This window comes from Lithobates pipiens, unplaced genomic scaffold (genome assembly GCF_037356315.1).
Source record: "Lithobates pipiens isolate NorthernLeopardFrog02 unplaced genomic scaffold, aLitPip1_a1.2 Scaffold_13, whole genome shotgun sequence".
Lineage (NCBI taxonomy): Eukaryota > Metazoa > Chordata > Amphibia > Anura > Ranidae > Lithobates > Lithobates pipiens.
Window position 1 is genome coordinate 540,604,649 of NW_027507718.1, and position 144,179 is coordinate 540,748,827.

Sequence of the window (144,179 nt, forward strand, 5' to 3'; positions counted from 1 at the left end):
CTGAAAACCCGAGCCCTGAGCAGGCCAAGAACTCGAGCCCTGAGCAGGCTGAGAACCCGGGCCCTGAGCAGGCCAAGAACCTGAGCAGGCCGAGAACCCAAGCCCCGAGCCAGTCGAGAACCCGAGCAGGCCGAGAACCTGAGCCCCAAGCAGGCCGAGAACTTGAGCACTGAGCAGGCTGAGGACCTGAGTCGGCTTAGAAGCCGAGTCATGAGCAGGATTAGTAATGAGCAGCCCGAGAACCTGAGCCGGCTTAGAACCCGAGCCCTGAGCAGGATGGGGATCTTGAGCCCTAAGCAGGCTGAGAACCCCTGAGTCCTGAGCAGGCCGAGAACCTGAGCAGGCTGAGAACCTGAGTCGGCTTAGAACCCGAGTCCTGAGCAGGCTTAGAACCCGAGCCCTGAGCCAGCTGATAACCTGAGCCTTGAGCAGGGCGGCGAACCTGAGCCCTGAGCAGGCTGAGAACCTGAGCCCCAAGCAGGCTGAGAACCTGAGCCCCAAGCAGGCTGGGAACCTGAGTCCTAAGCAGGCTTAGAACCGAGCCCTAAGCAGCCTGAGAATCTGAGCCTTGAGCAAGCTTAGAACCCAAGCCAGCTTATTACCCGAGCCCTGAGCAGGATGGAGAACCTGAGCCCTGAGCAGGCCAAGAACTCAAGCCCTGAGCAGGCTGAGAACCCGAGCCCTAAGCAGGACGGAGAACCTGAGCAGGATGGAGAACCCGAGCCTTGAGCAGGCCGAGGACCCGAGCCCTTAACAGGCTGAAAACCCGAGCCCTGAGCAGGCCAAGAACTCGAGCCCTGAGCAGGCTGAGAACCCGGGCCCTGAGCAGGCCAAGAACCTGAGCAGGCCGAGAACCCAAGCCCCGAGCCAGTCGAGAACCCGAGCAGGCCGAGAACCTGAGCCCCAAGCAGGCCGAGAACTTGAGCACTGAGCAGGCTGAGGACCTGAGTCGGCTTAGAAGCCGAGTCATGAGCAGGATTAGTAATGAGCAGCCCGAGAACCTGAGCAGGCTTAGAACCCGAGCCCTGAGCAGGATGGGGATCTTGAGCCCTAAGCAGGCTGAGAACCCCTGAGTCCTGAGCAGGCCGAGAACCTGAGCAGGCTGAGAACCTGAGTCGGCTTAGAACCCGAGTCCTGAGCAGGCTTAGAACCCGAGCCCTGAGCCAGCTTATAACCTGAGCCTTGAGCAGGACGGCGAACCTGAGCCCTGAGCAGGCTGAGAAACTGAGCCCTGAGCAGGCCAAGAACCCGAACCCTGAGCAGGCCAAGAACCCGAACCCTGAGCAGGCCAAGAACCCGAGCCCTGAGCAGGCCGAGACCTGAGCAGGATGGAGAACATGAGCCCTGAGCAGGACAGATGACTGAGAATCCAAGTATATTCACTCTAGGTTTAGTCTTCAGCTTTCACAGGAGTGTAAAGTTAACAGAAATGATACATAGCAGATAATAGCCCTATCGCTAGAGAAGTGAAGTCCATACATGTAATAATCCCCTTCTCTCTCTCTCTCTCTCTCTCTCTCTCTGTACACGGTGGGGTGTTGGATGTGACCCCCATTCTTCAGTAGTGAAAACTTCCAGCAGGGTGCTGAGCCTGGAGGAGAAGAGTCTGACCGCTCCGCCAGCACAATGTCAGGATGTCAGTGGGAAAGCAGTGAGATTTTGTTGTACGGGAAGTCTGAACTCCGCTATCATTATAACAAGGCAGCGGGAGGGAGGACGTCACACCGAGCGGCAGAGAATGCGAGGAAGTATCGGCTACGGTCTGATCCCGGAGTCCTTCTAGTCACCAAATTCATCCACTTATAGATAATATCCAACTGATCTCCTAAAACCAAAATGTCATACAGATTTGCAGCTCAGATGTAGTCTATAACCGACAACCAGTGCTATTATAAATCAATTCCCAATATCAATAAATAAATGAGATAATAACAAAATCTAAATCTAAAGTCCAGACACATGGCAGGGCAATGCCCGGACACCTTCTGAAGAAGTCCTACTGTTGGACAATACATAGAGGAACGGAGCCCGTCCTTTATGACATCATTAGTCGGTTTGATCAGATGCAGATGGAAGTGACGAAATCCTCATCCTTCCACTTTCTGACATCACCGAAGAGGGGAATAAACTTCCATTCTTCACAGTGTACGCGATTGGACGGCTCAGGCTTCCCGGCGGGATGGAAGAGCCCTGGAGATAGTAGTGACATCATTGACCACGTATGACCAGTGACCACTTTTGGGAAGGGATGTCACTGCTATCCCTGCCCCCCTTTGCTCACGTGGTCTGGGATTTCCGGCAATGTAAGCCAACGTGCTTGTGACGGCAGCGGTTGCTAGGGATGCAAGGTGTGATGACACCCACTGCTTCCTTAACCACCTCCGGCCCGTAGGATGTCATATGACGTCCTGGGCTTTCAGTAGTTATACCGCGGATGGACTGGGTGCAGATACAGGCATCATTCCGCTATCTTTTTTTTTTTTTCAGACAGCAATTCCCTGCAATGTAAAAGCCATCCTAGTGGCTAATTAGTTGCTTGATTGCTTTCAGAAGTGGCAGGAGGAGAATTTTCACCTCAACCCCCCCCCCCTCCCCCCCCCTGCCGCCCACCAGTACCTTTCTGGCCTCTCCTGTGCGATCTGGCGCAGCTCAGTATCCGATCTGGTGGTGCTACCCCGTTATTATCATAGAGCTAGCTGGAGACCAAGCGTTCCCCAGCTGACCTTTATGGTCTAGGAGGCTGGATGCAACGTCATGACGTCACTTCCTGTTCTAGCACATGTAAATACTGCCTTTTTGCCTTTTTTTGGAAAGCATGAGATCAATTTTTTCTTTTTTATCTGATGCTTTTCAGGGTAGAGGAGAGATCTGGGGTATTATAGACCCCAAGATGTCTCCATAAAGAGGACCTGTCATCCTTTTTTTCTATCACAAGAGTTGTTTACATTTCTTGTGATGGTAATAAAAGTGATAAAAAAAAAATTAAAGCTCCCTCCATACATTCTCTAAAGGATTAAGGTCTGGAGACTTACTAAGCCGCTCCATGACCTTAATATGCTTCTTCTTGAGCCACTCCTATGTTGCCTTGGCGGTATGTTTTGGGTTATTGTCATGCTGGAAGACCCATCCATGACCTATCTTCAGTGTTCTGGCTGAGGGAAGAAGGTTCTCATCCAAGATATTACAATACATGGCTCCCGTCCATTGGCCCCTCAATGCGGCAAAGTTGGCCTGTACCTTTAGCAGAGAAACAGCCCTAAAGCATCATGTTTCCACCTCCGCGTGATGGTGTTCTTAGGGGCATAGTCAGCATTTTTCTTCCTCCAAACACAGCGAGCCGAGTTAATGCCAAAGAGCTCATCTTTGGTCTCATCTGACTACAGCACTTTCTCCCCAATCCTTCTCTGAATCATTTAGCTGTTCATTGGCAGACTTCAGACGTTCCTGTACATGTGTCTTCCTGAGGAGGGGGACCTGTACATGTGTCTTCCTGAGGAGGGGGACCTGTACATGTGTCTTCCTGAGGAGGGGGACCTGTCCATGTATCTTCCTGAGGAGGGGGACCTGTACATGTTTCTTCCTGAGGAGGAGGACCTGTACATGTATCTTCCTGAGGAGGGGGACCTGTCCATGTGTCTTCCTGAGGAGGGGGACCTGTACATGTGTCTTCCTGAGGAGGGGGACCTGTACATGTGTCTTCCTGAGGAGGGGGACCTGTACATGTATCTTCCTGAGGAGGAGGACCTGTACATGTATCTTCCTGAGGAAGGGGACCTGTACATGTGTCTTCCTGAGGAGGGGGACCTGTACATGTGACTTCCTGAGGAGGGGGACCTGTACATGTGTCTTCCTGAGGAGGGGGACCTGTACATGTGACTTCCTGAGGAGGGGGACCTGTACATGTGTCTTCCTGAGGAGGGGGACCTGTACATGTGTCTTCCTGAGGAGGGGGACCTGTCCATGTGTCTTCCTGAGGAGGAGGACCTGTACATGTGTCTTCCTGAGGAGGAGGACCTTGCGGGCGCTGCAGGAATTCAATCCATGGTGGTGTATTGTATCACCAATGGTCTGTTTGGTGACTGTGGTCCCAACTGCCTTGAGATCCTTCACAAGCTCCTCCCATGTAGTTCTGGGCGGATCCCTCACTTTTCTCATGACCATCCTCACCCCATGAGGAGAAATCTTCCATGGAGCTCCAGACCGAGGACGATTGATGGTTGTTTTGTATCTTCTTCCATTTGCGAATAATAACTCCAACAGTTGTCTTCTCACCAAGCTTCTTGCTGATGGTCTTGTAGCCCATTCCAGCCTTGTGCAGGTCTCCAATCTTCTCCCCGACGTCCTCTGACAGATCTTTGCTCTCCCCCATGATGGTGAGGATTGGATGGAAGAGATTCTGTGGACAGGAGTCTTCTATACACATAACGAGTCTGTGGGGGGCAGAATTATTGTTGGTTGGTAGGGGGGCAAATATATATTTCGTTTGGGGCTTCTGAGTAATTTTGTAGAAAAAAAAATAAAAGATTTTTTTTTTTTTTTTTTTTTTTTTTTTTTAGAGGCTATAACTTTTGTGCAAACCAATCAAATGCTTATTGCAATTTTTATTACCAAAAATATGTAGAAGAATACATATCGGCCTAAACGGAGAAAAAATTAGCGATATTCACTATAGCAAAAAGCACAAAACATTCAAAATTGACACCCTTTTTTATAGTGCAAAAAATAAAAAGCATCAGCGATCAAATACCACCAAAAGAAAGCTCCACCTGTGGGGAAAAAAGGACGTCAACTCTGCCTGGGTGCAACGTCGCATGACCGCGCAATTGTCAGTTAAAGTAACGCAGTGCCGAATCTAAAAAATGGCCTGGTCATTGAGCAGCCAAATCTTCCGGGGATGAAGCGGTTTTTAAACATAAGCTGGTGCTAAGGTTCTCCCCCCTCCAACCAAAATATTACCTTTCACTCATGAGAACTTGTTCAGCAGCAGAACTCACTTCCTGACAATTCACGGTTTTGCTCTGTATTGTACGATCATGGAAATGATCAAGTGGAACTTAACTCTCTCAATCAACATTGATTATTAATCCTCATGCTGCTAGTATTAGTAAAAAAAAAAAAAAAAAATAATAGGAAAGTATATCTCTTTTGTTTGCTTTAAACTTTTTTTTCACATTTCTTCAACAATTTTCTGCTTTCTGTGCCTAGGCAAATTATGTCATACACCCCAGGAGTCTTCAAGAGGGGAGGAAGGGTTTTCTCAGCTAAGCACACCCTCCCGCCTGCATATTATTAAACAAAAAGGAGCTGCCCCAACCAATGACAGCACTCAAAAATTCAACAAAAGTGCAAACAGTGATGCCAAAGCGCCAAAATACATAAATGGGTGAACAAAACAAAAAATAATAATCAATAGTGATGAAATTAGTAAATGAAATATGTACATAAATTTTTTTTATAAAAATATATATGGCACTAAAGTCAACCATACCACATACAAACAGCCAATTAAAAACAATATCGAACCATGACATCTACGTCTGAAAATAAACAACACAAGTCCAACAAATCAATAATAAAGTGAACAATAACCACATATAAATAAATAACATATTGATTTATTGACTGTATTATTGATTTATTGAGCCCATGTCACTCACTCTCAGACACAAACGTCATGGTTCGATACCATTATTCTCAACTAGGTATTTATATTCAATATAATTGACTTTAGCACCACATATATTTTTTCATGCACATATTTATTTTATTCACTCATTTATACACCTCGGCACCCCAACATCACTGCCCGCACCCTACTGAACCCTTGAGTGCCGTCATTGGTCAGCGCATCTCCCCCTTGTCCAATATTTTGTAGGTGTTGTATAACATTTTGAGCCGCAGCTTGTCACTTCTAAGATAGCGCAGTATTATTCTTTAAAAATACCTCCCGCCTGCATGCCTGAGCTAAGGGCTGACGGCCAATTATTTAATCCTCTGCCCTTACGCAAGATGGCCAATTATTTACAAGCAAAATAAAGCATAGAGACATGGATGGATAGGTGGGTGAATGAATTTGCTCTGAATATTAAGAATTAATTAAATAGTGTTTGTGGTGCTCAGATGCAGTGTAGTTCTACTTTAATCAGTAAAATACATACCAAGGATAGAAAAAGTACTCCTCTGTGTTACAGTGTGTGTGTGTGTGCGTGCGTGCGTGTGTGTGCGCGTGTGTGTGCGTGCGAGTGTGCGTGCGAGTGTGCGTGCGTGCGTGCGTGCGAGTGTGTGTGCGTGCGAGTGTGTGTGTGTGCGAGTGTGTGTGTGTGCGTGCGAGTGCGTGTGTGGGGGGTCTCCTGCAAGAGGAACAAGTGAGCTCAGACTAAACTACTTAGTTCCACCCAAAAATTGAACTTCCGCAGATCAGATTCCCCCCCCCGGTGTCACATTTGGCACCTTTCAGGAGGGAGGGGGGGGGGGAGCAGATACATGTCAAATCCAGGTATCTGCTCCCAAAGATTTTCAGATGTGGGAGAGAAGTGTCCAAATTGGCCTGGGCTGGAAGTAGTTAAAGCGGAGTCCCAGGCTTTCTTTTTTTGTTTATTAAAAGTCAGCAGCTACAAAAAAGTTTAGCTGCTAAATTTTAATAAACAGCCACATCACCTGTCCCACGGTCCAGCGATGCGGCCGCACAGGGCACCCGACCGTGACAGCTTGTGGCTTCGCGGTCACACTGTAGCTCTCCGAGTGGACAGGCAATCTTCTGGGACCTGTGACGTGTCCCAGAAGACTGCCGTGAGGGAGGGGCCGCCTAGGGGGAGAGGAGGAGTCTCTTAGGTGGCCCGTACTCGGAAGCAGGAAGTGGGACAGGAAGTCCCATTCAAAGCTAAGCACCCCCCCCCCCCCCAAAAAAAAAAAAAAATGACATGCCAAATGTGGCATGTAAGGGGGTGAGGAGTGCTTAAAACAGAAGTTTTGGGTGGAACTCCACTTTAAGGATCCGCAAGTAGTATGGGATCCCCCACCCTGCCCAGCCAGGCACACCAAATCTTCACAGCCAGTCAGAGAACAGTCCAGTGCTTTGTTTTTTTTATTGAGGGATTAGAACGTGGATAGGGATGGGAGGTTATGGGATGCCCACTTGACTGCAGAACTTTAGGAACATCTTCCCCTATATACAGTCTATAGACATTCCTTCTTTCTCTTCCTCCAACCCTAGCTCGCTTGCAGGAACTCCAGCTGGCGCACTGTTTGTGGTTCTGACAAAGGCACTCAGCCAGATTTTAGAAATAGCCCTTTGCAGGCAGGAACCCCAGCAGCCCCTTCGGCTGCTGATCCCACCTTTTCAGGCACTGGCAGCCCACCTGGCTGCGGCTGCCCCTTTCACTAGCCCTCCTGGTGAACTTCTCCCCACAGTCCTCTCCAGACTGAAACACTCACCAGTCCACCCAGGTGAGTCCTCAGGAGATCTCCTAGACGTGCTGACTCCCTTCCTACTGTCCTCTCCGTTCTCCTGTGCCTCCAGGATAGGATTCCTCTGTGTGTTATAGAGCAGTGGTCATCAACCCTATCCTCAGGGCCCACTAACAGGCCAGGTTTTATGTATTACCTTTGGGGGAGATGCAGATTAAAATACTGCAATCCCTGAGAAGCAAATGATATCACCTGGCCCGTTAGTGGGCCCAGGGGGCGTAACTATAGGGGGTGCAGCAGTCACGACCGCAACTGGGCCCTGTGATGCAGGGGGCCCATGCAGCCCCCTCTACATATGGCCGGCAGCAGCATAGGCAGCTAGGGGTACCAGTGCACCATGCACACGGGTGGCTGGAGGTGGAGGGTGACTAGCAGAGCTCCATGCTCGACTATCGCACTGGCTGCTCTTTAGTTGTGCATTCCCCACATGACCTGTGTCCTCGGCCGGCTCCTCAGAGTACCCCTCTCCTGCTCCATGCATTGCCGCTCAGTCCGATGTCTGTTCTCCCCAGCCAGAGTCCCGTCCCAGCCTACAGCTTGGTCATGGTGAGTGAGAGGACCCCATCCCCCACACACCATTACATACCCCCTCCATCTCCCTCTGGGGACAGGGACCCCTTCTCACGTGGGGACAGGGACCCCCACCTCCCCTGGGGACAGGGACCCCTTCTCACCTGGGGGCAGTAACTTCATCTGCCCTGGAGAAAAGGACCTCATCTCTTCTGGGGACGGGGACCCCATCCTGCCTAGGGACAGTCCCCCAATGGGGCACCTAAAAATGTAAAAAAAAAAAAATAATTAAAAAAAACTACTGATACCAGTGGTGGAACTACAGGGCTCACAAAGGTCATACCTGTGACCACGCCCTGGCGTTCCACCGCCGGACTAGGAGGGAAGGGCCCTGGCTGGGGTTCAGGGGGGCCCTTCATGGTTTCTTGCATCGGCCAGAGGTCACCAACGCCCCCCCCCCCAGAGTAGGGGGCACCCCCAAGGGCCACTGACAACCTCCTCAGCACTCCATCTCCATCTTCCACCAAACTGCCCCTGCTGGCCTGACCAATGCATATTTATGAGGAAAAAAGGCCCCCTTCCAGACCCTTTTCTCCAGGGATTGACCAGGACCTCATAAATATGGCAAGCAGCTCCTCTTAGCTTCCGCCCGCCACTCCTGGAAGCTTCTGCAAGTTTCCAGAAAGCAGGGAGAGGCACCAGAGATGCTGCCTGTTGAATCATATCCAACCCAGGCCTGGCTCTCAGCCAGGTCAAATTTCCCTACTCTAACAACTGTAGCAAAGTCCCGAGCCTCTCCAGGCCTAAAGGTGACCTCCAGAGTTAGGCACAGCTGACATCCTTGTGTGTAGAGTGGGTTACGAGGCATGGTGGGTGCGATGCAAGGTAGATTAATGGGCGCCAGACACTTCTTGAATGCAAAGAGATTTATTGTCTCTTAAACAGAACTTTGGAAGAGAGGTTTAGAGCCAGAACACCCTTTGGTAGATTCAATGTTAATTTAGCAGACTCCGAGACTTCTATAGGTAGACAGCCACACAGGGAAAGGCATCCAGCAAGACACCACATCTGCACAAGTAGGACCGCTGTCTCCTACGGCAACAATCTTGAAGCAGTTTCTAACAAAGGTTGTAATGAACTAATTCACTTCTTCTACAATCTCCTATTGTAGATCTTAACTCAACTGAGCTCCCGGTCTTTCACTAGACTTGCTGATCCACTGCCACTGGATCCCCTGAGCTCTTCCAATCTTCTTATTCAGTATCTTCCTCAAGCGTCACCCTGTGTCCCTGCTGGGTCCCTAGCTTGGTACTCACAGATACTCCTCAAGTGTCACCCCACTGGCTTGCTTGGTCCCTGGCTTGGCGCACAATATTGCTCTGGAAGCGTCGCCTCTGCTGGTTGGGTCCCTAGCTTGGCGCACAATATTGCTCTGGAAGCGTCACCTCTGCTGGTTGGGTCCCTGGCTTGGTGCACAATATTGCTCTGGAAGCGTCGCCTCTGCTGGTTGGGTCCCTGGCTTGGTGCACAATATTGCTCTGGAAGCGTCACCTCTGCTGGTTGGGTCCCTGGCTTGGTGCACAATATTGCTCTGGAAGCGTCGCCTCTGCTGGTTGGGTCCCTAGCTTGGCGCACAATATTGCTCTGGAAGCGTCACCTCTGCTGGTTGGGTCCCTAGCTTGGCGCACAATATTGCTCTGGAAGTGTCACCTCTGCTGGTTGGGTCCCTGGCTTGACATCTGCTGAAGTTTCCCAATTCTTCACCGTCCCCGGTTGGTGAGAATACTGCTCTGGTACTTGCTTCAGCTACTCACAGTTGCCCCTGGTAGTAAGGTGGTGGTCCCTTAGTGGCGACAGCTTCCCGTCCACCTCCGACCACGTCAGGTTCTCCGGCCGGCAGACCCGTCACTTCTAGTTGGACTGCAAGCTGCAATCCCAACCCTGCGCTGCTCTCTTACTTCTGGATAGGCCTTCAGACAGTCTAGCAGCCAGATGTTGCTGGGATAGGTCTCGGGCTCTGGTCTGGCAGCACGGCATAGGTCCACCCAGACAGCCAACCAGGTGCCACAGAACCCCCGATCACCTGACCTCACCCAAATAAATAGGCTCCCTTAGCAGGCCAAAGTCCCTGCCCATTGGCTGAGACATCCCATTCATTCCTATTCTGTCCTTGTTATGCCCTTGTCTTATCTAATGCCACCAGATACCCGGCCATCTAGTTACACTAGAGAGAAGTGCAGCAATTCCAGAATTAGGGGGAAATCAATTGACCTCCTATCAATTGGCCAAGGCAACTATACCTGGCAGATAAATTTACTACCATCCCTGCCTAAACATCAGGGTGCTACACAACTATATACACCTATTCTAGCACACTAGAGGGTGCTACATACGTATACATAGAAGTGGTAGAAATACTACTTTTATATATAATGCTCCGCTCCCGCCAAACCCTCTGCCCATCTCTAATGGATATCCCAGGAGTGTCAAAAGGGCCGCTGTATTCAGTAGGCTCACAAGACATTGGGGAGCAGTAGAGGTATGATGAGGCACTAGGGGGTCCGGCTGGCAGGATGTGGATGCTTTTCTCAACCTCTGAGCCACTTTAGGAGAGCACCCCCTCCAATATCACCGGAACCCAACAATGAAGCCTAGAACAGGTGAGTGTGGCATTGGGTAAGGTTATATTAGGAATGTGAACCCAACATATGAACCCAACATGTGGACCCAACATGTGGACCCTACATGTGGACCCAACAGGTGGACCCAACAGGTGGACCCAACATGTGGACCCAACAGGTGAACCCAACAGGTGAACCCAACATGTAGACCCAACATGTAAACCCAACAGGTGGACCCAACAGGTGGACCCAACATGTGGACCCAACAGGTGGACCCAACAGGTGGACCCAACAGGTGGACCCAACATGTGGACCCAACAGGTGAACCCAACATGTGGACCCAACATGTAAACCCAACATGTAGACCGTTGGGGCTTCTTCTTAAATTAGCTTCCACTTGGGGGGATGTTTGGGCCAATGGATGGACGTTATAAATCTTTGGGTCCATGCCCCTCCCTCTTATTATGGGATGCTGGACTCTGGGGCACCCTTCCTGTGTGTGGGGGATCACTTGTCTCTCCTCTTAAGCTGCATCCCCCTGAACTATGATGGACTGTTTGTGACTTTACTGCAACCTTCAAGAGATGGCTGAGATATGGAGATATTTCTGCTTCTGTTTGTGGTGCGGCGTCTGCCTCGTCCTGACCTCTATACGGGGACGTCTCTTGGAAACCAAGCTTGTCCCCAAAGGGCAAAGCGGGATATGCTGATGTAAGGAGTGAAGCAGGTGCACAGAGGACTGTCAACAGATACCGGTTAGGCCAGAATGCATCAGCCCCGAGGGCACCCCCACATGCTGGGGGGGGGGGTTGGATTTTTCTCCTATTGGGGGGGGGCGGGCAGCCCGTGTTCATGATATGCTGTTAGTAAAAGATCACTAGGCTTGTATCTGCTTCCCCCCCCACTACACAACAGGTCATAGCAGTGTACTTGCTGAAATATTTAAAAACAAGTGCTGAGTAACGATCAGCGAATTGAGCAAAGTTGGGTTTGTTGAACTTTTGCTGAACTCAGCGGGAAATCTTCGAACCCCAAACATAGTACCCCAGACCCCACACTGAAGTCTATGGGGTTCCTGGTGGCATGGGATGATTGTCTTGACAGGGTTCATTATATCCACGGAGTGTTTCTCACTGTGATTGATGAGGGATCTACATCGCTGGACCACATGATCGACAACTAATTTTAATTGTTAATTTTTGAATAAATGACTTTATTACATGTACATGTGTTGTTTTTTTTTTAGTACCCCTTGTTAATTCATGTATGAAGAGGGCCTGATAGCTGGAGGCCACCTTATCTCTAAGCAGGCTTCTAGATCGCACCAAGTCCCTCTTCTCCCACACGTACCTCCACATCCACCAAGCCAGGGTTGTGGGGATGAGAGACCTGTCTCCATCAGGTGGTGGGGATAAGAGCCTTCTCTCCATCAGGTGGTGAGGATGAGAGCCTTGTCTCCATTAGGTGGTGGGGATGAGAGCCTTGTCTCCATTAGGTGGTGGGGATGAGAGCCTTGATCCCACCAAGTCCCCCCTCCCCAGCATGTACCTCCACATCCACCAAGCCAGGGTTGTGGGGATGAGAGACCTGTCTCCATCAGGTGGTGGGGATGAGAGCCTTGATTCCACCAAGTCCCCCCTCCCCAGCATGTACCTCCACATCCACCAAGCCAGGGTTGTGGGGATGAGAGACCTGTCTCCATCAGGTGGTGGGGATGAGAGCCTTGATTCCACCAAGTCCCCCCTCCCCAGCATGTACCTCCACATCCACCAAGCCAGGGTTGTGGGGATGAGAGACCTGTCTCCATCAGGTGGTGGGGATGAGAGCCTTGTCTCCTAATTATTAGGTGGTGGGGATGAGAACCTTGATTCCACCAAGTCCCCCCTCCCCCGCACGTACCTCCACATCCACCAAGCCAGGGTGGTGGACGTGAGAGCCTTGTCCCCCATCACTCCATCAACATAGAGAAAAGGTGTTTTGGCAGGGAGGACCCCTTGTTCTAGATTTCAATAGGTCCCCCCCACATACCTCCACATCCACCAGGGTGATGGGGATGAGATTCTTGTCCTCATTAACATAGGGACAAGGTACCTTGGCAGGGAGGACCCCTTATTCTAGATTCCAATAGCCCCCCCCCCCCCCCCCATAAAGCACCCTCCCAATGTTGAGGGCATAAATCCTAGTATAGTTTAGGGAGAGGAGCAGGCAGGCTGCATGCTCAGATAAGGCTCTGCTTTGGATTTTTGAAGGCCATGCTATATTTTTTATGTTTTGTTTTTTTCATTTCCCGGGGTTCCCCTTAAAATCCATACCAGACTTGCATTGAGGCATACAACCCGGCTGGTTAGGAAGGGGTGAGCAGCCAGACTGCAGTCCTACCTCCTGAGTAGAGATGAGCCAAACACCCCCCCCCCCCCCCCGGTTCGGTTTGCATCCAGAACATGCAAACAGGCAAAAACTTTGTTAGAACATGCGAACACCGTTAAAGTCTATGGGACACGAACATGAAAAATCAAAAGTGCTCATTTTAAAGGCTAATATGCAAGTTATACGCCCGTTTTTTCGGGAGCAGAGATTTTAATGATGCTTAAAGGGAAACAATAAAAGTGAAATATTCCTTTACATTTCGTACCTGGGGGGTGTCTATAGTATGCCCGTAAAGGGGCGCATGTTTCCTGTGTTTGGAACAGTCCGAGAGCAAAATGACATTTCTAAAGGAAAAAAGTAATTTAAAAGTACTTGCGGCTATTAATACACATAAAATTTATTGAAAAAAACGGCATGGGATTCCCCCACAGGGAAACCCCGAACCAAAACTAAAAAAAAAAAATGCGTGGGGGTTCCCCCAAATTCCATACCAGGCCCTTCAGGGGGAGTAGTTTTAAATTACTTTTTTTCCTTTAGAAATGTCATTTTGCTCTCGGACAGTTCTAAGCACAGGAAACATGCACCCCTTTACAGGCATACTATAGACACCCCCCAGGTACGACATTTAAAGGAATATTACACTTTTATTGTTTCACTTTAAGCATTATTAAAATCGCTGCTGCTGAAAAAACTGCAGTTTTTTGCATTGATTCATGTCTCCTGGGGCAGGACCCGGGTCCCCAAACACTTTTTATGACAATAACTTGCATATTAGCCTTTAAAATGAGCACTTTTGATTTCTCCCATAGACTTTTAAAGGGTGTTCCGCGGCTTTCCAATTTTCCGCGGCTACCCCAAATTGTTCGCTATTCGGCAAACAGCCAATGTTCAACCCGAACATAAAGCCCACCCCTTCTCCTGAGCTATACCAGGCCTCTTGCCCTCATTATTGGGTGGGAAATTTGCCAGGGGAAGAAGTGAAGTCCTCCCCCCGGAAGGGAATCTGGTCCCGATGTAGAGAAGATAGGGGCCTCATTCTCACATCCCTGCTGGGAGGGGTTTTAAAATCTGGAGAGCCCCCATTTGTAAAAAGGGGGCCCCCAGAAATGCGGCCCTTCCCAAGCGAAGGAGTTACTCATTCACACAAAAATGAGTAACCCAGAGGACCCAGAATGCATTTCTCTCCTCCCTTCAGGACATTTCAGATTTTTATCAGAAGTTTCACATCTGACGGAGATATGAGAAATGTGAAACATTCTACATGGTGATCCGAGCGACTCGATACTCTGAGCTCTGCACCAGAGGGAGCTCCCACCATCCCTGTGCGAGTTCCCGGGTCTGTACACCCGCTGTGCCCATTATGAGGGGTTCCCACCATCCCTGTGCGAGTTCCCGGGTCTGTACACCCGCTGTGCCCATTATGAGGGGCTCCCACCATCCCTGTGCGAGTTCCCGGGTCTGTACACCCGCTGTGCCCATTATGAGGGGTTCCCACCATCCCTGTGCTGAGTTCCTGGGTCTGTACATCCGCTGTGCCCATTATGAGGGGTCTCCACCATCCCTGTGCCGAGTTCCCGGGTCTGTACGCCCGCTGTGCCCATTATGAGGGGTTCCCACCATCCCTGTGCCGAGTTCCCGGGTCTGTACACCCGCTGTGCCCATTATGAGGGGTTCCCACCATCCCTGTGCCGAGTTCCCGGGTCTGTACACCCTCTGTGCCCATTATGAGGGGTTCCCATCATCCCTGTGCCGAGTTCCCGGGTCTGTACACCCTCTGTGCCCATTATGAGGGGTTCCCACCATCCCTGTGCTGAGTTCCCGGGTCTGTACACCCGCTGTGCCCGTTATGAGGGGTTCCCACCATCCCTGTGCTGAGTTCCCGGGTCTGTACACCCGCTGTGCCCGTTATGAGGGGTTCCCACCATCCCTGTGCTGAGTTCCTGGGTCTGTATATCCGCTGTGCCCATTATGAGAGGTTCCCACCATCCCTGTGCTGAGTTCCCGGGTCTGTACACCCTCTGTGCCCATTATGAGGGGTTCCCACCATCCCTGTGCTGAGTTCCCGGGTCTGTACACCCTCTGTGCCCATTATGAGGGGTTCCCACCATCCCTGTGCTGAGTTCTCGGGTCTGTACACCCGCTGTGCCCATTATGAGGGGTTCCCACCATCCCTGTGCTGAGTTCTCGGGTCTGTACACCCGCTGTACCCATTATGAGGGGTTCCCACCATCCCTGTGCTGAGTTCCCGGGTCTGTACACCCGCTGTGCCCATTATGAGGAGTTCCCACCATCCCTGTGCTGAGTTCCTGGGTCTGTATATCCGCTGTGCCCATTATGAGAGGTTCCCACCATCCATGTGCTGAGTTCCCGGGTCTGTACACCTGCTGTGCCCATTATGAGGAGTTCCCACCATCCCTGTGCTGAGTTCCTGGGTCTGTACACCCGCTGTGCCCATTATGAGGGGTTCTCACCATCCCTGTGCAGAGTTCCCGGGTCTGTACACCCGCTGTGCCCATTATGAGGGGTTCCCACCATCCCTGTGCCGAGTTCCCGGGTCTGTACACCCACTGTGCCCATTATGAGGGGTTCCCACCATCCCTGTGCTGAGTTTGCGGGTCTGTAACCCTCTGTGCCCATTATGAGGGGTTCCTACCATCCCTGTGCCGAGTTCCTGGGTCTGTATATCCGCTGTGCCCATTATGAGGGGTTCCCACCATCCCTGTGCTGAGTTCTCGGGTCTGTACACCCGCTGTACCCATTATGAGGGGTTCCCACCATCCCTGTGCTGAGTTCCCGGGTCTGTACACCCGCTGTGCCCATTATGAGGAGTTCCCACCATCCCTGTGCTGAGTTCCTGGGTCTGTATATCCGCTGTGCCCATTATGAGAGGTTCCCACCATCCATGTGCTGAGTTCCTGGGTCTGTACACCCGCTGTGCCCATTATGAGGAGTTCCCACCATCCCTGTGCTGAGTTCCCGGGTCTGTATATCCGCTGTGCCCATTATGAGGGGTTCCCACCATCCCTGTGCTGAGTTCCTGGGTCTGTATATCCGCTGTGCCCATTATGAGGGGTTCCCACCATCCCTGTGCTGAGTTCTCGGGTCTGTACACCCGCTGTACCCATTATGAGGGGTTCCCACCATCCCTGTGCTGAGTTCCTGGGTCTGTATATCCGCTGTGCCCATTATGAGGGGTTCCCACCATCCCTGTGCTGAGTTCTCGGGTCTGTACACCCGCTGTACCCATTATGAGGGGTTCCCACCATCCCTGTGCTGAGTTCTCGGGTCTGTACACCCGCTGTACCCATTATGAGGGGTTCCCACCATCCCTGTGCTGAGTTCCCGGGTCTGTACACCCGCTGTGCCCATTATGAGGGGTTCTCACCATCCCTGTGCTGAGTTCCCGGGTCTGTACACCCGCTGTGCCCATTATGAGGGGTTCTCACCATCCCTGTGCAGAGTTCCCGGGTCTGTACACCCGCTGTGCCCATTATGAGGGGTTCCCACCATCCCTGTGCCGAGTTCCCGGGTCTGTACACCTGCTGTGCCCATTATGAGGGGTTCCCACCATCCCTGTGCTGAGTTCCCTGGTCTGTACACCCGCTGTGCCCATTATGAGGGGCTCTCACCATCCCTGTGCTGAGTTCCCGGGTCTGTACACCCGCTGTGCCCATTATGAGGGGTTCTCACCATCCCTGTGCTGAGTTCCCGGGTCTGTACACCCGCTGTGCCCATTATGAGGGGTTCTCTCCATCCCTGTGCAGAGTTCCCGGGTCTGTACACCCGCTGTGCCCATTATGAGGGGTTCTCACCATCCCTGTGCAGAGTTCCCGGGTCTGTACACCCGCTGTGCCCATTATGAGGGGTTCTCACCATCCCTGTGCTGAGTTCCCGGGTCTGTACACCCGCTGTGCCCATTATGAGGGGTTCTCACCATCCCTGTGCAGAGTTCCCGGGTCTGTACACCCGCTGTGCCCATTATGAGGGGTTCCCACCATCCCTGTGCCGAGTTCCCGGGTCTGTACACCCGCTGTGCCCATTATGAGGGGTTCTCCCCATCCCTGTGCCGAGTTCCCGGGTCTGTACACCCGCTGTGCCCATTATGAGGGGTTCCCACCATCCCTGTGCTGAGTTCCTGGGTCTGTACACCCGCTGTGCCCATTATGAGGGGTTCCCACCATCCCTGTGCTGAGTTCCTGGGTCTGTACACCCGCTGTGCCCATTATGAGGGGTTCCCACCATCCCTGTGCCGAGTTCCCGGGTCTGTACACCCGCTGTGCCCATTATGAGGGGTTCCCACTATCCCTGTGCTGAGTTCCCGGGTCTGTACACCCGCTGTGCCCATTATGAGGGGTTCCCCACCATCCCTGTGCCGAGTTCCCGGGTCTGTACACCCGCTGTGCCCATTATGAGGGGTTCTCACCATCCCTGTGCTGAGTTCCCCGGTCTGTACACCCGCTGTGCCCATTATGAGGGGTTCTCACCATCCCTGTGCTGAGTTCCCCGGTCTGTACACCCGCTGTGCCCATTATGAGGGGTTCTCACCATCCCTGTGCTGAGTTCCCCGGTCTGTACACCCGCTGTGCCCATTATGAGGGGTTCCCACCATCACTGTGCCCTTCTGTATGACTCTAGAGGAGTAAATATGAAGACAGAACGCTGATTTCCATGGAAAGGGTTAATGGTGGAATCTCACATTGGTCAGACATGTGATGGACCCTCTGGCAGTGTGGCCCCTGAGGGATAGGTGCGCTTGCTGTGATCGGTCCGGTGACATTTCTCTCTCTGTAGAACGAATTCTCTTCATGTTCTCCATTGTTGGTGACATCAGAGAGGCAGTGCGGGGGTTAATCAATCATCAGATATGAAATGTCTCTTCTATCAGATTTCATCCCTCCCCCCTCCTATTTGTATTTAAGACAAGACTTCGCTTCTCTGCGCCAGTTCTTCCCCAATCCGGCCAATCATTCGCATGCTGTCAGCCATGGCGGCGCTGACACTGCGCATCGCCCTTCTTCTGGCGCCTCTGATCCATCATGCAGGTAAGTCGGTCAGACCAACCGATGACTATACTTTGTATAATATATTAAGGAACAGTTTCATTTTTCGTATATATCATATAATGTATAAAATAAATATTAAAATGTATATGTTATATATTATTAGGCAGATTTGATATATAGGAATACACAGAGCATTTTATATTATTATTATTATTATTATTAATAATAATTATTATAAAATTGTATTATTATTTATTTTGATCTATTATTATTTAATTAATATTAATATGCATAATTTATTATTATTTATTATCTATTATTATTATTATTATCTATTATTATTATCATAATTTTTTATTGTTACTATTATTAATATTTATCATGTATTATTATTATTAATAATTATTATAAAATGTTATTATTATTTATTTTGATCTATTATTATTTAATTAATATTAATATGCATAATTTATTATTATTTATTATCTATTATTATTATTATTATCTATTATTATTATTATCATAATTTTTTATTGTTACTATTATTAATATTTATCATGTATTATTATTATTAATAATTATTATACAATTGTATTATTATTATTTATTTTGATCTATTATTATTTTATTAATATTAATATGTATAATTTATTATTATTTATTATCTATTATTATTATTATCATTATTTTTTATTGTTAATATTATTAATATTTATCATGTATTATTATTATTTATTTTGATCTATTATTATTTTATTAATATTAATATGTATCATTTATTATTTATTATCTATTATTATTTTCATTATTTTTTATCGTTAATATTATTAATATTTATCATTTATTATTATTATTATTATTATTATTATTATCATCATTTATTGTTATTATTTATTATTATTATTTCTATTATTATTATTGTTTTTTATTATTATTATTATTATTATTATTATTATTATTATTATTATTATTGTTTTTGTTGTTATTATTTATATGATACAATGTCTGAGAATTTATCTCTATTTTATTTTCTATTTACAGGAGCCAAATGTATCTGTGAGTATCTCTACCCATCCCCCTCATTAGATAGATAGATAGATAGATAGATAGATAGATAGATAGATAGATAGATAGATAGATAGATAAGCTATATTAGCTATAATAGATATAATAGATATACAGATATATAGATATAATGATATAATAGGTATAATAGATAAGATATGAACACCCAGACCCCTCATCTCTCTATCTCCTGGCAGACTCCAGCTCCTCCCCAGACTTCGGCCCTATTGGTCTCTGTTCTTTGTGTTCGGGGTTCTGTTATGAGAAGAACGGTTGTCGCTGTTCTGATGGACTTACCTCTTGTCTCCCGGATGGGAACGTCCAGTGCGCTGTTGCTGATCTCACCCTCTGCTGCCCCCCGGGGTTATATTATAACCAGGCCTCCTCGTGCTGCACAGGTGAGCGTCCTCCTCCGTCATCTCCACCCCTCATACGATGACTTCTATGGGATTTATCAGGTTTATCTTTTACAGAGTCCTCCATCTGCGAGTCGGGGTGCGCTACAGACGAGGTGTGCGCCATGGGAGTGTGTGTGTGCAACTCCAGCCTCTACCAAGATAAGAGTAAGTCCCCCCCTCCCCCGCTCTCCTGTTTGTCTACACAGTGAACCTAAATCTAGGGAAAGATTGCATTCTCCTTGTCTGCATTGTGGCTCCCTCACATCATTAGGGACTGCAGAAGGTCTCTAGTTATCAGTGAGATCAGAGGAGCAGTAAAGTGCAGTCACTTTATAACTAGTCATGGTCAGTTTGTTATCAGGCCAAGCTGGTAAGTGTTCTGAGAAATGTTCTGTATTATAATACATAGCGCCCCCTTGTCTCTGCAGCCGGTACTGATTTCCACCCTGCGCTGAGCTGCGATATTAATGCAATGATGGTTACCGCCAGCCAATGCCTGCTCTCCTCCCTCGGGTATGACCCCGCCTCTATTCATCTGAGGGACTCATCACAGAGCTGTAACTTCATCTCTTCATCTTCCATCAACGGGCAGAAAGTCATCGTCCTCCCGGCTACAGCGACACCCGGCCGGTGCGGGAACACAGCGACGGTAAGGATGGATCCCATTCACTCCATAGATCTACAATACAGCCGACCTCCAGACCCCCCCAAATCCACGCCTACAAACTACGCCTACAAATCCACGCCCACAAATCCACGCCCACAAATCCACACCCACAAATCCACCCCTACAAATCCACCCCTACAAATCCACGCCCACAAATCCACGCCCACAAATCCACACCCACAAATCCACACCCACAAATCCACCCCTACAAATCCACCCCTACAAATCCACCCCTACAAATCCACGCCCACAAATCCACGCCCACAAATCCACACCCACAAATCCACCCCTACAAATCCACCCCTACAAATCCACTCCTGCAATTCCACCCCTACATTTCCAATCCTACAAATCCACGCCTACAAATCCACGCCTACAAATCCACCCCTGCAAATCCACGCCTACAAATCCACCCCAAATCCACCCCAAATCCACCCCTACAAATCCACCCCTACAAATCCACCCCTACAAATCCACTCCTGCAATTCCACCCCTACATTTCCAATCCTACAAATCCACGCCTACAAATCCACCCCTGCAAATCCACGCCTACAAACCCACCCCTACAAATCCGCACCTACAAATCCACCCCTACAAATCCACCCCTACAAATCCACCCCTACAAATCCACTCCTGCAATTCCACCCCTACATTTCCAATCCTACAAATCCACGCCTACAAATCCACCCCTGCAAATCCACGCCTACAAATCCACGCCTACAAATCCGCCCCTACAAATCCACGCCTACAAATCCACACCTACAAATCCACGCCTACAAATCCGCCCCTACAAATCCGCACCTACAAATCCGCACCTACAAATCCGCACCTACAAATCCGCACCTACAAATCCACGCCTACAAATCCGCACCTACAAATCCGCACCTACAATTCCACCCCTGCAAATCCACTCCTACAAATCCGCACCTAAAAATCCGCACCTACAATTCCACCCCTACAAATCCACCCACGCCTACAAATCCACCCCTGCAAATCCACCCCTACAAATCCACCCCTACAAATCCGCACCTACAAATCCGCACCTACAAATCCACCCCTACAAATCCACCCCTACAAATCCGCACCTACAAATCCGCACCTACAAATCCACCCCTACAAATCCACCCCTACAAATCCGCACCTACAAATCCGCACCTACAAATCCGCACCTACAAATCCGCACCTACAAATCCACCCCTACAAATCCACTCCTAAAAATCAGCACCTAAAAATCCGCCCCTACAATTGCACCCCTGCAAATCCACTCCTAAAAATCAGCACCTACAAATCCGCCCCTACAAATCCACCCCTACAAATCCGCACCTAAAAATCCGCACCTACAAATCCGCACCTACAAATCCGCACCTACAATTCCACCCCTGCAAATCCACTCCTAAAAATCCACCCCTATAAATCCACACCTACAATTCCATGCCTACAAATCCATCCACGCCTGCAAATCCACCCCTGCAAATCCACCCCTGCAAATCCACCCCTGCAAATCCACCCCTGCAAATCCACCCCTGCAAATCCACCCCTACAAATCCACCCCTACAATTCCACCCCTGCAAATCCACTCCTAAAAATCCGCACCTAAAAATCCGCACCTACAAATCCGCCCCTACAAATCCACCCCTACAAATCCGCACCTACAATTCCACCCCTGCAAATCCGCACCTAAAAATCCACCCCTATAAATCCACACCTACAATTCCATGCCTACAAATCCATCCACGCCTGCAAATCCACCCCTGCAAATCCACCCCTGCAAATCCACCCCTGCAAATCCACCCCTGCAAATCCACCCCTGCAAATCCACCCCTACAAATCCACCCCTACAATTCCACCCCTGCAAATCCACTCCTAAAAATCCGCACCTAAAAATCCGCACCTACAAATCCGCCCCTACAAATCCACCCCTACAAATCCGCACCTACAATTCCACCCCTGCAAATCCGCACCTAAAAATCCACCCCTATAAATCCACACCTACAATTCCATGCCTACAAATCCATCCACGCCTGCAAATCCACCCCTGCAAATCCACCCCTGCAAATCCACCCCTGCAAATCCACCCCTGCAAATCCACCCCTGCAAATCCACCCCTACAAATCCACCCCTACAATTCCACCCCTGCAAATCCACTCCTAAAAATCCGCACCTAAAAATCCGCACCTAAAAATCCGCACCTACAAATCCGCCCCTACAATTCCACCCCTGCAAATCCGCACCTAAAAATCCACCCCTATAAATCCACACCTACAATTCCATGCCTACAAATCCATCCACGCCTGCAAATCCACCCCTACAAATCCACCACTACAAATCCACACCAACAAATCCACCCCTACAAATCCACAACACATGTGTGATTTATTATTTACACTTGCTGTGGATAGTGGAACACATAGGTGATAGCAGCAGCTACACTATGTTTATACCACTAGGTGGCAGCGCACAACCATTTTGACTATTTGTTACTGAGATACACAAATGTCACCTGTCTGTATGTCAGAGGAGATGTCATTCCGTCCGGCCAGCTTTTGATTACAGATCATCTGCTAGGGATGTGCCCAACTGAATATCTGCACACAACTGTCACATCTCTTTATATCTCTCTATCTCCTGTCTGATCAATGTTTATAAACAATGTTACTTTGTATCTCTCAATCTTCTGTCTGATCAATGTTTATAAACAATGTTACTTTGTATCTCTCTATCTTCTGTCTGATCAATGTTTATAAAAAATGTTACTTTGTATCTCTCTCTCTCCCATCTTTTCAATGTTTATAAACAATGTTACTTTATATCTCAATGTCTCCTGTCTGATCAACGTTTATAAACAATGTTACTTTGAATCTCTCCATCTCTCATCTGATCAATGTTTATAAACAATGTTACTTTGTATCTCTCTATCTCCCGTCTGATCAATGTTTATAAACAATGTTACTTTGTATCTCTCTCTCTCTTCCGTCTGATCAATGTTTATAAACAATGTTACTTTGTATCTGTCTCCTGTCTGATCAATGTTTATAAGCAATGTTACTCAGGGTGCCTTCTGGGTTCTTAAGAGGTGCCTTGACAAAATGCCTAAAATTTGCCCCAAATTGTCCACAAACTGTGAAGAAGTGGGTGGATCAGGTCCGCCTTTTTGTATATATAAAATAGGTTCTTATTGTGCAGCACTAGAACCTCTGGCACTCTGTGGGCCACATGCCAGCGTCTAAAAACCAATGACATCATAAGTGGACAAGGTGGACGTCAGGTGCCCGAGGACACCCTAGTTTGCCCCTCCTTTGCTCCTCTCCTTCAGCACCGGGGTCAAGCTGGCTAAGTGAGAGAGCGAAACTGAGAGAGGAGAGAAACACCAGAATACTAGTCGGGACCAGCGTGCAAAGGTGTATTTCCTTTGTGAGAATAAATCCCCTCTAGTGTCCTACGTGTGTCCCGTGAATGTAAGAATATTCATTGGGGTTTCTTTACATTTTTATCATTTTAAAGGGTTCCTCGGCTGAAAACAAAGGTTGAGAAGCTCTGGTCTAGTGGACCCGATGTCCACAATTGGTTAGGAACATATTTGAAGCACCGTAGAGATTTGATCCTATTGGACTTTCATGTCTTTGCGCTATTTTATTCATTGATTTGTATGCATGGATGACATATTTTATATTTGGTGGGACCATGGTGGGTGTCGTGAGATGATGGTCTACTTAGAGAGGAGATGTCGTCTGTCATGAAGTGAAGCTTGGAGTATTTTGGGGGGAATAATACTGTGAACATCGGACACTTAGCACTCTTGGATTGGACACTTCATTGGTGGAATATTGGGAAAGGGCGTGGCTTCATACATGGAATATCAGTTTGGAGAAGAAGCCTCAATTTTTTTTCTGCAGAATCCCCGGGAGACATATCGGCACTGGGCTGGTCAGAAGACAATGGTGAAAGAAATGATACAATGTAACATGGCTGTTCCCTCACATCTCTGTCCTCTGATTTCAGGAAGACGGACCCAGACTCTTCATCACCAACACCATAGACATCGGTGCGCCAGTAAACTCCAACGTCACCGCCAATCCAATCAGCTTCAACATCACCTGCCCGCTCTTCACCGGGACATACCCCCTCGCTCAGTAAGGAACCCGATACATTGTTTAGAGGAATTAATTACATCAAGCAAAGCGCTAGAATATTTATTAGAAATGGCTGTGAGAAGAGCGGTAGGAGAAGTCTTGGATGTGAGGAGTAGGAATGAGCCATAAACCCTCCGGTTCCTCCTCCTCGGCTCCTCCTCCCCAGCTTCCACCTCCTCGGCTCCTCGGCTCCCTCCTCCTCAGCTTCCTCCTTCTCGGCTCCTCAGCTCCTTCCTCCCTGGCTTCCTCCTCCTCAGCTCCTCCTAGGCTTCCTCCACCTCGGCTCCTCAGTTCCTCCTCCTCGGCTTCCTCCTCCTCGGCTCCCTCCTCCTCAGCTCCTCAGCTCCTCCTGCTCAGCTTCCTCCTCCTCGGCTCCCTCCTCCTCAGCTCCTCCTGCTCAGCTTCCTCCTCCTCAGCTCCTCCTCCTCAGCTCCTCCTCCTAGGCTTTCTCCGCCTTGGCTCCTCAGCTTCCTCCTCCTCGGCTCCCTCCTCCTCGGCTCGTCAGTTCCCTCCTCCCTGGCTTCCTCCACCTCGGCTCCCTCCTCCTCGGCTCCCTCCTCCTCAGCTCCTCCTGCTCAGCTTCCTCCTCCTCAGCTCCTCCTCCTAGGCTTTCTCCGCCTTGGCTCCTCAGCTTCCTCCACCTCGGCTCCCTCCTCCTCGGCTTCCTCCTCGGCTCCTCCTCCTCAGCTCTCTCCTCATCGTCTCCCTCCTCCTCCTCCTCGGCTTCTCCTCCTTGGCCGAACATGTGAACAGACAAAAAAATTTGTGGGAACACAGTTAAAGTCTATGGGACTCGAAAGTGAAAAACCAAAAGTGCTCATTTTAAAGGCTTATATGCAAGTTATTGTCCTAAAAAGCATTTGAGGGGCCGGCTCCTGCCCCAGGGGACATGTATCAATGCAAAAAAATTTTTTTTAAAAACTGCCGTTTTTTGGGAGCAGTGATTTTAATGACGCTTAAAGTGAAACACTAAAAGTGTAATATTCCTTTACATATCGTACCTGGGGGGTCCCCTTAGTCTGCCTGTAAATTGGCGCATCTTTCCCATGTTCATAACAGTCCCGCAGCAAAATGACATTCTAGATAAGTCACCCCGCCCACAGACCCCCACAACCTTGTTGTGGGGATGAGGCCCTTGTCCCCCTCAACATGGGGACAAGGAGCTTCAGGGGGGAACCACAAAGCACCCTCCCCATGTTGAGGGCAAGTGGCCTGGTACAGTTCAGGAGGGGGGGGCGCTCTCTCGTGCCCCCCTCTTTTCCTGTGGCCTGCCAGGTTTGCGTGCTCAGAAAGGGTCTGGTATGGATTTTGGGGGAGGGGGGGACCCATAGCATTTTTTTTTCTTTTACATTTTGGCGTGGGGTTCCCCTTAACCACTTCAATACACAATTATGTCTCTCAGCAGAGCGCGCTGTGATTGGCAAAAACATGCAGGTCAGGTGCATGCTTTGGTTAATCATAAGATCTCGCAGTGCATTATGGGGAATTCCACGACGGTTCGATTGGAACATTGGGCTCATCCCTAGTGAGGAGTAGACATGTGCATGGGTCATTCGTTATGATCGGAATTCATAAAAAAAAATGTGAAAATCCATAAATTCGAAATTCGGAAATTTTGATATTCGAAAATAAGAAAGAAAATTCGAAAGAAGGAAAATCTGTAAATTCTAAATAATAAAAAGATTAGACGTGAGCATTGCCGAAAAATGTGTTTGTTTTCGTTTCATTTATTTTTTTTTGTTGGTTTTTTTTTGGGTCATTTGTTATGATCGAAATTCTTAAGTTTGAAAATCCATAAATTCATAAAATTCAAATATTCAGAAATTGGAAAATCCAAAAATAAGAAAGAAAATTTGAAAGAACAAGAATACAAAAATTAGAAATAATAACTAACTAACTAACAATAACTAAATATTAAATTCTAGGTTTCTAGGTATTGGAATTGGAAAATCCGAAAATAAGAAAGAAAATTCGAAAGAACATGAATCCGAAAATTTGAAATAACTAACTAACTAACCATAACTAACTATTAAATTCTAGGTTTCTAGGTATTGGAATTTCCTTTAAAATGTGTCTGTTAGTGAACGTAATGAATACAAATTTATCCGAAGTTGCAAATTATCCAAAATAATGAATGCCACATCGAAACAAATGGAACAAAATTAATTTCTAATAATAATAATAATAATGATAATAAAAAAGTTTATCTTTATTATTATTGTTATTTATTATTATTAATCCATTACATTACATTCGTTTAGATACGGCATTCAATATTTCGGATAAATTCATATTCATTACATTCACTAGCAGCCAAATTTGAAAAGAAATTCCAATACCTATAATTTAATAATTAGTTTGCCATTTCAGATTTTCGTTCTTATTTTCGGATTTTTGACTTTTTGGATTTCCGAAATTTGGGATTTTTGAATTTAGATTTTCGAATTTAACAAATTTTTGAATATTCTAATTTATGAATTTTCGAATTTATGAATATTCAGAAAAGGTTATTTAAAGGGGTTTGCGTTAATTCGGATATTTCCAAATGAACGAATTTGTTGAAATTCGTTGAAATAAATAATTTGTAAATAAACAAATTGCACATGTCTAGTGAGGAGTCCCCACCAGAGAACCTGAGAAAGGTTTTTGGTCTACAGAACATTTATTGGGTTGTGTCCCTCTGGTGAGAACTGGATGACAGACTGGGAAATGGGAATATAATCCACAGACAAAGGTTGGGACAGGAGGGATGATGGTGGAGTATTAGTAGGTGGTGGGCAGGAGGTATGATGGGGGAGTCGTATTGGTAGGTGGTGGGCAGGAGGTATGATGGTGGAGTATTGGTGGGTGGTGGGCAGGAGGTATGATGGGGGAATCGTATTGGTAGGTGGTGGGCAGGAGCCAGGAGGTATGATGGGGGAGTCGTATTGGTAGGTGGTGGGCAGGAGGTATGATGGTGGAGTATTGGTGGGTGGTGGGCAGGAGGTATGATGGGGGAGTCGTATTGGTAGGTGGTGGGCAGGAGGTATGATGGGGGAGTATTGGTGGGTGGTGGGCAGGAGGTATGATGGTGGAGTATTGGTAGGTGGTGGGCAGGAGGTATGATGGGGGAGTTGTATTGGTAGGTGGTGGGCAGGAGATATGATGGGGGAGTCGTATTGGTAGGTGGTGGGCAGGAGGTATGATGGTGGAGTCGTATTGGTAGGTGGTGGGCAGGAGGTATTATGGGGGAGTCGTATTGGTAGGTGGTGGGCAGGAGGTATGATGGGGGAGTATTGGTGGGTGGTGGGCAGGAGGTATGATGGTGGAGTATTGGTAGGTGGTGGGCAGGAGGTATGATGGGGGAGTCGTATTGGTAGGTGGTGGGCAGGAGGTATGATGGTGGAGTATTGGTGGGTGGTGGGCAGGAGGTATGGTGGTGGAGTATTGGTAGGTGGTGGGCAGGAGGTATGATGGGGGAGTTGTATTGGTAGGTGGTGGGCAGGAGGTATGATGGGGGAGTCGTATTGGTAGGTGGTGGGCAGGAGGTATGATGGTGGAGTTGTATTGGTAGGTGGTGGGCAGGAGGTATGATGGGGGAGTCGTATTGGTAGGTGGTGGGCAGGAGGTATGATGGGGGAGTATTGGTAGGTGGTGGGCAGGAGGTATGATGGTGGACTATTGGTAGGTGGTGGGCAGGAGGTATGATGGGGGAGTATTGGTAGGTGGTGGGCAGGAGGTATGATGGTGGAGTATTGGTAGGTGGTGGGCAGGAGGTATGATGGGGGAGTCGTATTGGTAGGTGGTGGGCAGGAGGTATGATGGGGGTGTCGTATTGGTAGGTGGTGGGCAGGAGGTATGATAGTGGAGTATTGGTAGGTGGTGGGCAGGAGGTATGATGGGGGAGTCGTATTGGTAGGTGGTGGGCAGGAGGTATGATAGTGGAGTATTGGTAGGTGGTGGGCAGGAGGTATGATGGGGGAGTCGTATTGGTAGGTGGTGGGCAGGAGGTATGATGGGGGAGTCGTATTGGTAGGTGGTGGGCAGGAGGTATGATAGTGGAGTATTGGTAGGTGGTGGGCAGGAGGTATGATGGTGGAGTATTGGTAGGTGGTGGGCAGGAGGTATGATGGGGGAGTCGTATTGGTAGGTGGTGGGCAGGAGCTATGATGGTGAAGTATTGGTGGGTGGTGGGCAGGAGGTATGATGGGGGAGTCGTATTGGTAGGTGGTGGGCAGGAGGTATGATGGGGGAGTTGTATTGGTAGGTGGTGGGCAGGAGGTATGATGGGGGAGTATTGGTGGGTGGTGGGCAGGAGGTATGATGGTGGAGTATTGGTAGGTGGTGGGCAGGAGGTATGATGGGGGAGTTGTATTGGTAGGTGGTGGGCAGGAGGTATGATGGGGGAGTCGTATTGGTAGGTGGTGGGCAGGAGGTATGATAGTGGAGTATTGGTAGGTGGTGGGCAGGAGGTATGATGGGGGAGTCGTATTGGTAGGTGGTGGGCAGGAGGTATGATGGGGGAGTCGTATTGGTAGGTGGTGGGCAGGAGGTATGATGGTGGAGTATTGGTAGGTGGTGGGCAGGAGGTATGATGGGGGAGTCGTATTGGTAGGTGGTGGGCAGGAGGTATGATGGGGGAGTATTGGTGGGTGGTGGGCAGGAGGTATGATGGTGGAGTATTGGTGGGTGGTGGGCAGGAGGTATGATGGTGGAGTATTGGTAGGTGATGATAATAAAAAAGTTTATCTTTATTATTATTGTTATGTATTATTATTAATCCATTACATTACATTCGTTTAGATACGGCATTCAATATTTCGGATAAATTCATATTCATTACATTCACTAGCAGCCAAATTTGAAAAGAAATTCCAATACCTATAATTTAATAATTAGTTTGCCATTTCAGATTTTCGTTCTTATTTTCGGATTTTTGACTTTTTGGATTTCCGAAATTTGGGATTTTTGAATTTAGATTTTCGAATTTAACAAATTTTTGAATATTCTAATTTATGAATTTTCGAATTTATGAATATTCAGAAAAGGTTATTTAAAGGGGTTTGCGTTAATTCGGATATTTCCAAATGAACGAATTTGTTGAAATTCGTTGAAATAAATAATTTGTAAATAAACAAATTGCACATGTCTAGTGAGGAGTCCCCACCAGAGAACCTGAGAAAGGTTTTTGGTCTACAGAACATTTATTGGGTTGTGTCCCTCTGGTGAGAACTGGATGACAGACTGGGAAATGGGAATATAATCCACAGACAAAGGTTGGAACAGGAGGGATGATGGTGGAGTATTAGTAGGTGGTGGGCAGGAGGTATGATGGGGGAGTCGTATTGGTAGGTGGTGGGCAGGAGGTATGATGGGGGAGTCGTATTGGTAGGTGGTGGACAGGAGGTATGATGGTGGAGTATTGGTAGGTGGTGGGCAGGAGGTATGATGGTGGAGTATTGGTGGGTGGTGGGCAGGAGGTATGATGGGGGAATCGTATTGGTAGGTGGTGGGCAGGAGCCAGGAGGTATGATGGGGGAGTCGTATTGGTAGGTGGTGGGCAGGAGGTATGATGGGGGAGTATTGGTGGGTGGTGGGCAGGAGGTATGATGGTGGAGTATTGGTAGGTGGTGGGCAGGAGGTATGATGGGGGAGTATTGGTAGGTGGTGGGCAGGAGGTATGATAGTGGAGTATTGGTAGGTGGTGGGCAGGAGGTATGATGGGGGAGTATTGGTGGGTGGTGGGCAGGAGGTATGATGGGGGAGTCGTATTGGTAGGTGGTGGGCAGGAGGTATGATGGGGGAGTCGTATTGGTAGGTGGTGGGCAGGAGGTATGATGGGGGAGTCGTATTGGTAGGTGGTGGGCAGGAGGTATGATAGTGGAGTATTGGTAGGTGGTGGGCAGGAGGTATGATGGGGGAGTCGTATTGGTAGGTGGTGGGCAGGAGGTATGATAGTGGAGTATTGGTAGGTGGTGGGCAGGAGGTATGATGGGGGAGTCGTATTGGTAGGTGGTGGGCAGGAGGTATGATGGGGGAGTTGTATTGGTAGGTGGTGGGCAGGAGGTATGATGGGGGAGTATTGGTGGGTGGTGGGCAGGAGGTATGATGGTGGAGTATTGGTAGGTGGGGGGCAGGAGGTATGATGGGGGAGTTGTATTGGTAGGTGGTGGGCAGGAGGTATGATGGTGGAGTATTGGTGGGTGGTGGGCAGGAGGTATGATGGTGGAGTATTGGTAGGTGGTGGGCAGGAGGTATGATGGGGGAGTATTGGTAGGTGGTGGGCAGGAGGTATGATAGTGGAGTATTGGTAGGTGGTGGGCAGGAGGTATGATGGGGGAGTATTGGTGGGTGGTGGGCAGGAGGTATGATGGGGGAGTCGTATTGGTAGGTGGTGGGCAGGAGGTATGATGGGGGAGTCGTATTGGTAGGTGGTGGGCAGGAGGTATGATGGGGGAGTCGTATTGGTAGGTGGTGGGCAGGAGGTATGATAGTGGAGTATTGGTAGGTGGTGGGCAGGAGGTATGATGGGGGAGTCGTATTGGTAGGTGGTGGGCAGGAGGTATGATAGTGGAGTATTGGTAGGTGGTGGGCAGGAGGTATGATGGGGGAGTCGTATTGGTAGGTGGTGGGCAGGAGGTATGATGGGGGAGTTGTATTGGTAGGTGGTGGGCAGGAGGTATGATGGGGGAGTATTGGTGGGTGGTGGGCAGGAGGTATGATGGTGGAGTATTGGTAGGTGGGGGGCAGGAGGTATGATGGGGGAGTTGTATTGGTAGGTGGTGGGCAGGAGGTATGATGGTGGAGTATTGGTGGGTGGTGGGCAGGAGGTATGATGGTGGAGTATTGGTAGGTGGTGGGCAGGAGGTATGATGGGGGAGTTGTATTGGTAGGTGGTGGGCAGGAGGTATGATGGGGGAGTCGTATTGGTAGGTGGTGGGCAGGAGGTATGATGGGGGAGTCGTATTGGTAGGTGGTGGGCAGGAGGTATGATGGTGGACTATTGGTAGGTGGTGGGCAGGAGGTATGATGGGGGAGTATTGGTAGGTGGTGGGCAGGAGGTATGATGGTGGAGTATTGGTAGGTGGTGGGCAGGAGGTATGATGGGGGAGTCGTATTGGTAGGTGGTGGGCAGGAGGTATGATGGGGGTGTCGTATTGGTAGGTGGTGGGCAGGAGGTATGATAGTGGAGTATTGGTAGGTGGTGGGCAGGAGGTATGATGGGGGAGTCGTATTGGTAGGTGGTGGGCAGGAGGTATGATAGTGGAGTATTGGTAGGTGGTGGGCAGGAGGTATGATGGGGGAGTCGTATTGGTAGGTGGTGGGCAGGAGGTATGATGGGGGAGTCGTATTGGTAGGTGGTGGGCAGGAGGTATGATAGTGGAGTATTGGTAGGTGGTGGGCAGGAGGTATGATGGTGGAGTATTGGTAGGTGGTGGGCAGGAGGTATGATGGGGGAGTCGTATTGGTAGGTGGTGGGCAGGAGCTATGATGGTGGAGTATTGGTGGGTGGTGGGCAGGAGGTATGATGGTGGAGTATTGGTAGGTGGTGGGCAGGAGGTATGATGGGGGAGTTGTATTGGTAGGTGGTGGGCAGGAGGTATGATGGGGGAGTCGTATTGGTAGGTGGTGGGCAGGAGGTACGATGGTGGAGTCGTATTGGTAGGTGGTGGGCAGGAGGTATGATGGTGGACTATTGGTAGGTGGTGGGCAGGAGGTATGATGGGGGAGTATTGGTGGGTGGTGGGCAGGAGGTATGATGGGGGAGTCGTATTGGTAGGTGGTGGGCAGGAGCCAGGAGGTATGATGGGGGAGTCGTTTTGGTAGGTGGTGGGCAGGAGGTGTGATGGTGAAATATTGGTAGGTGGTGAGCAGGAGGTATGATGGTGGAGTATTGGTAGGTGGTGGGCAGAAGGTATGATGGGGGAGTCATATTGGTAGGTGGTGGGCAGGAGGTATGATGGGGGAGTCGTATTGGTAGGTGGTGGGCAGGAAGTATGATGGTGGAGTATTGATAGGTGGTGGGCAGGAGGTATGATGGTGGAGTATTATTGGTAGGTGGTGGGCAGGAGGTATGATGGTGGACTATTGGTAGGTGGTGGGCAGGAGGTATGATGGTGGAGTATTGGTAGGTGGTGGGCAGAAGGTATGATGGGGGAGTCATATTGGTAGGTGGTGGGCAGGAGGTATGATGGGGGAGTCGTATTGGTAGGTGGTGGGCAGGAAGTATGATGGTGGAGTATTGATAGGTGGTGGGCAGGAGGTATGATGGTGGAGTATTATTGGTAGGTGGTGGGCAGGAGGTATGATGGTGGACTATTGGTAGGTGGTGGGCAGGAGGTATGATGGTGGAGTCGTATTGGTAGGTGGTGGGCAGGAGGTATGATGGTGGACTATTGGTAGGTGGTGGGCAGGAGGTATGATGGGGGAGTATTGGTAGGTGGTGGGCAGGAGGTATGATGGTGGAGTATTGGTAGGTGGTGGGCAGGAGGTATGATGGGGGAGTCGTATTGGTAGGTGGTGGGCAGGAGGTATGATGGGGGTGTCGTATTGGTAGGTGGTGGGCAGGAGGTATGATAGTGGAGTATTGGTAGGTGGTGGGCAGGAGGTATGATGGGGGAGTCGTATTGGTAGGTGGTGGGCAGGAGGTATGATAGTGGAGTATTGGTAGGTGGTGGGCAGGAGGTATGATGGGGGAGTCGTATTGGTAGGTGGTGGGCAGGAGGTATGATGGGGGAGTCGTATTGGTAGGTGGTGGGCAGGAGGTATGATAGTGGAGTATTGGTAGGTGGTGGGCAGGAGGTATGATGGTGGAGTATTGGTAGGTGGTGGGCAGGAGGTATGATGGGGGAGTCGTATTGGTAGGTGGTGGGCAGGAGCTATGATGGTGGAGTATTGGTGGGTGGTGGGCAGAAGGTATGATGGTGGAGTATTGGTAGGTGGTGGGCAGGAGGTATGATGGGGGAGTTGTATTGGTAGGTGGTGGGCAGGAGGTATGATGGGGGAGTCGTATTGGTAGGTGGTGGGCAGGAGGTACGATGGTGGAGTCGTATTGGTAGGTGGTGGGCAGGAGGTATGATGGGGGAGTCGTATTGGTAGGTGGTGGGCAGGAGGTATGATGGTGGACTATTGGTAGGTGGTGGGCAGGAGGTATGATGGGGGAGTATTGGTGGGTGGTGGGCAGGAGGTATGATGGGGGAGTCGTATTGGTAGGTGGTGGGCAGGAGCCAGGAGGTATGATGGGGGAGTCGTTTTGGTAGGTGGTGGGCAGGAGGTGTGATGGTGAAATATTGGTAGGTGGTGAGCAGGAGGTATGATGGTGGAGTATTGGTAGGTGGTGGGCAGAAGGTATGATGGGGGAGTCATATTGGTAGGTGGTGGGCAGGAGGTATGATGGGGGAGTCGTATTGGTAGGTGGTGGGCAGGAAGTATGATGGTGGAGTATTGATAGGTGGTGGGCAGGAGGTATGATGGTGGAGTATTATTGGTAGGTGGTGGGCAGGAGGTATGATGGTGGACTATTGGTAGGTGGTGGGCAGGAGGTATGATGGGGGAGTATTGGTAGGTGGTGGGCAGGAGGTATGATGGTGGAGTATTGGTAGGTGGTGGGCAGGAGGTATGATGGGGGAGTCGTATTGGTAGGTGGTGGGCAGGAGGTATGATGGGGGTGTCGTATTGGTAGGTGGTGGGCAGGAGGTATGATAGTGGAGTATTGGTAGGTGGTGGGCAGGAGGTATGATGGGGGAGTCGTATTGGTAGGTGGTGGGCAGGAGGTATGATAGTGGAGTATTGGTAGGTGGTGGGCAGGAGGTATGATGGGGGAGTCGTATTGGTAGGTGGTGGGCAGGAGGTATGATGGGGGAGTCGTATTGGTAGGTGGTGGGCAGGAGGTATGATAGTGGAGTATTGGTAGGTGGTGGGCAGGAGGTATGATGGTGGAGTATTGGTAGGTGGTGGGCAGGAGGTATGATAGGGGAGTCGTATTGGTAGGTGGTGGGCAGGAGCTATGATGGTGGAGTATTGGTGGGTGGTGGGCAGGAGGTATGATGGTGGAGTATTGGTAGGTGGTGGGCAGGAGGTATGATGGGGGAGTTGTATTGGTAGGTGGTGGGCAGGAGGTATGATGGGGGAGTCGTATTGGTAGGTGGTGGGCAGGAGGTACGATGGTGGAGTCGTATTGGTAGGTGGTGGGCAGGAGGTATGATGGGGGAGTCGTATTGGTAGGTGGTGGGCAGGAGGTATGATGGTGGACTATTGGTAGGTGGTGGGCAGGAGGTATGATGGGGGAGTATTGGTGGGTGGTGGGCAGGAGGTATGATGGGGGAGTCGTATTGGTAGGTGGTGGGCAGGAGCCAGGAGGTATGATGGGGGAGTCGTTTTGGTAGGTGGTGGGCAGGAGGTGTGATGGTGAAATATTGGTAGGTGGTGAGCAGGAGGTATGATGGTGGAGTATTGGTAGGTGGTGGGCAGAAGGTATGATGGGGGAGTCATATTGGTAGGTGGTGGGCAGGAGGTATGATGGGGGAGTCGTATTGGTAGGTGGTGGGCAGGAAGTATGATGGTGGAGTATTGATAGGTGGTGGGCAGGAGGTATGATGGTGGAGTATTATTGGTAGGTGGTGGGCAGGAGGTATGATGGTGGACTATTGGTAGGTGGTGGGCAGGAGGTATGATGGGGGAGTAGTATCGGTAGGTGGTGGGCAAGAGATATGATGGTGGAGCATTGGTGGGTGGTGGGCAGGAGCCAGGAGGTATGATGGGGGAGTCGTATTGGTAGGTGGTGGGCAGGAGGTATGATGGTGGAGTATTGGTGGGTGGTGGGCAGGAGGTATGATGGGGGAGTCGTATTGGTAGGTGGTGGGCAGGAGGTATGATGGGGGAGTATTGGTGGGTGGTGGGCAGGAGGTATGATGGTGGAGTATTGGTAGGTGGTGGGCAGGAGGTATGATGGGGGAGTATTGGTAGGTGGTGGGCAGGAGGTATGATAGTGGAGTATTGGTAGGTGGTGGGCAGGAGGTATGATGGGGGAGTATTGGTGGGTGGTGGGCAGGAGGTATGATGGGGGAGTCGTATTGGTAGGTGGTGGGCAGGAGGTATGATGGGGGAGTCGTATTGGTAGGTGGTGGGCAGGAGGTATTATGGGGGAGTCGTATTGGTAGGTGGTGGGCAGGAGGTATGATAGTGGAGTATTGGTAGGTGGTGGGCAGGAGGTATGATGGGGGAGTCGTATTGGTAGGTGGTGGGCAGGAGGTATGATAGTGGAGTATTGGTAGGTGGTGGGCAGGAGGTATGATGGGGGAGTCGTATTGGTAGGTGGTGGGCAGGAGGTATGATGGGGGAGTTGTATTGGTAGGTGGTGGGCAGGAGGTATGATGGGGGAGTATTGGTGGGTGGTGGGCAGGAGGTATGATGGTGGAGTATTGGTAGGTGGGGGGCAGGAGGTATGATGGGGGAGTCGTATTGGTAGGTGGTGGGCAGGAGGTATGATGGTGGAGTATTGGTGGGTGGTGGGCAGGAGGTATGATGGTGGAGTATTGGTAGGTGGTGGGCAGGAGGTATGATGGGGGAGTTGTATTGGTAGGTGGTGGGCAGGAGGTATGATGGGGGAGTCGTATTGGTAGGTGGTGGGCAGGAGGTATGATGGTGGAGTCGTATTGGTAGGTGGTGGGCAGGAGGTATGATGGGGGAGTCGTATTGGTAGGTGGTGGGCAGGAGGTATGATGGTGGACTATTGGTAGGTGGTGGGCAGGAGGTATGATGGGGGAGTCGTATTGGTAGGTGGTGGGCAGGAGCCAGGAGGTATGATGGGGGAGTCGTTTTGGTAGGTGGTGGGCAGGAGGTGTGATGTTGAAATATTGGTAGGTGGTGGGCAGGAGGTATGATGGTGGAGTATTGGTAGGTGGTGGGCAGAAGGTATGATGGGGGAGTCATATTGGTAGGTGGTGGGCAGGAGGTATGATGGGGAAGTCGTATTGGTAGGTGGTGGGCAGGAAGTATGATGGTGGAGTATTGATAGGTGGTGGGCAGGAGGTATGATGGTGGAGTATTATTGGTAGGTGGTGGGCAGGAGGTATGATGGTGGAGTATTGGTAGGTGGTGGGCAGGAGGTATGATGTTGGAGTATTGGTAGGTGGTGGGCAGGAGGTATGATGGGGGAGTAGTATCGGTAGGTGGTGGGCAAGAGATATGATGGTGGAGTATTGGTGGGTGGTGGGCAGGAGCCAGGAGGTATGATGGGGGAGTCGTATTGGTAGGTGGTGGGCAGGAGGTATGATGGTGGAGTATTGGTGGGTGGTGGGCAGGAGGTATGATGGGGGAGTTGTGTTGGTAGGTGGTGGGCAGGAGGTATGATGGGGGAGTATTGGTGGGTGGTGGGCAGGAAGTATGATGGTGGAGTATTGGTAGGTGGGGGGCAGGAGGTATGATGGGGGAGTCGTATTGGTAGGTGGTGGGCAGGAGGTATGATGGTGGAGTATTGGTGGGTGGTGGGCAGGAGGTATGATGGTGGAGTATTGGTAGGTGGTGGGCAGGAGGTATGATGGGGGAGTTGTATTGGTAGGTGGTGGGCAGGAGGTATGATGGGGGAGTCGTATTGGTAGGTGGTGGGCAGGAGGTATGATGGTGGAGTCGTATTGGTAGGTGGTGGGCAGGAGGTATGATGGGGGAGTCGTATTGGTAGGTGGTGGGCAGGAGGTATGATGGTGGACTATTGGTAGGTGGTGGGCAGGAGGTATGATGGGGGAGTCGTATTGGTAGGTGGTGGGCAGGAGCCAGGAGGTATGATGCGGGAGTCGTTTTGGTAGGTGGTGGGCAGGAGGTGTGATGGTGAAATATTGGTAGGTGGTGGGCAGGAGGTATGATGGTGGAGTATTGGTAGGTGGTGGGCAGAAGGTATGATGGGGGAGTCATATTGGTAGGTGGTGGGCAGGAGGTATGATGGGGGAGTCGTATTGGTAGGTGGTGGGCAGGAAGTATGATGGTGGAGTATTGATAGGTGGTGGGCAGGAGGTATGATGGGGGAGTATTGGTAGGTGGTGGGCAGGAGATATGATGGGGGAGTCGTATTGGTAGGTGGTGGGCAGGAGGTATGATGGTGGACTATTGGTAGGTGGTGGGCAGGAGGTATGATGGGGGAGTATTGGTGGGTGGCGGGCAGGAGGTATGATGGGGGGAGTCATATTGGTAGGTGGTGGGCAGGAGGTATGATGGGGGAAGTCATATTGGTAGGTGGTGGGCAGGAGGTATGATGGTGGACTATTGGTAGGTGGTGGGCAGGAGGTATGATGGGGGAGTCATATTGGTAGGTGGTGGGCAGGAGGTATGATGGGGGAGTCGTATTTGTAGGTGGTGGGCAGGAGGTATGATAGTGGAGTATTGGTAGGTGGTGGGCTGGAGGTATGATGGGGGAGTCGTATTGGTAGGTGGTTGGCAGGAGGTATGATAGTGGAGTATTGGTAGGTGGTGGGCAGGAGGTATGATGGGGGAGTCGTATTGGTAGGTGGTGGGCAGGAGGTATGATGGGGGAGTCGTATTGGTAGGTGGTGGGCAGGAGGTATGATGGGGGAGTCGTATTGGTAGGTGGTGGGCAGGAGGTATGATGGGGGAGTCGTATTGGTAGGTGGTGGGCAGGAGGTATGATGGGGGAGTCGTATTGGTAGGTGGTGGGCAGGAAGTATGATAGTGGAGTATTGGTAGGCAGGAGGTATGATGGGGGAGTCGTATTGGTAGGTGGTGGGCAGGAAGTATGATAGTGGAGTATTGGTAGGCAGGAGGTATGATGGGGGAGTCGTATTGGTAGGTGGTGGGCAGGAAGTATGATAGTGGAGTATTGGTAGGCAGGAGGTATGATGGGGGAGTCGTATTGGTAGGTGGTGGGCAGGAAGTATGATGGGGGAGTCGTATGGGTAGGTGGTGGGCAGGAGGTATGATGGGGGAGTCGTATTGGTAGGTGGTGGGCAGGAGGTATGATGGGGGAGTCGTATTGGTAGGTGGTGGGCAGGAAGTATGATAGTGGAGTATTGGTAGGCAGGAGATATGATGGGGGAGTCGTATTGGTAGGTGGTGGGCAGGAGGTATGATGAGGGAGTCGTATTGGTAGGTGGTGGGCAGGAAGTATGATGGTGGACTATTGGTAGGTGGTGGGCAGGAGGTATGATGGTGGACTATTGGTAGGTGGTGGGCAGGAGGTATGATGGGGGAGTCGTATTGGTAGGTGGTGGGCAGGATGTATGATGGGGGAGTCGTATTGGTAGGTGGGTGGCAGGATGTATGATGGGGGAGTCGTATTGGTAGATGGTGGGCAGGAGGTATGATGGGGGAGTTGTATTGGTAGGTGGTGGGCAGGAGGTATGATGGGGGAGTCGTATTGGTAGGCAGGAGGTATGATGGTGGAGTATTAGTAGGTGGCGGGCAGGAGGTATGATGGGGGGAGTCATATTGGTAGGTGGTGGGCAGGAGGTATGATGGGGGAGTCATATTGGTAGGTGGCGGGCAGGAGGTATGATGGGGGAGTCGTATTGGTAGGTGGTGGGCAGGAGGTATGATGGTGGAGTCGTATTGGTAGGTGGTGGGCAGGAGGTATTATGGGGGAGTCGTATTGGTAGGTGGTGGGCAGGAGGTATGATGGGGGGAGTCGTATTGGTAGGTGGTGGGCAGGAGGTATGATAGTGGAGTATTGGTAGGTGGTGGGCAGGAGGTATGATGGGGGAGTCGTATTGGTAGGTGGTGGGCAGGAGGTATGATAGTGGAGTATTGGTAGGTGGTGGGCAGGAGGTATGATGGGGGAGTCGTATTGGTAGGTGGTGGGCAGGAGGTATGATGGGGGAGTCGTATTGGTAGGTGGTGGGCAGGAGGTATGATGGGGGAGTATTGGTGGGTGGTGGGCAGGAGGTATGATGGTGGAGTATTGGTAGGTGGTGGGCAGGAGGTATAATGGGGGAGTCGTATTGGTAGGTGGTGGGCAGGAGGTATGATGGTGGAGTATTGGTGGGTGGTGGGCAGGAGGTATGATGGTGGAGTATTGGTAGGTGGTGGGCAGGAGGTATGATGGTGGAGTCGTATTGGTAGGTGGTGGGCAGGAGGTATGATGGGGGAGTCGTATTGGTAGGTGGTGGGCAGGAGGTATGATGGTGGACTATTGGTAGGTGGTGGGCAGGAGGTATGATGGGGGAGTATTGGTGGGTGGTGGGCAGGAGGTATGATGGGGGAGTCGTATTGGTAGGTGATGGGCAGGAGCCAGGAGGCATGATGGGGGAGTCGTTTTGGTAGGTGGTGGGCAGGAGGTGTGATGGTGAAATATTGGTAGGTGGTGGTCAGGAGGTATGATGGGGGAGTCGTATTGGTAGGTGGTGGGCAGGAGGTATGATGGTGGAGTATTGGTGGGTGGTGGGCAGGAGGTATGATGGTAGAGTATTGGTGAGTGGTGGGCAGGAGGTATGATGGGGGAGTCGTATTGGTAGGTGGTGGGCAGGAGGTATGATGGTGGCGTCGTATTGGTAGGTGGTGGGCAGGAGGTATGATGGGGGAGTATTGGTGGGTGGTGGGCAGGAGGGATGATGGGGGAGTCGTATTGGTAGGTGGTGGGCAGGAGGTATGATGGTGGAGTATTGGTGGGTGGTGGGCAGGAGGTATGATGGTAGAGTATTGGTAGGTGGTGGGCAGGAGGTATGATGGTGGAGTATTGGTAGGTGGTGGGCAGGAGGTATGATGGTGGAGTATTGGTGGGTGGTGGGCAGGAGGTATGATGGTAGAGTATTGGTAGGTGGTGGGCAGGAGGTATGATGGTGGAGTATTGGTGGGTGGTGGGCAGGAGGTATGATGGTGGAGTATTGGTGGGTGGTAGGCAGGAGGTATGATGGTAGAGTATTGGTGAGTGGTGGGCAGGAGGTATGATGGGGGAGTCGTATTGGTAGGTGGTGGGCAGGAGGTATGATGGTGGCGTCGTATTGGTAGGTGGTGGGCAGGAGGTATGATGGGGGAGTATTGGTGGGTGGTGGGCAGGAGGGATGATGGGGGAGTCGTATTGGTAGGTGGTGGGCAGGAGGTATGATAGTGGAGTATTGGTGGGTGGTGGGCAGGAGGTATGATGGTGGAGTATTGGTAGGTGGTGGGCAGGAGGTATGATGGTGGAGTCGTATTGGTAGGTGGTGGGCAGGAGGTATGATGGGGGAGTCGTATTGGTAGGTGGTGGGCAGGAGGTATGATGGTGGAGTATTGGTGGGTGGTGGGCAGGAGGTATGATGGTAGAGTATTGGTAGGTGGTGGGCAGGAGGTATGATGGTGGAGTATTGGTAGGTGGTGGGCAGGAGGTATGATGGTGGAGTATTGGTGGGTGGTGGGCAGGAGGTATGATGGTAGAGTATTGGTAGGTGGTGGGCAGGAGGTATGATGGTGGAGTATTGGTGGGTGGTGGGCAGGAGGTATGATGGTGGAGTATTGGTGGGTGGTAGGCAGGAGGTATGATGGTAGAGTATTGGTGAGTGGTGGGCAGGAGGTATGATGGGGGAGTCGTATTGGTAGGTGGTGGGCAGGAGGTATGATGGTGGCGTCGTATTGGTAGGTGGTGGGCAGGAGGTATGATGGGGGAGTATTGGTGGGTGGTGGGCAGGAGGGATGATGGGGGAGTCGTATTGGTAGGTGGTGGGCAGGAGGTATGATGGTGGAGTATTGGTAGGTGGTGGGCAGGAGGTATGATGGGGGAGTCATATTGGTAGTTGGTGAGCAGGAGGTATGATGGTGGAGTATTGGTAGGTGGTGGGCAGGAGGTATGATGGGGGAGTCGTATTGGTAGGTGGTGGGCAGGAGGTATGATGGGGGAGTTGTATTGGTAGGTGGTGAGCAGGAGGTATGATGGTGGACTATTGGTAGGTGGTGGGCAGGATGTAATAAGGGGGAGTCGTATTGGTAGGTAGGAGGTATGATGGTGGACTATTGGTAGGTGGTGGGCAGGAGGTATGATGGGGGAGTATTGATAGGTGGTGGGCAGGAGGTATGATGGTGGAGTTGTATTGGTAGGTGGTGGGCAGGAGGTATGATGGGGGAGTCGTATTGGTAGGTGGTGGGCAGGAGGTATGATGGGGGAGTCGTATTGGTAGGTGGTGGGCAGGATGTATGATGGGGGAGTCGTATTGGTAGGTGGGTGGCAGGATGTATGATGGGGGAGTCGTATTGGTAGATGGTGGGCAGGAGGTATGATGGGGGAGTTGTATTGGTAGGTGGTGGGCAGGAGGTATGATGGGGGAGTCGTATTGGTAGGCAGGAGGTATGATGGTGGAGTATTAGTAGGTGGCGGGCAGGAGGTATGATGGGGGGAGTCATATTGGTAGGTGGTGGGCAGGAGGTATGATGGGGGAGTCATATTGGTAGGTGGCGGGCAGGAGGTATGATGGGGGAGTCGTATTGGTAGGTGGTGGGCAGGAGGTATGATGGGGGAGTCGTATTGGTAGGTGGTGGGCAGGAGGTATGATAGTGGAGTATTGGTAGGTGGTGGGCAGGAGGTATGATGGGGGAGTCGTATTGGTAGGTGGTGGGCAGGAGGTATGATAGTGGAGTATTGGTAGGTGGTGGGCAGGAGGTATGATGGGGGAGTCGTATTGGTAGGTGGTGGGCAGGAGGTATGATGGGGGAGTCGTATTGGTAGGTGGTGGGCAGGAGGTATGATGGGGGAGTATTGGTGGGTGGTGGGCAGGAGGTATGATGGTGGAGTATTGGTAGGTGGTGGGCAGGAGGTATAATGGGGGAGTCGTATTGGTAGGTGGTGGGCAGGAGGTATGATGGTGGAGTATTGGTGGGTGGTGGGCAGGAGGTATGATGGTGGAGTATTGGTAGGTGGTGGGCAGGAGGTATGATGGTGGAGTCGTATTGGTAGGTGGTGGGCAGGAGGTATGATGGGGGAGTCGTATTGGTAGGTGGTGGGCAGGAGGTATGATGGTGGACTATTGGTAGGTGGTGGGCAGGAGGTATGATGGGGGAGTATTGGTGGGTGGTGGGCAGGAGGTATGATGGGGGAGTCGTATTGGTAGGTGATGGGCAGGAGCCAGGAGGCATGATGGGGGAGTCGTTTTGGTAGGTGGTGGGCAGGAGGTGTGATGGTGAAATATTGGTAGGTGGTGGTCAGGAGGTATGATGGGGGAGTCGTATTGGTAGGTGGTGGGCAGGAGGTATGATGGTGGAGTATTGGTGGGTGGTGGGCAGGAGGTATGATGGTAGAGTATTGGTGAGTGGTGGGCAGGAGGTATGATGGGGGAGTCGTATTGGTAGGTGGTGGGCAGGAGGTATGATGGTGGCGTCGTATTGGTAGGTGGTGGGCAGGAGGTATGATGGGGGAGTATTGGTGGGTGGTGGGCAGGAGGGATGATGGGGGAGTCGTATTGGTAGGTGGTGGGCAGGAGGTATGATGGTGGAGTATTGGTGGGTGGTGGGCAGGAGGTATGATGGTAGAGTATTGGTAGGTGGTGGGCAGGAGGTATGATGGTGGAGTATTGGTAGGTGGTGGGCAGGAGGTATGATGGTGGAGTATTGGTGGGTGGTGGGCAGGAGGTATGATGGTAGAGTATTGGTAGGTGGTGGGCAGGAGGTATGATGGTGGAGTATTGGTGGGTGGTGGGCAGGAGGTATGATGGTGGAGTATTGGTGGGTGGTAGGCAGGAGGTATGATGGTAGAGTATTGGTGAGTGGTGGGCAGGAGGTATGATGGGGGAGTCGTATTGGTAGGTGGTGGGCAGGAGGTATGATGGTGGCGTCGTATTGGTAGGTGGTGGGCAGGAGGTATGATGGGGGAGTATTGGTGGGTGGTGGGCAGGAGGGATGATGGGGGAGTCGTATTGGTAGGTGGTGGGCAGGAGGTATGATGGTGGAGTATTGGTAGGTGGTGGGCAGGAGGTATGATGGGGGAGTCATATTGGTAGTTGGTGAGCAGGAGGTATGATGGTGGAGTATTGGTAGGTGGTGGGCAGGAGGTATGATGGGGGAGTCGTATTGGTAGGTGGTGGGCAGGAGGTATGATGGGGGAGTTGTATTGGTAGGTGGTGAGCAGGAGGTATGATGGTGGACTATTGGTAGGTGGTGGGCAGGATGTAATAAGGGGGAGTCGTATTGGTAGGTAGGAGGTATGATGGTGGACTATTGGTAGGTGGTGGGCAGGAGGTATGATGGGGGAGTATTGATAGGTGGTGGGCAGGAGGTATGATGGGGGAGTCGTATTGGTAGGTGGTGGGCAGATGAGATATCTGTGAGATGTCACCAGTTTGGTGGTTTTTGTCTCTCCAGGACGGTGGTGATATCTGGAGTGAATGGGATGGCACTGAACCCCCTCACCATGGTTGCCTACAAAGATCCACAATTTGTGACTCCCTACGTATCGAATGAAATAGTCCTGGGGTCGGAGATCTACGTGGCGCTCTACATCTACCCCACCGATGGGGATACCTACGTTCTCCGACTACAGGACTGCACCGCCAGCCCCACCGGTGACCCCAACAACACGAAGGCTCTCCATCTTATATCACAGGGGTGAGTCCGATCTCCTTTGGTGTTCATAAGAGCGAAACGAAAATACCTAAAGAAACACTTTGAACCAGTTTAGTGCCAAAGCATTTTAATTCATTTCAGCGATGTCTCAGTGTCTCAGTGTCTCGATGTCTCGATGTCTCGATGTCTCGATGTCTCGGTGTCTTGGTGTCTCGATGTCTCGGTGTCTCGGTGTCTCGATGTCTCGGTGTCTCGATGTCTCGGTGTCTCGGTGTCTCGATGTCTCGGTGTCTCGGTGTCTCGGTGTCTCGGTGTCTCGGTGTCTCGGTGTCTCGGTGTCTCGGTGTCTCGGTGTCTCGATGTCTCGGTGTCTCGATGTCTCGATGTCTCGGTGTCTCGGTGTCTCGGTGTCTCGATGTCTCGGTGTCTCGGTGTCTCGGTGTCTCGGTGTCTCGGTGTCTCGATGTCTCGGTGTCTCGGTGTCTCGGTGTCTCGGTGTCTCGGTGTCTCGGTTGTACAGATGATATCTTTTAGGTTTTGTAGTCCACCCTTCTCACCATGACCTGTATTGGATTATGTCTCATTATTTTCATTTAAAGGGTTTTTTATATAAACAAAAAATAATAATACAATAATAAAATTCTAAATAATAAAGAAAAAAAAGAGTTTTTGTATAAATTTCTATATAAACAAAAAAAAATAAAAAAAAAATAATACATTAATAAAAAATAAATAAAGGGATTTTATATAAACAAAATGTAGCGGCCATAACCCTTGGCAGGACGGCCTTAACTTTTGGGCTTACCGGTTACCTCCGCTTGGCTGGTTCTTCCATGTCTAGGGGTTCCCAGGGTTTGTACCCAACAATTTGGATGATGACACCATTAAAGTCCTTTAGAAAAGGTTTTTATTTGCAGGGGTGACATCCAACAACACAGTCTCATATGGGAACAGAGGGCAAGGGTGAAGAAGCTCAGGCACCTTGAACTACTAATATCAGAAAGTCTCTAATACCACCCAGAGAGTAGCCACTCGCAGCTGGGAGCTTCAAGGCTGAACAAATCTCTAGCCAGAGATTATGGCAGTCAGCGCTTTGATCTGGGAACTTGTGAAATCTCTGACCTTGAGTAACTTGTAACAGAAGTGATCAGGAACCTTTTTCCTCAGTACCCGGAACGTTCTCTGTCTCCTTGACAGTACTGGAAAAAGCGTGGATTCGTCAATGTCCTTCACAACTCAGCAACCAGGGACTTCTTGGGATGCCAGCTTGTTGGCCCTCCTCCGAAGAGACCTCCCCCGCTTGCTTACACGAGCTGTGGTGCCCCTCCAAGCTGAGAGCACACCCGGACGCCTTGAATCCTCCCTCAGTTACTGTGCCTCGGAACAGGCCGGTTCCGAGACTCGGGAACAGACGGATCCCCACCCCAGACCAGGCGGGTCTATTGGGGTTAGCCAACCGAAACATGTTGTGGGGCCACCAACGATCCCGTGACTGGGCCCCTCGCGGGGCTACCCCCGGTCCAGAATCAGGAACAGACCGCTAAGGCCTCACCAACAACCCTGAAACACGTGACTTCCACATCTTAAGTACCCTTCCCCAGACTCCTCAGCGGGGCCCGGCACACCCACTGATTGGCTCCGGGGAACGCTGATACCCAAAATGTCCAACCAGACCTGGTTCTGAGCCTGTCATGTGCACCTCACTGTACACAAGACCAGGCAGAACTTCTAACACAGCCCAGCCAAACTGATATCAAGGTTAAACCTACACAATTAACCCTCAGAACCCCATTACTCTTCTGAGGCAAAAACTACATTTGTACATGATGACAGACACTTTGTCCAAAGTGTCATCGCTACAAAAAAATAAATTATTTATTATTTTTTTTATTTATAGGAAAACCCTTTATTAATGTATTTTTATTATTTTTTTGTTTATATAAAAACACTTTCTTTTTAAATTATTTATTATATTTGTATTTTTTTGTTTATAGAAAAACACTTAACTAATGTTTTTTTTGTTTATATAATAATAATAATAAATTATATATATATATATATATATATATATATATATATATATATATATATATATATATATATATCACTTTATTTTTAAATTATTTATTATTGTAATTTTTTTTTGTTGATATAAAATCTCTTTATTTATTATTTTATTTTTACTTTATTTTTTGTTTACTTAAAAAAAACTTTTAATAATAAAAAGTAAATAAGGTTTTTTTTATAAATCTTTTTTTTATAAATCTTTTCATTCAAAGTGTTTTTATATAAACAAAAAAAAATAATACAATAATAAAATAATTTAAAAAGAAAGTGTTTTTATATATATATTATTATATAAACAAAAAAAAAATACATAATATATATAAAAACACTTTATTTTTAAATGATTTATTATTTTATTATTTTATTATTATTTTTTGGATCATGTAGCAGCCATCAATTGCCCATAATGCTGCACTGAGCGGTCCTTGTGAGAGTATTTACAACTACAGGATAAACCCGTACCGTGTACGTGGCAGGGAGCTGCGTGTTCCGTGTATTCCACCCGTTCCATGGGGTTAGAGATCCATCACTGCATGCCCAGCACTTTATCACTAGTGCTGCTCGGTTTCAATTCCTGCTTTATGCACTGACCTCCTCAGATCCTGTTTGTCCAGACAGTATGGTCTCCTGCTGACTTGGCACTATCCACAGGTAGCTTCACAAAGAACTGAGAGAACATCAAAGAACGGGAGGAGTTTGGGTTCTAGTTAGGACTAAACTAGCTAACTCTAAACAGGAGTCTGGACCGCGGCCACCGCTTACCCCCCCCCCCTCTATACAGCCCAGTCATAAATGTGCCACTCTTGTTAGGACATGCAGCCCCAGGCTCACGGGGCTAATTTCAGGTGTGCCCTATGGCCAGTATGGGCCTGGTCTCCACTGTTGTTCTGCTATTTGTAGAGACCAAACTTTACACCTAGAAGAACCAGTGCCACCATAAAAACCCAACTTATTATTGACTCTTTATATTTTACCATAAAACTGCTTTCAAACAGGACTGGTCATTGATGGATCGAAAATCCAGCCGCTGCTGAATCAGAAGAATTTCAATCCACCTACCTAATGGTTACGATTGTTGTTCCGGAGAACAATCTTTACACCAAGATGACCAGTACCATCATAAAAACCCAAGTTATGAATAACTCCTTCATATTTTATCATAATGTTGCTTTTGAACAGGACCGGCCATCAGGGCTGCTCTTAGAAGACATGGGGCCCCTGTGCAGCTTAGTGAGCCAAGCCTAACAGCTGCTTTCAAACAAGACTAGCCATAGATGGATCATAGTTTACCTGGTCCCTGCTGAACCGGGCTAAATTTCAATCCGTCTATGGCCAACGTAACGCATAGGACTGTTGTTCTGGAGATCAAACATTACACCTAGAAGAAGAACCAATACCACCATAAAAACCCAAAATTTGAATTACTCTTTTTAAATTTTACCATAAAACTGCTTCCAAACAGGACCAGCCATAGATGGATCAAAATTCAGCCAGTCTCTGCTTAAAGGTCTCGGCTGTTGTCCTGCTATTTGTGGAGACCAAACTTTACACCTAGAAGAACCAGTACCACCATGAAAAAACCCTTTGAAACAGGACCAGCCATTGATGGATTGAAAATTGGCCAGTTGCTGCTGAATCGGGCGGATTTCAATCCATCAATGGCTAACATAATGTTTACGACTGTTCTGGAAACTAAACTTTACACCTAGAAGAACCAGTGCCGTCAAAAAACTAAATTATTTATAACGCCTTCAAATTTTACTATAAAGCTGCTGTCAAACAGGACCGGCCATAGATGGTTCAAAATGAATTCGGTCCCTGCTGAACTGGCCGAATTTTTATTCATCTATGGCCAACTTAATGGTCTTGGCTGTTGTTCTGCTATTTGTGGAGACCAAACTCTACACCTAGAAGAACCAGTGCCACCATAAAAAAAACGAAATTATTAATGACTCTTCATATTTTACCATAAAACTGCTTTCAAACAGGACCGGTCATTGATGGATCGAAAATCGCCCACCTGCTGCTAAATCAGAAGAATTTCAATCCATCTTTGGCCAGCCTAATGGTTACAATTGTTGTTTTGGAGAACAAACTTTACACCTAGAAGAACCAGTGCCACCATAAACAAAATTATTCATTACTCCTTCATATCCATAAAGCTGCTTTCAAACAGGACTGGCCATAGATGAAACAAAATTCAGCAGGTCCCTGCTGAACCACTCGAATTTTAATCCAACTATGGCCAACTTAATGGTCTCAACTGCTGTTCTGCTATTTGTGGAGAATAAACTTGACACCTAGAAGAACCAATACCACCAATAAACGCTCAAATTATTAATAACTCCTTCCTGATTTACCATAAAGTTGCTTTTGAACAGGACCGGTTGTAGATGGAATGAAATTCAACCAGTCCCTGCTGAACCAGTCGAATTTTGATCCATCTATATATAGCTTAATGCTCTCAGCTGTTTGTTCTGCTATTTGTGGAGACCAAAATCTACACCGAGGAAAACCGATACCACCATAAAAACCCCAAATTATTAACTCCTTCATATTTTACCATAAAGCCGGTTTGGTTTCTAACATCTCAACTCTGGGCAACCAGGCTTTGGCCTTCCTTGCACACTGTATTATTAGAATGCTATACACGTTCTGAATTAATTCTGCCTTGACTAGATCACGAGAGAACGGGACGGTAATTTTCAAATTAGATCCAGACCTACCCACTCTTGGCTGGAAAATCATAGCGACTTTCACCAAATATTCCCTGGTGGAGAGTCAGTCAATCTCATTTGAAGATTCTGCTTTATGCCCTCAAACCCCCCCCCCATTGAACCACCAAAAACACATTCATTTCACCTCCCCGATTGACTCCAGTGCATTTTTCCAAAATCGTTACAAATTTTGACCAACATCTTGGGGAATGGAAATTTTAACATTTGTTCACCGCTAGTGGTCAGATCTGTTACAGGCTGCACAGCACAGACCTGGCGCCATATTTCTTTTTTCTGTGTGGACGATCTTTTCATTTGTTGAGCTGTCCATCAGAACATTTGATGAGCCCGTATCCCCCTTTTTTCTGTAGTTGTGCCACTGACAGCTTGACCCAAATAATACAGAATGGGAACTCCAGAGAGGTCAGGATGAAGATCAGCTCCTCGCAGTTCCAGGATTTCACCACCGTCTATCTATTCTGTGATGCCCGGCTTTGTGTGAAGAGTGGAGAAGAATGCACTGCGGTGAGTGTGCAACAGGGAATTCCTGAGTGGTTGTACTGCTAAAGATAGAGAACCTCGTCCTTGTGCTCACTGACCTGGAAAAAGTACGTAGAGCAGGCACTCTGACCCCTGTCTATGGAATTAACTGTATCAGAGGCTCTAGAAGATCAATTGTAGGGCCAGCTGACCCCAGTCTATGGAGTTCACTGCGTCAGTGTCCCTTTAAGATCTATTGTAAGGGTCAGGTGACCCCAGTCTATGGAGTTCACTGCGTCAGTGTCCCTTTAAGATCCATTGTAAGAGTCAGGTGACCCCAGTCTATGGCTTTCACTGCATCAGTGTCCCTTTAAGATCCATTGTAAGAGTCAGCTGACACAATTCTATGGAGTTCACCATAACAGTGTCTCTATAAAATCTATTGTAGAGGCCAGCTGACCCCAGTCTATGGAGTTCACCGTGTCAGTGTCTCTTTAAGATCCATTGTTAGGGCCAGCTGACCCCATTCTGTGGAGTTTGTTACATCAGTGTCTCGATTAGATCCATTGTAGGGGCTGGCTGACCCCAATCTATGGAATTCACTGTGTCAGTGTCTCTATAACATCCATTGTAGGGACTGGCAGACCACATTTTATGGAGTTCACTGTGTCGATATTTCTATTGGATCTATTGTAGGGACCTCAGTCTATGGAGTTCACTGTGTCAATGTCTCTATTAAAACCATTGTAGGGACCCTAGTCTATGGAGTTCGCCATGTCAGTGTCTCAAAACGATTCCAATGTAGGGGACAGCCGACCCCAGTCTATGGAGTTCACCGCGTCAATGTCTCTATAAGATCCATGGTAGGGTCCAGCTGACCTCAGTCTATGGAGTTCACTGCATCAGTGTCTCATAAGATTCACTGTAGGGGGCGGCTGACCCCAGTCTATGGAGTTCACTGTGTCATTATCTCCATAAGATCCATGGTAGGGGGCCAGCTGACCCCAGTCTATGGAATTCACTGCATTACTGTTTCTATAAGATTCATTGTAAGGCCAGCTGAACCCAGTCCATAGAGTGTAGTGACCAGTGTCTCTATGAGATCCATTGGGGGGGGGGGGGGGGGGCATTTCCAGCCATTTAGATGCAATGTTGAAAATCCATACTTTGTCTGTTCCCCCCGTGATGATTTATTCCTCTCTCTTCTCTCTGCAGTGTAAGGAATCACAGTCTTTCAGCATGGGGGTCACACAACTCCAGCTAGAACTGAGGTTGAAAGGTAACTCACAACAGTTGGAGCAGCACCCATTTTTAGGTTACGGAACATTATATGGTGGGTCACCTAGACCAGCCATTGTTGGGTTATGGCACATTGCATAGCGGGTCACCCAGAGCAGCCATTGTTGTGTTATGGCACATTGCATAGTGGGTCATCCAGAGCAGCCATTGTTGGGTCATGGCACATTATATGGTGGGTCACTCAGAACAGCCATTGTTGTGTTATGGCTCATTATATGGCAGGTCATCCAGAGTAGCCATTGTTGGGTTATGGCACATTATATGGTGGGTCACTCAGAACAGCCATTGTTGGGGTATGGCACATTACATAGCGGGTCACCCAGAGCAGCCATTGTTGGGCTATGGCACATTATATGGTGGGCTATCTAGAGCAGCCATTGTTGGGCTATGGCACATTATATGGGATGGTCACACAGAGCAGCCATTGTTGGGTTATGACACATTATATGGGATGGTCATCCAAGCAGTCATTGTTGGGTTATGACACATTATATGGGGTGGTCATCCAAGCAGTCATTGTTGGGTTTGCACAATGTGTCTTGTATTGTTCTCCTGTCTGCAGTCCTGACCTCCTCTGTCCCTGTCTGTCCTTGTCTGCATGTTTTCTCCTCCTAATACTAACCACTTAAAATATGAGCGCCGATCGTGCCTGGACAATAAAAAAGAAGAATCAATATTTAAAAGTAAATAAAAATCTAAAATATGAAATGCTGACACGGTAAAGTGTACGAACACAGAATAATTGCCCCGAGAAATGTTATATAAAAGTGGACCTGTCATCCGAGAAGCCACTAAATTGATGCCTATCGATGCCTATTGATGACCTATCTTAGGTGGATAAATAATAAAAAAGCCAACTCCTAGTGATCACATGACCCCCGTCATGGCAGGAGTCACATAACTCCTGACTCCTATGAGGCATCAGTGCTACAATATCTCTGAGGAAGACCAAGGATTGGGATGGAGGTGTTATGGGGTCCGAGGACAGTATAAAGGTACTAAAGTATTTAGAAAACTTTGGCACAATGTGGAAGAATGATGGTCCTCTCAGCATCCGTTTTATTGGATGGACAATTATTCCCCATTTGACCCAGTTTTTGGCCTGGTTGGTTGACAATCTGATGTCTATGAGGCACCGGTAGACACCACTGGCCTAAGACTTGGAGGTAGCAGATGATGGGGTTGTTAGACCTCATCTGATTGCTAAGACTGCCTACGAGGTGACGGGGACACCCCTCCCCCACCCTGCTGTGCCTAAACGCAAAGGGTTATCTGAGGTCAAGGTCCATGTTTAGGGACCTACCAGCTTGCATCGATTCCTGAGATTCACCAAATGACACCTGTGAAAAATGCGATTTACAAGCTCGGAGCACTCCCATGTATAAAGGGAACACGACACCTTGTATCTGCATCAGATTGATGTCCCCAAGAGTCTCCTTCCCAGCTCATCTGTAAAATCTACCAGATATGAAGACATTGTTGGTTGACTTTTCGGTAAGTGTTCTATAAATTATCCTCTCTGTGTCTCTCAGTCCTCGTCTTCAGATGTGTGACACACGGATTTGTATTTCTAGTTTTGCGCAATATGGTTGACAGCCATTGACACCATGTGCAGCATCTGAGTGAGACTCCTATTCATATGGATCAGCCTGGAGAAGCTCTTGTGCCACCGTCCCATGTGCCATCTCCACACCCACTGCCAGTAATGGAGGTGTTATCTGAAGGTAAGTTCTGATGTAATCATTTTATTTCCTTGCTGTTTCCCAGTGCTAAACCTTTCATCCAATTTCTAAATGTGTGCATTTGTAAATTTCAACAGCCAGTATAAAGGAAAAGTAGTGCTAAAAAAAAAAAACACTTGTGGGTATAGCTAATTCTTTTTTTGTATAATTCTCTTTTAAGGGGCATGTCAGGGGGTGTGTCCTATGCCTACATACTTTTTCTAATAGATGTTAGCAAAACATCTCTTAGCAAAAAACATTTGTTCCGCTCTCAAAAAGTTGGGAGGTATGGTATTGAGTCTCCAGAGGTGGCAGTATAGGGCCTTCAAGGGTGTTGGTATTGAGTCACCGAAGGTTCCAGTATGGCATTTCAAGAAATTCTGGTAGGATTTAAGAAGTGCCTGTATGGTATCTTCAGAGGAATCAGCATAGAGCCTTTAAAGGTTCTAGTATGGGGTCTCCAGTGGTTCCAGTATTGGGATTCTAGAGGGGTCAGTATGTGGTCTCCAGTGGTGCCAGTATGAGGTATCCAGAGGTGCCAGTATGGTATCTTCTGAGGTGTCAGTATAGGGTCTTGTCTTTAGAGGTTCTGGTATGGGGTCTCCAGAGGTGCCAGTATTGGGTTTCTAGAGGGTTCAATATGGGGTCTCCAGAGGTGCCAGTATTGGGTTTCTAGAGGGGTCAATATGGGGTCTCCAGAGGTGCCAGTATTGGGTTTCTAGAGGGGACAATATGGGGTCTCCAGAGGTGCCAGTATGGGATCTCCAGAGGTGTCAGTATGGAGTCTCCAGAGGTGTCAGTATGGGGTCTCCAGAGGTGTCAGTATGGGGTCTCCAGAGGTGTCAGTATGGGGTCTCCAGAGGTGTCAGTATGGGGTCTCCAGAGGTGTCAGTATGGGGTCTCCAGAGGTGTCAGTATGGGGTCTCCAGAGGTGCCAGTATGGGGTCTCCAGAGGTGCCAGTATGAGGCATCCAGAGGTGCCAGTATGGTATCTTCAGAGGTGTCAGTATAGGGTCTTGTCTTTAGAGGTTCTGGTATGGGGTCTCCAGAGGTGCCAGTATTGGGTTTCTAGAGGGGACAATATGGGATCTCCAGAGGTGCCAGTATGAGGTTTCCAGAGGTGCCAGTATGGGGTCTCCAGAGGTGTCAGTATGGGGTCTCCAGAGGTGTCAGTATGGGGTCTCCAGAGGTGTCAGTATGAGGCATACAGAGGTGCCAGTATGGTATCTTCAGAGGTGTCAGTATAGGGTCTTGTCTTTAGAGGTTCTGGTATGGGGTCTCCAGAGGTGCCAGTATTGGGTTTCTAGAGGGGTCAATATGGGGTCTCCAGAGGTGCCAGTATTGGGTTTCTAGAGGGGTCAATATGGGGTCTCCAGAGGTGCCAGTATTGGGTTTCTAGAGGGGACAATATGGGGTCTCCAGAGGTGCCAGTATGGGATCTCCAGAGGTGCCAGTATGGGATCTCCAGAGGTGCCAGTATGGGATCTCCAGAGGTGCCAGTATGGGATCTCCAGAGGTGCCAGTATGGGATCTCCAGAGGTGCCAGTATGGGATCTCCAGAGGTGCCAGTATGGGATCTCCAGAGGTGCCAGTATGGGATCTCCAGAGGTGCCAGTATGGGATCTCCAGAGGTGCCAGTATGGGATCTCCAGACGTGTCAGTATGGGGTCTCCAGACGTGTCAGTATGGGGTCTCCAGAGGTGTCAGTATGGGGTCTCCAGAGGTGTCAGTATGAGGTTTCCAGAGGTGCCAGTATAGGTCTCCAGATGTGCCAGTATGAGGCATCCAGAGGTGCCAGTATGGTATCTTCAGAGGTGTCAGTATAGGGCAGGGGTGTCCAAACTACGGCCCTCCAGCTGTTGCAGAACTACACATCCCATGAGGCATTGTAAAACTCTAACATTCAAAGACATGACTAGGCATGATGGGGATTGTAGTTCCTGAACAACTGGAGGGCCGTAGTTTGGACACCCCTGGTATAGGGTCTTGTCTTTAGAGGTTCTGGTATGGGGTCTCCAGAGGTGCCAGTATTGGGTTTCTAGAGGGGACAATATGGGATCTCCAGAGGTGCCAGTATGAGGTTTCCAGAGGTGCCAGTATGGGGTCTCCAGAGGTGCCAGTATGGGGTCTCCAGAGGTGTCAGTATGGGGTCTCCAGAGGTGTCAGTATGGGGTCTCCAGAGGTGTCAGTATGAGGCATACAGAGGTGCCAGTATGGTATCTTCAGAGGTGTCAGTATAGGGTCTTGTCTTTAGAGGTTCTGGTATGGTGTCTCCAGAGGTGCCAGTATTGGGTTTCTAGAGGGGACAATATGGGGTCTCCAGAGGTGCCAGTATGAGGTTTCCAGAGGTGCAAGTATGGGATCTCCAGAGGTGTCAGTATGAGGTTTTCAGGGGTAGCAGTATGTTTTTTCCAGAGGTGCCAGTATGGGGTCTCCAGAGGCACCAGTATGGGGTCTCCAGAGGCGCCACTATGGGGTCTCCAGAAGCGCCACTATGGGGTCTGCAGAAGCGCCACTATGGGGTCTCCAGAAGCGCCACTATGGGGTCTCCAGAAGCGCCACTATGGGGTCTCCAGAAGCGCCACTATGGGGTCTCCAGAAGCGCCACTATGGGGTCTCCAGAAGCGCCACTATGGGGTCTCCAGAAGCGCCAGTATGGGGTCTCCAGAAGCACCAGTATGGGGTCTCCAGAAGCGCCAGTATGGGGTCTCCAGAAGCGCCAGTATGGGGTCTCCAGAGATGCCAGTATGGGGCTTCCAGAGGCGCCAGTATGGGGTTTCCTGAGATGCCAGTATGGGGTCACCCAGAGTGTCACTATGGGGTCAGCGTTCTGGTATCGAGTCTTCAGAGGTGTCAGATTGGGATGAGATGTCAGAGTGTTTGGCTAAAATAGGAATTATTGAGCTCTTTCCTAATGAGATTTCCAATCTTCTCTCTAGGACACAACAGAACATGAGTGGAAATCTCTCAACATAAATGGAAATCCTGGAGCCTCTGCTGTAGGTGAGCTGAAAACCAGAACCCCACTCACCAGCCTAGACGGGTTCTAGCCCAGATCATAACCACTTATAGTAGTGAAGACATCTGGACGGCTGCACTCCGGGGATCTTCCAAAAATCATCTTTATTTGTAAAAAATTGATTCATAAAAAGAGCCAAGAGAGAACACACCAGGAGAGAGCAGGAGGTGGCAATGCGTTTCACAATAATTCAGTGCTTCTCCCTGACCTAATTTCACCACCTCACCGATTCATTTGTAGCAAATAAAGCTGATTTTCAAAAAAAGATCCTAGGAGTGCAGCTGTCTGGATGTCTCGTATAAGGAAATCCCCTTATAGAGGATTTTTTCTGGATCAGATGTCCTCATTAGAAGCTTTCCCCTCACCGCCTGGTTCAGAGACACCTCCATATTGTTGTATTTCCTGTCTTGGTGACAACAAGACAATGTAGAGCGACTCTCCTCAGCAGGGACACCCCTAGCAATAAAATCTCTTCCCACTAAATCCAAAATGAAAACAAATTTCAGATAGAATTTATCCTGCTGATTTGTGTCACGGTGGAGGATAAAAAAATAATCTGTGATCGGACTTGTCCATACCTCCGAGGACCAGCTCAGCTCTACCATCACAGACGGTGCTGGCAGGTCGGTACTACAGACAATAACCCCACAGCTCACTGATTGGCCAGGTTCCTCGAGATGGGAGGGGCATCCTTATCGGTGTCTACAATGTGCATTCTAGCCAGATCAGGGACCCCACACTTCATCCAAGAGGACCTGTCTAATTCCTAGAGATGAGACTATCCAAGAGGAGAAACCTTCACTTCCTAAACAGCAACCCATAATCTATGCTCCACTTCACTATAATATAAATCTCATTCATTCCAGATTATTCCCATATCCCAACCCCACCATGGATTTCCAGGAAAGCCTCCAACCGTTTTATCAATCGGTCTTCTGTATTTTCACATTTCAAGCCTGCCTCTAGGTCTTGTCTGAGTTTTGGATGGAGCTGGACCTTCTGAAAGTGGGGAGATTCTTTAGCAAATGAGAGGGGATCTACCCAGCATAACATAACTGACCCCCTCCTCTATTTAAAGGACCTCCACACCCAGACTGTTCAGCAATATTCCGGTGTGCCCACCCTCCTTATGGACAGGAGGACACACAGGAGCCATCTGGACCTCTGACATGTATTTATGAGGGTGGTTGAAGATAGCTAGGCAGCTTCCAGCAGGGGTGGGCTCAATGAATTGGAGGGTCGGAATGTGACGCCCCCTGCTGGTCATTGGTGGCAGAGGGCCAGAACCTTCCCACTTTCCGTGTGAAGAAGAAACTACCCATATTTATCGGCGTATAACACGCGCCGGCGTATAACACGCACCCCAAGTTTAGGAGGTAATTTTAAGGAAAAAAACTTTTAGGAGGGAAGTTTAAGGGGAAAAAAAAAACCTTACATTTATATGCCCATCAGTGTCATCTGCAGCCTTGTCCACCATTGCAGTCTTATGCAGCCTTGTCCACCATTGCAGCCTTATGCAGTCTTGTCCCCCATTGCAGTCTTATGCAGTCTTGTCCCCCATTGCAGTCTTGTCCCCCATTGCAGCCGTGTCCCCCATTGCAGCCGTGTCTATTTTATTTTTAAAAAATGCCGCCGCCGAGATACAGAGCCGGATGTGTATCTCGGCGGCGTGCGGTAGTTCTCGGTGGGCCTCCGGCCGCCTTCGGCTCTTCTCGGCAGCTTTCGGCCGCCTTCGGCCGTTCTCGGAAGCTTTCGGCCGCCGAGAAGAGCCGAAGGCGGGCGAAAGCTTCCGAGAACGGCCGAAAGCTTCCGAGAACGGCCGAAGGCGGCCGAAAGTCGCCTTGAAGAGCCGAAGGCGGCTGAAAGCCGCCTAGAGGCTCAGAATTTCGGGGGATCGGCGTATAACACGCACCCACGATTTTCCCCTGCTTTTAAGGGGAAAAAAGTGCGTGTTATACGCCGATAAATACGGTATCTCTTCCCAGATGAGTTTTTGAAGACCACAGCTACAGAAGCTCGGTCACATGACTCGCAGGGCTCCCCATGTGGCCGCATTTGGATATTAATTTAAAAACAAAATGGTGTGGCAGAGGGGCCTGTAGGTAAACAGGAAGTGGTGATGGTGCCTGGGGACACCATTGGAGGTGAGAAGACAATCTGACTGATGTAGGTAGCCTTGGCAAGGTGACATTTATGAAATAATCAAAACGACGCGTTTCGTCGCTATGCAACACATAAGCCACATATCATAATAATGATTCTGAGCGATTAACCTGTACTGATCCAAATAGTGCGATCAGAATTCTATGATCCCCTGAGTAGCACTGACATAGCAGTAGTGCAGTGATTGTCTACTGATCCGAATCGTGTGATAGGACTATAGATTCACCGAGCAGCTCTGACATAGCAGTAGCGCAGTGTATGCTGACATTTCATATTTTAGTGACCTCCTTTTTCTCTTCCACCAGGTTCTCCGTCATTGTGAATATTTGCTGAAGAAAAGGCGACTTTTTTTTTTAAAACAACCAATAAAATATCTAATATTACGTACTGATTTCCTCCTACTTCTGCTTTATTCTCTATGGTGAGTTCTGGTCATGTGACGCCATCACAGCAGGAACGTTGTATATATCTTATTATAGGGAATCCCCTCCCGTCATTACCTAAAGTGCAGCTCAGGCTGAAATCCAAACCGGGGCCCCTGTGACTCTAGAAGCCCGAGAGGGAGGAGCCTCTGACAAAGGCCCTTCCACCCCCTCGGTACCATCTCTGACACCCTGCAGTTCCTTTTGTCCCATTGTAGTTGGGGTTATGTCCCTATATGGTAGAAGACACATAAAGGTGTTCAGCTCTTCTCGGTGTTACAATATGTCTTCAAGATTGTCCAATCAGAGCACAGGAAATACCTCAATCGTTGTGGTATACAGTAGATGCTCAGTTAGACTCCCTCATTCTGGACCTCTTTACCTGTAACCAGGGCCGTCTTTAAGGCAGGGCAAAAGGGGAAGCTGCCCTGGGCCCCATCATTGTTGTGGGGACCGAAGCCACTGCCTCATACTTGCCAACCACCCCAGTTTAAATTCCCTTGTCCCTTGATGTTTTAGTGCCGTGCTGTGTCCTGATATCTCAGTGTGAAATTCTGTTACTAATGCTGCCCGGCTCTGCCCTATTGCCGTGTACAGATGACTCACCTGCAGACCCTGCATTTACATGTAAACTACCTGCAAAGCTAAGCAAATTGGAGGTGGAACCCCTTTTCAAAACAACATGGTGCCCCAGCACCGCAAATATTGCTGCATGTGAATAGACACATCTCAGCAGATGGGGGAGGATGTCATTAACAATTAAGGGCACTGCTGTGTATCTGCTAAAGCGCAGCACGATTCCGTGATGTCAGGAAAGCGATTTTGCATGCATTCCCAACAAACACAAAATGTGAACACTGGCTAAATGTCTCAGTTACATTGGTGGTCAGTGTAAATCTTCTCATTACATTGGGGCTTGGTGTACAATCCTTTCTTTTTTGCTAACAATCCTTTCATTCACACTAATGGCCAGTGTGAAGGTCCCTCTTACATTGGTGGTCAGTGTAAAGACCTCCTTACATTGGTGGGTACTGTAAATGCTCCTATTACATTAGTGGTCAGTGTAAATCCCTATTACATTGTTGGCCAGTGTAGAAACTCCTCTTTATATCGGTAGTCGGTACAAATATCCAAACTTGCATTTCTGATCAGTTTTGAAGCCTCCATTACATTGGTGGTCCATGTAGAAGCCCCCTATAAATTGGTGGTGAGTGTATATCTCCCCCCTTACATTGGTGACCAGTTTAGAAATCCCCTTTATTGGTTGTTGATGTAAAATCCCCCATTAGATTGGTTGTCAGTGTAAATTCTTCATTACATTGGTGATCAGTGTACATTTCCCTTTACATTGATGGTAAGTGCAGAATTGTCCTTACATTGGTGGCTAGTGTAAATCCCCCTTTACATTGGTGCTCAGTGTAAACCCCCCTAACATTTGTGGTCGGTGTAGAAGTGTCACCTTACATGGAGGTCATTGTATATTCTCTCTTACACTGGTGGTTTGTGTAAATGCTCCTATTGCGTTAATGTCAGTGTAGAAATCCCTCTTTATAGTGGTGGGTGGCGTAAAGTCCCCCATTACATGATGATTAGTGAAAATTTCCCCTTATATTGCTGGTCAGTGTAAATCCCCCCTCACATTGGTGGTCGTTGTAAATTCCCCATTACATTGGTAGTCAGTGTAAATTCCCCATTACATTGGTGGTCAGTGTAAATTCCCCCACTATATACTTGCCAAAGATTTCCAGCTTTGCTCTACATGATTCAGAATTTGCCACAGTGTACTGCCTCCTAACTAATCCCATCCCCCCAGTATTGCCACTGATCCCGGGAGTCCTAGGATTTCTAGGAGTTTTCTGTCTATTGCTGGGTCCCCTAACCTCCCCAGTCCATGGTGTGCAGGCAGTGAGGAGATGACGTGCTGTAACCTTTAGCAACCAATCAGTGAGTAGTAATGATGTGTGCTAACCTCTTGCAACCAATCGTTGAGCGGTAAGGATGTCCAGTAACCTCTAGCAACCAATCAGTCAGCAGTATTGATGTACAGTAATCTCTAGCAACCAAACAACGAGCAGAAGTCATGTGCTGTAACCTCTAGCAAATAATCAGTGAGCTATAATGTGTGCTGCAACCTCTGGCAGCCAGTCAGTGAGCGGTAATGATAAACTGTAACGTCTGGTAACCAATCGCAATCGCTGCCTGATCCGATTCAGTAAACTGATTTTTTTAGTGTAGCTGCTATTTATTGTGTGATTTTAGAGCAGGTGAAGAGTGAAATTGCATGGAGGGGGGCCCTAGAATATGTCCAGGCTCCAAACAATATTAAAGACGGTCCTGCCTGTAACGCATTCCCACACCTCCTTCTGGGTATTGGGGGTGCGGGCGGGCCCTTGGCCCTGGAATGATGTAAAGGGGAGAGGCACTTTATTTGGATCCCTTTAATTCCCAGCCCAATGTTGGAGAGCTCATAGACTGGTATTAGTATAATACGGGGCACGGCCCTCAACCCCCCTTTTTTAAGTGTACATCCATACGTTGTGTCAGCTTCGTACCTCGGGGGAGGTCCAAGATCCATGTAATGCCAAGATTACATAGACTGGTATGAGTGTAACATAGGGCCTGGCCCTCAACCCTCCTTCCATAGAGATATCAGTGTACATTTATCATCAGAGTGTCAGTACCGTACCTCGGGGGAGGTCCAAGACCGAGGTATGGGGGAGGAGAGGGACTTTTACTTGGATCCTTTTGCTCTACAACCCTAATGCAAACATTTTTTTTACGATGGTAATAAAATCCAACTACAAGGGCAAAGCACTATATGGAAGGTAAGAGACAGCAGACTACCACCAGGTCAAATAACTGCAGCTCATCGTCTGATATAGAAGAGAGCGGTCACTACGTGTACAGATAAACACACAAACTCATCGGCTCTCAGCCTCCAAACTATTATAATCTGTTTCTATGATTATAATAAAAAGCAAAAGTACAAAGTGCTAATGAATATGTGAAATGGGACTGACTGCAAGCAAAAGCCAACGCCAAGCGGATTGCATCAATTTATAAGGAAGAGACCATTTACTAAATGCACTCCTCAACCCACAAATCCATCTCGGCATCTGTAGTTGGTAGAGATTTCTTCCTCATACAAGGTGAGAGACTGCCACCTACAGCCAGACCAGGCAACTGCATGCAGATCATTGATTTATAAAGCCGAGACCACTCACTACATCTACTAATAAACCAATAGACACGGGCAATTCATTTCTTTCCAAAATTAGTTTATTAACGAATTTCGACAATTTTTTTTAATTTGGAAATATCCGAATTAACGAAAACCCGTTTAAGGGATTTTTCTGAATATTTGTAAATTTGAAAATATGTAAATTTGTAAATTCGTACATTCACACATTCATAAATTCATAAATTCGTACATTCACACATTCATAAATTCGTACATTTGTAAATTTGGAAATCTGAAATAACAATTAACTAATAATAACTTAACTATTACTAACTATCAAATTATAAGTATTGTAATTTCCTTTCAAATTTCGCTGTTAGTGAACGTAACGAATACAAATGTATCCAAAGTTAGGAATTATCCGAAATAACAAATGCCGCATCTAAACAAATGTAAGGAAATGAATTATTAATAATAAACTAATAATATTATTATTAATTTGTTCCGCTCCATTTGTTTAGATGCGGCATTCGCTATTTTGGATAATTCGTTACTTCGGATAAATTTGTATTCGTTACGTTCACTAACAGACAAATTTGAAAGGAAATTCCAATATCTATAATTTAATAGTTATTTACTATTTTGAATGTTCGGGTTTTCTGATTTTCGAATTTACAAATTTTCGAATATACGAATTTTTGAATGTGCGACTGTACGACTGTATGAACTTACGAATTAACAAATTTACAAATGTACGAATTTACAAATTTACGAATGTACAAATTTAGAAATGTACAAATGTACAAATTTACGACTGTACGAATGTACAAATTTACGAATGTACATATTTAGAAATATACGAATGTACAAATTTCCGAATGTGCGAATTTACAAATTTACAACTATACGAATTTACAAATTTACGATTGTACGAATGTACAAATTTACAAATGTGCGAATTTACAAATTTCCGACTGTACGAATTTACAAATTTAGAAATGTACGAATTTAAAAATTTACGACTGTACAAATTTACGAATGTGCGAATTTACGACTTTACGAATTTGCAAATTTTGAAATGTGCGAATTTACAAATTTACGATTGTACGAATGTACAAATTTACAAATTTACGAATGTGCGAATTTACAAATTTCCGACTGTACGAATTTACAAATTTAGAAATGTACGAATTTACAAATTTACGACTGTACGAATGTACAAATTTACGAATGTGCGAATTTACAAATTTATGACTTTACGAATTTGCAAATTTAGAAATGTACGAATTTACAAATTTAGAAATGTACGAATTTACAAATTTACGTTTGTACGAATGTACAAATTTACAAATTTACGAATGTGCGAATTTACAAATTTCCGACTGTACGAATTTACAAATTTACTCATTTACGACTGTATGAATTTACGGATTTAGAAATTTACGACTGTACAAATTTACGACTGTACAAATTTACAAATTTAAGAATGTACGAATGTACGAATTTACAAATTTACGAACTTATGAATTTACAAATGTATAAATTTACGAATGTATAAATTTACGAATGTACAAATTTACAAATGTAAGAATTTACGAATTTCAATCATAACGAATGACCCGAAAAATGAAAAAAGAAAACCCAAAACAAATGAAATTAACACATTTTTTGGCAGTGCACATGTCTATAAACCAATGAATCACTCTGCTCTAAAACGATGATTAGAAAATCCCAACTAGAAGGGCTTCTTATGTATATGTGGAAAATTGACTGCCATCTACAGCTATCACAGAGAACTGCATGCAGCTCCTCAACTTATATAGGAGTGAAAAGTAACTGCAGGCAGAAATAAAGCAATGAACCCCTCGGCTCTCACCCCCTGGGTGGGACCTAATTCTATAAGGGTAATAACAGCCAACTACTAGGGCTACTGTATGAGATGACAGGGTGCCACCTACAACGAGGACAGAGGACTCACTGCAGCTCATCAATTTATATTGGAGAGAGTATGTAATGTGTGTACAGCAATACCAATGAATGCCGATCAAAGTTTTTTTTCCAGTGATAGTAATTAAATACAAAATAACGCCTGTGAGACGTAAGAATGCGCAATGCCGTTCGAAGATGGAGATGACCATGTCCTCTAAGACCAAGCCCCACAGTGGGCGCGGTGAAATGCATCGGAGGCTGTGGCCAGAGGATGGGCGTTAGCCTGAGGCCACACACAGTATAAGGGGCATTAGACCGGTTGAGTGGCGTTCCTCTGTTTCCATCTAATAAAGGATCATGTTGTTTGTGTGGAAAGTGACAGAGTGCAGGTTATAGCTAGGAGAGCGGACTGCATGCAGCTCATCAACCTATATGGAAGAGGTCATTGGGGCATAATTGAAGGACAGAGGGGGGATTGGGGTATAATAGATGGACAGGGGGAGGTTTGGGGTATGATAGAAGGACAGAGGGAGGACTGGGGTATAATAGAAGGACAGAGGGAGGACTGGGGTATAATAGATGGACAGAGGGGGATTGGGGCACAATAGATGGACAGAGGGAGGATTGGGGTATAATAGAGGGACAGAGGGGGGATTGGGGTATAATAGAAGGACAGAGGGGGGATTGGGGTATAATAGAAGGACAGAGGGGGGATTGGGGTATAATAGAAGGACACAGGAAGGATTGGGGCATACTAGAAGGACAGAGGGGGGATTGGGGTATAACAGAAGGACAGAGGGAAGATTTGGGTATAATAGAAGGACAGAGGGAAGATTGGGGTATAATAGAGAGATAGAGGGAAAATTGGGGTATAATAGAGGGACAGAGGGAGAATTGGGGTATAATAGAGGGACGGAAGGGATTGGGGTGTAATAGAAGATCAGAGGGAGGATTAGGGTATAATAGAGGGATAGAGGAGGCATTGGGATATAATAGAGGGGCAGAGGGAAGATTGGGGTATAAGAGGGACAGAGGGTGGAATGGGATATAATAGAAGGACAGAGGGGGGATTGGGGTATAATAGAGGGACAGAGGGTGGATTGGGGTATGACAGAAGGACAGAGGGAGGATTGAGGTATAATAGAGGGACAATCGGGGTATAATAGAGGGACAGAGGGAGGAATGGGGTATAATAGAAGGACAGAAAGAGGATTGGGGTATAATAGAAGGATAAAGGAAGGATTGGGGTATAATAGAAGGACAGAGGGAGGATTGGGTATAATAGAAGGATAGGGGGGGATTGGGGTATAATAGAAGGACAGAGGGGGGATTGGGGTATAATAGAAGGACAGAGGGGGGATTGGGGTATAATAGAGGAACAATTGGGTTATAATAGAGGGACAGAGGGGAGGATTGGGGTATAATAGAAGGACAGAGGGAGGATTGGGGTATAATAGAAGGACAAAGGAAGGATTGGGGTATAATAGAAGGACAGAGGCAGGATCCGGGTATAATAGAGGGACAGAGGTGGGATCGGGGTATAATAGAGGGACAGAGGGGGGATTGGGGTAAAATAGAGGGACTGAGGAGGGATTGGGGTATAACAGAGGGACTGAGGGGGGATTGGGGTATAATAGAGGAACTGAGAGGGGATTGGGGTATAATAGAAGGACAAAGGAAGGATTGGGGTATAATAGAAGTACAGAGGGAGGATTGGGGTATAATAGAGGGACAGAGGGAGAATTGGGGTATACTAGCGGGACGGGGGGGGGATTGGGGTGTAATAGAGGGACAGAGGGTGGATTGGGGTATGACAGAAGGACAGAGGGAGGATTGAGGTATAATAGAGGGACAATCGGGGTATAATAGAGGGACAGAGGGAGGAATGGGGTATAATAGAAGGACAGAAAGAGGATTGGGGTATAATAGAAGGATAAAGGAAGGATTGGGGTATAATAGAAGGACAGAGGGAGGATTGGGTATAATAGAAGGATAGGGGGGGATTGGGGTATAATAGAAGGACAGAGGGGGGATTGGGGTATAATAGAAGGACAGAGGGGGGATTGGGGTATAATAGAAGGACCGAGGGGGGATTGGGGTATAATAGAGGAATAATTGGGTTATAATAGAGGGACAGAGGGGAGGATTGGGGTATAATAGAAGGACAGAGGGAGGATTGGGGTATAATAGAAGGACAAAGGAAGGATTGGGGTATAATAGAAGGACAGAGGCAGGATCCGGGTATAATAGAGGGACAGAGGTGGGATCGGGGTATAATAGAGGGACAGAGGGGGGATTGGGGTAAAATAGAGGGACTGAGGAGGGATTGGGGTATAACAGAGGGACTGAGGGGGGATTGGGGTATAATAGAGGAACTGAGAGGGCATTGGGGTATAATAGAAGGACAAAGGAAGGATTGGGGTATAATAGAAGTACAGAGGGAGGATTGGGGTATAATAGAGGGACAGAGGGAGAATTGGGGTATACTAGCGGGACGGGGGGGGATTGGGGTGTAATAGAAAGTCAGAGGGAGGATTAGGGTATAATCAAGGGATAGAAGGGGCATTGGGATATAATAGAGGGACAGAGGGGGGATTGGGGTATAATAGAGGGACAGAGGGAAGATTGGGATATAATAGGAGGACAGAGGGAAGATTGGGGTATAATAGAAGGACAGAGGGAAGATTGGGGTATAATAGAAGGACAGAGGGAAGATTGGGGTATAATAGAGGGACAGAGGGGGGATTGGGGTATAATAGAAGGACAGAGGGAAGATTGGGGTGTTTCCTATTTGTGTGATTTATACTGAAGACAATTGACCTGTGATCGCTGTTTCCTAAATTGCCCCGTCAGGTCTGTATTGTTGGTAATCAGTAGATCCAGTAACGCTTTATTTCTAGTTGGTGCGTCTACCATCTGACCCATGAAATTGTCCTGCAAGACATTTAGGAACTGGCGAGCCGTAGATGAATGCGCGGTTCCCTCCGCCCTGTCTATGCCTGGATAATTAAAATCCCCCATTATGATAACACTTCCCATCCTTGCTGCTAAACCAAATTGTGATTGGAGATCCATCTCCTCCTCCTCCCTCAGGTTGCACAACATTTGCTATTGTCACACAACTGGGTGGATTCCGGGTGCAATGCCAAGCCCACATTTTTTTGAAGCCTATTACAGCCTTAGGCTCTAAACACTTGCTTAAAAAACAAAACACTGATTGGAATCCATGCGTCTGGCGCCCCGCATGTAGATTAGGGTCCAGAAGCATGGAGAGGGATGGTATTGCCCGTGAGCCCGTGCATTACGGGCCACCACTGATTACTGTTTACTTTTTTAAAATCATAATGGCAACAGAAACTACCCAAATGACCCTGATCAAATGTTTACATACCCCAGTTCTTAATACCGTGTATTGCCCCCTTTAACATCAATGGCAGCTTGAAGTCTTTTGTGGATGAGGCTCTGTGGTGGAGAGATTTGGCTATACTCAATACATAATCAATCTCACCTGCGCTAACACGCGTTCCTTTCAGCACAATGGCATAATGCATCTTTAAATAACCAGTGTCTCCCCTTTTCCCCAGAAAACATCCATAATCACCATCTCAGCTCCATCGTTCCTCCATCTGCCCCGCAGGGCAGAGGCTCTCGGCTTTTAATTCACACACAAACAGGATGTGACCTCACAGGGAGTGACCTTACAGGATGTGACCTCACAGGATGTGACCTCACAGGATGTAACCTCACAGGATGTGACCTCACAGGATGTGACCTCACAGGGTGTGACCTCACAGGGTGTGACCTTACAGGATGTGACCTCACAGGATGTGACCAAACAATGATATGACAACACAGAGAATCATGGCCCCAGTAGCCAATCGCTTCCTCCATACAAATGACATCACAGGAAATGACGCTAAAGGGGCGGGCATCCACAGAAGTGGGAGGGAGAAGTGCACATGTCTCATCCACTTGAGGCATGTACACTGCCCTCCGCCCAACCACATGCATGCTAATCCACCATCTTGGTCAGCATGGAGCCCACTCAATACTGCTCTGAGTAACCAGTATCTAGTAAGATCATTCTACTTGTTCTTACAGGCTTGAGAAGATCTGCGGGGACATTGCTACTGCTGTTGTCTATATACGGTACGAGTATACCAACAAGGCAGACATCAATGTCCTCTTATAAAAGCAGATATGTATCCAAAAGTCATAGCGTAGCCACAACAGAGATATAATACATGTCTCTCGTTATGTGGACTTCACTTCTCTAATGTGGATAGACATTTGAAGGGAAGAAGCCCAGCGCATTGCGCTTGATACTTACGAACCGGCAAAGACCCCCCCCCCCCACACACAGAGAACACGTCTCCAAGCCCATAAGAAGATTTTCATACTGCCGGTTTTACCGCTGGTCCCGATTCAACCCAAGTGCGTTCTCCTGGAGTGCTCCTCGGTTAAATCAGACACAGGGAGACAGTGGACAATCGATAAAACACACACCCTAGAATAAAATGTCCGCATGAGTCCATATAATAATATTTCCACAACAGGCTCTTTGTCTTCTCAGATGGTAAAGCTGCCCATTCCTCTTGGCAAAAAGCCTCCAGTTCCTGTAAATTCTCGGTCTGTCTTCCATGAACGGCGCGTTTGAGATCTCCCCAGAGGGACTCAATGATATTGGGGTCAGGAGACTGAGACGGCCACTCCAGAACCTTCACTTTATTCTGCTGTAGCCAATGACAGGTGGACTTGGCCTTGTGTTTTGGATCATTGTCTTGTTGGAAGGTCCAAGTACATAGTTGCCAACATTGTAAAAAAAAAATTCGGGACACTTTTTTGGCAGTAGGCGGAGTTGTGGTATAATTAGGGGGCGGGTATGCATTTATAGGTGTGGCATAGGAAAAGGTAGAAATGCGTCGCGCACAGCGCGCCGCAGCAAAATATGGGCGTGGTTTACGTTAAATAGTGGGCGTGGCTTACATGGGACGTGGCTCAAATGGATGCAGTTAGAGTCTGAGATGATTGCGGGATGGAGAGGGAATGGAGGGGGATGGAAAGGGAAAGGAGGGGGGGAGGGAAAGGAGGGACAGCAGCCCCCCGATCCTACTCTGCAATATGTGTTTTCCAGAGTTTGACAATCAGCAGATAAAGATACTCCAAATACCTGGTATTGGCGCTTCAATCATCCCGGCGCCATGATTGTTATGGTGTCAGAATGATTGAAGCGCATTATTTCTATTATTACATTGTAATATGAAATGAAATCATTCAACTCACCATAATGCTGAATCAGTGGGAGCCCTGAGCGCGTCACTAGCCACATTGCCTGCCACCAGATGCCATCAGGTGTCCCAAGCGGAGTCTGTCCTTACATCAGGTGCCCCATCAGAGGTACCTTCCTCACATCTATGTCCATCAGCGGAGCCACTCCTTACATCTGGTGCCCCTCTGACATCCACAGACTGGCCCCCCACATCCACAGACCGCCCCCCCACATCCTGCACAGACCTGCCCCCATATACTCCACAGACCTGCCCCCACATAGTCCACAGACCGGCCCCCACATCTCCATACTGGCCCCCGACATACCACTGGCCCCCAACATCCACAGACTGGCCCCGACATCCACAGACTGGACCCTCACATCCACAGACTGGCCCTCACATCCACAGACTGACCCCTCACATCCACAGACTGACCCCCCACATCCACAGACTGGCCCCCGACATACCATTGGCCCCGACATCCACAGACTAGCCCCCACAGACTGGCCCCGACATCCACAGACTAGACCCCGACATCCACAGACTGGCCCCCGACATCCACAGACTGGCCCCCCACATCCACAGACTGGCCCCCACATTCACAGACTGGCCCCCCACATCCACAGACTGGCCCCCCACATCCACAGACTGGCCCCTGACATCCACAGACTGGCCCCAGACATACCACTGGCCCCCACATTCACAGACTGGCCCGACATACCACTGGCCCCCACATACATTCACAGACTGGCCCCCGACATCCACATACCATGACTGGCCCCCAACATCCGACTGGCCCCCGCCCCGACATTCACAGTGACATACTGGCCCCCGACATGCCACCGTTGCCGCGCGGAGAAATTTAACTGTGGCGCCGCCCACTGCACTTTACACTGACACACACACACACTGGCAGCGGGGGTGGGTGGCGCCACAGGTGTAGACCAACTTCTGGTCTTCTTAAAAATGGCGGCCTCTAGCGGCCGGCGGCATAAAAACCGGGACATTCAATTTTCCGGGGACAAACTGAATTTCCCGGGAAATTTCTGGGGACAAAACTGTCCTAATTCTGGGAATGTCCCGGGAAATTCGGGACAGTTGGCAACTATGCAAGTACGTCCCTGGCTTCCTGGCTGATGAATGTAAATGTTCCTCCAGTATTTTTTGATAACATACTGCATTCATCTCGCCATCCCATTTTGACCAAAGTTCCTGTGCCTTTGTATCTCACACATCCCCAAAAAACATCAGTGATCCACCGCCGTGTTTCACAGTAGGGATGGTGATCGTTTCTTCATAGGCCTTGTTGACTCCACCAAATGTAGCTTTTATGGTTGTGGCCAAAAAACTAGATTTTGGTCTCATCACTCCAAATGAGTTTGTGGCAGAAGGTTTGAGGTTTGTCTCTGTGCTGTTTGGCGTATTGTAAGTGGGATACTTTGTGACATTTGTGTAGTAATGACTTTCTTCTGGCGACTCCACCATGCAGCCCATCTTTCTTCAAGTGTCTCCTTATTGTGCATCTTGAAACAGCCACACCACATGTTTGCAGAGAGTCCTGTATTTCACCTGAAGTTATTTGTGGGTTTTCTTTGCATCATGAACAATTTTCCTGGCAGTTGTGGCTGAAATTTTAGTTGGTCTACCTGACCGTGGTTTGGTTTCAATAGAACCCCTCATTTTCCACTTCTTGGTTAGAGTTTGAACACTGCTGATTGGCATTCTCAATTCCTTGGATATCTTTTTAGATCCCTTTCCTGTTTTATACAGTTCAACTACCTTTTCCAGCAGATCCTTTCATGTGAGGATGGGGACCTTTAATAGCCATTCAAACCCCTTTGTGTCAACTTGTGTGCATGTTATCAGGCCAAAATCACCAGGGGTATGTAAACTTTTGATCAGGGTCATTTGGGTAGTTTCTGTTGTCATTATGATATAAAAAGAGTAAACAAAGATGACTGATAATAAATGGCTTCAGCCAAACACCGACCATGAGTGAGAGAAAAGATTGTGTGGTATCATTCATATTCTCTGAAAAATGCTCACCCCTAACATTACTGTGGGGGGGGGGGGGGCTCTTCCTAAAAGGGGAGCTAACACCCTGTGTCAATACTTGCTGTACCAGACATTGTTCTAGTATAAAGCCACCTAGTGGTAAAGTGGCTAACTGCACCTGCCTGGAAGGAGAGGTAATCCATGTGATATGATCTAATATCCCTGAATTCTATTAAATAGATCCCTGAAGCTGAGCTCTGAGCTTTACACATGGGCAGTGCCCATTATGAGGGGTTCCCACCATCCCTGTGCCGAGTTCCTGGGTCTGTACACCCGCTGTGCCCATTATGAGGGGTTCCCACCATCCCTGTGCCGAGTTCCCGGGTCTGTACACCCGCTGTGCCCATTATGAGGAATTCCCACCATCCCTGTGCTGAGTTCCTGGGTCTGTACACCCGCTGTGCCCATTATGAGGGGTTCCCACCATCCCTGTGCTGAGTTCCCGGGTCTGTACACCCGCTGTGCCCATTATGAGGGGTTCCCACCATCCCTGTGCTGAGTTCCCGGGTCTGTACACCTGCTGTGCCCATTATGAGGGGTTCCCACCATCCCTGTGCCGAGTTCCCGGGTCTGTACACCCGCTGTGCCCATTTTGAGGGGTTCCCACCATCCCTGTGCTGAGTTCCCGGGTCTGTACACCCACTGTGCCCATTATGAGGGGTTCTGACCATCCCTGTGCTGAGTTTCCGGGTCTGTACACCCGCTGTGCCCGTTATGAGGGGTTCCCACCATCCCTGTGCTGAATTTCCAGGTCTGTACACCCGCTGTGCCCATTATGAGGGGTTCCCACCATCCCTGTGCTGAGTTCCCGGGTCTGTACACCCGCTGTGCCCATTATGAGGGGTTCTCACCATCCCTGTGCTGAGTTCCGGGGTCTGTACACCCGCTGTGCCCATTATGAGGGGTCCCCACCATTGTTGCAGACTTTGATGAAAAGGGTTAAGGGTGGGAACTCCTGGGTGGCTGTGGTTGGTCAGACATGCGACAGGCGGCCCGGTAAGGTGTCCCCCGAGGGGTAGGTGTGCTGCCTTTATTTGTTCAGTCACATTCCTCCAGAGTCACAGAGCAGAAATAGATCCGATCAATAAAAGGGGAATTTTTTTTAGATTTATTTTCCGCATTCTGCAATTTTCTGTTCAATTTACCGCTCACCTCCTCCCCTCCCCCTCCCATATATAAGATATGGACTCACCACTCAGTGCCAATCATTCCCCACTTGTCCATGGTCGGTCATGGGGGCTCTGACTCTGTGCTTCGCCCTCCTGCTGGCTGTTCTCATCCAGGACACAGGTAAGGATTATCCTCGCAGGTGATATATATATATATATATATATATATATACACAGGTGTATTATAGATAAGATATATATATATATATATATATATATATATATATATATATATATATATATATATATATCTCTATACATATATATATATATATATATATATATATATATATATATATATATATATACACAGGTGGGATTTGGGAGTTTTCCTTTTATTTTGGGACATACAGTATTATTATTTATTGTTACAATTATTATTTATTTTAATTTATTATTATTTGTCTTCATATTTTTATTATTATTATTAATATTATTTATTTGGGTATTATTATTATGTATTGCTGCTATTATTATTTATTTGTATTTATTATTATTTTGTTTTGTTTATTATTTGTTTATTATTGTTATTACTATTAATAATAATAATAATAAATTTTTATTAATATATATTAAATAATAATATATAATATATAATAATAAAATAATAATATAAAATAATATTCTTATTATTTGTATTCATATTCTTTATTTGGGACATATTATAATTTATTGCTACTATTATTATTTATTATTATTTTGTTTATTATTTTTATTATTATTATTATTATTATTATTATTATTATTATTATTATTATTATTATTATTAATAATAATAATAATAATAATATAATATTAATATATATTATATAATAATATATAATATATAATAATACAATTATAATATAATATAAAATAATATTTTTATTATTATTAATCATATTATTTATTTGGGACATATTATTATTATTATTATTATTATTATTTATTGGATGCTGATATGTCCTTATCTGATAGGAAAACTTCCTTTTTTTTTTTTGCCTTATTAATATATTGGAGATGTGTCCCGGGGGTGGGATTTGGGCGTCCACCAAATTTCCATGAGGATTTGCTAAACCCCAATTCTCTCACTACTAGTGGCAACACCAGCCAGGGTGGGCACCCCATGGGCTCCTCTGGGGCACACAGCATGACCTTTCTTACAATATCCCCGACAGACAGACGCCCTGTGATTGGCCACGTACAGTACACACCATACACATACAATTGCTCTGTCCAATCACCACCAGTTTTAGTGTATTTAGTAGTCGGATTGGGGCAGGGACAACAGAAGGTGACAACAGTAACTGAGCCGCACACCCCAAGGGCTCCTCGGGGGCTCATTTCCGCAAAGCTAGGCACTTGTGCCCATCATACACAGCCAATTGTGCCCATCATACACAGTCACTTGTGCCCATCATAGACAGTCACTTGTGCCCATCATACACAGCCACTTGTGCCCATCATACACAGCCACTTGTGCTGCCCATCATACACAGCCACTTGTGCTGCCCATCATACACAGCCACTTGTGCCCATCATACGCAGCCACTTGTGCCGCCCATCATACGCAGCCACTTGTGCTGCCCATCATACGCAGACACTTGTGCCCATCATACGCAGCCACTTGTGCCGCCCATCATACGCAGCCACTTGTGCCGCCCATCATACGCAGCCACTTGTGCCGCCCATCATACGCAGCCACTTGTGCCGCCCATCATACGCAGCCACTTGTGCCGCCCATCATACGCAATCACTTGTGCTGCCCATCATACATAGCCACTTGTGCCGCCCATCATACAAAATCACTTGGGCCGCCCATCATACGCAGCCACTTGTGCCCATCATACGCAGCCACTTGTGCCCATCATACACAGCCACTTGTGCCCATCATACACAGTCACTTGTGCCGCCCATCATACACAGCCACTTGTGCCCATCATACGCAGCCACTTGTGCCGCCCATCATACGCAGCCACTTGTGCCGCCCATCATACATAGCCACTTGTGCCGCCCATCATACAAAATCACTTGGGCCGCCCATCATACACAGCCACTTGTGCCCATCATACGCAGCCACTTGTGCTGCCCATCATACGCAGCCACTTGTGCCGCCCATCATACGCAGCCACTTGTGCCGCCCATCATACGCAGCCACTTGTGCCGCCCATCATACGCAGCCACTTGTGCCGCCCATCATACGCAGCCACTTGTGCCGCCCATCATACACAGCCACTTGTGCCGCCCATCATACGCAATCACTTGTGCCGCCCATCATACGCAGCCACTTGTGCCGCCCATCATACAAAATCACTTGGGCCGCCCATCATACGCAGCCACTTCTGCCGCCCATCATACAAAATCACTTGGGCCGCCCATCATACACAGCCACTTGTGCCCATCATACGCAGCCACTTGTGCTGCCCATCATACGCAGCCACTTGTGCCGCCCATCATACGCAGCCACTTGTGCCGCCCATCATACGCAGCCACTTGTGCCGCCCATCATACGCAGCCACTTGTGCCGCCCATCATACGCAATCACTTGTGCTGCCCATCATACATAGCCACTTGTGCAGCCCATCATACAAAATCACTTGGGCCACCCATCATACGCAGCCACTTGTGCCCATCATACGCAGCCACTTGTGCCCATCATACACAGCCACTTGTGCCGCCCATCATACGCAGCCACTTGTGCCGCCCATCATACGCAATCACTTGTGCTGCCCATCATACATAGCCACTTGTGCCGCCCATCATACAAAATCACTTGGGCCACCCATCATACGCAGCCACTTGTGCCCATCATACGCAGCCACTTGTGCCCATCATACACAGTCACTTGTGCCGCCCATCATACACAGCCACTTGTGCCCATCATATGCAGCTACTTGTGCCGCCCATCATACACAGCCACTTGTGCCGCCCATCATACACAGCCACTTGTGCCCATCATATGCAGCTACTTGTGCCGCCCATCATACACAGTCACTTGTGCCGCCCATCATACGTAGCCACTTGTGCCGCCCATCATACGCAGCCACTTGTGCCGCCCATCATACGCAGCCACTTGTGCCGCCCATCATACGCAGCCACTTGTGCCCATCATATGCAGCTACTTGTGCCGCCCATCATACGCAGCCACTTGTGCCGCCCATCATACGCAGCCACTTGTGCCACCCATCATACGCAGCCACTTGTGCCGCCCATCATACGCAGCCACTTGTGCCGCCCATCATACACAGCCACTTGTGCCCATCATACACAGCCACTTGTGCTGCCCATATTATGCAGCCACTTGTGCCGCCCATCATACGCAGCCACTTGTGCCGCCCATCATATGCAGCCACTTGTGCCGCCCATCATACACAATCACTTGTGCCGCCCATCATACATAGCCACTTGTGCCCAGCATACACAGCCACTTGTGCTGCCCATATTATGCAGCCACTTGTGCCGCCCATCATACGCAGCTACTTGTGCCGCCCATCATACGCAGCCACTTGTGCCGCCCATCATACGCAGCCACTTGTGCCGCCCATCATACGCAATCACTTGTGCTGCCCATCATACGCAGCCACTTGTGCCGCCCATCATACAAAATCACTTGGGCCGCCCATCATACGCAGCCACTTGTGCCGCCCATCATACAAAATCACTTGGGCCGCCCATCATACACAGCCACTTGTGCCCATCATACGCAGCCACTTGTGCTGCCCATCATACGCAGCCACTTGTGCCGCCCATCATACGCAGCCACTTGTGCCGCCCATCATACGCAGCCACTTGTGCCGCCCATCATACGCAGCCACTTGTGCCGCCCATCATACGCAATCACTTGTGCTGCCCATCATACAAAATCACTTGGGCCGCCCATCATACGCAGCCACTTGTGCCCATCATACGCAGCCACTTGTGCCCATCATACACAGCCACTTGTGCCCATCATACACAGTCACTTGTGCCGCCCATCATACACAGCCACTTGTGCCCATCATATGTAGCTACTTGTGCCGCCCATCATACACAGCCACTTGTGCCCATCATATGCAGCTACTTGTGCCGCCCATCATACACAGTCACTTGTGCCGCCCATCATACGCAGCCACTTGTGCCGCCCATCATACGTAGCCACTTGTGCCGCCCATCATACGCAGCCACTTGTGCCGCCCATCATACGCAGCCACTTGTGCCGCCCATCATACGCAGCCACTTGTGCTGCCCATCATACGCAGCCACTTGTGCCGCCCATCATACGCAATCACTTGTGCTGCCCATCATACGCAGCCACTTGTGCCGCCCATCATACAAAATCACTTGGGCCGCCCATCATACGCAGCCACTTGTGCCGCCCATCATACAAAATCACTTGGGCCGCCCATCATACACAGCCACTTGTGCCCATCATACGCAGCCACTTGTGCTGCCCATCATACGCAGCCACTTGTGCCGCCCATCATACGCAGCCACTTGTGCCGCCCATCATACGCAGCCACTTGTGCCGCCCATCATACGCAGCCACTTGTGCCGCCCATCATACGCAATCACTTGTGCTGCCCATCATACATAGCCACTTGTGCCGCCCATCATACAAAATCACTTGGGCCGCCCATCATACGCAGCCACTTGTGCCCATCATACGCAGCCACTTGTGCCCATCATACACAGCCACTTGTGCCCATCATACACAGTCACTTGTGCCGCCCATCATACACATCCACTTGTGCCCATCATATGCAGCTACTTGTGCCGCCCATCATACACAGCCACTTGTGCCGCCCATCATACACAGCCACTTGTGCCCATCATATGCAGCTACTTGTGCCGCCCATCATACACAGTCACTTGTGCCGCCCATCATACGCAGCCACTTGTGCCGCCCATCATACGCAGCCACTTGTGCCGCCCATCATACGCAGCCACTTGTGCCGCCCATCATACGCAGCCACTTGTGCCGCCCATCATACGCAGCCACTTGTGCCGCCCATCATACGCAGCCACTTGTGCCGCCCATCATACGCAATCACTTGTGCTGCCCATCATACATAGCCACTTGTGCCGCCCATCATACAAAATCACTTGGGCCGCCCATCATACGCAGCCACTTGTGCCCATCATACGCAGCCACTTGTGCCCATCATACACAGCCACTTGTGCCCATCATACACAGTCACTTGTGCCGCCCATCATACACATCCACTTGTGCCCATCATATGCAGCTACTTGTGCCGCCCATCATACACAGCCACTTGTGCCGCCCATCATACACAGCCACTTGTGCCCATCATATGCAGCTACTTGTGCCGCCCATCATACACAGTCACTTGTGCCGCCCATCATACGTAGCCACTTGTGCCGCCCATCATACGCAGCCACTTGTGCCGCCCATCATACGCAGCCACTTGTGCCGCCCATCATACGCAGCCACTTGTGCCCATCATATGCAGCTACTTGTGCCGCCCATCATACACAGCCACTTGTGCCGCCCATCATACGCAGCCACTTGTGCCGCCCATCATACACAGCCACTTGTGCCCATCATACACAGCCACTTGTGCTGCCCATATTATGCAGCCACTTGTGCCGCCCATCATACGCAGCCACTTGTGCCGCCCATCATATGCAGCCACTTGTGCCGCCCATCATACACAATCACTTGTGCCGCCCATCATACATAGCCACTTGTGCCCAGCATACACAGCCACTTGTGCTGCCCATATTATGCAGCCACTTGTGCCGCCCATCATACGCAGCCACTTGTGCCCATCATACACAGCCACTTGTGCCCATCATACACAGTCACTTGTGCCGCCCATCATACACAGCCACTTGTGCCCATCATATGTAGCTACTTGTGCCGCCCATCATACACAGCCACTTGTGCCCATCATATGCAGCTACTTGTGCCGCCCATCATACACAGTCACTTGTGCCGCCCATCATACGTAGCCACTTGTGCCGCCCATCATACGCAGCCACTTGTGCCGCCCATCATACGCAGCCACTTGTGCCGCCCATCATACGCAGCCACTTGTGCCCATCATATGCAGCCACTTGTGCCGCCCATCATACGCAGCCACTTGTGCCCATCATATGCAGCTACTTGTGCCGCCCATCATACGCAGCCACTTGTGCCGCCCATCATACAAAATCACTTGGGCCGCCCATCATACGCAGCCACTTGTGCCCATCATACGCAGCCACTTGTGCCCATCATACACAGCCACTTGTGCCCATCATACACAGTCACTTGTGCCGCCCATCATACACAGCCACTTGTGCCCATCATATGCAGCTACTTGTGCCGCCTATCATACACAGCCACTTGTGCCGCCCATCATACACAGCCACTTGTGCCCATCATATGCAGCTACTTGTGCCGCCCATCATACACAGTCACTTGTGCCGCCCATCATACGCAGCCACTTGTGCCGCCCATCATACGTAGCCACTTGTGCCACCCATCATACGCAGCCACTTGTGCCGCCCATCATACGCAGCCACTTGTGCCGCCCATCATACGCAGCCACTTGTGCCCATCATATGCAGCTATTTGTGCCGCCCAACATACGCAGCCACTTGTGCCGCCCATCATACGCAGCCACTTGTGCCGCCCATCATACGCAGCCACTTGTGCCGCCCATCATACGCAGCCACTTGTGCCGCCCATCATACACAATCACTTGTGCCGCCCATCATACATAGCCACTTGTGCCCATCATACACAGCCACTTGTGCTGCCCATATTATGCAGCCACTTGTGCCGCCCATCATACGCAGCCACTTGTGCCGCCCATCATACACAGCCACTTGTGCCCATCATACACAGCCACTTGTGCTGCCCATATTATGCAGCCACTTGTGCCGCCCATCATACGCAGCCACTTGTGCCGCCCATTATACGCAGCCACTTGTGCCGCCCATCATACGCAGCCACTTGTGCTGCCCATCATACGCAGCCACTTGTGCCGCCCATCATACGCAGCCACTTGTGCCGCCCATCATACGCAGCCACTTGTGCCGCCCATCATACGCAGCTACTTGTGCCGCCCATCATACGCAGCCACTTGTGCCGCCCATCATACGCAATCACTTGTGCCGCCCATCATACGCAGCCACATGTGCCACCCATCATACAAAATCACTTGGGCCGCCCATCATACGCAGCCACTTGTGCCGCCCATCATACGCAGCCACTTGTGCCGCCCATCATACAAAATCACTTGGGCCGCCCATCATACACAGCCACTTGTGCCCATCATACGCAGCCACTTGTGCTGCCCATCATACACAGCCACTTGTGCCGCCCATCATACGCAGCCACTTGTGCCGCCCATCATACGCAGCCACTTGTGCCGCCCATCATACGCAGCCACTTGTGCCGCCCATCATACGCAATCACTTGTGCTGCCCATCATACATAGCCACTTGTGCCGCCCATCATACAAAATCACTTGGGCCGCCCATCATACGCAGCCACTTGTGCCCATCATACGCAGCCACTTGTGCCCATCATACACAGCCACTTGTGCCCATCATACACAGTCACTTGTGCCGCCCATCATACACAGCCACTTGTGCCCATCATACGCAGCCACTTGTGCCGCCCATCATACGCAGCCACTTGTGCCGCACATCATACATAGCCACTTGTGCCCATCATACGCAGCCACTTGTGCCCATCATACACAGCCACTTGTGCCCATCATACACAGTCACTTGTGCCGCCCATCATACACATCCACTTGTGCCCATCATATGCAGCTACTTGTGCCGCCCATCATACACAGCCACTTGTGCCGCCCATCATACACAGCCACTTGTGCCCATCATATGCAGCTACTTGTGCCGCCCATCATACACAGTCACTTGTGCCGCCCATCATACGTAGCCACTTGTGCCGCCCATCATACGCAGCCACTTGTGCCGCCCATCATACGCAGCCACTTGTGCCGCCCATCATACGCAGCCACTTGTGCCCATCATATGCAGCTACTTGTGCCGCCCATCATACACAGCCACTTGTGCTGCCCATCATACGCAGCCACTTGTGCCGCCCATCATACACAGCCACTTGTGCCCATCATACACAGCCACTTGTGCTGCCCATATTATGCAGCCACTTGTGCCGCCCATCATACGCAGCCACTTGTGCCGCCCATCATATGCAGCCACTTGTGCCGCCCATCATACACAATCACTTGTGCCGCCCATCATACATAGCCACTTGTGCCCAGCATACACAGCCACTTGTGCTGCCCATATTATGCAGCCACTTGTGCCGCCCATCATACGCAGCCACTTGTGCCCATCATACACAGCCACTTGTGCCCATCATACACAGTCACTTGTGCCGCCCATCATACACAGCCACTTGTGCCCATCATATGTAGCTACTTGTGCCGCCCATCATACACAGCCACTTGTGCCCATCATATGCAGCTACTTGTGCCGCCCATCATACACAGCCACTTGTGCCCATCATATGCAGCTACTTGTGCCGCCCATCATACGCAGCCACTTGTGCCGCCCATCATACGTAGCCACTTGTGCCGCCCATCATACGCAGCCACTTGTGCCGCCCATCATACGCAGCCACTTGTGCCGCCCATCATACGCAGCCACTTGTGCCCATCATATGCAGCTACTTGTGCCGCCCATCATACGCAGCCACTTGTGCCGCCCATCATACAAAATCACTTGGGCCGCCCATCATACGCAGCCACTTGTGCCCATCATACGCAGCCACTTGTGCCCATCATACACAGCCACTTGTGCCCATCATACACAGTCACTTGTGCCGCCCATCATACACAGCCACTTGTGCCCATCATATGCAGCTACTTGTGCCGCCTATCATACACAGCCACTTGTGCCGCCCATCATACACAGCCACTTGTGCCCATCATATGCAGCTACTTGTGCCGCCCATCATACACAGTCACTTGTGCCGCCCATCATACGCAGCCACTTGTGCCGCCCATCATACGTAGCCACTTGTGCCACCCATCATACGCAGCCACTTGTGCCGCCCATCATACGCAGCCACTTGTGCCGCCCATCATACGCAGCCACTTGTGCCCATCATATGCAGCTATTTGTGCCGCCCATCATACGCAGCCACTTGTGCCGCCCATCCTACGCAGCCACTTGTGCCGCCCATCATACGCAGCCACTTGTGCCGCCCATCATACGCAGCCACTTGTGCCGCCCATCATACACAATCACTTGTGCCGCCCATCATACATAGCCACTTGTGCCCATCATACACAGCCACTTGTGCTGCCCATATTATGCAGCCACTTGTGCCGCCCATCATACGCAGCCACTTGTGCCGCCGATCATACACAGCCACTTGTGCCCATCATACACAGCCACTTGTGCTGCCCATATTATGCAGCCACTTGTGCCGCCCATCATACGCAGCCACTTGTGCCGCCCATTATACGCAGCCACTTGTGCCGCCCATCATACGCAGCCACTTGTGCCCATCATACGCAGCCACTTGTGCTGCCCATCATACGCAGCCACTTGTGCCGCCCATCATACGCAGCCACTTGTGCCGCCCATCATACGCAGCCACTTGTGCCGCCCATCATACGCAGCTACTTGTGCCGCCCATCATACGCAGCCACTTGTGCCGCCCATCATACGCAATCACTTGTGCCGCCCATCATACGCAGCCACATGTGCCACCCATCATACAAAATCACTTGGGCCGCCCATCATACGCAGCCACTTGTGCCGCCCATCATACGCAGCCACTTGTGCCGCCCATCATACAAAATCACTTGGGCCGCCCATCATACACAGCCACTTGTGCCCATCATACGCAGCCACTTGTGCTGCCCATCATACACAGCCACTTGTGCCGCCCATCATACGCAGCCACTTGTGCCGCCCATCATACGCAGCCACTTGTGCCGCCCATCATACGCAGCCACTTGTGCCGCCCATCATACGCAATCACTTGTGCTGCCCATCATACATAGCCACTTGTGCCGCCCATCATACAAAATCACTTGGGCCGCCCATCATACGCAGCCACTTGTGCCCATCATACGCAGCCACTTGTGCCCATCATACACAGCCACTTGTGCCCATCATACACAGTCACTTGTGCCGCCCATCATACACAGCCACTTGTGCCCATCATACGCAGCCACTTGTGCCGCCCATCATACGCAGCCACTTGTGCCGCACATCATACATAGCCACTTGTGCCGCCCATCATACAAAATCACTTGGGCCGCCCATCATACACAGCCACTTGTGCCCATCATACGCAGCCACTTGTGCTGCCCATCATACGCAGCCACTTGTGCCGCCCATCATACGCAGCCACTTGTGCCGCCCATCATACGCAGCTACTTGTGCCGCCCATCATACGCAGCCACTTGTGCCGCCCATCATACGCAGCCACTTGTGCTGCCCATCATACGCAGCCACTTTTGCCGTCCATCATACGCAGCCACTTGTGCCGCCCATCATACAAAATCACTTGGGCCGCCCATCATACGCAGCCACTTGTGCCGCCCATCATACAAAATCACTTGGGCCGCCCATCATACACAGCCACTTGTGCCCATCATACGCAGCCACTTGTGCCCATCATACACAGCCACTTGTGCCCATCATACACAGTCACTTGTGCCGCCCATCATACACAGCCACTTGTGCCCATCATATGCAGCTACTTGTGCCGCCCATCATACACAGCCACTTGTGCCGCCCATCATACACAGCCACTTGTGCCCATCATATGCAGCTACTTGTGCCGCCCATCATACACAGTCACTTGTGCCGCCCATCATACGCAGCCACTTGTGCCGCCCATCATACGCAGCCACTTGTGCCGCCCATCATACGCAGCCACTTGTGCCGCCCATCATACGCAGCTACTTGTGCCGCCCATCATACGCAGCCACTTGTGCCCATCATATGCAGCTACTTGTGCCGCCCATCATACGCAGCCACTTGTGCCGCCCATCATACGCAGCCACTTGTGCCGCCCATCATACGCAGCCACTTGTGCCGCCCATCATACGTAGCCACTTGTGCCGCCCATCATACACAGCCACTTGTGCCGCCCATCATACGCAGCCACTTGTGCCGCCCATCATACACAGCCACTTGTGCCCATCATACACAGCCACTTGTGCTGCCCATATTATGCAGCCACTTGTGCCGCCCATCATACGCAGCCACTTGTGCCGCCCATCATATGCAGCCACTTGTGCCGCCCATCATACACAATCACTTGTGCCACCCATCATACATAGCCACTTGTGCCCATCATACACAGCCACTTGTGCTGCCCATATTATGCAGCCACTTGTGCCGCCCATCATACGCAGCTACTTGTGCCGCCCATCATACGCAGCCACTTGTGCCGCCCATCATACGCAGCCACTTGTGCCGCCCATCATACGCAATCACTTGTGCCGCCCATCATACGCAGCCACTTGTGCCGCCCATCATACAAAATCACTTGGGCCGCCCATCATACGCAGCCACTTGTGCCGCCCATCATACAAAATCACTTGGGCCGCCCATCATACACAGCCACTTGTGCCCATCATACGCAGCCACTTGTGCTGCCCATCATACGCAGCCACTTGTGCCGCCCATCACACGCAGCCACTTGTGCCGCCCATCATACGCAGCCACTTGTGTCGCCCATCATACGCAGCCACTTGTGCCGCCCATCATACGCAGCCACTTGTGCCGCCCATCATACGCAGCCACTTGTGCCGCCCATCATACGCAATCACTTGTGCTGCCCATCATACATAGCCACTTGTGCCCATCATACACAGTCACTTGTGCCGCCCATCATACACAGCCACTTGTGCCCATCATATGTAGCTACTTGTGCCGCCCATCATACACAGCCACTTGTGCCCATCATATGCAGCTACTTGTGCCGCCCATCATACACAGTCACTTGTGCCGCCCATCATACGCAGCCACTTGTGCCGCCCATCATACGTAGCCACTTGTGCCGCTCATCATACGCAGCCACTTGTGCCGCCCATCATACGCAGCCACTTGTGCCGCCCATCATACGCAGCCACTTGTGCCCATCATATGCAGCTACTTGTGCCGCCCATCATACGCAGCCACTTGTGCCGCCCATCATACAAAATCACTTGGGCCGCCCATCATACGCAGCCACTTGTGCCCATCATACGCAGCCACTTGTGCCCATCATACACAGCCACTTGTGCCCATCATACACAGTCACTTGTGCCGCCCATCATACACAGCCACTTGTGCCCATCATATGCAGCTACTTGTGCCGCCTATCATACACAGCCACTTGTGCCGCCCATCATACACAGCCACTTGTGCCCATCATATGCAGCTACTTGTGCCGCCCATCATACACAGTCACTTGTGCCGCCCATCATACGCAGCCACTTGTGCCGCCCATCATACGTAGCCACTTTTGCCGCCCATCATACGCAGCCACTTGTGCCGCCCATCATACGCAGCCACTTGTGCCGTCCATCATACGCAGCCACTTGTGCCCATCATATGCAGCTATTTGTGCCGCCCATCATACGCAGCCACTTGTGCCGCCCATCATACGCAGCCACTTGTGCCGCCCATCATACGCAGCCACTTGTGCCGCCCATCATACACAATCACTTGTGCCGCCCATCATACATAGGCACTTGTGCCCATCATACACAGCCACTTGTGCTGCCCATATTATGCAGCCACTTGTGCCGCCCATCATACGCAGCCACTTGTGCCGCCCATCATATGCAGCCACTTGTGCCGCCCATCATACGCAGCCACTTGTGCCGCCCATCATACGCAGCCACTTGTGCCCATCATATGCAGCTATTTGTGCCGCCCATCATACGCAGCCACTTGTGCCGCCCATCATACGCAGCCACTTGTGCCGCCCATCATACGCAGCCACTTGTGCCACCCATCATACACAATCACTTGTTCCGCCCATCATACATAGGCACTTGTGCCCATCATACACAGCCACTTGTGCTGCCCATATTATGCAGCCACTTGTGCCGCCCATCATACGCAGCCACTTGTGCCGCCCGTCATACACAGCCACTTGAGCCCATCATACACAGCCACTTGTGCTGCCCATATTATGCAGCCACTTGTGCCGGCCATCATACGCAGCCACTTGTGCCGCCCATCATACGCAGCCACTTGTGCCGCCCATCATACACAGTCACTTGTGCCGCCCATCATACGCAGCCACTTGTGCCGCCCATCATACGTAGCCACTTGTGCCGCCCATCATACGCAGCCACTTGTGCCGCCCATCATACGCAGCCACTTGTGCCGCCCATCATACGCAGTCACTTGTGCCCATCATATGCAGCTACTTGTGCCGCCCATCATACGCAGCCAATTGTGCCGCCCATCATACAAAATCACTTGGGCCGCCCATCATATGCAGCCACTTGTGCCCATCATACGCAGCTACTTGTGCCAATCATACACAGCCACTTGTGCCCATCATACACAGTCACTTGTGCCGCCCATCATACACAGCCACTTGTGCCCATCATATGCAGCTACTTGTGCCGCCTATCATACACAGCCACTTGTGCCCATCATATGCAGCTACTTGTGCCGCCCATCATACACAGTCACTTGTGCCGCCCATCATACGCAGCCACTTGTGCCGCCCATCATACGTAGCCACTTGTGCCGCCCATCATACGCAGCCACTTGTGCCGCCCATCATACGCAGCCACTTGTGCCGCCCATCATACGCAGCCACTTGTGCCCATCATATGCAGCTATTTGTGCCGCCCATCATACGCAGCCACTTGTGCCGCCCATCATACGCAGCCACTTGTGCCGCCCATCATACGCAGCCACTTGTGCCGCCCATCATACACAATCACTTGTGCCGACCATCATACATAGGCACTTGTGCCCATCATACACAGCCACTTGTGCTGCCCATATTATGCAGCCACTTGTGCCGCCCATCATACGCAGCCACTTGTGCCGCCCGTCATACACAGCCACTTGAGCCCATCATACACAGCCACTTGTGCTGCCCATATTATGCAGCCACTTGTGCCGGCCATCATACGCAGCCACTTGTGCCGCCCATCATACGCAGCCACTTGTGCCGCCCATCATACACAGTCACTTGTGCCGCCCATCATACGCAGCCACTTGTGCCGCCCATCATACGTAGCCACTTGTGCCGCCCATCATACGCAGCCACTTGTGCCGCCCATCATACGCAGCCACTTGTGCCGCCCATCATACGCAGTCACTTGTGCCCATCATATGCAGCTACTTGTGCCGCCCATCATACGCAGCCAATTGTGCCGCCCATCATACAAAATCACTTGGGCCGCCCATCATATGCAGCCACTTGTGCCCATCATACGCAGCTACTTGTGCCCATCATACACAGCCACTTGTGCCCATCATACACAGTCACTTGTGCCGCCCATCATACACAGCCACTTGTGCCCATCATATGTAGCTACTTGTGCCGCCCATCATACACAGCCACTTGTGCCCATCATATGCAGCTACTTGTGCCGCCCATCATACACAGTCACTTGTGCCGCCCATCATACGCAGCCACTTGTGCCGCCCATCATACGTAGCCACTTGTGCCGCCCATCATACGCAGCCACTTGTGCCGCCCATCATACGCAGCCACTTGTGCCGCCCATCATACGCAGCCACTTGTGCCCATCATATGCAGCTACTTGTGCCGCCCATCATACGCAGCCACTTGTGCCGCCCATCATACAAAATCACTTGGGCCGCCCATCATACGCAGCCACTTGTGCCCATCATACGCAGCCACTTGTGCCCATCATACACAGCCACTTGTGCCCATCATACACAGTCACTTGTGCCGCCCATCATACACAGCCACTTGTGCCCATCATATGCAGCTACTTGTGCCGCCTATCATACACAGCCACTTGTGCCGCCCATCATACACAGCCACTTGTGCCCATCATATGCAGCTACTTGTGCCGCCCATCATACACAGTCACTTGTGCCGCCCATCATACGCAGCCACTTGTGCCGCCCATCATACGTAGCCACTTTTGCCGCCCATCATACGCAGCCACTTGTGCCGCCCATCATACGCAGCCACTTGTGCCGTCCATCATACGCAGCCACTTGTGCCCATCATATGCAGCTATTTGTGCCGCCCATCATACGCAGCCACTTGTGCCGCCCATCATACGCAGCCACTTGTGCCGCCCATCATACGCAGCCACTTGTGCCGCCCATCATACACAATCACTTGTGCCGCCCATCATACATAGGCACTTGTGCCCATCATACACAGCCACTTGTGCTGCCCATATTATGCAGCCACTTGTGCCGCCCATCATACGCAGCCACTTGTGCCGCCCATCATATGCAGCCACTTGTGCCGCCCATCATACGCAGCCACTTGTGCCGCCCATCATACGCAGCCACTTGTGCCCATCATATGCAGCTATTTGTGCCGCCCATCATACGCAGCCACTTGTGCCGCCCATCATACGCAGCCACTTGTGCCGCCCATCATACGCAGCCACTTGTGCCGCCCATCATACGCAGCCACTTGTGCCGCCCATCATACGCAGCCACTTGTGCCGCCCATCATACACAATCACTTGTGCCGCCCATCATACATAGGCACTTGTGCCCATCATACACAGCCACTTGTGCTGCCCATATTATGCAGCCACTTGTGCCGCCCATCATACGCAGCCACTTGTGCCGCCCGTCATACACAGCCACTTGAGCCCATCATACACAGCCACTTGTGCTGCCCATATTATGCAGCCACTTGTGCCGGCCATCATACGCAGCCACTTGTGCCGCCCATCATACGCAGCCACTTGTGCCGCCCATCATACACAGTCACTTGTGCCGCCCATCATACGCAGCCACTTGTGCCGCCCATCATACGTAGCCACTTGTGCCGCCCATCATACGCAGCCACTTGTGCCGCCCATCATACGCAGCCACTTGTGCCGCCCATCATACGCAGTCACTTGTGCCCATCATATGCAGCTACTTGTGCCGCCCATCATACGCAGCCAATTGTGCCGCCCATCATACAAAATCACTTGGGCCGCCCATCATATGCAGCCACTTGTGCCCATCATACGCAGCTACTTGTGCCCATCATACACAGCCACTTGTGCCCATCATACACAGTCACTTGTGCCGCCCATCATACACAGCCACTTGTGCCCATCATATGCAGCTACTTGTGCCGCCTATCATACACAGCCACTTGTGCCCATCATATGCAGCTACTTGTGCCGCCCATCATACACAGTCACTTGTGCCGCCCATCATACGCAGCCACTTGTGCCGCCCATCATACGTAGCCACTTGTGCCGCCCATCATACGCAGCCACTTGTGCCGCCCATCATACGCAGCCACTTGTGCCGCCCATCATACGCAGCCACTTGTGCCCATCATATGCAGCTATTTGTGCCGCCCATCATACGCAGCCACTTGTGCCGCCCATCATACGCAGCCACTTGTGCCGCCCATCATACGCAGCCACTTGTGCCGCCCATCATACACAATCACTTGTGCCGCCCATCATACATAGGCACTTGTGCCCATCATACACAGCCACTTGTGCTGCCCATATTATGCAGCCACTTGTGCCGCCCATCATACGCAGCCACTTGTGCCGCCCGTCATACACAGCCACTTGAGCCCATCATACACAGCCACTTGTGCTGCCCATATTATGCAGCCACTTGTGCCGGCCATCATACGCAGCCACTTGTGCCGCCCATCATACGCAGCCACTTGTGCCGCCCATCATACACAGTCACTTGTGCCGCCCATCATACGCAGCCACTTGTGCCGCCCATCATACGTAGCCACTTGTGCCGCCCATCATACGCAGCCACTTGTGCCGCCCATCATACGCAGCCACTTGTGCCGCCCATCATACGCAGTCACTTGTGCCCATCATATGCAGCTACTTGTGCCGCCCATCATACGCAGCCAATTGTGCCGCCCATCATACAAAATCACTTGGGCCGCCCATCATATGCAGCCACTTGTGCCCATCATACGCAGCTACTTGTGCCCATCATACACAGCCACTTGTGCCCATCATACACAGTCACTTGTGCCGCCCATCATACACAGCCACTTGTGCCCATCATATGCAGCTACTTGTGCCGCCTATCATACACAGCCACTTGTGCCCATCATATGCAGCTACTTGTGCCGCCCATCATACACAGTCACTTGTGCCGCCCATCATACGCAGCCACTTGTGCCGCCCATCATACGTAGCCACTTGTGCCGCCCATCATACGCAGCCACTTGTGCCGCCCATCATACGCAGCCACTTGTGCCGCCCATCATACGCAGCCACTTGTGCCCATCATATGCAGCTATTTGTGCCGCCCATCATACGCAGCCACTTGTGCCGCCCATCATACGCAGCCACTTGTGCCGCCCATCATACGCAGCCACTTGTGCCGCCCATCATACGCAGCCACTTGTGCCGCCCATCATACACAATCACTTGTGCCGCCCATCATACATAGCCACTTGTGCCCATCATACACAGCCACTTGTGCTGCCCATATTATGCAGCCACTTGTGCCGCCCATCATACGCAGCCACTTGTGCCGCCCATCATACACAGCCACTTGTGCCCATCATACACAGCCACTTGTGCTGCCCATATTATGCAGCCACTTGTGCCGGCCATCATACGCAGCCACTTGTGCCGCCCATCATACGCAGCCACTTGTGCCGCCCATCATACACAATCACTTGTGCCGCCCATCATACATAGCCACTTGTGCCCATCATACACAGCCACTTGTGCTGCCCATATTATGCAGCCACTTGTGCCGCCCATCATACGCAGCCACTTGTGCCGCCCATCATACACAGCCACTTGTGCCCATCATACACAGCCACTTGTGCTGCCCATATTATGCAGCCACTTGTGCCGCCCATCATACGCAGCCACTTGTGCCGCCCATTATACGCAGCCACTTGTGCCGCCCATCATACGCAGCCACTTGTGCCCATCATACGCAGCCACTCTCTCTCTCACTCCCACTCTCTCACACCCCTCCATCCCCTCTCTCAACCCCCTCTCACCCACTCTCTCATCCTGCCTCTCTCTCTCACCCTCTCTCTCATCCCTCCACCCTCTCTCCCCCACTCTCTCTCTCACCCCCTCTCTCATCCCCCTCACTCATCTCCCCTCTCTCTTTTTCTCACCCCTCTCTCATCCTACCCTCTCTTTCACTCCCTTTCTCACCCGCTTCTCTCATGCTCCCTCTCTCTCTCTCTTTCACTCCTCTCTCTTATACCTCTATTCCTCACTCCCTTTCTCTTTCACACTCCTTCTCTCCCATCTCTCTCACTCCCCCTCTCTCTCTCTCACCCTCCCCCTCTCTATCTCCCCCCTTTTTCATCCCACTCTCTCTCACCCCCTCTCTCTTATCCCTCTTTTCTTACCCCCTCTCTCTTACACCCCCTCTCTCCCATCCCTCTCTCACCCCCTCTCTCTCTCTTACCCCCCTCTTTCACTCCCTCTCTCACATCTCTTCACTCTCCCCCCTCTCATTCACCCCTCCACCCCCTCTCTCACCTCCTTTTCTCAACCTCCCTTGCATCCCTTTCTCTCTCACCCCCCTCTCTCTTATCCCTTCTTTCATTCCCCCACTTTCTCTTATACATATCTCTCACCCCCTCTCATCCCCTTCTCTCTCATCCCCCACTCTCTCTCTCTCTGTCTCTCTCACCCGCTTCTCTCATCCACTCCCTCTCTCACACCCCTCTCTCTCACCCCCCTCTTTCTATCACCCTCCTCTCTCTATAACCTTCCTCTCTCAATCCCTCTCTCTCACCCCCCTCCCTTTCACCTCCCTCACTCTCTCCCCCCTCTCTCTCATCCTCCCCCCTGTCTCGCCCCCTCTCTCACCCCCCATCTCTCACCCCCTCCCTTTCATCTCTCCTCTCTCTCACCCCCTCTTTCTCTCGCATCCCCCCTCTCTCTCTCACAACCTCTCTCATCTCCCTTTCTCTCTCACTCTCTCACCCCCTTTTCTCTTTCACCCCCCTTCTCCCCCGCTCTCTCACCTCCCCCTCTCTTTCACCCCTTTCTGCATCTCTCTCCTACTTTAATCTCTCTCTCACCCCCTTCTCTTCCTCCCTGTCTCCCCCTTCCCCTGTTCTGTCTCTACCCCTCCACCTCTCTTCCCCTCTAATATGTAGGTGGAGCTTTGTGTGGGTGTGGCTTAAGTGTGGGTGGGTACACGGGAGCCCCATGACCTCCTATTGCCCAGTGGGCCCCATGAGTTGTCAGTCGGCCCCTGAATGTATCGGTGTGTGGAAATGTTCTCCTCTGAGCTCAGGAATGGAAATAAATGGGGAGATCATTCTATGAATGGAAGCACGCTGGAATGTTCTATAAGGGTTAACAATATCTCCGTGTGCCTTCAGTTATAGAACTATCCTCCTATGGTGGAAAAAATAATTCCAAAAAACATCTCCAAAAATTACCGCAAAATTTAAGTGATAAATATCACAAGCAATAATATTTAATGCATTTGGTAAATAACGGGTCTTTTAGGGGTATTGGCCACTTCCGATATAAATTCCACATGGGTTATTATAACTCACAAATGTATGTGGAATTTATCTCCTAGTGAATTGACCCCAAAGTCAGAAGAAGACGCCCTCTGCTCTCGGAGGTTTCCTACCACACTATAGCAGAGTTTTCCCATCATTGGTCACATGGTAGAGTTTAATGGATGAGATTGGCTGAGTCCCGGAATCCAGGCCCACTGGTCACCATCAGATTGTACAGTCTATGTATAGATAGAATTGTAGAGACATCAGAAGATCTGATAGATGGGCACACACAATCCAGAGACACACAATCCACCACTTTAGAGAAGACGATGGGACAGGATGTGATCAGATCCTTCTAGATGGCCAATCAGATTGTGAGGTGTGTGTGTGTGGGGGGGGGGGTCTGAGATCTCGTAATTAATCTCTATTTTATTTTCTATTTACAGGAGCCGAATGTGTCTGTGAGTATTTTTCTTGTCCTGATCTCCTACCCATCCCCCTCATTTCATCTGTAAGGACCAGAATGTTCTAGATATACAGAGATAGATGGATGGATGGATGGATGGATAGATAGATAGATGGGTAGATGGGTAGATGGGTAGATAGATGGGTAGATGGGTAGATGGGTAGATGAATAGATGGGTAGATGGGTAGATGGGTAGATGGGTGGGTAGATGGGTGGGTAGATGGGTAGATAGATGGGTAGATAGATAGATGGGTGGATAGATAGATAGATAGATAGATAGATAGATAGATAGATAGATAGATAGATAGATAGATAGATAGATAGATAGATAGATAGATAGATAGATAGATAGATAGATAGATATGGGGTGGATAGATGGACAGATAGAGTGACAGACCCAACCAGGACAGGGGTTTTTGGAGGGGACTGACTGAATGCTAGCCTCTTGACTTCTGACTATGGGCCCCGGCATTCGAGGGAGCTACAAGATTTTAGGAAGATGTCCTGTTATGTAATGCAAGAGGACATTATTACATTTTACAGTCCAGGAAGCCATGATGGTCTCTGCCAACTTGACCCTCGGTGAGAAGATGTATGTGAAATGAAAGCTGGTTAATAAGACTTGGGCAGCCTTGGGTCCTCTTGAATACTGTGGTTGGAATGTCTGGGATTCCTGATTAATCAAAGCTTTGTCTAGGTGTGAATTCCCATTCGCCTATTGTTTCCGTCTGTCTGGTCCTCTCTTTAATATTGTGACCACTGTTCCTGTAGAGATAGCCAGCGTGGAACAAATTTCAGAGGGTAGTATAGGGGGCATTAGTAGTAGGTTGACTAAAGCACCTAAACCCTAGGTAAGTAAATTAACAACCAACAAGGCGTTAGTATGTTGTCACGGACCCCTGTACTCAAGATGAGTCCGTCTGCCGTAAAAGCTTCCTTTGTGCGGTACCAGCAAGATCCAAGACCCCTTAGCTCTCCCATTCACTTGTTGAGACATCAGTGTAGGGAAGCAAGACTATTTATTCAAACACAGGTACCAAAGGATATACACTCACATGACAACCCCCCCCCCCCCTCTTTGCATAATGACACAGGGCAGGGTAAACTACATTCAGTAACAAGAGACACATAGGTTTATTCAACTTTCCAGCAGTAGACAGTCCTATCAGCAGGGAGGGCTGTTGAAGGAATCACCACCTTGCCCCCGGTTTACATGCTAGAAACACATATACATCCCATAATAGGTTGCTCCCAAGGGAGACACAATAGAACAATGGGATACATCCACAACTCAAACGATCTAGTAAAAAGTCTACAACAGTTTATGGGACCAAGCTCAAAAAATATATCAACGGTTGAAAAGGTGAAATTATTTATCTTGATATGATTTGTGGAGGGATATTGTTCGGAAATATTGATGTCACAAGTGAAAGAGTCCCTTCATTCCTTCAGCACAGAAAACAGACATAGAAATCCAGGACAACAGGAGTCACCAGTCACTTGTTGAGACATTAGTGTTGTGTGGAAAACATCAGACTGTTTATTCAAACACAGGCACAAAGAGATCTACACTCAGAGCACAATCCCCCTTCTTTGCATAATGAGACGGGCAGGTTAAACTTTACTTCCACCAGTAGCATGACACACAGGTGTATTCAACTTTCCAATAGTAGACCATCTTTGGGAGGGGCTGCTGGAGAAATCCTCCCCCCTCTCCCCTTCACAGATAAGCCACATAGACAAATACATCCCATAATAGGTTGCTCCCAAGGCAGACACAAACAATAGAACAATGGGATACAACCACACCCCAAACAATCTAGAAAAAAGTATTTAACCGTTTATGAGACCAAGCTCATACAATATTCCAGCAGTTGGAAAGGAGGAATTTATCTTCATGTTTTCTTGAGGGATATTATTCAGACATGTTAATGCCCAAAGTAAAAAGAACCCCTTCATTCTTTCAAAACAAACCACACATATAAGATCTTGGATAATGGTTAATATGAAATGCTGAGTCCGCTGTGGTTGTACAGTGAGACTGATTTGTGCAAATCAGACCGGGGGTTCTCAGTCACCCTGTGCCCCTAATGCCGCGTACACACGTAGCCGACTATCCGGCGGACTTATTCCGGCGGACTTCCCGCCGGACTGTCCGCCGGACTTTCCGAACGGGCTACTTGCCCACACACGGCACTTTTTCAGAGGGCTAATACGGCATACTAAGTCCGCCAGACTATCCGCCGTACTTTTGAAATGAACGGACTCGCCCACACACGCGGAGGAAAGTCCGTTCATTTTGAGCGCATCTCCAGGTAGGCGGGGCCCACGAAGGAGACTTCCCTGGCCCCTCCACCTGGTATGGACTTAAAGGGGAACCCCAACGCCGAAAAAATCCCCCCAGGTCCACATCAGACCCTTGTCCGAGCACGCTACCCGGCCAGCCAGGAAAGGGGGGGGGGGGGACGAGCGAGCGCAACATCTGAAAGAAGAAGAGAAGAACAGAAGACGGCGACAGTGGCGACAGAAGACCGGGCCACCGCCTGTAAAAGAGCTAGAAGAAGGTGCGGTGGCCCGGCAATATGAACGGAAGAGGGGGACAAGACCCCCGAAGTCGGAAGAAGAGGGCGGCGGCGGGGAAGAAAGCCGGGCTCCTCCGCTACCAAAAGAGCTACAAGAAGATAGCGGAGGAGTCCGATGAGAAGACCCCCGAAGACGGAAGACCCCCAGAGCTGTGCAATAAACTATTTTAACCCTTGTATGTTGTGTTTTTTTTAACTTTTTTCCACAGGTGAATGGGTAGGGGTACATTGTACCCCATACTCATTCACATAGGGTGGGGGGCTGGAAAAAGGGGGCTCCCTGATTCCGATAAGCCCCCCCGCCCACAGACCCCGACAACCAACGGCCAGGGTTGTCGGGAAGAGGCTCTTGTCCTCATCAACATGGGGACAAGGTGCTTTGGGGTGGGGGGGCCGCGCGGCCCCCCCCTTCCCCAAGGCACCCCCCCATGTTGAGAGCACGCGGCCTGGTATGGCTCAGGAGGGGGGGGCGCTCGCTCGTCCCCCCCTTTCCTGGCTGGCCGGGTAGCGTGCTCGGACAAGGGTCTGATGTGGACCTGGGGGGGACCCCTACGCCGTTTTTTTCGGCGTTGGGGTTCCCCTTTACGTCCATACCAGGTGACGGGGCCAGCGATGCCTCCTTCACTGGCCCCGTCTACCTGGAGACGCGCACAAAATGAGCGGCCTTTTCTCCGCGCGGGAAAAGTCCGCTCATTTCAAAAGTACGGCGGACTGGCATACCAACGGCCGGATTTCCGCCGAAATGCAAGTCCAGCGGGAAGATTGGAGTGCAAAAATACTTTCTAAGTCTGCCGTAGGCTACACACTGGGGGATTGTCCGGCGGACTTGAGTTTGCCGGACTTTTCCACTCGATTTTTTGATTGTGTGTATGCGGCATAATACACACAGGGTAACTTACACATAGGAGGGGGTGGGGGGAGCTGTACAAGGAGTTTCCAGAGCTCTCTAAGGTAAGCTGGGTTCCACAAGACCCCCCCACCCAAAATGACTCCCATCACAGATAGATAAATATGGAGTGGATAGATAGATAGATAACAGACACCCCAAAAACCTTATCTCTCTATCTCTTGGCAGATTCCTGGACCTCCTCAGGCTCCTCGGCTTCCATAGGTCTCTGTTCCTCTTGTTCGGGGGTCTGTTATGAGTATGATGCTTGTTATTGTTTCACTGATTATCATGTTTGTCTCCCGGATGTGAATATCCCATGCGATCTTAATGATCTCAGCTACTGCTGCCCCTCAGGGTTATATTATAACCACTCCTCCTCATGCTGCACAGGTGAGTGTCCTCCTCCGTCATCTCCATCCTTCATACAATGACTTCTATAAGATTTATCGGATGTATGTTTTATCTTTTACAGAGACATTGATCTGCTATCAGGAGTGCGCTCCAGATGAGGTGTGCGATATGGGAGTGTGTGTTTGCAATTACAGCCTCTACCAAGAAAAGAGTAAGCCCCTCCTCCATCTTTCTTCCCTTGGTGATGAGTAGTACAGTTCTGGGTTCAGTCTGAGCGGGGTTCGGTCTGAGCGGGGTTCGGTCTGAGTGGGGTTCGGTCTGGGCAGGGTTCAGTCTGAACGGGGTTCGGTCTGAGTGGGGTTCGGTCTGAGTGGGGTTCGGTCTGGGCAGGGTTCAGTCTGAACGGGGTTCGGTCTGAGTGGGGTTCGGTCTGAGCGGGGTTCGGTCTGGGCAGGGTTCAGTCTGAACGGGGTTCGGTCTGAGCGGGGTTTGGTCTGAGCGGTTCGGTCTGAGCGGGGTTCAGTCTGAACGGGGTTCGGTCTGAGTGGGGTTCGGTCTGAGCGGGGTTCGGTCTGGGCAGGGTTCAGTCTGAACGGGGTTCGGTCTGAGCGGGGTTTGGTCTGAGCGGTTCGGTCTGAGCGGGGTTCAGTCTGAACGGGGTTCGGTCTGAGTGGGGTTCGGTCTGAGCGGGGTTCGGTCTGGGCAGGGTTCAGTCTGAACGGGGTTCGGTCTGAGCGGGGTTTGGTCTGAGCGGTTCGGTCTGAGCGGGGTTCAGTCTGCATGGGAATCACTCTGAATGGGGTTCACTCTGAATAGGATCCGTCTGAGAGGCGTTCAGTCTGAGTGGGGTTCAATCTGAATGGGGTCTGTCTGAGCGGGGTTCAGTCTAATAGACAAGGGGGTGTCAAAAAGAATAACAAGACCTCTGGATAGGGTGGGAGCACTTACCTAAACCCGGTGGTGTTGTTGGTTTTTCTTTTTTTTTTTTTTTCTCTCTCTATGAGTGTTATTGGGATGGTATTTCTGTTGGGATTGTATGTATTTCTTACTGGCCATCTGTATTATATGTGGGAAGTGTCACCTTTTCATTTTATGTACTCGTTTGTGATGTGGGCTACTCCCCTGTCTTTTGTTCTATTATTCTGTACACTTGTCTTTGTTAATAAAGCACTCCTGTTGTTTAAAAAAAAGAATAACAAAAAGTGAGTGGGAACCTGTAGTACCAATGCAAAAAATAATCTTAAAAATCCATTGAGCCAGGAGCAGCGATTAAATGTATTGACAGGATGCCCTTCATTCTGTACTCCTGTGACCGGTTTTCAGCTGAAGTCACAGATCCGGTCCAGGCTTCGGGAACGATTGCAACCATATGGTCGGGATCCACCTCAATGCCGGACCGACACCCGGCTCAGCCTATCAAGCTGCTGAGAGCCTTAGCCGGCCTCTCCCTCCCCATCCCCAGCACTCCAGTGAGCAAAGAGGGGGGGACTGTCAGCCATCCTCCCTCTGCTCAGGGAGCTCTGAGAACTGAGTGATCGGTGGTGTTAGATTGCTCGGTTCTCTGGACTCCCGGAGCAGAGAGTTGGTGATTGTCGGAGGGGAGCGGCTGGCTAAGGCTCTCAGCGCTCACTGAGAGGCTGATCCAGGTACCGGTCCATGCTTGTGGGTGGACCTCAATGTCATTACTAGGAATGGGGGGGCGAGGTCATGTCATGGTCGTGATCTTTCCCCAGCCTGGACCGGCTCTGTGACGTCGCCTGACAGCCGGCTTCAACCCGCTGTCTGCTGAGAAGGAACTACACTTCTCAGCAGTCCAGCCAAACCCGCTTTCCCCCGTACTTCTCCTTTAAGTAGTAAGTAAGTCTTGTCCATCATGGTCAGTTTTGTGCTGAGCAAAATGCAGCTTTTTGTAATTTCGAGTCATTTTGCAGGTAAAGAGTATATTGTTTTATCGGTTGCATTTCATCTGTTTGTACTTATTCTGTCTTTCTATGTATGGACATGCTTGTCTGATCTAAATAAAAAATAAATAAATAAATAAAAAACATCAATACCAGACCTTTTTTCCAGAGGAGGGTCTGGTATAGATGTTAATGGGGGACACCATAAAAAAGCAAAAAATAAAAATACACACCAAACCCATATTCTTGATGACTCCATGCAAAAAAATAAAATTAATTCTGTACTAGACCCTTATCCAAGCATACAGCTTGGTTAGCCAGGAAAGCCGTTTCTTTTTTTTTTTTTTATGTGATACTTTTTGTATACATTTATGTACAATTGTATGCTTATAGTGTTTTTTTTTTTTGTATGTTTTGATATTTGCCACCACCCCTTATCATTGGCTCTGAACACGATCCTGTGCACATTCCCACCGCTACCAATGACATGAGCCGTACTCTACCATGGCTTAGTGGGCCATCATTTTTGTATGGTTATACTATGGTTCCCATGTACGCAGATCTGCCTTGCTAGGAGCGTTAATGCGATCGCCATGAGGTGGCCAGTCCCTTTGTGAGGCATAAACGAACATCCCTAAAAGAGCGAACAGATGTGCCATGTCCACAGGAAGGTTTCCGCAGCCGATGGTCTTCCACCAACATCTGTGTGTGCGAATACCCTCACATGAGCGTATTACAGCAAAACGGACACTGACAACTGGCAACACGTTGTCCAGGGATGCAGATCCACGTCAACCATAATGAATGACCAGAAGTGTAGCTTGAAACTGGTGGGCCCCAATGCAAAAGTTGTCCTGGGGCACCCCCCCCTCCACCACTACCCACCCCTTCCACTGCACGCCAAGATACTCCAATTGGCTAAAGAGTTATTTCAGAGATTTATGTACATATTGAGAGGACAATTCCAAATATTTTGTAGAACCCATCCTAGTAATCACATGACCTTACCCCTCTCCACCCCATCCTAGTAATGACATGTCCCCACCCCCCCCCACCATCCTAGTAATGACATGTCCTCACCCCCCCACCATCCTACTAATGACATGACCTTGCCCCCCTCCACCCCATCCTAGTAATGACATGTACTCGCCCCCCCAACTAGTAATGACATGTCCTCGCCCCCCAACTAGTAATGACATGTCCTCGCCCCCACCATCCTAGTAACGACACGACCTTGCCCCCCTCCCCCCATCCTAGTAATGACATGACCTCCCCCCATCCTAGTAATGACATGACCTCGCCCCCCCATCCTAGTAATGACGTCCCCAGTCAATGAGAGCAGAGGAAGGCTGTGGACAGGGGAGAGGGCAAACAACTGGAAGCTGACTACTGGATTATAGAATTGCCTGGGGTACTGGGGGGGGGGGGGACACAAGGCGGATTGGAGCTGGACTCCAACTCTGGGATTTTGTGGGGGAAATCAAATGTAATACGACAGCAGGGAACAGAGCTCCAGGCCCCATGGAGCTAGGGGAAGGGTCACAATTGCAACCCCTGAGACCCCTGATGCTACGCCCATGTGAACGACCCCCCCCCATAAAAAATCTGCCAGCTATCAGCGCTATCCACTCCTCCTGACCACTGCTCGCTATAGCGATGTCTTCCCCTGTCAGTGATGGGATAACGTGTGACCTTTGTCTCCAGCTCAGGGTCTTCTTCGTAGCGAATGTGACGTCTCGGCGCTGACTTTGCTCTCTGTTTGTCTCTGCAGCTCTTGTAGATTTGCACCCCGCGGTGAGTTGTGGAAATGAAGTGATAACGAGTTTTGTCAGCCAATGTCTGCTCTCCTTCCTGGGTTATGGCTTCCCATCTATTCATCTGAGGAACTTGTCACTCAGCTGCAGCTACCCTTATCCTGATATCTTCAATGGGCAGAGAGCCATCGCCCTGCAGGCCTTACCAATACCCGGCTGGTGCGGGAACACAGCAACGGTAAGGATGGATCCCATTCACTCCATAAATCTAGAATACAACCCACCTCCAGACCCCCCCCCCCTACAAATCCACCCCCCCCAGAGATACACAAATGTCACCTGTCTGAGTGTCGGAGGAGATGCCAGCTTTGTGATTTATACATAGAGGGTGAATAAGGTTCAGGAGGGCAGTATGAAGGTAAGACCAGGAACGTGAGGACGTGACCTCAAACTGACAGGAGGAAAGTTCAAAAATGACCGACCTACCACAAGGATAGCGGATGCTTGGAACCAGCATAGGTAGCGAGTCAATAAACAGTACGGCCACTAGATGGAGCTGAGGAGTAGACACATTTCCTATGATATCCAGCACCCTCTAGTGGGCATAATCCAGTGAAGTTATCCATTCACACTCTTTTTTTTATAATATAGCCTGAGAACATTTGATTTTGCCCCCATTCAAAGAAAATGATGTACATGCAGTCTCACAGGATGGGGAACCCTGGGCGGGATATTTTTATTTTTTTTAATAAGAAGTGTGTACAAATATTATCAAGAAAAACCAAAAACAATTTTTTTTAATATTAAATAAAATAGAAAAAAAAAGCAGCGATTAAAATAATAGTTGAAGGGAGAAGGAGAATAAGGAGTTCAAGTACAGTATATGTGCACCCCCACCTTGTGAAACACACCATTCAGTTAAAAATAGAAATAAAGGGCAACACATTTGAGTATAGATATAAAAACCATTATAGATACCATTTCTTCCTTTTTTTTATATACAGTATATATATAAGTGATCACATAGCCCTCAGTTCTCAGCTGCATAAGAGCTGAGGGAGGAGAAACATCAGCCCACAGGTCTTCCCAGCGAGTGGCTGTGCAAGGGGTGGCGTTTCAGCACAAGCATGATCATTGGATTGGCTACCAGCACAGCCAGAAAACTGACCATGCTGTTCACTCATACCAAGTATGGTCAGTTTTTAATAGGAAAGCAGAGGGACGACTGGCAGGATCATCGGGGATTTCACACAAAGGAAGCGATACAAAGAGAACAGGAAACTTTGTCACACCAGCACATGGTACTGCAGACATGTATAAGGCATATGAAATGTTGGGGTAACATATTCTTTAACTAGGGCTAATTTAAGTAAACTAAGGGCCGGTTCACACTGCAGGCGAGGCGAGGCGACTCCGACTTGCCTCGCCGCGACCTGCCGCGGCCTCAGCGGCGACTTGCAAATGACTTCTGTATAGAAGTCAATGCAAGTCGCCCCGAGGTCGCCCAAAAGTAGTACAGGAACCTTTTTTCTGAGTCGGAGCGACTCGAGTCGCTCCTCTTAGAACGGTTCCATTGTACAGAATGGGGGCGACTTGCGAGAGCGAGGCGAGGCGAGTCGTGTCGCCTCGCATCGCCCGCTGTGTGAACCGGCTCTAAGGGTTAAACAAAGGAATATAAAAAAAACTACTTTTTTCCTTGTCAGCTTGCATTCATTGAAATAATCTGCAGATCAAAATGAATTTCTTTGATCTGCAGATGAATGAACAGAAAGATACAAAATAACAATATGTTACATTATATCTTTCTATATCTCCTCTGAGGAAAACACAGCCTTTTACAATGACTGTATTCTGGGAGGGGAGATGCTGCACATACGACACACGCATGTAGCATGCCCACAGTCTGGAACTAGTTAAGCATGCTTGGGATAAAACATTGACATATACTCAAAACTCAAGTCTGATCAATGTTTATAATCAATGTTACTTTGTATCTCTCTATCTCCCGTCTGATTAATGTTTATAAACAATGTTATTTTGTATCGCTCTATCTCCTGCCTGATGAATGTTTATAAACAATGTTACTTTGTATCTCTCCATATCCCGTCTGATCAATGTTTATAAACAATGTTACTTTGTATTTCTCTATCTCCCATCTGATCAATGTTTATAATCAATGTTACTTTGTATTTCTCTATCTCCCATCTGATCAATGTTTATAATCAATGTTACTTTGTATTTCTCTATCTCCCATCTGATCAATGTTTATAATCAATGTTACTTTGTATCTCCCATCTGATCAATGTTTAGAAACAATGTTACTTTGTATCTCTCTATCTCCCGTCTGATCAATGTTTATAAACAATGTTACTTTGTATTACTCTATCTCCCATCTGATCAATGTTTATAAACAATGTTACTTTGTATCTCTCTATCTCCCGTCTGATCAATGTTTATAAACAATGTTACTTTGTATCTCTCCATCTCCCGTCTGATCAATGTTTATAAACAATGTTACTTTGTATCTATCTATCTCCCGTCTGATCAATGTTTATAAACAATGTTACTTTGTATCTCTCTATCTCCCGTCTGATCAATGTTTAGAAACAATGTTACTTTGTATCTATCTATCTCCCGTCTGATCAATGTTTATAAACAATGTTACTTTGTATCTCTCTATCTCCCGTCTGATAAATGTTTAGAAACAATGTTACTTTGTATCTCTCTGTCTCCCATCTCATCAATCTTTATAAGCAATGTTACTTTTTGTATTTATTTTATTATGAAATTGATTTTCTTGCCAACTTAAAGCGGGAGTTCCGCCGTTTTTTGTTTTTTTTAAAAGCCAGCAGCTACAAATACTGCAGCTGCTGACTTTTAAAATAATGACACTTACCCGTCCAGCGCACCCGCGATGTCGGCACCCGAAGCCGATCTCTCGATCGTCTCTCGGGTGCTGCCGCCGCCATCTTGGCTATGGGAACCAGGAAGTGGAGCCTTGCGGCTTCATTTCCCGATTCCCTACTGCGCATGCGCGAGTCGCACTGCACAATAAGGATGGTCCCCGCTGTCTCTGGGATCCGTGTGTTTCCCAGCAGACAGCGGGGGACCTTCGGAAAGGGGTGTAGATTCTGCGGAAAGGGGTGTACCTTCTGCAGAATCTACGCCGGAAGTGGGTGCAGGTACCTGTACTGTACAGGTACCTGCACCCCCCTCCCCCCTGAAAGGTGCCAATTGTGGCGCCGGAGGGGGGGGGTTCCAATGAGCGGAAGCTCCACTTTAGGCTGGACCTCCGCTTTAATACTTCGGGGGGCTCATTTCTGGTTTGATGGGACATGGGTGTACTGCTAGTTGAGATTGATATCTGTCAGTGTATGAAGTTGAATACTGTGACAGACCTAGCCGGGACAGAGGCTGTTGGGGGGGACTGAATGCGAGCCTCTTGCCTCGTGATTATGGGCCCTGGCATTTGGGGGAACGGGGCTCTATGTGAGCTGTATGCTATCCTATCTCGCAGACAACTAGTCTGGGTCAATGATTAGATAATCAGCTCATGCTAATTAGGTTAGGTTTTAGTCTTCTACTGTATTATAAATACTTGGCATTTTGGTTCTAATAAATCAGTCCATGTTGAGCAGCTAAGCAAGTGTGGTCTTGTTTTGTGCTTGTGAGCGGTTGGAATATCTGATATCTATATTCAGACTTAGGAAGCGGCATACTGACGGAACCACTCAATCGGAGTGTGGGATTGGATCCGTCACAAATACTTTGGGAGGATAGTACTGTGAACATCGGACACTTGGTTCTCTTGGATTTGACAGTTCATTGGAGGAATATTGAGAAGGGGTGTGGCCCCGTACATCAAATATTAGTTTGGAGAGGGGATTCAGCAGGCCTGGAGACATATCAGCGTTGGGTTGGTCAGAGCAGAAGACAATGGTGATAGAAATGATACAATGTAACATGACTGTCCCCGGATCCTCACATCTCTGTCCTCTGATTTCAGGAAGAAGGATCCAGACTCTTCGTCACCAACACCGTAGACATCGGTGCGCCAGCAAACTCCAACCTCACCGCCAATCCAATCAGCTTCAACATCACCTGCCCGCTCTTCACCGAGACATACCCCCTCGCTCAGTAAGGAACCCGATACATTCTTTAGACTTATGCCGCGTACACACGGTTGGATTTTCCCAACGGGAAATGTTGGATGTGAACTCGTTGCCGGAAAGTCCAATTGTGTGTAGGCGGCATTAGAGGAATTAATTACATTGAGCAAAGTAGTAGAACGCCTTTTAGAAATGGCTGTGAGAAGAGCGGCAGGAGAAGTCCTGGAGCCAAGGAGCCCCCACCAGGGAGACTGAATGGGTATTTGGTCTGCAGAACATTTACGGGTTTGTGCCCCTCTTGTGATAACCGATGACCAGACGGGGAAACCTGAATTTAATCCAAAGGGGCAGGAGGTGTTATAGCAAAGTTTTAAAAGGAACATTTGTGTCAGGTGGGGTGGGAAGGGGGACACAGATATCTGAGGGGTCACCAGTCTGCGCTCTCAGGAGGTGTTTTTGTTTCTCCAGGACGGTGGTGATATCCGGAGTGAACGCGATGGAGCTGTATCCTCTCACCATGGCTGCTTATAACGATACAGAATTTATGGCTCCCTACACAGCTAATCAAAGGATCCTGGGGTCGGAGGTCTACGTGGCGCTGTACGCCTACATGGGTGGGAATACCTACGTTCTCCGACTACAGGACTGCACCGCCAGCCCCACCGCTGACCGCAACAACACGAAGGCTCTCCAACTTATATCACAGGGGTGAGTTTGGTCTCCTTTGGTATCTATAAGTATGAATAATACCCAAAGAATCTACCCATAGTGCACCACTCCTTAACAATTGAAATATATTGCAGCTTATCAAGCTATTATATGTGGTGGTGATGACAATAGTTTCTACCTTGTGATCCTGCCAGTAACCTGTGACGGGAGTCACTTTGGGTGGGGGGCTTGTGGAACCCAGCTTACCTTAGAGAGTTCAGGAAACTCCTCGTCCAGCTCCCCCTGCCCCTCCTATGTGTAAGTTACCCTGTGTCTATTAGGGGCACAGGGTGACCGAGAACCCCAGTCATGTCTGCTTAACCCGACTCGGCATGAGATTATTCAAACACGGGTACAAAGAGGTATACATTCAGAGGACAACCCCCCCTTCTTTGCATAATGATTAGGGATGAGCCGAACACCCTCCCCCGGTTCGGTCGCACCAGAACATGCGACCCGGCAAAAAATTTGTTCGAACCCCGTTAAAGTCTATGGGACATGAACATGAAAAATCAAAAGGCTTATGCCACATACACACGACCGGACTTTTCGACAGCAAAGGTCCGACAGAGCGAATCCGATCGTGTATGGGTTCCATCGGACCTTTGCTGTCCAAAAATCTGACGGACTTTAGAAATAGAACATGTTTCAAATTTTTTCGCCGGAACTCCGCCGGACCCAGTTCCTATAGAGAAATCCACTCGTGTGTGTGCTGGTCTGACGGATGAAAACCGACGCTAGGGTAGCTATTGGCTACTGGCTATGAAATTCCTTATTCTAGTCCGGTCGCATGTCATCGCGTTCAAATCCATCGGACTTTGGTGTGATTGTGTGTGACCAAGTCCGTTCATTCGTAAAGTCCGTCGGAACTCTGCCGAAAGACCATCGGACCTAGTCCATCCAAAAGTCCGCTCGTGTGTACGTGGCATAATATGCAAGTTATTGTCATAAAAAGTGTTTGGGGACCCGGGTCCTGCCCCAGGGGACATGGATCAATGCAAAAAAAAGTTTTTAAAACAGACGTTTTTTTTAGGGAGCAGCGATTTTAATAATGCTTAAAGGGAAACAATAAAAGTGTAATATTCCTTTAAATTTCATACCTGGGGGGTGTCTATAGTATGCCTGTAAAGGGGCGCATGTTTCCCGTGCTTAGAACAGTCCGAGAGCAAAATGACATTTCTAAAGGAATAAAAGTCATTTAAAACTACTCACGGCTACAATTAATTATCGGATCCCACAATACACATAAAAGTTCATTGATAAAAACAACATGGGATTTCCCCACAGGGGAACCCTGAAGCAAATTTTTTTTTTTTTAAATGCATGGGGGTCCCTCCAAATTCCATACCAGGCCCTTCAGGCTTGGATGGATATTAAGGGGAACCCTGTGCCAAAATGTAAAAAAAAAATGGCAGAAGACTCCTACTGAGGCGGATCGTGCAGAGGACGAAGCGGAGAAGAAAATGCCGGAGGAGAAGACTGGAGGAAGAAGTGCGGGTCGTGGCGTCACTAGGCTTGGTGTCACCTGGTGCGGAAAACATTGGTGTCACCCCCCCTCCACCAACTAGAGTCCCCTCTCAGTACAGACCCCCCCACTAAGTACAGACCCCCTTCCTCAGTACAGACCCCCTCCCACAGTATAGATCCCCCTCACTAAGAACAGACCCCCCTTCCTCAGTACAGGCCACCCTCCTTCAGTATAGACCCCCCCACTAAGTACAGACCCCCCTCCCTCAGTACAGACCACCCTCCGTCAGTATAGACCAGTATAGACCCCCCACTATGTACAAACTCCCCTCCCTCATGCACATCCAGAGGTCCCAAAAAGCCTTTGTTTGAAATCACCGTGATGACACCAAGGAAGGACACCAAGAAAAGCTCACATAGATCGGTTCACACAGACAACTTGGGCTTAATCCTTGCTTTTTGGAACCTCTGGATGTGCAGCCGTTCTTCTTTTCTATTGGAAGACACCACCACTACCGGTCCTCCAAGCACGTGCTTGAGCTCCACTCTATGCCATTGAGTCGTTTCAGCTCCGCCCCTACGCGTTACGTCTGTTGACTTTGTCGGGGGCATGGACTGGTTGGCGTACACTCTCTTTTGTTAAGCCCAAGTTGTATACTATCTCTACTAAATTTACAAGCGACATAGAGAGGGCAACATAATATCAACATCAAAAGGTCTACCTTTAACCGAAGGGTTGAGCAGAGAGTTATGTAGAACTGATTATTTTTGGACATTGATTGCTTGTGTCAGGATGAGGCAAGGCCTAGGCTCTACAGTCAGTGGCAGCCTTCAACTTATAATTTTTCAGAATTTTTGGGGTTAATGGACGCCCCTCGAGTTTTGGTCACCCCATGTCAACAGATGTGTTACATTTTAGGCTGCACATTGCATACATTTTCTTGACCCCCCCCTATCCCTTTTCTTGTCTGTAGTTGTGCCACCGACAACTTGACCCGGATATTACAGAATGGGAACTCCACAGAGGTCAGGTTGGAGATCAGCCCCTCGGACTTCCCGAATTTTGCCACCATGTATCTGTTCTGTGACGTCCGGTTTTGTGTGACGAGTGAAGAGGAATGCACTGCGGTGAGTGTGCAACAGGGAATTCCTGAGTAGGGGCACTGCTACAGACTGGGGGCCTTAATGGAGAAGGAGATAAGCTGTCTGCCATTGCTGAACCCTCCTTCTAAAAATGCCCCTTCCATGGTGCCACACTTCTCCTTTTTCTAGAGTTGCCCCCAGTCCCGCCTAATATGAGACCAGCCAGGTTCTAAAGTAAAATGGGCATCCTGTATTGATTTAATGCTGGACACGATATGTCCCCTTATTAGCAAATGGATGAAATGGTTGCTAAGAAGCTGGTGGCTTATATCTCCAACCTGCAACTGCTACAACGTGCTACAGCCTCAATGTCTCCCACTGTCTCCTCAATGGGTCCTGTTACCCTCCCCCACATGTGACTGAAAACAGGGGACAGTATGCCCCACTGACTTCTCAACTCTTTGCATTGCCTACTCCAGACCCCTGCACTCTGTACATGACTTTTACTCCAAGGCTCTGCGCTCTCTACATGACCTTTACTCCAGACCTCTGCACTCTGTACATGACTTTTACTCCAGACCTCTGCAATCTGTACATGACTTTTACTCCAAGGCTCTGCGCTCTCTACATGACCTTTACTCCAGACCTCTGCACTCTGTACATGACTTTTACTCCAGACCTCTGCACTCTGTACATTACTTTTACTCCAGACCTCTGCACTCTGTACATAACTTTTACTCCAGACTTCTGCACTCTGTACATTACTTTTAGCTCAGACTCCTGCACTCTGTATGTGACTTTTACTCCAGACCTCTGCACTCTGTATATGACTTTTACTCCAGACCTCTGCACTCTGTATATGACTTTTACTCCAGACCTCTGCACACTGTACATGACTTTGACTCCAAGGCTCTGCACTCTGTACATGACTTTTACGCCAGACCTCTGTACTCTGTGCATTACTTTTACTCTAGACCTTTGCACTCTGTACATGACTTACTTCTTACCTTTGCACTTTGATCATTACTATTACTTCTGACCCCCTATGTTGCACACCCCTGTGCATTTCTTGCTCCTGATCCCTGCACTATCTGCGTTACACACTCTTGACCCAGAGCCGAGTAGGATAAGGTTTAATCTATAACCCTTTAAGCTCCTCCCACGGTGTGGTTCACTTCAGTTAGCCCTGCCCCCTGCTTTGCCGCCTACTCCTCTGTGACCAATCCCTTATATTGTCAGAACAAATGTGACCTCCTCTACCTCTGGCTTTACTCTTCTCACATATTTGGACCTCTGAACGTCCCCTGACCTCACTGGCTCCATGTGTGCTTCATATTAGTGATGGAGAAAATATCACAGCCAGAGACAGCCCAGCGGGTAGCATTTTCACAATGACAGCCCATGCATTTCTCTCTGTACAGGTTTCATTATCTCATTTCATTATGTGCAGAACACATTTCAGAACCTTCAGTAAATCCAGAGGGATCAATGGTTGACTTTATAGGAAAGTCCTGTCTTTTTCCTGTTAAAGTCCAGCTTGACCCTCCCCTTCCTGCCTCCCAGACCTACCTCTCGGTCTTTTAAATGAATGGGCAGCTAATAGGAGAACTTGGGAAACAAGAAGGGGTGTGGCCAAGCTTAACTTTTTAGATTTTTTTCCTTCTATTGGTTGAACTAGATGGACTTGTGTTTTTTTTCAACCAGACTATGTAACTTTATCACATGCGGAAACCAGTCTATGGCGTGTTTGGTGCGCCCTACTGTCAACGCCTCCTTTCCAGCCACTTGGGTGCAATGCTGAAAATCCATACTTTGTGTCCCCCTCCCCCTGATGATTTATTCCTCTCTCTTCTCTCCGCAGTGTAAGGAATCACAGTATTTCAGCATGGGGGTCACACAACTCCAACTAGCCCTGAAGATTGGAGGTAACTCACAACTGTCAGTGTGCACACAGGCTGCTCTGTTTATAGACGGCCAACAAATGGGTGTGAAAACTTTCCCTGCCATTATAAAGTCTCTACAGTTGTCAGTATAGAGTCTCCAGAGGTTCAGATTTGGGGACTCCAGAGGTACCGCAATGGGGTCTCATTATGGCCAATATGTGGTCTCCAGAGCTCCAAATAAGGGGTCTCCAGGGGCCTCCAGGATTGCCATAATGGGATATCCAGAGGTACTGATATGAGGTCTGCAGGGGTTCCAGTTTGGGGTCTCCAGAGGTGTCAATACAAAGTCTCCAGTAGTGTAAGTACTGGGTTTCCAGAAGTGCTTGTGTGGCATCTTTAAAGGTATCAGTATTGATATGGGTTTTCCAGAGGTGCCAGTATAAGGTCTCCAAAGGGTCTCTATAGAAGTCGGCCAACAAATGGGTTTTGAAAACTTGCCCTGCCATTATAAAGTCTCTACAATTGTCAATCTAGAGTCTCCAGAGGAGCTGAATTGGGGACTCCAGAGGTACCACAATGGGGTCTCACTATGGCCATTATGTGGTCTCCAGAGCTCCAAATAAGGGGTCTCCAGGGGCCTCCAGGATTGCCATAATGGGGTATCCAGAGGTACTGATATAGAGTCTGCAGTGGTTCCAGTTTGGGGTCTCTAGAGGGGATTTTTTGTGATCTCCAGAGGTGTCAATACAAAGTCTCCAGTAGTGTAAGTACTGGGTTTCCAGAAGTGGTTGTGTGGCATCTTTAAAGGTATCAGTATTGATATGGGTCTTCCAGAGGTGTCAGTATAAGGCCTCCAAAGGGTTTCTATAGGAGTCGGTCAACAAATGGGTGCGAAAACTTGTCCTGCCCAGCCCCCAACACTAAGTTCCTTTGGTATTGCTCCATAGGATCTAAGAACCTCCTTGTATGATGCCTCGAGTTCTGCTTTAATGTTAACCCTTTAAAAACAATCTTCTAACCCCCGAACCCTACCCTGAAAATGATCACTAACCCCCGTCCTTTCACCTAACCTAACCCTGAGGCTGGCATTACACTGGTGCAATGCAGTCCAAACCTATCCCAAAATTCACTTCAATTGGGGGTTATTCATTGGCTACCTGGTAGGTTTGGGTGATATTTGGCTGCCCACAAATTGGCTGGATCCAGGGTAGATCTAGATTTTGGTCGACTCACCCCAGCAGGAAGATGAGGGTGCTTTATTAAAGGTTGTAGTTTAAATAAAAGACGTAAGGGTGCCAACATAATGTATGCTGGGGTGGGGGTCAGAGATGTCAACACTGATTGGTTGCATGTAATGGGAAAAATGACAGGTACTCTTCTTTGGCTGGTGTTTTATATGAGTCATGATACATTATGTGGTGTTTTATATGAGTCATGATACATTATGTGGTGTTTTATATGAGTCGTGATACATTATGTGGTGTTTTATATGAGTCGTGATACATTATGTGGTGTTTTATATGAGTCATGATACATTATGTGGTGTTTTATATGAGTCGTGATACATTATGTGGTGTTTTATATGAGTCGTGATACATTATGTGGTGTTTTATATGAGTCGTGATACATTATGTGGTGTTTTATATGAGTCGTGATACATTATGTGGTGTTTTATATGAGTCGTGATACATTATGTGGTGTTTTATATGAGTCGTGATACATTATGTGGTGTTTTATATGAGTCGTGATACATTATATGGTGTTTTATATGAGTTATGATACATTATGTGGTGTTTTATATGAGTCATGATACATTATGTGGTGTTTTATATGAGTCGTGATACATTATATGGTGTTTTATATGAGTTATGATACATTATGTGGTGTTTTATATGAGTCATGATACATTATGTGGTGTTTTATATGAGTCATGATACATTATGTGGTGTTTTATATGAGTCGTGATACATTATATGGTGTTTTATATGAGTCATGATACATTATGTGGTGTTTTATATGAGTCATGATACATTATGTGGTGTTTTATATGAGTCATGATACATTATGTGGTGTTTTATATGAGTATATATGATACATTATGCGGTGGCTCGCCAAGAGTTTGTACAATTTGTCTTATATTGTTCTCCTGTCGGCAGTCCTGACCTCATTACTATCCTTGTCTGCATGTAATGAATAGGACGCAATAGACAGGTACTCTCCTTTGGCTGGTGTTTTATATGGGTCGTGGTTCACTATATGGCTGGTCACCAAGAGTTTGTACAATGTGACTTCTATTGTTCTCCTTTCCTAGTCTGTCCTTGTCTGTCTTTGTGCGTCGTTGCCTTCAACCTCAATATCAACCAACGGAAACCATTTATATTATGTGCTGCGATCGAGCCGGGACAATAAAGAAGAAAAATCCATATAAAAAAAAGAAAGTTAACATTTACATTTTTAAACACCAGTATAGCTGAGTTTACTAAGCCGAATAATTGACCAGGGTGTTTGAGATAATACATAAAAGTGGACCTGTCACCTGAAAAGCTGATACATTGATGTTTCTCGGTATAGAGAATTGAAAAATATTATAAAATTAGGTGAATATTGAACAAATAGCTGAGAAGATCACATGACCTGCATGGTGGCAGAAGTCACATGACTCTTGACTAACGGGAGGCCTCAGTGCTATTATACAGAAGGGCGTTCTGCACCAAGACCACACTGATGTCAGCCACTAATGGAGGCCAAGGATCGGAATGGAGGTGTGTGGGGTCACAGGTCAGTAAAAAGGGTAATTTGTTTTTATTTGTTATTAGAATTCTTTAAAAAGATCACCTATCTAATTGTGATTGTACCGTGCCACTGCCCGGCTCTGCAGAACCTCCAATATAATTCGTGGAAATTGCGCTCAAGTTATCATTGCGTTTGTGGTTAATCTGGTATGTGATAATTTATATTGTACATTTCTTTCGGTGCCAGAAAACTTTGGCAGGATGATGGTCATAGTACGGTCAGCATTAGGTTTCAATAGACGCACATTAGATTGGCATGTCCTAGTTCAACCAGATATGGCTGGATTAGATGACAATCTGATGCCCATGGGGCACCAGAAGAAACCGCCGGCCAAGGCTTGGAGGTAACAAATTAAAGGGTTGTAAAGCCTCATCTGATTGCTAAGCTGGTTCTTGAGGTTCCTTCTACACCAATGAGTTTCCTTCTGTCCATGTGGCACCAAGAGAAACCCCTGGCCAAGGCTTGGAGGTGACAGATGAAAGGGTTGTAAAATCTCATCTGACTGCTAAGCTGGTCCTTGAGGTTCCTTCTACACCCATGACGTTCTTTCTGTCCATTAGGCACCAGCAGAAACCACTGGCCAAAGCTTGGAGGTGCCAGATGAAAGGTTAGTAAAATCTCATCTGACTGCTAAGCTGGTCCTTGAGGTTCCTACTACACCCATGACGTTCTTTCTGTCCATTAGGCACCAGCAGAAACCACTGGCCAAGGCTTTGAGCTAACAAATAAAAGGGTTGTAAAACCTCATCTGATTGCTAAGCTGGTCCTTGAGGTTCCTACTACACCCATGAGGTTCCTTTTGGATATGAGGCACCAGCAGAAACCACTGGCCAAGGCTTGGCGGTAGCAAATAAAAGGGTTGTAAAACCTCATCTGATTGCTAAGCTGGTCCTACACCAAGAGTGGCTCTTTCATTTTAGGAGCAGCAGGATGCTCCTCCACCCTGCTGCTCCTAAAATTAAAGAGTCACTCTTGTTCACAGTCCATATTTAGGGACCTTCCAGCTTGCAGCTATTCCTGAGATCTGCCAAAAAAGGTCTATGATACAAGGAACTTTCAGAGCCCTCCTATACTTTGCGGGAATGCTACACGTCTCACTGATGTCCTCAAGAGTCTCCTTCGCATAGCTTCAGAATGACCGTTGAGCTCCTCTGTAATATGCACTTCATGTGAAGGACCTGTTGAGTGTTTTTTTTTGGGTAAGTGCTCTATAAATTGTCCTGTGTGAGTCCCTCAGTCTTTATCTTCCCATGTAACACACTGCAATTTGTATTTCTAGTTTTACACAATATGGCTGACAGCCATGAAACCACCACCATATGCAGCATCTGAGTGAGACTCCCAGCAGGATACATTCAGAGGGATTAGTCTGGAGCAGCTCATATTCCACTCATCCCATGTGGGAGCCTTAAAATGTGAGAAGTGATGATTCCTGCCAACCCCATTCTCTGCTCTGATGGTGTTATCTGAAGGTAAGTTTTAATGTGATTATTTTGGTCTCTCTGCCGCACTACACTGTATTCACACCGGTGGAAATACAATTAAAGGTCCAGATCACTTTTGTCTATTCACTTTGTTTTCAATCAAGCCCTGATGGAGGGGGGATTTTTAGACCCCCAGAATGTTTTGGCTATTCATTGAATTATCCTCCTGACCTTATTGGAATAAAGTTGTATCTGGACCTCTTAGATGTGGTGTGCCAGTTTCCAGTTTTGGTACAGTATGCTACAAGTATGGAGTCTCCAAACATGTTGGTACAGTGTCTCAAGAGTAAGGATGAGCACCCCCCCCCCCCCCCCCCACCGGTTCGGGTCGCACCAGAACCTGCGAACAGACCTAAAATATGCGTAAACTTTAGAACCCTATTAAAGTCTATGGGACTCAAACGTTCAAAATCAAAAGTGCTAATTTTAAAGGCTAATATGCAAGTTACTGTCCTAAAAAGTGTTTGGGGACCCGGCTCCTGCCCCAGGGGACATGGATCAATGCAAAAAAAACTTTTAAAAATGGTAGTTTTTTCAGGAGCAGTGATTTTAATAATGCTTAAAGGGAAACAATAAAAGTGTAATATTCCTTTAAATTCCGTACCTGGGGGGGTGTCTATAGTATGCCTGTAAATGGGCGCATGTTTCCCGTGCTTAGAACTGTCCCTGCACAAAGTGTCATTTCTAAAGGAAAAAAAGTAATTTAAAAGCACTCGCGGCTATAATGAATTGTCGGCTCCCTGTAATACAGAGAACAGTCATTGATTAAAAAAAAAGCATGGGGTTCCCCAAAATTCAATAACCAGGCCCTTCAGGTCTGATATGGATATTAAGGGGAACCCTGTGTCAAATAAAAGAAATAGCATGGAGTTCCCCCCAAAAATCCATACCAGACCCTTTATCCGAGCACGCAACCTGGCAGGCCACAGGAAAAGAGGGGGGATGAGAGAGCACCCCCCCCTCCTGAACCGTACCAGCCCACTACCCTCAACATTGGGAGGATGCTTTGGGGGTCTGTGACCCCTCAAAGCACCATGTCCCCATGTTGATGGGGACAAGGGCCTCAACCCCACAACCCTGGTCGGTGGTTGTGGGGGTCTACGGGCGGGAGGCTTATCAGAATCTGGAAGCCCCGTTTAACAAGGGGACTCCCAGATCCCGGCCCCCCGTTTGAAATGGTAATGGGTACATTGTACCCCTACCATTTCACAAAGAAAGTATAAAAAACTGTTAAAAAACACATAGACACCGTTGGGATAAGTCCTTTATTAAAAATAAAAAGAAATTTAAAAAGATTCCAGCGATGGTAATCCACTCTTGGTATCCTGCGATGGCTGATCATCTCTCCGGGGTCCAGCGATGGGTGATCTCTCCCGATGATGTCCAGTGTAGCACATCCTGTCTCCACCGGAGACACCGCAGGAATCCCGACAGCCTGACAGGTCTTAGCTGAGGAGGACAGGGCCACCTGTCACCTGACCCCACCCCCCTCTGACGCAAGGGGAAACCCGGGCTTCCCCAGTGACGTGCGGGTGACCCCGCCTCCCTCTGATGTAACGGAAACCTTTCTCCCCATCGGGAGAGATCACCCATCGCTGGACCATTGGGAGAGATCACCCATCGCTGGACCATTGGGAGAGATCACCCATTGCTGGACCCCGGAGAAGAGATCACCCATCGCTGGACTCCGGAGCAGAGATCACCCATCGTTGGACCCTGGAGAAGAGATCACCCATCGCTGGATACCAAGAGTGGATTACCACCGCTGGAATCTTTTAAAAAAAATATATATATTTTTAATAAAGGACTTATCTCAACGGTGTCTGTGTGTTTACCAATTTTTTACACTTTCTTTGTGAAATGGCAGGGGTACAATGTACCCATTACCATTTCAAACAGGGGGGGCAGGATCTGGGGTCCCCTTGTTAAAGGGGGCTTCCGGATTCTGATAAGCCCCCCGCTTGCAAACCCCCACAACCACCGGCCAGGGTTGTGGGAATGAGGCCCTTGTCCCCATCAACATGGGGACATGGTGCTTTGAGGGGTCACAGACCCCCAAGCATCCTCCCAATGTTGAGGGCATGTGGCCTGGTATGGTTCGGGGGAGCGCCCTCTCACCCCCCCTCTTTTCCTGCGACTTGCCAGGTTGCATGCTCGGATAAAGGGTCTGGTATGGATTTTTTGGGGGAACTCCACGCCATTTTTTAAAAAAAAATTTGGCGTGGAGTTCCCCTTAAAATCCATATGGATATTTGGGAGGAACCCCACGTAATTTTTTAAAAAATTTGACGTGGGGTTCCCCTTAATATCCATACCAGACCTGAAGGGCCTGGTAATTGAATTTGGGGGAACCCCACGCATTTATTTTTATTTTTATCATAGACTGTCATGGTTATGCAATAGAGTTTGTCTGCTTACCTGTTTCCATGTGTTCATCTCTAGAGACCAGCCGACCCTCACCTGACTGCTTTTGTAATCCATCCTCTGGCATGACTGCACCCTAGCTCCTATCAGAGAACTCTATATTAACCTGTGCACTGCAGGCCAACCCTGCTGATCAACCATTGTGTATTCCTTTGTGTGTTTAGCTTCCTGGTACCTGCCGTGTGCTCTTCTGTTGTTCCGTTACCGACTTTGGCGTGTCCTTGACTATTCCTGTCTGCTTGTGGCCCCGACCTTGGTTTTATCACTCACTATCCCTATCCTCCTGTTGCCTACTGTGGGTGCGAGCTGGGGAACCCTGGGGGTCGCGACCTGGAGCCAGTTGCAGCCAAGTCCATCCTCACCACTAGAGGCTCTGGTGAACGCCTGCTGGCTCTTAGGCCGCGTACACACGCGGGGACTGTCTGCCGAAACTAAGTTCGTCAAACAGTCCGCTCAAACTTTTGAATGAACGAACACGCCCACACACGGCACTTTTTGAGCGGACAAATACGGCAAACTTTGTTCGTCGTACTAAGTCCGCGCAACTTTTGAAATGAACGGACTCGCCCACACACGAGGCAACAGTCCGCTCATTTCGAGCGCGTGTGCAGGTAGGCGGGGCCCGCGAAGGAGACGTCGCGGGCCCCACCGCCTGGTATGGACTTAAAGGGGAACCCCAACGCCGAAAAAAATCGGCGTGGGGGTCCCCCCAAAGTCCACAACAGACCCTTGTCCGAGCACGCTACCCGGCCGGCCAGGAAAGGGGGGGCGAGCGAGCGCGCCCCCCCTCCCGAGCCGTACCAGGCCGTGTGCCCTCAACATGGGGGATGCCTTGGGGAAGGGGGGGCCGCGCGGCCCCCCCACCCCAAAGCACCTTGTCCCCATGTTGATGAGGACAAGGGCCTCTTCCCGACAACCCTGGCCGTTGGTTGTCGGGGTCTGCGGGGTTCCCCTTTAAGTCCATACCAGGCGGCGGGGCCCGCGACGTCTCCTTCGCGGGCCCCGCCTACCTGCACACGCGCTCAAAATGAGCGGACTGTCCTCCGAGCGGGAACAGTTTGCTCATTTAGAAAGTGGCCTACACACGGGCGGACTGTCCGCTCAAACCAAGTTTCAGCGGACAGTTTTTCGGAATTTCCGAAAAACTTTGTTCGTCAAACTGTCCGCTGAAACTGTCCGCTGAAGCCCCACACACGAGCGGACTGTCCGCTGAAACACTGTTCAGAGGACAAAGTTGAGCGAACAGTCCGCCCGTGTGTACGCGGCCTTAGACTCCGCGCCCCAGGGAATCTTACGCTCTAACCTTGGTGGGATCTGTCTCCCGTCCGCAGCAGTCAGCCTTAGGGTCCACAACTTTGCGGTGCACTCCTGATCCCAACAGGCAATGTTCGACTCGAACTCGAAGCTCATGCCTACTCAAGAGTTGTCATTATTGGGTCTCCAGCGGTGCTGTTAGGGGGTCTACAGATGTGCTATTATAGAGTCTCTACAATTGAGAGTTTCCAGAGATACTGATTTGGGATCACCAGAGGTTCCAGTTTGGAGTCTTTAGAGGTGCTTTCTTGGGGTCTCCAGAGTGCTCATATGGGGTCTTCAGAGGTGCCATTATAAAGTCTCTACAGTTGTCAGTATAGAGTCTCCAGTGTTGCTGATTTGGGGACTCCAGAGGTACCACAATGGGGTCTCTTTAGAGGTACCAATATGGCCGTTATGTGGTCTCCAGAGCTGCAAATAAGGGGTCTCTAGGGGCCTCAAGGATTGCCATAATGGGGTATCAAGAGGTACTGATATGGGGTCTGCAGCGGTTCCAGTTTGGGGTCTCTAGAGGGGATTTTTTTGTGGGCTCCAGTGGTGTCAATACAAAGTCTCCAGAAGTTTAAGTACTGAGTTTCCAGAAGTGGTTGTGTGGCATATTTAAAGGTATCAGTATTGATATGGGTTTTCCAGAAGTGTCAGTATAAGGCCTCCAAAGGGTCTCTATAGAGTTTGTTTCAGTTCTCAAGAGGGGTCATTGTGTGTTCCAGAGGAACTAGAATAGGGTTTCTAGAAATGCCAAATGGTGCCTACAAAGTTGTAAGTATGAGGTCCCCAGAAGAGTCATATAGGATCTCAAGAAATACTGTTACAGGGACTTCAGAGGTGCTATTATTAGGTGTCAGTTTTAGCAGTTATGGGGTCTTTAGAGGTGCTGGTATGGGGCCCCCAGAGGTGCCCAATTGTGGTCTCTACAGGTGTTGATATGAGGTCTCCAGATTATGACCATTATGGGTCCTCCAGATGTACTGTAATGAGGTCTCTAGAAGTACTTAAATAGGGTCCTCAAATGTGTCATTATGGAGTCTCCAGAGTTGTCAGTATAGAGTTCCTAGAGGGGCTTTTATGGGATCTCTGTGGTGCTATATGGTGTTTCTATGGATTCCATAGGTGCTGGTATGGGATCTACATAGGTGCCATTGTTTACAATATGGGGTCTCCAGAGTTGTGGATAAGGTGTCTCCAGAAGTGCTGATATAGGGTACTTAGTGGTGCCATTATGAAGACTCCAGTATAGGGTTTCCCGAGGTGCGGATATGGTGTTTCCAGCAGTTCCAGTTTGGGGTTTCCAGTGGTTCTGGTATTTGGTCTCTAGAGGTTTAGGTATCAATATGGGACTTCCTGATTATTGCATCAACTTCTGTTGAAGGCTCATGCCATAAAATGTTCTGATGAGCTTTAAAATCAGCTGTAAGCACTGATCATTGTATTCTGACAGCGGCAGGCACGTCTATCAGAATACAATGCCCCAGTGGTGGGGGATTTCTCCTATCACCCCATCTGTGTTCATGGAAGAATCTACCAGCTATCTGATTGGAAAAAACCTAACACTATGGTCAGCCTTACACCAGCTGCATTATACAATTTGCTTAAGATTATCCAATCAGTGTAATAGAAAAAAGAAACAAAGAGAGAGAAAAGCTCTTCTATCTCAGTGTAGCATTTATAAAACATGTATTGAAATTGTAATGAAGAAACAATATTGCACTCTTGTGAAAACTGTATTAAAAAGCATATTCATAAGTCTCCAGAAGGGGGCAGCCTTGCATATCCATAAGTCTCTATCTAACCCCCTTGCTGTCTCATCAGAGCACTAGTGCTCTGTTTTTGCACTTGGATTTGCACATTCATACCTGAGCTTTGGGTGTGTTTTTTGTGATAGTATCCAGTCAGGCAGACACACACAGTACATGGGTATATCTGATAGAAACTGTACAGTCAAATTATAATGTGAGTGGCGAGAATAAGAATCTCTATGATATTATGCTTGTGAAACCCCCCTTGAGGGAGCTTTGTGTTCCATTTGTAAATGTATTTTTTAGAACTCTTATCAATTAACCTCTACTGATACAAGTAGTGTGATCAGGCTTCTATACATCCCCAAAACGCTCTGAGATAGCAGTAGTGCAGGGCTTGTATGATGTTTCCAAAAGTGTCAGTATGGGTTTACCATATATGCTGTTATAGGATCTCAAGGAGTGCGGGTTGGGGTACACCAGGGGTGATATAATGCAGTCTCCAGAGGCAATGTAGGTGTTCTCTATATATATATATATGCTTTTATAGGGACTTCAGAAGTTCTGGTATTGTGAGGCCAAGAGGTGCTGATATAGGGTCTACAGAGGTGCCATAATGAGGTCCTTAGAGGTGCCATAATGGGGTCACTGGAGGGTTTGATGTAGGTTATCCAGAGGTACTAATATGAGGTCCCCAGAGCTGTCATAATGGGGTCACTAGAGGTGATGATATATGGTCTCTAGAGGTGCCATTATATAGTTTCTACAATTGTTGGTATACAGTCTCCAGAGGGGTTGATATAGGGTCTCCAGAGGTGCCATATTGGGGTCACCAAAATGACTGATAAAGAGTCTCCATAGGTGCTGTAATAGGGTCCCCTGTACGGGGGGGGGGGGTGGCAGAAGGCACCTGAGACCTAGCAGAGCCTGGGGGTGGTGGGCACTTGAGGGTAGAGCCTTGGGCACCTAAGTTTCTGAGACAATGGTCATTTTGGTGACTTTGTCTTTATCACGCATCATGGGGCATTTCATATTCATGGCTGCATTGGTTAGGTTGTCCCCTTCGAGGAAATCTCCACCCAGCCTTACCACAAGCTTGGCTAAGACTTGTTTTTAATAGCTAGTGCCCTTCACTGAATGTCTCTCTCTGAAGATCTGGTCTCTGAAGATCTGGTCTCTGAAGATCTGGTCTCCAGAGGCACCATAATAGGGTCACCAAATGTTATGATAAAGGGTGCTTTAATGGGGTCTATAGACATGCTGATATAGGGTCTCCATGGGTGTTCTAATGGGGTCACCAGAGGTGCCACAATGGGGTCACTAGAAGTCTTCATATAGGGTTTCCATAAATGTTGTAATAGGGTCTCCAAAAGTGATCTAATGGGGTCACTAGAGGTGCTAATATAGGGTCTCCAGAGGTGCAATAATGAGGTCAATAGAGGTGATAATATGGGATCTCTAGAGGTGCTGTCATGGGGTCTCTAATTGTGCTGATATAGAGTCTCCAGAGTTGCCATCATGAGGTCAAAAATGTGCTGATATAGGTTCTCAAGAGGTGCCCTAATGGATTCACCAGAAGTCCTGATATAGGGTCTCCAGAGGTGCCATAATGGGGTCACTATAAGTCCTGATTTAGGGTCTCCAGACGTGCCACAATGGTATTACCAGAAGTCCTGATATAGGGCCTGTAACGGGGTCTCCAGAGGTACCATAATGGTGTCACCAGCAGTCTTAGTATAGGGTCTGTAATAGGGGTCTCCAGAAGTGCTGATATAGGGTCTCCAGAGGTGCCATAATGAGGTAAAAGAGGTGCTGTTATAGGTCCTCTAGAGATGCCCTAATGGGGTCACCAGAAGTCCTGATATAGGGTCTCCAGAGGTGCCATAATGGGGTCAGCAGATGTCTTGATATAGGATCTCCAGGGGTGCCATATTGGGGTCAAAGAGGTGCTGAAATAGATTCTCCCGGGGTGCATAATGGGATTTCCAGAGGTGCTTTAATGGGTTCTCCAGAAGTGCTCTTATAGGGTCTCCAGAAGTCCTGATATAGGGTTTCCTGAGGAGCCATAATGGGGTCACCAGAACTTCTGATATAGTGTCTCCAGAGATGCTGGCTTGGGCCCTCTACAGGTTGCATCATGCAATGTGCCGAGGTATGATAAATGATCATATGTAGTGTGATTGGGTTTCTATAAGTCACTTGAGTAATTCTGACATAGCAGTAGTGCAGTGTTTGTCCTCTGATAATGAATGTTTAAGTGACTTCCTTCTTTTCTCCTACTGCAGGTTCTCCATCGTTGTGAACATTTACTGAACAAAAGACGACTTTTTTTTAACAACCAATAAAATGTCTAATAAAGTGTACTTATACCCTTCTACGTCTACATTATTCTGTATAATGAGTTCTGGTTATGGGACGCCATCACAGCTGGAGTGTTGTATAGAAATTCCCAGCAGTTTGGTCAGAATCCAAACCAGGTCTCTGTGCTTCAATTCCAGAAGCTGCCCACAGCCAATAGGATGGAGCCTCTCCCTTCTGCCCCCTCAGTACCATCTCTACCACCCTGTGATCCTTGTTTTCATGGGTTGTCCCATTGTGGATGGGGTTATGTCCAACAAGTAAAAGACACATAAAATATTTTCATCTCTCCTCAGTGTGTCTTCAAGGAGTGAAGAGATTGGACAATCAGAGTGCAGGAAAGACCCCAATCCCTCGCTGTGATACTTAGTGGGTGCTCAGTCAGACCCTTCATTCTGGACCCCATTTGTTTGGCCCTCACTCCTTATTAAGCATTTCCTATATATCTCTTCCTCATCAAGGGAGCAGACTGCTGTCTACGGGGCCCCTACCATGGGTCCCGCTGGGTCCATGGGAACCAGGCGGCACTTTAAGAGGGGTGGCGCCAGAGCTGTCTTTAATGTGGGACAAATCCCCAGGCCCAGTCACTGTTTTGGGGTCCAAAACAGTTGCCCCTTAAGGCAACACTGCTTGCACATTGAGGGCCACCCCGCCCCACAATGCCACTAACATTGAGGCAGCTGTAATCCACAGGGTGCAGGAGAGGTGGCAGGGCCGGGATCGCCGCTGAATTTCAGGCCCTGCACCACTGTATGGTCGGGAGAAGGTCAAGGCTGCAGGTGCAGATAAGTAAGGGGGTTTGGAGAGGGAGTGCAGATCAGATGTGAAGTGAGCCGGCTGGCAAGTAACTCCTTCGGTTTCTCCCCAACGCAATGTGCAATTAAACTGGCTGCCTGTGTGAATTGCCTGATGAGGCTGCATTGATGGGCACTGATAGACTGCACTGATAGGCACTGATGAGGTGGCACTGATGGAAGCTGGTAGGCTGCATTTATGGGCACTAATGAGGTGGAACTGATGGACACGATAGGCTGCACTTATGGCACTGATAGGCTGCACTGATGGGCATTGATGAGGTGGCACTGATGGACAAAGATAAACTGCACTGGTGGGCACTAATGAGGTGGCAGTAATAGACTGCACTTATGGGCACTGATGAGGTGGCACTGATGGACACTTATAGGCTGAACTGGAAGGCACTGATGAGGTGGCACTGGGCACTGATAGGCAAAACTGGTGGGCGCTGATGAGGTGGCACTAATGAGCACTGATAGGCTGAACTGGTGGACACTTATGAGGTGGCACTGATGGGCACGGAAAAGCTGCACTGATGGGCACTTATGATGTGGCACTGATAGGCTGCACTGATGGACACTGATGAGGTTGGCCTGATGGGCACTGATAGGCTGAACTTATGAGCATTGATGAGGTGGCACTAATGGGCACTGATAAGCTGCACTGGTGGGCACTGATGAGGTGGTACTGATGGGCAACGATAGGCTGCACTGATGGGCACTGATGAGATGGCCCTGATAGGCTGCACTGATGGGCACTGATGAGGTGGCACTGATGGACACTGATAGGCTGCACTTATGGGCACTAATGGGGTGGCACTGATGGGCACTGATTGGCTGTACTGATGGGCACTGATGAGGCGAAACTGATGGGCACTGATAGGCTGCACTGATGAGATGGCCCTGATGGGCACTGATTGGCTGCACTGATGGGCACCGATGAAGTGGAATTGATGGACACTGATAGGCTGCACTGATGAGGTGGCATTGATAGGCAGCACTGATGGGCACTGATGAGGTGGTACTGATGGACACTAGCCTGTCCATATACTACTCTACCCTGTTCATGTATAACACTAGCCTGTCCCGATTCTGCCCTATCCCAGTGGCATACCATCCACGGGTGCAATGTGTTCACTGCATATGGGCCCTGAGGGGTGGAGGGCCCACTGTGCTGACACACACTGCACCCATGGATGCCTTAGGGCAGGCATGTCCAAAGTCCGGCCCGCGGGCCAATTGCGGCCCGCGGTCCGGTTTTGAACGGCACGCTTGGTCTTTCCCAATTTATTGTGCTGCGGGATCAGGGCTGTCAGATCAGCCGATCCCCGGCACTGTGAGAAGCTCCGTGAGCTTCAAAAGTGAAAGTAAAGTGCAGAGGATTGTGCTGTGCTCTCTGCTTCCCCCTACAGTGCAGTACCCGCTGCATGAGGAAGCTGCAAAGGTACTGTACTACAAGCTAGATTAGTGTTAAAAAGGCCTTTATTCATGTGTGTGTATGTATGTGTATGCATGTGTCTGTATTTGTGTGCATGTATGTCTGTATGTGTATGTGTGTGTGCACATGTGTCTGTATGTATGTGTGTGTGCACGTGTCTGTATGTATGTGTGTGTGCACATGTGTCTGTATGTATGTGTGTGTGCACATGTGTCTGTATGTATGTGTGTGTGTGCACATGTGTGTGCACATGTGTCTGTGTGTGTGCACATGTGTCTGTATGTATGTGTGTGTGCACATGTGTGTGCACATGTGTCTGTGTGTGTGCACATGTGTCTGTATGTATGTGTGTGTGCACATGTGTCTGTATGTATGTGTGTGTGCACATGTGTCTGTATGTATGTCTGTATGTGTGTGCATTTATGTATGTATGTCTGTGTGTGTATGTGTGTGTCTGTATATATGTCTGTATGTACGTGTGTGTGCACATTTGTCTGTATGTCTGTATGTGTGTGCATGTGTGTCTGTATGTATTTCTGTATGTGTCTGTAAGTATGTGTATGTATGTCTGTATGTGTGTGTGCACATGTGTCTGTATGTATGTCTGTATGTGTGTGCATATATGTCTGTATGTGTGTGCGGCGTGCATTTGTCTGTATGTGTGCCTGCATTTGTGTGCTTGTGTCTGTGTGTATGTTACTTTTAATCCGGACCCCCCTCCCCCCATTCTTATACCATCAAAACTGCTTTTGTAGGGCTTGTGTGTGATATTAGAAAGGACTGCTGCTCCTCTGAAAAGCAACCCATGCACAGATCTCTTTTCAGAGGCATTTGAATGGTGGTAAAGAGGCATTATGTTGCCTCCTCACCACCTGTTTTAAGCCCGTAAATGCAACATCTGTGTGGCTGCGTACTGTGTGTAGGGCAACCCATTAATTTCAATGGACTTCCCTACTCACAAAAATGCTGGGAAAGAAGTTCCCAAGCTTTTTTTTTTTTTTTATTGCACTGCACCAAAAGAACCCCACTTTTTCCAATGTGTGGGGTACCATTAAGAATTAACGGTGCCCCCTAAAGTGCAGAGCATTCGTCTGTGTGTTGAGAACGAGTGCGACAAAGGCGGGAGAATTCTTGTTGGGCCGTGTATTGGCGCTCGGATGGACACACTTAGACCGAATTTTCAATGGTTCAAAGAATGTCAGGCAAAATGGTCGGCCCTCAGGCATGTTCACTTCATCAAATCCGGCCCACTTTGAAAAAAGTTTGGACACCCCTGCCTTAGGGCACCATGATGGGGGGGGGGGGCGGTAACATGGTAGTATGGTATATAATTTTGCATATAGACAAGGTGCTGTTGCATGTAAAACTCACTTCCTGAACAATTTAGTTTTAATTATCAAAATAATGGGGGGGCAGCATTTCATTCTTGGACCTTGGCAGCACAATGTCTTGGGCCAGCCCTGGCTGTCTACATCTAGCACATAGAGATGGTTCACTACATTCACACATAAACCAATAAATCCGTCAGCTCTAATGCCAAAATTGAGACCTGTTTTTTCTGATGGTAATAAAAGGAAACTACAGCTAATGTATGTCTGGAAGGTGATAGGGTGTAGGCTGCAGGTAGGACAGAGAACTACATGCAGCTCATTCATTTATGGAGGAAAATCACTTAATAAATCAGTGAACCCCTTCACTCTCAACTCCTGAAAAAGAAACTTGTGTCTTTGAGAGTAATTAAAGCCAACTGCAAGGACTAAGGTATGTGTGCAAAGTGACAGACTGGAGGCTAAAGCTAGGATAGAGAACTGCATTAGGTACTGATATAGGGTCTCCAGAGGGGCTATAGTGGTTTCACCAGAAGTCCTGATATAGGGTCTCCAGAGGGGCTATAGTGGTTTCACCAGAAGTCCTGATATAGGGTCTCCAGAAACGTTGTAACGAGGTCTCAAGAGGTGCTGATATAGGGTTTCCAGAGTTTGTTATTGGTTCTCCAGATGTGCTAATACAGGGTGTCCATAGGTGCTATAATGGGGTCACCAGAAGTTCTGATATAAAGTCTCCAGAGGTGCTTATATAGGGTCTCCAGAGGTGCTGTAATAGGGTCACCAGAAGTCCCGATAAAGGGTCTTCGGAGATGCAATAATGGGGCAAAGAGGCACTGATATAGGTTGTCCAGAGGTGCCAAAATGGAGTCACCTAAAGTGCTGATATAGAGTCACCAGTGGTGCCGTGATGGGTCATCAGAAGTCCTGAGATATAGTCACCAGAGATGCCGATATAAGCTCTGCAGAAGTGCTGTAATGGGGTTTCAGAGATGTTGATATAGGGTCTCCAGAGGTGTATAATGGGTCACCAGAAGTCCTGATTAGGGTCTCCAGAGGTGCTGTAATTGGGTCTCTATGTATACCATCCTCAGAGGTGCCATAATTGGGTCTCTAGAGGTGCTGATATAGGTTCTCCAGAGTACCTTATGAGCTAAGCAAAAATCCTCATATAAGGTCTCCAGAGCTGATGGTATAGGGTCTCCAGAGGTGCTGTAATGGGGTTTCCAGAGGTGCTGATATAGGATCTCCAAAGATGCCATAATGGTGTCTCCAGAAGTCCTTATATAAGGTATCCAGTTGTGCCATATTGGAGTCATAGAGGTGCTTGTATAAGTAGTCCAGAGGTGCCATAATGGTTCCTCAGAAGGCCCTATATAGGGTCTCCAGAGGTGCTGTAATTGTGTCTCCAGAGGTGCTGATAATGGGTCTCCAGAGGTTCCCTAATTAGGGTCATCATAAGTCTCGAAATAGGATCTCCATGGGTGCTGTATCAGGTCTCCAGAAGTGCCATAATGGGGTCCCTAGAGGTGCTAATATAGGGTCTCACTCCGGAATAGATGGCGGCGTCAGAGGAGCCGAACGAGGGCCGATGTGAGGGCTTCGATCTCAGGTAAGTAATTCATAATGAGCTAGTAGCTCATTATGCCTTTGCCTTGCACTGTGTTTTTTTTTTTAAGAGGCTTTACTTCCTATTTAAAGAAAAAAAACGGTCATATCTTTTTAGCAACCATGATATTTCTTATGATCTGTTTCCCTAATATGTCCAAGGTTATTCACCTGAATACCAGGGAAAACAAGGCGGGATCTCTCAGAACTATTGGGTTAAAAATAATTTCTAAGGCCTATGTACATCAATATATATATATTTATAATTTCATGAGCATCTAAGAAGCCATTTGTGTTCATCTGTAAAAGGGTGAATGTAAGTTTGTTTTTTGATGAATAGTATCTTTTACATGAAATGTTTAAAACCTAGTCGCCTATTCTCCCAGGTTATAAATTAGAATCTTAGACAATCAAATCAGATAAGGACAGCCACAGTGTGTATGTTATAATGAATCTGATGAGTATGAACAATGACTAGAGACATTGTTTTGTTTTCTTCTTTCTTTTTATGACTGAGAAAAGAAAAGAGACTTATTCAAAAGCTGTTTTACGAACAAAAATTATTCACTACATGTAATTATATTAACAATTATTTTGTTATATTTTTATATTATTATTACATTATATTGGAGCAGTTATATGCATGTTTAATGGCACAATTACATCTGTTTTTTTATTTCTTTTTTTAAATAATTCATTTATAAGGCCTATGTACATCAATATATATATATATATATATATATATATATATATATAAATATATATATATATTTATAATTTCATGAGCATCTTAGAAGCCATTTTTTGTTCATCTGTAAAAGGGTGAATGTAAGTTAATTTGCTGATGAATAGAATCTTTTACAAGAGTTTAAAACCTAATGAATCTGATGAGTCATGTCTCGAACTGAACAATGTATAGAGACGTTAATTTTTTTCTTCTTTCTTTTTATGACTGAGAAAACAAAAGGGGCTTATTCAAAAGCTGTTTTACGAACAAAAATTATTCACTACACGTAATTATATTAACAATAATTTTGTTATACTATTATATTATTATTACATTATATTCCAGCAGTTATATGCAAGTTTAATGGAACAATTACATCTATTATTTGTTTATATATTTATACATTATATATATATATATATATATATATATATATATATATATATATATATATATATATATATATATATATATATATATTTATTTAATTGGGGGAAGGGGAGAGAGAGAAGGCAGAGGCAGTGCTGAGACTGTGGACCGCCCTGCCCACGCCTAGTCAACAGACCTGCTGACACCAATTGAGTGAGGGTGGGGGAGGAGCTCTCGCCTCTGCTTCTGCGTGGAGTGCCTGTCCCGACTACCCAAGAGGCAAGGCATTCCTGAAGGAGGCACAGTGATGGAATTCTAAAGCCCCGTACACACGAGCGGACTTTTCAACATCCAAAGTCCGACGGACTGATTCCGTCAGACTATACGATCGTGTGTGGGCTGCAACGGACTTTTGACTCGCCAAAGTCTGAAGGACTTTAGAATATGGAACATGCTTCAAATTTTTCCGAAGGAACTCCGCCGGACCCGGTCCCTTCGAAAAATTCGCTCGTGTGTATGCTATCCCGACGGACTAAACCCGACGCTAGGGCAGCTATTGGCTACTGGCTATGAACTTCCTTATTCGAATCCAGTCGTACGTCATCACGTTCGAATCCGTCGGAGTTTAGTGTGATTGTGTGTGGCCAAGTCCGCTCAGCCGAAAAGTCCGTCAGAACTCTGTCGGAACTCCGGCAGAACTCCGACAGAACTCCTTCGGAAGTCTGTCGGACATAAGTCCTCTCGTGTGTACGGGGCTTTAGGGGTAATCGATTGATTTACGGTAAGTAAAGGGACATTTTACAGTGCAATCGATCCCAACCTCCACCACCTCTGCCTCTTACTGATCCTATCCCCCCACCACCACCTCAGATCTCATCCCTATCCCCCCATCACCTCTACAACAGAGGCGATGGGGAGATAATGATATCAGTGGTGGGGGGATGGGATCAGTAAGAGGCAGAGGTGGTGGTGGGAGAGGATGGCACCACCACTGCCACTGATGCTACCCTCTCAAGTACCACCACAGCCACCCTTCCTCAAGTACCACTGCAGCCACCTCCCTCAAGTACCACTGCAGCCACCCCTTCTCAAGTACCACCGAAGCCATCCCCCTCAAGTACCACTGCAGCCACCCCTCCTCAAATTCCACTGCAGCCACCACCCCTCCTCAAGTTCCACTGCAGCCACCACCCCCCCTCAAGTACCACTGCAGCCACCACCCCCCCTCAAGTACCACCGCTGCCACCACCCCCTCAAGTACCACTGCAGCCACATCCCCTCAAGTACCACTGCAGCCGCCCCTCCTCAAGTACCACCGCAGCCACCCCCCTCAAGTACCACCACAGCCACTCCTCTCAAGTGCCACTGCAGCCACCACCCCTCAAGTACCACCTCTGCCACCCCCTATCAAGTACCACAGCAGCCACCCCTCCTCAAGTACCATTGCTGCCACCACCCCCCTCAAGTATCACCGCTGCCACCCTCTCAAGTACCACCGCAGCCATCCCTCTCAAGTACCACCACAGCCACCCCTCCTCAAGTACCACCACAGCCACCCCTCCTCAAGTACCACCGCAGCCACCTCCCTCAAGTGTCACCGCAGCCACCCTCCTCAAGTACCACCGCAGCCATCCCCCTCAAGTACCACCACAGCCACCACCCCCCCCTCAAGCACCACCGCTGCCACCACCCCCCTCAAGTACCACTGCAGCCACATCCCCTCAAGTACCACCGCAGCCCCCCCTCCTCAAGTACCACCGCAGCCACCCCCCCTCAAGTACCACTGCAGCCACCCCCCTCAAGTACCACCACAGCCACTCCTCTCAAGTGCCACTGCAGCCACCTCCCCTCAAGTACCACCTCTGACATCCCCTATCAAGTACCACAGCAGCCACCCCTCCTCAAGTACCAGTGCTGCCACCAGCCCCCTCAAGTACCACCGCTGCCACCTCCTCAAGTACCACCGCAGCAACCTCCCCTCAAGTATCACCACTGACACCCCCTCTCAAAACCACTGCTTCCACCCCCCAACACAAAAATCATGCTCTTCGGGGGGGGGGGGGGGGGGGCTTCATGATTTCTTGCACCGGGGCCCTGAAGTTTCTAGTTATGCCTCTGACTGTGAGCCAGGCTTTCTCATCCAACATCAGTGTCTGACCTCACAAATGCCCTTCTGGGAGAATGGTTAAACATTCCCATAGACACACTCCTAAACCTTGTGGACGGTCTTCCCAGAAGAGTTGAAGCTGTTATAACTACAAAGGTTGGACTAAATCGATATTGAACCCTACCGATTGGGCGATCCCAATTTTTCAAAAGCGAATGTTCGGCCGCGAGCGCAAACGATGGTGCCATCATGTAATGACAGATAAATTGCTCAGTGTACATAAATAAATACATTTTATGTTTTTTTTTTTTACATATACCTAGTGCAGACAGGTCGGACGGGAAACACATTAACCTTTCAATTTATCGTTCGCTCGGCAAACTTGTCCTTCGTTTTTTCGGCTCAAAAACGTCCAAACGATTATCGATTTTGTGCCCATTAACTGGCCGAAAAAACAAACGAATTTTGGACAATTTTTGCATAGTGTATGGCCAGCATAAGACTGGGATGTCATTAAAGTTCACATGTGCGTGTAAAGGCCGACGTCCCAATACTTTTGATAATATAGTGTACATGGGTCACCCCTTTAGTGATACACCCAGGACTTGACAGGTATGTGAATTTTGACAGGCTTGAAAGTTCTAGTGCAAAAGTCCCAAACTCAGACATATTGACCCTTCACATTGTTCACCCTTTACAACCCCAATTCTAAAAAAAAAACCCGACCTGTTGCCAATTCACCTGATTAGTTGCAAAAAATGTTCCTCCAACTTTTCCCTTTTTGGTCAGCTTTTTTTGTTGCCCACTTTTTTGAGACGTGTTGCTGCCATCAATGTCAAAATTACTTTATTTTTTTTATCTTAAAATTATCAATTTTCTCATTTTAAATATTAGATATATTTTCTATGATGTGAATAAAATCTGGGTTCAGGTAAATTCTCGGATTCTGTTTTTAGGTCGGTTTCACGTAACGCCCCAACTTTTCTTGACTTGGGGTTGTAGAACAAGGGTCTTCTAAGCAAAAAGTTCTTCTGAACTCATTGATAAATGTTGAGTTAGGAGTCATGTACACACAGAAGTCCAGTCTTCACTCTACATTACAGGATATACAGGGGGGGCTATTGCTGAGGGTAAAGTTCTTGAATCACCTTATCTACATTGGGCACTAAGGACAGATTGTATCTCATCAACCTGTCATGTGGAACGAGGTCCTTTATGGTGTATTTGTTCCTCATTTTACAGTGGAAGAGAATGGCCGTATCTTCTCTTATATTTGTCTTTGTTTTGCGTGTCCGAGCGAAGTGAACGGAGGTTTGGAATACGTCTCGGGGATTTACGATCATTTTGGGGGCATTGAAGTTATTTCGCTTGTTAGGGAGTCGGAGACGATATGTGAGAATATTGACCCCGGGAACATGGGGCCACAGGTCAAATCCAGAGTTGTTGACTGGAATAGGGAAGACGTGACTCTCAAAGCGGAAGACACTTGTATCTGGGTGTTTATTCTGGAGATTCTCCATCAGTGATGACCAGTCCCAGTCCTTGACTGGAAGAATAATTTCATCAATGTCATTGAGGAGAACAAACTTACTTTTGTACATGTTCCTGTATAGACAATCATTTAGGGCTGCAGTTTGTCCAAAATATCCGATCTCAGCAGTGAGTCCTTTGTAATATCTCCATTTCTTCGATGTTCGAAGATGGCGGTCTATTGGCCATGGCACCACCTCTAAAATTCCCTTATCAATGTAATGACGTAACACCTTATCTACATCCTGGGAACAGTTGGTTTTATAGATGGTGACCTTCGAGGCCCCCAGAATCTTGTACATCTCAATACTCTGGATCATTTGGAGGACATTGTTGTAGTTTCCAAACAAAGTAGAAATACAGACGGTGAAATTGGAGGAGATTGGCGGTGGTGGACGGTTCTTGACTTCAAACAGGATGCTCTGTTGTGTATTTATGGAGATAGATGAAGAGAAAGACATATAAGTGTAATGACACCCGGAAGGTTCTGCACATAGAAGATCTGCTGTTCCATACGGGAACCCAAATCTGTCACTGTGAAGATGTATTTGTGCCCTGACAAAGACATTCTGATCGGAGGAACAATGGAAGATACAGTAGAGTTCCTTCACAGATATATGGACAATGGCGATGACCCGGACTGTTTGGCCAAGTCTAGGCTCATAATACAAGGAGATGATAAATGTTCGATTGTCCAGAGCTGTAATGGTGTCTGTGGCAATGGGAAGTTCCTGAGATCTCATCTTCAGATGTTTCAATTCTATATGGAAGGAGTAAAACACAACAGCAAGACACACAAATACAGACAATGTGCAGAACATGCATCTGGACGACGTCCTCATTCTGGTCCTATCAGGTGATCACAGCTGCAAGAAGAGACCAAAAATAGAGACTAAGAGCATAAATCAGTTTGAAATCTGCAACTCTAATGTAAAAAGTATGTGAAAGGCTCAAATGTACCACTCTCTCATGAATAACACGTATATTCAGTTGTGCTGTACAGAGAACATTGACCCGGTCACATCAGTCTCTGGACCACAAGAGCTTACACTCTATTATTCCTCTAGAGTCACACGCTATCACCCGACATTTATAGAATGGATAACACTGAGACATTTATATCAGTCACAGCACCACAAGAGCTTACATTCTAATGTCATGTACCTGGAGAGGGCCTCCTTTACACCTTCTGTCCAGTACCCCCCTGGAGTTATTATCAGGGCACAGTAGGATGAGAAGTTGATATCGGGCCGGCAATTGTAGTACCGAGTCAGCAGACAGAAGACAAAGTGGAACACAAGCCCGTAGAAGTCAAGCTGGGTCAAGTACAGAGCAACAGAATGAAAGTCGGGTCACAGATCTCCGAAGCTGATGACCACTCGGCAATGACCCTGAACGCTGTCAAGCTTTAAATAGGCCACTGGGCAGCAAAGTCAGTGCTGAGCGTGCACGTTCCATCAGCGCACACTTGCAGATGCGTGCACGGCCCTGGCCCTGCTCACAGGCCAGCTGACCGTTCTGTGCGCATACGCAGGTCTTTGGGCATGATCACTTACCTGGTCTCCCCCTGACACCCAGACAATTATTATTATACAATTATATAGTATTGTACAGTGCTGTACAGAGAACACTAAGCCACACACCTCACTATCTGCACCAAAGGAGCTTACACTCTAATGCACCAGAGGAGGTTGAATGTGTTGTATGTAGGTGGGGTACAGCGTGGGGCGCCAGAAGTAATTCACACAGTCAGGTGCAATGGAAGACCTGTATTGAAGTAGTTCAGCAACCGTTCACAACAAACCCGGAGGGGAGGCTACCCAACTCATGGGGTGCACTCGTGGTTTTCAGTAATGTGAAGAGAGCGGGGAAACCAGCCAGACTGACCGCATCTGTAGAGAGCAGTGTGATGGAACGCTTGGCACCCCGTTTGGGTACTTCTGCCAAAAAGTACCTCCTGCCCTCCCAACCATTCCAGCAGACCGAGAGATAATACCAGCCCTTTACCCCACCCCGATCATCGTTGTCAGGGAAGACATCTGCAGACTACAGCTGCCACCCCCCCGGGAGCATACCTGTGTGCAGGCATCAACCAAGAGTTCCCAGAAACGGCCACTGGCGCATCGGCGCACACCTGTCTTTGAGAACTGGCGCCAGTTAGTCTATTTAAACTGAGCTTCAAGAGTGAAAAGCTGCTGCTTGGTCTACAGCGTTACCTCAATCCTGATTCCTGTGCGTGTGACTTCTGATACCGAACCGGCTTACTCCTGACTACCTCTGCCTGCCTCCTGCCCTGATCTCTGGCCTGCCACGGACTGATCTCCGTCTCCAGTTCCTGTTACCTAACATCTGTTGCCAAGCCTGCCTGTGACCCGGTTACGCCTCTGCCTGCTATTTATGCCCGATCTGCCCGTCTGTTGCCGAAGCCTGCCTGTGACCCGACTACGCTCCTGTCTGCTGCCTGATCTGCCCGTCTGTTGTCTACCCGGCCTGTCTGACCCTGCTCCCTGCCGCCAGCCTGCTTCAAGCTCTGGTTCTCAGTGGGCACCTCGCCCTGTCTTCTGCCAGTCTGCCAGCCATCTGCTGTCTCTTCAGCCTGCTACTGGCTGTGTTACAGCTTCCTGTTCTTGAGTTCCCGGGCCTCTACTGGTACAGACTTCTGGACTGATCAAAGGCACTCTTACCCCACCATGCTCTTGAGCCTGCTGTCTCACTATCAGTGGCTCACGAACCGGTGCCGTATGAGGGGCCTTCCTCCCGCACGTCAGGCTCACCCACCAGGTACGTGACAATCGTACACAGACAAGATGTTGCGGTAGAACCAAAGGAACGATTGTTTACTGAACTGAAATACAGGTTTTTATACACTTCAAAAGTAGGTCAGTCACCACATGAACAATAAAACCAAAAGTGAGTCCCGCAGCTAACAGCCACAAGGGGGGTGTAGGCGTAGGGACGGCATGACATGTGCTGGACTGCACAGTCGCCGTTTTAATTAGAGGTTGCTGGCCGCTTTAAGGGGTTAGGGGTGGGCGGAGCGGGGGGCGGAGCTACGGCATCTATTACTTTCTAGCTAGGGAATTGCTGGCAGTCGGAGAGCGGAGGAGGAAGCAATCCCCACCCACCCTCCCTAGTTTTTTAGTACGGGGGTTGGTCACAGGTATGGTGGAGTGTCCTCCGTTGGGTGGTTGTCGGGGCTTTAGAGGAGGAAGGGAAGTACAGGAAAAAGGCCTGTTGTACCCATCCATGGGATGGGGGTGGTTTATGTACTTCCAGGTTACGAGGGGTTAACCTGGAAGGGTTTAAAAGGGTAGGTCACTGCTACAGTTGGTTACAGCCTCCGAGACAGGGGTTGCCGTCTGGAGGTCAAGAGGTTAAAGTTGAAGTTGTTTGCAGTGACCATTTAGGTTGTGATGCTACGTACCCATGACCCTTTGGAAAGGCTGGGAATGTTTACAGTGTTTAAAAAAGTTTTGGAATTTATTAAAAGTTATATTTTGTTAATAAAGTTTAGGCCTGATGGCCATTTACTCCATAAGCTGTCCCGTCATTTGTTAAGAGGGATGGGGTTTGGAGGGGGGTATGAGGTAACATAAAATATAACACTGGGTTGAGTCCTACAAATGTCATCACACAATAGTTGGATAACGAGGTACAGTTGACACCAGACTGATCCCATAATGGAGGAACCTTCAAAAGTTAGCCAAATTAGCCAGCCAGACAGAAACAATAGGTGACTCAATTAACTCAATTAACAATGGGAATGCACACCTAGGAGGCACACACAATGGGAGCGACGTACTTACCATAAAAACACATAACATCTTAATAAACAGACTATAGCAGGAGACCCCAGTATTAGGTTGCTTTGAGCTGATCACATTAACATCAGATCTGAGTCTCACAGTCTAAAGCGGTGATTGCTGGTTTGGACATAGAGACCCCCAAACGTGTATATGGGTCCTCCAGTCTGTGTGTTTTGGGGAAACGTGGACTTGAATCTGAAGCAAGACCACTTCAAGGGTTCCCCAGGCACACACCTCCCAAAGAGTAGTGTTCCTTTAAAATCCCTGGCCCATAGTCAGTAGGGGGATTCTAGGGATGATCTGGGCGATGGTCCCCTTGAGGGATCTGACTTGGGATCCCAAGCTGCATCTTCATTAGGGATGACCTTTATGTTCGAGTTGAATGGGTGGTGAACATTGGGTGTTCTCCCGTTCACCAAACAGCGAATATTATGGGGACGTTCGCAGGACATTTTAGCACCCGTGGAATTCCCCATAATGCGAGAGCGCAGTGCATTGCTGTATAATGATTGGCCAAAGCATGCACCTGACCTGTATGCTTTGGCCAATCACAGTGCGCTCTGCTGAGAGAGCCATAATTGGCCAATGGCAGGGTGACTTTGGTCAATCATGGCTCAGGGAGCTAAGTCCACGTCCCACACTATATAAGGCTGCTTACAGGGCGGCCCTGTTTAGTGTTGTTGTCGTGGACAGAGAGATAGCTTGAGTTAGATTAGGCAAGTTATTCAGTTAGTTGCAGTGTATTTGAGATATATATATATATATACAGTCAGTCTAGTATATTTACAGTATCTGACAAAAGTAAGTACACCCCTCAGTGGCATTTGAGTAAATCTTTTCTCCTCTCTTTTCATGTGACAACACTGAAGAAATGACACTTGTCTACAATGTAAAGTAGTGAGTGTACAGCTTGTATAACAGTGTAAATTTCCTGTCCCCTCAAAATAACTCAACACACAGCCATTAATGTCTAAACTGCTGGCAACAAAAGTCAGTACACCCCTAAGGGAAAATGTCCAAAGTGGGCCGAATTAGCCATTTTCCCTCCCCCTGTGTCATGTGACTCGTTAGTGTTACAAGGTCTCAGGTGTGAATTGGGAGCAGGTGTGTTAAATTTGGTGTTATCGCTCTCACTCTCTCATACTGGTCACTGGAAGTACAACATGGCACCTCATGGCAAAGAACTCTCTGAGGATCTGAAAAAAAAAGAATTGTTGCTCTACATAAAGATGGCCTAGGCTATAAGAAGATTGCCAAGACCCTGAAACTGAGCTGCAGCACGGTGGCCAAGACCATACAGCGGTATAACAGGACAGGTTCCACTCAGAACAGGCCTCGCCATGGTCCACCAAAGAAGTGTGAGGTCACGTGCTCAGCGTCATATCCAGAGGTTGTCTTTGGGAAATAGACGTATGAGTGCTGCCAGCATTGCTGCAGAGGTTGTAGGGGTGGGGGGTCAGCCTGTCAGTGCTCAGACCATACACCACACACTGCATCAAATTGGTCTGCATGGCTGTCGTCCCAGAAGGAAGCCTCTTCTAAAGATGATTCACAAGAAAGACCACAAACAGTTTGCTGAAGACAAGCAGACTAAGGAGATGGATTACTGGAACCATGTCCTGTGGTCTGATGAGACCAAGATAAAGGTATTTGGTGTCAGATGGTGACAAGCGTGTGTGGGGGCAACCAGGTGAGGAGGACAAAGACAAGTGTGTCTTGTCTACAGTCAGGCATGGTGGTGGGAGTGTCATGGTCTGGGGCTGCATGAGTGCTGCCGGCACTGGGGGGCTACAGATCATTGAGGGGACCATGAATGCCAACATGTACTGTGACATACTGAAGCAGAGCATGACCCCCTCCCTTCAGAGACTGGACCGCAGGGCAGTATTCCAACATGATAACCACCCCAAACACACCTCCAACACCACCACTGCCTTGCTAAAGAAGCTGAGGGTAAAGGTGATGGACTGGCCAAGCATGTCTCCAGACCTAAACCCTATTGATCATCTGTGGGGGATCCTCAAACGGAAGGTGGAGGAGGGGAAGGTCTCCAACATACACCAGCTCTGTGATGTCATCATGGGGGAGGGGAAGAGGACTCCAGTGGTGACCTGTGAAGCTCTGCTGACCTCCATGCCCAAGAGGGTGAAGGCAGTGCTGGAAAATAATGGCGGCCACACAAAATATTGACACTTTGGGCCCAATTTGGAGATTTTCACTTAGGGGTGTACTGACTTTTGTTGCCAGCGGTTTAGACATTAATGGCTGTGTGTTGAGTTATTTGGAGGGGACAGGAAATTTACACTGTTATACAAGCATGGGTGGCACAGTGGTGTAGTGGTTAGCACTCTCACCTAGCAGTAAGAAGGGTCGGCTGGTTTCGAATCCCAACCATGACACTACCTGCCTGGAGTTTGCATGTTCTCCCTGTGCCTGCGTGGGTTTCCTTCGGGTACTCCGGTTTCCTCCCACACTCCAAAGACATGCAGGGAGGTTAATTGGCTTCTGTCCAAAATTGGCCCCTAGTATATGAATGGGGACCTTGGATTGTGGCTCCTTGAGGGAAGGGACCGATGTGAGTGTGCAATGTACAGGGATGGGGACAATTGTAGACACTCACTCAGGTTGAACTGGATGGACTGGTGTCTTTATTCAACCTTGCTAACTATGTAACAAGCTGTACACTCACTACAAATTCAGACTCCTATTACAGATCACTACAGCCGAGAAAACAAAACAATCGCCAAAGCTTGGAAATCCCCGTCCTTAATAATTGCTGAAACTAAAAGTAGATTCCATCAAGCGATGATCCATGCCCAAACAGAGGCTATAACTCAAGAGAAAATGTCCGACTTTGAGAATATATGGAATCCCTGGGTGACTCACTTTTTGCCTTCCAATTTTGATGCTTCTCTTCTAAGACCTTGGGGTAATCTCCATTTATACTTCCATTCTCTGCATTCATTGTATGTGTGGGGCGGCACAGTGGTGTAGTGGTTAGCACTCTCACCTAACAAGGGTCGCTGGTTCGAATCCCAACCACGATACTACCTACCGGGAATTTGCCTGGTCTCCTTGTGCCTGCGTGGGTTTCCTTCGGGTACTCCGGTTTCCTCCCACACTCCAAGGACATGCAGGTAGGTTAATTGGCTTCTGTCCAAAATTGGCCCCTAGTATATGAATGGGGACCTTGGATTGTGGGCTCCTTGAGGGTAGGGACTGATGTGAGTGTGCAATGTAATGTAGGGACAATTGTAGACACTCAGGTTGAACTGGTGTCTTTATTCAATCTTACTAACTATGTATTACCATGTACTACCCCGACTACCTCTCATTTCTTTCTTCCCTATCTATTGTTTCTCCTATCTAAGAGAACTTTTCCTTTTATCTTCTTTCTCTCCTCTCTCTCCCCCTCCCCCCCCCCCATTCTCTCTCTCCTCTTTCAATTTACTTTTTATATAGTTCTGGTAGCAGAACTTGTATTTCCTTGGTTCTCATTATACCAATTGTACATAGTTCCAATATGTAGCATAAGATTTTAGATTTTATAAAAAAAAAATCTTTTTTTTCTTCTTTAAAAAACTATACTCTTAATAATAATAATAATAATTAAGGACTTTTTTTTAAAATTTTATCTGAGGTCATCTTATATTAACCAGGTCTAAGTTGGTTTTATCCTCTCTTATACAATGTATGACACAATCTTCTAGGTCGATCCATGCTAAAATTGCTTTAGTTAACCACTTGCCGACCAGCGCACGACGATGTACGTCGACAGAATGGCACGCCCAGGAAAATTGGCGTACAGGTACGTCCCTTTAAATTTGCCATCGGGAGCGCGCCACCAGCGGCGCGCTCCCGCGCTGGTCGGGACCCCCGTGAGTTCCGGTCGCGGGACCCGCGGACTCGATCGAGTCCGCGGGCATCCCCGCGATCGTCTCAATGGAGAAGTGCCATTGTAAACAACATTTCTCCATTCTGCCTAGCAACTAGTGACGCTGATCTCTGCTCCATGTGATTGGAGCAGAGATCAGTGTTCACTAAATGAAAGCCCAACCCCCCCACAGTTAGTAACACGCCCCTAGGAACACTTAACCCCTACACTGCCACCCACTGGTTAACCCCCTTCACTGCCAGTGTCATTTACACAGGAATCACTGCATTTGTATAGCACTGATTGCTGTATAAATGACAATGGTCCCAAAAATGTGTAAAAAATGTCCGATGGGTCCCCCACAATGTCGCAGTCACAATAAAAATCGCTGATCGCCGCCATTACTAGTAAAAAAAAAAAAATAATAAAAAATTATTAATAAAAATGCTATAAAACTATCCCTATTTTGTAAACGCTATAACTTTTGCGCAAACCAATCAATAATCGCTTATTGCGATTTTTTTTACCAGAAATATGTAGAAGAATACGTATCGGCCTAAACTGAGGGAAAAAAATGTTTTTTTTTTTATATAATTTTGGGGGGATATTTATTATAGCAAAAAGTAAAAAATAATGCGTTTTTTTCAAAATTGTCGCTCTATTTTTGTTTATAGCGCAAAAAATAAAAACCGCAGAGGTGATCAAATACCACCAAAAGAAAGCTCTATTTGTGGGGAAAAAAACGACGTCAATTTTGTTTGGGAGCCACGTCGCACAACCGCGCAATTGTCAGTTAAAGCGACGCAGTTGCCGAATCGCAAAAAGTGGTCTGGCCTTTGACCAGCAAAATGGTCCGGGGGGCTGAAAGTGGTTAAACTACTTTTAGTCTATGTTGAAACTACAGCTGAATATTATTACCATATATGTGATCTTTTTCTTTTGCTGCCACCATATGTACTTATGTATACTAATTGTTCAAATTCAATAAACAAATTTGACTTGAAAAAATTGCTGATCCTCCTCCAGAGAATTATTCCCTCCCCTCCCCCTCCTATATACCTTTTATGTTCTTCAATTACTATATAATACTTACTATAAACATACTTTAGAAGTTATGGTCAAAACTTTAAAATCCATATATTTTCTTTTAGACATATTTATATTTTTTTGGGATTAAAATGTTTAAAACTCAGCTATAAGAATGTTTTCAAATTCTAAAATATATAAAGGCCATTTATTGTCATTCCCACGAGAATATCTTGAAATTCTCCTTTGCTTTGTATCATCCGTACTTCAATATGTCTACTTTTTATTTCTGGTATCACATAATTTGTCTTATATTCTGTACATGTCATTTATTTTAACATAAAATAAAAACTTTTGAATGAGGAAAAACTGCTGATCACAGACGCTCTCCATCCAATCTGACAGAGCTTGAGATATTTTACAAAGAAGAAGAATGGGCAGAAATGTCCTCTCTAGATGGGCAAAGCTGGTAGAGACACCCCCAAAAAGACTTGTAGAGAAAGGGGGTTCTACAAAGTATTGACTCCGGGGGGCGCCATACAAATGCCCCTCCCCCCACACTTTTCACATATTTATTTGTATCATTTATCATTTTCCTTCCACTTCACAATTATGTGACACTTTGTGTTGGTCCATCACAACCATTCTCAACCAGGGTTCCTCCAGAGGTTGCTAGGGGTTTCCTTGAGCAGTGGCTGATGAACCACCTATTTGATGGCGCCTACAGAGTTCAAGGTTCAGCATCACTTAGCAAAGCCACCGGCGTGCCACCAAATATCTTTTTAGCTGTCTTTAACCACTTTCAGCCCCGGACCAATTTGCTGGTCAAAGACCAGACCACTTTTTGCGATTCGGCACTGCGTCGCTTTAACTGACAATTGCGCGGTCGTGGCGACGTGGCTCCCAAACAAAATTGACGTCCTTTTTTTCCCACAAACAGAGCTTTCTTTTGGTGGTATTTGATCACCCCTGCGGTTTTTATTTTTTGAGCTATAAACAAAAATAGAGCGACAATTTAAAAAAAAACGCATTATTTTTTACTTTTTGTTATAATAAATATCCCCCAAAAATATATAAAAAAAACATTTTTTTTTCCTCAGTTTAGGCCGATACGTATTCTTCTACATATTTTTGGTAAAAAAAATCGCAATAAGCGATTATTGATTGGTTTGCGCAAAAGTTATAGCATTTACAAAATAGGGGATAGTTTTATAGCATTTTTATTAATAATTTTTTATTATTTTTTTTTTTACTAGTAATGGCGGCGATCAGCGATTTTTATTGTGACTGCGACATTGTGGCGGACACATCGGACATTTTTGACACATTTTTGGGGCCATTGTCATTTATACAGCAATCAGTGCTATATAAATGCAGTGATTCCTGTGTAAATGACACTGGCAGTGAAGGGGTTAACCGGTGGGTGGCAGTGTAGGGGTTAAGTGTTCCTAGGGGTGTGTTACTAACTGTGGGGGGGGTTGGGCTTTCATTTAGTGAACACTGATCTCTGCTCCAATCACATGGAGCAGAGATCAGCGACACTAGTTGCTAGGAGAATGGAGATTGGAGAAATGTTGTTTACAACGGCACTTCTCCATTCGGCCGCTCCGTGAGGCGATCGCGGGGATGCCCGCGGCGATCGAGTCCGCGGGTCCCGCGACCAGACTCACGGGGGTCCCGACCAGCGCGGCAGGGCGGCAAATTTAAAGGGACGTACATGTACGCCCATTTGCCTGCCCGTGCCATTCTGTCGACGTACATCGTCGTGCGCTGGTCGGCAAGTGGTTAAGGGTGGCAATCTGAACACCACTTTAAGGGGGACATTCTTCCTATTGACCACCGATATATAAGGAGCATTGTTCCTATTGAGCCCTGAGGATTTGGTTTTAGCAAGGGTTCCTCGAGACTTGAAAATTATTTTTGGGGATTCCTCTAGGGTTAAAAGGTTGAGAAAGCCTGGTCTATCACATAAAATCCTAATAAAATACATTTATGTTCGCTGTGGCACCGCAGAAGGGACGATGCTACAACGTATTTTGGGCATTCCCCAGACTCACCACCGTTCTGACCAATGTTTCTCTAGAGGGGAACCCTGCGGCATGTTTGCTTCACCTGTCAGAGCGACCCATCAAGAAATACAAGAATTCCTTGACCATTCAGCTACTGAATGCTGCTAAAGCCTGCATTCCCCTGTGTTGGAGATCGGAGAACTCGCCGGCAAAGTCCCTGTGGTTTTCCAAAGTAAAACGAACTGAGAGACATGGAGGACCTCACGGCCACCCTGTGCAACAGAGAGGAGACCTTCCAGGAGAAGTGGAGACCTTGGCAACATTTTATATACACAGACCCCTATCTTCAGGAGATAGGCAAGGCTAATTGACCCAATGGGCTGGTTCCCCCTCCCAGGTGGAGGGCGCCACTCCACTCCACTCTACTCTACTCTACTCTACTCTACTCTACTCTACTTTACCCCTCAGGACCCCACTCTCCCCTCCTCCCTATTCCTCCCCCACCATTCCCCCCTCCCATGTGGAGGCACCACTCTACTCTACTCTACTCTACTCTACTCTACTCTACTTTACCCCTCATGACCCCACTCTCCCCTCCTCCCTATTCCTCCCCCACCATTCCCCCCTCCCATGTGGAGGCACCACTCTACTCTACTCTACTCTACTCTACTCTACTCTACTCTACTTTACCCCTCAGGACCCCACTCTCCCCTCCTCCCTATTCCTCCCCCACCATTCCCCCCTCCCATGTGGAGGCACCACTCTACTCTACTCTACTTTACCCCCCTTTACCCTACTCTCCCCTCCTCCCTATCCCCTCCCTTCTGACCCCTATCCTTTTCCCAATTTCTGCCCCACTTGCTTAACCACCCCTTCCCCTCTCTCCCCGGTACACACACCCTCTCCACAGCTCTTACCCACTCGTGAGTTTCTGGTCAGGTGGAGGGCGCCACTCCACTCCACTCCACTCTACTCTACTCTACTCTACTCTACTCTACTCTACTTTACCCCTCATGACCCCACTCTCCCCTCCTCCCTATTCCTCCCCCACCATTCCCCCCTCCCATGTGGAGGCACCACTCTACTCTACTCTACTCTACTCTATTCTACTCTACTCTACTTTACCCCCCTTTACCCCACTCTCCCCTCCTCCCTATCCCCTCCCTTCTGACCCCTATCCTTTTTCCAATTTCTGCCCCACTTGCTTAACCACCCCTTCCCCTCTCTCCCCGGTACACACACCCTCTCCACAGCTCTTACCCACTCGTGAGTTTCTGGTCAGATATTGTGCATATCCTAAATTGCATCACCTCTTCATATGTCTCATGTTTGGGCCTACCAGATTTCTGAGCTGCTTTAGACCCTAAATATAGATAAAATGCACCGCATGTTATTATTTGTCACAACGTGGTATGCGCTTTCATCAAATCCAGGTTGGGTAGTTCGGTGGTCGGGATGACTCCTGGCCGCGCACATCGTTAGCATAGCTATACCGGGGCTTCTCTCGTATATGCCTTAGCCCTTGTACACACGGTCGGAGATTCCATCGGAATGTGTCCTATCGGACCGTGTTGTCAGATAATTCCGACTGTTTGTGGTCTCCATCGGACTGTTTCCGTTGGAATATACGACGGACCAAGTTTTCCAACTTGCCGGTAAAATTTTCTGACAAAATGCTCCGATAGGACATACTCCGATCATGTGTAGCCTACTCCGACAGACAAAGTGCCACGCATGCTCAGATCAAATTCCTAGACCAAAGCTATTGGCTACTAGCCTGAACCTAGTCCCGTCCTAACGAAATAACGTCATCACGTTCTGTACAATCGGATTTTCCGACACCTTAGTCCGACCGTGTGTATGCAACATCACTTCCGGACCTCTTCCGGAATTACTCCGACGGATTTGGTTGTCGGAATCTCCGACCCGTGTGTACAAGGGCTTACATATGATGCAAGGCCAGTAAAACTTGAACTGTTGACTCTACTTTGTAATTTGTTTTGTATCCTCAACCTGATGTATGCTCCGAATTTATGTTGGTTATGCTGATTGTAATGTATACCTTCACGAAAATAAAGAATTACAAAAAAAATACATTTACGTTTTTGATTGTAACAAAAAAACGTGGAAAATTTCAAGGGGTATGAATACTTTTTCAAGGCACTACATGTGAGTAATAATAATAATAATAGTGTGTGACTGTGGGGGGGGGGGGACATTAGAGTGTAAGCTCCTCTGGTACAGAGCACTGCGGTGAATGTCAGAACTCTATGAACGTGTTTCTGTCCCGGTAGAAGGTCTTACTTACATGACGGCTCTTCAATGTCTTCCCATAGACGGAGGTATCCAGATGGATGGTGAGCTCTTGGGGTCGAGGCGATACACTGAGCGATGTAGTATTGTGTCTCACTAGTGGCCCCCGGGGTGGGAAGTCGCTGATCTCACACAGAATGACCAATAAACAAACTCCACGCAACTCATTTCCACCACGATTGGAATATTATCAGATGTTGGGGCGACGTGACCCGGAGCCGAGACGTGGAATGAGGAGAGTCTATTATATGGACATTTTATCATATCTGTGTGGATGAGCCGGAGATCCATCCCCATTGTTTGTGTAGAACAAAGTGTTCCGGTCCGTCTGTCCTCTGTGTGTGACCACGCTCCGTCCTCTCCTCAGGTCTCTCTGTGATTATCTATCGAAAAATGACAAAAAAAAAGGCCCCCTTACATCAGAGTGTCCCATCAGCACCCCCTTACATCAGAATGTCCCATCAGCACCCCCTTACATCAGAGTGTCCCATCAGCACCCCCTTACATCAGAATGTCCCATCAGCACCCCCTTACATCAGAGTGTCCCATCACCAGCCCCCTTACATCAGAGTGTCCCATCACCAGTCCCCTTACATCAGAGTGTCCCATCACCACCCCCTTACATCAGAGTGTCCCATCAGCAGCCCCCTTACATCAGAGTGTCCCATCAGCACCCCCTTACATCAGAGTGTCCCATCAGCAGCCCCCTTACATCAGAGTGTCCCATCACCAGCCCCCTTACATCAGAGTGTCCCATCAGCAGCCCCCTAACATCAGAGTGTCCCATCAGCACCCCTTTACAACAGAGTGTCCCATCACCAGCCCCCTTACATCAGAGTGTCCCATCACCAGCGCCCTTACAACAGAGTGTCCCATCAGCACCCCTTACATCAGAGTGCCCCATCACCAGCCCCCTTACATCAGAGTGTCCCATCACCAGCCCCCTTACATCAGAGTGCCCCATCACCAGCCCCCTTACATCAGAGTGTCCCATCAGCACCCCCTTACATCAGAGTGTCCCATCACCACCCCCTTACATCAGAGTGTCCCATCACCAGCGCCCTTACAACAGAGTGTCCCATCAGCACCCCTTACATCAGAGTGCCCCATCACCAGCCCCCTTACATCAGAGTGTCCCATCACCAGCCCCCTTACATCAGAGTGCCCCATCACCAGCCCCCTTACATCAGAGTGTCC

General features: G+C 48.5%; 3 protein-coding genes across 6 annotated transcripts; 2 read left to right on the forward strand and 1 right to left on the reverse strand.

Annotated features, from left to right (window-relative positions):
• The first annotated feature begins 17,871 nt into the window (after positions 1-17,871).
• Positions 17,872-57,527, forward strand: LOC143975769 (pancreatic secretory granule membrane major glycoprotein GP2-like). The gene is made up of 11 exons (XM_077478288.1): positions 17,872-18,007; positions 19,010-19,024; positions 19,231-19,431; positions 19,507-19,596; positions 19,860-20,080; positions 24,098-24,228; positions 43,474-43,716; positions 48,830-48,983; positions 50,154-51,961; positions 54,898-54,961; positions 57,446-57,527. Exons 1-9 carry the CDS (start codon positions 17,938-17,940, stop codon positions 50,316-50,318), a joined length of 1,290 nt encoding a protein of 429 aa, XP_077334414.1. The 5' UTR covers positions 17,872-17,937; the 3' UTR covers positions 50,319-51,961; positions 54,898-54,961; positions 57,446-57,527.
• Positions 57,528-71,174: 13,647 nt separating this feature from the next.
• Positions 71,175-120,072, forward strand: LOC143975771 (pancreatic secretory granule membrane major glycoprotein GP2-like). Of its 4 annotated transcripts, none has more exons than XM_077478290.1 (11): positions 71,175-71,287; positions 91,201-91,215; positions 94,878-95,081; positions 95,164-95,253; positions 98,715-98,935; positions 102,704-102,834; positions 103,275-103,514; positions 105,956-106,109; positions 107,926-110,725; positions 112,020-112,212; positions 119,984-120,072. In XM_077478290.1, exons 1-9 carry the CDS (start codon positions 71,230-71,232, stop codon positions 108,097-108,099), a joined length of 1,287 nt encoding a protein of 428 aa, XP_077334416.1. In that variant the 5' UTR covers positions 71,175-71,229; the 3' UTR covers positions 108,100-110,725; positions 112,020-112,212; positions 119,984-120,072. The 4 variants fall into 4 exon arrangements, with proteins under 4 accessions (XP_077334416.1, XP_077334418.1, XP_077334417.1 ...); XM_077478292.1 differs by having other exon boundaries at positions 107,926-107,989; positions 110,545-112,212; XM_077478291.1 differs by having other exon boundaries at positions 107,926-107,989.
• A 9,401-nt stretch (positions 120,073-129,473) lies between these two features.
• On the reverse strand, positions 129,474-130,810 carry LOC143976241 (beta-1,4-galactosyltransferase galt-1-like). Its single transcript, XM_077478652.1, has one exon. The coding sequence runs from the start codon at positions 130,794-130,796 to the stop codon at positions 129,543-129,545; it is 1,254 nt and encodes a 417-aa protein (XP_077334778.1). The 5' UTR covers positions 130,797-130,810; the 3' UTR covers positions 129,474-129,542.
• Between the last annotated feature and the right edge of the window lie 13,369 nt (positions 130,811-144,179).

Bases quoted from the DNA above. Each gene is read 5' to 3' on its own strand.
- LOC143975769 (XM_077478288.1), top strand. From the start codon at position 17,938: ATGCTGTCAGCCATGGCGGCGCTGACACTGCGCATCGCCCTTCTTCTG. The intron at 43,717-48,829 runs GTGAGTCCGATC...TTTTTTCTGTAG, and splicing joins CTCCATCTTATATCACAGGG to TTGTGCCACTGACAGCTTGA. The intron at 48,984-50,153 runs GTGAGTGTGCAA...TTCTCTCTGCAG, and splicing joins GTGGAGAAGAATGCACTGCG to TGTAAGGAATCACAGTCTTT.
- LOC143975771 (XM_077478289.1), top strand. From the start codon at position 71,230: ATGGGGGCTCTGACTCTGTGCTTCGCCCTCCTGCTGGCTGTTCTCATC. The intron at 103,515-105,955 runs GTGAGTTTGGTC...TCTTGTCTGTAG, and splicing joins CTCCAACTTATATCACAGGG to TTGTGCCACCGACAACTTGA. The intron at 106,110-107,925 runs GTGAGTGTGCAA...TTCTCTCCGCAG, and splicing joins GTGAAGAGGAATGCACTGCG to TGTAAGGAATCACAGTATTT.
- LOC143976241 (XM_077478652.1), bottom strand. From the start codon at position 130,796: ATGAGGACGTCGTCCAGATGCATGTTCTGCACATTGTCTGTATTTGTG.